The sequence below is a fragment of the Solanum stenotomum genome, chromosome 10 (assembly GCF_019186545.1).
Source record: "Solanum stenotomum isolate F172 chromosome 10, ASM1918654v1, whole genome shotgun sequence".
NCBI classification, from domain to species: domain Eukaryota; kingdom Viridiplantae; phylum Streptophyta; class Magnoliopsida; order Solanales; family Solanaceae; genus Solanum; species Solanum stenotomum.
The window spans coordinates 56,481,646-56,607,551 of NC_064291.1; the positions used below are offsets into that span (position 1 = coordinate 56,481,646).

General features: G+C 31.9%; 18 protein-coding genes, 1 long non-coding RNA gene, 1 other non-coding gene and 1 pseudogene across 20 annotated transcripts; 13 read left to right on the forward strand and 8 right to left on the reverse strand.

Moving 5' to 3' along the window:
* The first annotated feature begins 5,196 nt into the window (after positions 1–5,196).
* Positions 5,197–6,428, forward strand: LOC125842069 (plant UBX domain-containing protein 7-like). Its single transcript, XM_049521268.1, has one exon. The coding sequence runs from the start codon at positions 5,210–5,212 to the stop codon at positions 6,413–6,415; it is 1,206 nt and encodes a 401-aa protein (XP_049377225.1). The 5' UTR covers positions 5,197–5,209; the 3' UTR covers positions 6,416–6,428.
* A 2,454-nt stretch (positions 6,429–8,882) lies between these two features.
* LOC125841651 (protein trichome birefringence-like 23) lies at positions 8,883–13,741 on the forward strand. Its single transcript, XM_049520816.1, has 3 exons — positions 8,883–9,437; positions 10,333–10,619; positions 12,562–13,741. The coding sequence occupies exons 1-3, from the start codon at positions 9,197–9,199 to the stop codon at positions 13,336–13,338; spliced, it is 1,305 nt and encodes a 434-aa protein (XP_049376773.1). The 5' UTR covers positions 8,883–9,196; the 3' UTR covers positions 13,339–13,741.
* A 528-nt stretch (positions 13,742–14,269) lies between these two features.
* LOC125842689 (high mobility group B protein 13-like) lies at positions 14,270–17,454 on the forward strand. The gene is made up of 8 exons (XM_049522019.1): positions 14,270–14,781; positions 15,398–15,520; positions 15,608–15,882; positions 15,970–16,078; positions 16,161–16,226; positions 16,324–16,494; positions 16,592–16,771; positions 17,181–17,454. Exons 1-8 carry the CDS (start codon positions 14,326–14,328, stop codon positions 17,301–17,303), a joined length of 1,503 nt encoding a protein of 500 aa, XP_049377976.1. The 5' UTR covers positions 14,270–14,325; the 3' UTR covers positions 17,304–17,454.
* A 3,924-nt stretch (positions 17,455–21,378) lies between these two features.
* On the forward strand, positions 21,379–27,172 carry LOC125842343 (probable GABA transporter 2). The gene is made up of 7 exons (XM_049521620.1): positions 21,379–21,584; positions 21,761–21,991; positions 23,624–23,721; positions 25,129–25,315; positions 25,946–26,076; positions 26,246–26,482; positions 26,569–27,172. Exons 1-7 carry the CDS (start codon positions 21,494–21,496, stop codon positions 26,956–26,958), a joined length of 1,365 nt encoding a protein of 454 aa, XP_049377577.1. The 5' UTR covers positions 21,379–21,493; the 3' UTR covers positions 26,959–27,172.
* Positions 27,173–31,932: 4,760 nt separating this feature from the next.
* LOC125842638 (uncharacterized) lies at positions 31,933–32,598 on the forward strand. The gene has a single exon (XM_049521959.1). The coding sequence runs from the start codon at positions 31,973–31,975 to the stop codon at positions 32,462–32,464; it is 492 nt and encodes a 163-aa protein (XP_049377916.1). The 5' UTR covers positions 31,933–31,972; the 3' UTR covers positions 32,465–32,598.
* Positions 32,599–37,919: 5,321 nt separating this feature from the next.
* LOC125842118 (protein SEH1) lies at positions 37,920–43,132 on the forward strand. The gene is made up of 8 exons (XM_049521325.1): positions 37,920–38,171; positions 39,266–39,377; positions 39,957–40,057; positions 41,429–41,506; positions 41,705–41,860; positions 42,175–42,287; positions 42,401–42,527; positions 42,783–43,132. Exons 1-8 carry the CDS (start codon positions 38,013–38,015, stop codon positions 42,912–42,914), a joined length of 978 nt encoding a protein of 325 aa, XP_049377282.1. The 5' UTR covers positions 37,920–38,012; the 3' UTR covers positions 42,915–43,132.
* On the forward strand, positions 40,805–40,922 carry LOC125843391 (small nucleolar RNA snoR104). Its single transcript, XR_007443989.1, has one exon. It is a non-coding gene; the product is annotated as a small nucleolar RNA snoR104 (small nucleolar RNA).
* Positions 43,133–43,264: 132 nt separating the features above from the next.
* On the reverse strand, positions 43,265–45,460 carry LOC125842117 (probable WRKY transcription factor 53). Its single transcript, XM_049521324.1, has 3 exons — positions 44,998–45,460; positions 44,686–44,814; positions 43,265–44,135 (listed from the first exon to the last, which is right to left on the reverse strand). The coding sequence occupies exons 1-3, from the start codon at positions 45,276–45,278 to the stop codon at positions 43,526–43,528; spliced, it is 1,020 nt and encodes a 339-aa protein (XP_049377281.1). The 5' UTR covers positions 45,279–45,460; the 3' UTR covers positions 43,265–43,525.
* Positions 45,461–51,149: 5,689 nt separating this feature from the next.
* Positions 51,150–52,737, forward strand: LOC125841425 (uncharacterized). Its single transcript, XM_049520557.1, has 2 exons — positions 51,150–52,012; positions 52,502–52,737. Exons 1-2 carry the CDS (start codon positions 51,239–51,241, stop codon positions 52,514–52,516), a joined length of 789 nt encoding a protein of 262 aa, XP_049376514.1. The 5' UTR covers positions 51,150–51,238; the 3' UTR covers positions 52,517–52,737.
* Positions 52,738–55,146: 2,409 nt separating this feature from the next.
* On the forward strand, positions 55,147–56,120 carry LOC125841847 (uncharacterized). The gene is made up of 2 exons (XM_049521029.1): positions 55,147–55,709; positions 55,947–56,120. Exons 1-2 carry the CDS (start codon positions 55,194–55,196, stop codon positions 55,950–55,952), a joined length of 522 nt encoding a protein of 173 aa, XP_049376986.1. The 5' UTR covers positions 55,147–55,193; the 3' UTR covers positions 55,953–56,120.
* A 557-nt stretch (positions 56,121–56,677) lies between these two features.
* LOC125842085 (uncharacterized) lies at positions 56,678–60,899 on the reverse strand. Its single transcript, XM_049521290.1, has 6 exons — positions 60,602–60,899; positions 59,772–59,833; positions 59,561–59,696; positions 58,839–58,908; positions 57,410–57,475; positions 56,678–56,968 (listed from the first exon to the last, which is right to left on the reverse strand). Exons 1-6 carry the CDS (start codon positions 60,784–60,786, stop codon positions 56,753–56,755), a joined length of 735 nt encoding a protein of 244 aa, XP_049377247.1. The 5' UTR covers positions 60,787–60,899; the 3' UTR covers positions 56,678–56,752.
* A 3,089-nt stretch (positions 60,900–63,988) lies between these two features.
* LOC125842083 (uncharacterized) lies at positions 63,989–64,640 on the reverse strand. Its single transcript, XR_007443866.1, has 3 exons — positions 64,522–64,640; positions 64,227–64,374; positions 63,989–64,111 (listed from the first exon to the last, which is right to left on the reverse strand). It is a non-coding gene; the product is annotated as an uncharacterized LOC125842083 (long non-coding RNA).
* Positions 64,641–67,195: 2,555 nt separating this feature from the next.
* Positions 67,196–69,323, reverse strand: LOC125843222 (probable inactive receptor kinase At5g58300). The gene is made up of 3 exons (XM_049522432.1): positions 69,227–69,323; positions 68,300–68,617; positions 67,196–67,746 (listed from the first exon to the last, which is right to left on the reverse strand). The coding sequence occupies exons 1-3, from the start codon at positions 69,321–69,323 to the stop codon at positions 67,196–67,198; spliced, it is 966 nt and encodes a 321-aa protein (XP_049378389.1).
* Positions 69,324–71,598: 2,275 nt separating this feature from the next.
* On the forward strand, positions 71,599–72,935 carry LOC125878514 (uncharacterized). Its single transcript, XM_049559793.1, has 2 exons — positions 71,599–71,812; positions 71,989–72,935. Exons 1-2 carry the CDS (start codon positions 71,599–71,601, stop codon positions 72,588–72,590), a joined length of 816 nt encoding a protein of 271 aa, XP_049415750.1. The 3' UTR covers positions 72,591–72,935.
* Positions 72,852–77,436, reverse strand: LOC125878513 (probable polygalacturonase). The gene is made up of 6 exons (XM_049559792.1): positions 77,271–77,436; positions 76,063–76,419; positions 74,721–74,841; positions 74,398–74,572; positions 74,215–74,285; positions 72,852–73,629 (listed from the first exon to the last, which is right to left on the reverse strand). Exons 2-6 carry the CDS (start codon positions 76,396–76,398, stop codon positions 72,989–72,991), a joined length of 1,344 nt encoding a protein of 447 aa, XP_049415749.1. The 5' UTR covers positions 76,399–76,419; positions 77,271–77,436; the 3' UTR covers positions 72,852–72,988.
* A 1,594-nt stretch (positions 77,437–79,030) lies between these two features.
* Positions 79,031–83,288, reverse strand: LOC125842389 (abscisic acid receptor PYL3-like). Its single transcript, XM_049521675.1, has 3 exons — positions 82,947–83,288; positions 80,827–81,042; positions 79,031–79,676 (listed from the first exon to the last, which is right to left on the reverse strand). Exons 1-3 carry the CDS (start codon positions 83,079–83,081, stop codon positions 79,458–79,460), a joined length of 570 nt encoding a protein of 189 aa, XP_049377632.1. The 5' UTR covers positions 83,082–83,288; the 3' UTR covers positions 79,031–79,457.
* A 3,101-nt stretch (positions 83,289–86,389) lies between these two features.
* Positions 86,390–87,650, forward strand: LOC125841811 (uncharacterized). The gene is made up of 2 exons (XM_049520983.1): positions 86,390–87,060; positions 87,393–87,650. The coding sequence occupies exons 1-2, from the start codon at positions 86,682–86,684 to the stop codon at positions 87,404–87,406; spliced, it is 393 nt and encodes a 130-aa protein (XP_049376940.1). The 5' UTR covers positions 86,390–86,681; the 3' UTR covers positions 87,407–87,650.
* Positions 87,651–90,186: 2,536 nt separating this feature from the next.
* LOC125843223 (uncharacterized) lies at positions 90,187–90,683 on the reverse strand (annotated as a pseudogene).
* A 1,534-nt stretch (positions 90,684–92,217) lies between these two features.
* LOC125841504 (uncharacterized) lies at positions 92,218–98,222 on the forward strand. Its single transcript, XM_049520655.1, has 17 exons — positions 92,218–92,320; positions 92,466–92,639; positions 93,261–93,311; positions 93,390–93,565; positions 94,215–94,292; positions 94,387–94,498; positions 94,604–94,688; positions 94,788–94,839; positions 94,925–94,986; positions 95,064–95,179; positions 95,261–95,373; positions 95,654–95,722; positions 95,912–95,969; positions 96,103–96,176; positions 96,824–96,872; positions 97,469–97,548; positions 97,936–98,222. Exons 2-17 carry the CDS (start codon positions 92,513–92,515, stop codon positions 97,996–97,998), a joined length of 1,365 nt encoding a protein of 454 aa, XP_049376612.1. The 5' UTR covers positions 92,218–92,320; positions 92,466–92,512; the 3' UTR covers positions 97,999–98,222.
* Positions 98,223–99,944: 1,722 nt separating this feature from the next.
* Positions 99,945–101,379, reverse strand: LOC125842481 (ethylene-responsive transcription factor ERF061). Its single transcript, XM_049521780.1, has one exon. The coding sequence runs from the start codon at positions 101,143–101,145 to the stop codon at positions 100,249–100,251; it is 897 nt and encodes a 298-aa protein (XP_049377737.1). The 5' UTR covers positions 101,146–101,379; the 3' UTR covers positions 99,945–100,248.
* An 11,666-nt stretch (positions 101,380–113,045) lies between these two features.
* LOC125841907 (uncharacterized) lies at positions 113,046–117,828 on the forward strand. Its single transcript, XM_049521096.1, has 5 exons — positions 113,046–113,196; positions 113,295–113,404; positions 113,502–114,048; positions 115,275–115,402; positions 117,078–117,828. The coding sequence occupies exons 2-5, from the start codon at positions 113,324–113,326 to the stop codon at positions 117,504–117,506; spliced, it is 1,185 nt and encodes a 394-aa protein (XP_049377053.1). The 5' UTR covers positions 113,046–113,196; positions 113,295–113,323; the 3' UTR covers positions 117,507–117,828.
* The last annotated feature ends 8,078 nt before the right edge of the window (positions 117,829–125,906 follow it).

Genomic DNA, 125,906 nt, shown 5'->3' on the forward strand with positions numbered 1-125,906 from the left:
ATTTCCATTTGGAGCTCGCTTCGACGAAAAGTGGGTCCCACACCCAGTATCATTTGAGCCAGATTCCACAATTGCTATCTAAAGTCTCGGGAAGTGAACAAAGGGTCGTTCTAGACCAAAATCGATCTTCCGAAGCTAACCTAGCTGTCAGAATTTTCATCTGAGCACGTCTTCCAAGAAGGTTGACCAAAGTCAACTTTTCAAGTCATTACATTAAAAGTAGGATACAAGTAGCTTATCGAGGTTATAATTGCTAATGAAACTTTATCAGCATCATTGCTAATGGAACTCTTCAAGGATGTAGTGTAATGCCGGACCAAACAACCTATCTTTAAAGCTTTTATGTATTTTAGAGAAAATACTCTAGCAATATTGGCATAGCTTCTAGCATTGTTATTGCACAACAACAAAATCCATAAAAAGTTACTTAGAGAATAGGGTCCATGCTCAAAAATTGAAGAAAAATTTATGAAAAAAGTGATTGTCAATGATTTGTAGTTCATCAAAGCTCTTCTATAGCTATCAACAAATATGAGAAGGTAGGATGGTTGAGCAAGAAGTTGCCTCTTATAATTTTACCATTTAAAGAAGGGAAAAAGGATAAATATACCCCCGAACTATCGAAAATAGTATACAAATACCCTTCGTTATACTATTGAGACACTAGAGCCCCTACCGTCCAAAAAGTGGTGCATCTATGCCCTTCTCTCTAACAGAAAGACACGTGTCATCATCCTATGCATCTACCCTTATTATTCACCAATTTTTAAACCCACAACCCGAATTAAAAAGACCTACCCAAATAACCCCCTAACCCACCCATTAAAAAGATCATCTCCTAAAAAAAGAACGGGAAAAAAACCCTTTTAACACTGGAGTCCCAACCAATTACCACCACACTCCTCCGTCAACTCCGTCGACAACCACCCTCTCTTCCTTTTTAGATCAAGTTCACACTTGTTGTTGCATGTAAACTTTCAATGTCGCCGACTTAATAATTTCCTTCAAGATTCAATAGAAACAAGTCAATGGAAGGATCCATTTCTAAGTAAACATACGTTTGGACATGGATCCATATAATGAGTATTTTAAAAAATGAATTAGTTTGATAAATAAATATTTTAGTGTTCAAAATTTTGAAAAAAAAGAAACTCTGCACAATATTCTGAAAAGGGTTAAAATGTCTTTTTTTGGTGTGAATTTGTACCGTTCTACGACATCGGAGTATGATAGTCACCGTTAACGGCGGAGCAAGAAGCAGAGGGAAGAACTTGATGTTAAGGTGATTCCGGTGGATACATTTAAAAGTCGTTCTTCTCCACCTGAACCTTTATTGTCGAAAAAACCTCCGATGAGCTCATGGAAGGCACCTCAGGCGAATTAGAAAAAGAGAAGATCCTTTCAGACAAGGTTGAAATGCAGAGTAATGAAGTTGAACACAACGAAAAACAAGAGCCTCAACCACCGTCACCTCATATGCCGTCGTCGCTACTAACGGAGCTATCACCTCCGGTGGAACAACCTCAGGAGCTTCAACGGAGAAAGAGTGGCACGAAGGAATTAGCCACCTCCGCCTCCTATGACGCCGTTCAAAATGGGGGAGATGAATTTTGTTCCCTCCGATGATTTCATTAGGATAAGGATCGCGCAGCTCGCCGGACCTTGAAGATGTTGACGTTGACAATGTGGTTTAGGGGTTATTTGGGTGGGTCTTTTTAATTCGGGTTGTGGGTTTAGAATTTGGTGAATAATAAGGGTAGATGCATAGGATGACGACACGTGTCCTTTCGTTAAAGAGAAGGGCATAAATGCTCCACTTTTTTAACGGCAGGGGCTCTAGTGTCTCAATAGTATAATGAAGGGTATTTGTATACTATTTTCGATAGTTCGGGGTATATATGTCCTTTTTCCCTTTAAAGAATATCCTTCTTTTTGGATTGCCTGAATACTCAGTTTGTTGCACTCATGCTCAAGCCCAGATTGGAATAATCAAGAAGTTAAGACACTCACTCAAAGCTTACTCTAACTTTTATTCCAACACAAATGGTTAACATATCTTCTAAAAGCATTGGATGTTTATCTCTATTCTTCCATCAACAAAGACACACCATATTTTCATAAATTTAGAAATATTTAAAATTTCGAAAGACTTGTCTTTGATTTTTCTCTATCTTCACATCTACGTATTGCAAATTCAGGTTATGTTTTTCTCAAATTTTCCCTAATGTTCTTTCGGTACTCTTAATTTTTTAGTTCAATGGGTTAAATTCACGCCTACTGTCATTATTCTTCTTCCAAAATCTCTCTTCAATGTTAAATTAGGCAAAGATCAGAGTTGCAGCAGCTATGTTGAAGATCTTGCACTTTTTGAAATCTTCATTATAGTAATACTTTTTGTTGAATAAGTGATATTTATAATTCATGTTACAATACAATGAAGAATGAAAAATAAACATTAGTTACTACAGTACCTCTCTTTTTACGGAGTAATATAAATGTGGGGCTTATAGAATTGGTATAATAACTTGGGAGAGAGGAGCCATAGGTTCATCTAATAAAAAATTTCTTGTAATTGAGATCAAACTTTTTAATTATGTGTTCGAAGAGAGGGGTCAAGTCAACAATGAATATTTATGAAGAATGTGGTACGAGCTTTTATAAGTTTGCTCATTTGAAGTAATATATACAAAGTCATTGAGTCGAAGTGTCTTGCGTGTGCTTGTTGTTGTTGTATATCTCTTGCCTATCTCTATTACTTGTGTTGTTAACATGCCAGTTACTTAGCTAAACGTAAACCTTCATATTTTCTGATTTATTGTTTTTGTGTGCATATAACACTCATGAATTTACATAGGTGTAACACATTGAACGATGAAGGGGGAGCTCCTATCAAAAGTGAGCCTCAATCACACCTTTTAATCTTGGTGGTTTGAGACTCTCCGTGGTTCCCTTCCTCCTCAAATACAAATATAACTTTTCCTTTTGTTTATTAACATACAAGCACTTTGGTCTAGGTCCTCCATGGATTAGAACATTTTAAAAATATTTTACTCTTGATATTTTGCATAAACATAGGCCATTTGTATGTCATGTAGATAACTGCCAGTCAAACTACCTTAAATAAGATCACTTGACAAGACGTCTCTTGTAGCACCAAGAGAAGTTGTTTGAGTGTTCACATAGAGAGTTTCCACCAACATATATATTGTGTGAAATATATGGATCCAAGCAATATAAGAAAAATATTAAGTGGGATAAAAACGAGTATACTTTTTTTGAGTCAATTATACAGAAATGAAGGGATTAATTATACCACCCCCGATACAAATATCATGTTCAATCAAGCACCATAATATATCTTGTGGTTAATCTTAGTGAAATTACCTTATCAACTGTGAGTCCATCTGTTTTCTGGATTCTATGCTAAATTTTCATCACTCATTTTCTTCCTTTGGATTTTCATTAATGTTTATTCTTTATGTTGTACATTATTTTATAATCAACTCAACTTGTCAATAATATAGACCACATATGGTGTGGAAGAATATAATCAACTCAACTTGTCAAACAAAACTTTCCTTTTTTCCAGAAGTATTCTACTGCGTGCAATGACTGAGCTTGAGGAAGTTTTACATTCATGATTGACTAATTTTAGCTTTAATCATTCCTGGACTACACTAACGTAGCCACTAATCTTACTTGTTATTTGTGACTCCTAGAGTTACTGTAATTCCCATTTTGCTACATATGAGTGATTTTTGATATAATGGTATTTCATATTTACACTTTGGATTAAGTACTTTATAAAATTGTACTATTTTTACCTATATTGTTCATTTGTTAATTGCAACATTGTAAATCTACAGGACGTTAATATTATCATGAGATTTTCTCTCCGAGTTAATACATTAAGATTGAGGACAGTAAAACAAGGTTGATTTATCATGATTACCGTGAAGTGTATTTGATAATATTGATTTATCATGATTATCGTGAAGTGTATTCAGTAACTGTGATGTGGTATAATTTTCTAAAAGTATGTTTTTTTGTTGATTTTAATATAAATTATTCATAAAAAATTTCAAAAGCTATAAAGGAACATGCTATATTGTCGCAATAGTGATTTGAAGAGTAATACCAACTCTCTGAGTATATCTACGTTTTAGATATAAGGAACGTGCTATGTCAATTGTCACAATAGTGTTTGAAGATTTTGTACTTGAAAGAAAACAACAATGTGGTTCTAGGATTATGGAACTACAGTTCGCTGTTTTTTGTAGTACTTTCATATGACTCTCAATCGGACTCTGTGATTTCCTTTGTTCATGAAAATGGTGTAAACATTTATAGTAAAATGATACATTTGGTTGGTTGATCATGTGGCATAGAATAATGGGTTGGAAATGAGCAACTAAGTAATATGCTTGGATTAAAGTTTGTAATTGCATTAAAGAAAAGCACAGCGAAATAATATAGACAACTCAATTCTATATAAATCTGGGTATATGTTTATCACGGTTTATCATGGAATTGTGCTTTGTATTTATGATATTATGGTTATTACTATAATAACAAGAAGAAAGAAGAAGCAGAAGAAAAAAAAAAGAAATTCAGTGTAATTTACATGGAGGAGTTTCAAAAAGTGCAATGATATGTAAGGATTTTCAGCAAGGAATTTAAAATATGGAGGAGTAACATACAAAATGTCAGATATAATTTTGATTATGTATACAATATACATAATATAATTTACCTAGATCTCTAAGAAAACTTTACTTCTTTCTGAAAAAAGGTATAAAAGGGTTGTTTTTGCTATACCCTTGACTCGGGAAATAATGAATGCATGTGATATTTAGTGTTTATTCTAATTTCTAAATTATTTATTGTTCTTTGAGAGTCTTAATCACATGCAAATGCATGAGACACATTCGACATTACTTATATTAAAACTAATTTTTGTTGGGCCCATGCATAGCACGGGCAACACTAATCTAGTATAATAAATAATTAGTAATCCTAAATTGTCTAGGAGACGAATTTTATATTTGTTACGTTTCTTTAGTTTACCATAAATAAAAATAAATATTTCCTAATCAAAATCAAACTATGTTTTTCCTATTTATAATTAAACTGGGTTCGAAACTTCTATAAATACATGGGCTACTCTCACCCTAACACAACAATAACATATCCAGTACGAAATCAAAGCATGGCTTCCGTACCATCGTCCCAAGATATGTTAATTTCTTCTTTCCTTGATATCGCCGTCGATCAAACCGTCGATACTGCCCGGGAATTTCTTCAAGCAACAAATTGGAATCTGGAGGAAGCAATTCAACGTTTTTTCTCCGGAAACAACAATGGAGGAGGAGGAGCAGAAGCAGAAGCAGAAGCAGCAGCAGAATCGTTCAATTATTCGCCATTAATCGAAGAAAATCCAACACTCTGGGAATCGGACGATGTACGTCTGCCATTACCGGTAAGACGGGAAGTTCTTTACGATGAAAATTCAGGACTATACGAAGATGAGAGAAAACAAATCTCGTCTTCTACTTTTGACTCATATGACAATAATACCCTTTCTGTTCTGTTTCGTCCTCCTTATGAATTGTTATACAATGGACCATTTGATCACGCGAAAGAAGCTGGCGCAAAGCGGAACAGATGGCTTTTAGTGAATGTGCAATCCAGGAGTGAATTCGCCTCAGACACGCTTAATCGAGATACCTGGGCTAATGATATCGTTGCTCAGATGATCGAAAACAACTTCGTGTTTTGGCAAGAGGGAGACCATACAGAGGAAGGGCGAAAAGTTTGTACTTGCTATAAATTAGATTCCAGGCCTGTGATATTAGTGATTGATCCTATAACAGGTCAAAAAATGCGCTCCTGGAACGGAATGGTTCAGCCTGAGACGTTGCTTGAAGATGCTATGACTTTTATTGATCGTACTCCGTCAGAGTATCATTCAGATCTACTCGGAAAACAATTGGAAAGATTAACTCATCTCGATAGAATTGAAGAAGGTACTGAGGAAAAGGAAAAGGAGATTACTAGTAAAGAAGAAAATGATCAAAATGAGTTGTTGATGAATACGAATACGATTTATCTTCCACTGCCTGAAGAACCTAATCGGAGTTTGATCTGTGACAAAAATTTGGTCTGTAGAATCGCGATTCGTCTTCCTGATGGACGTAGAATTCAGAGGAATTTCATGAAAACTGATCCGATTAAGTTGTTATGGTCTTTTTGTTCAACTCAATTTGAAGAAGCAAAAACAAAGGCATTTCGATTCAGACAAGCAATGCCAGGGCCAACTAAGTTTTGGGCAAGTAATTTTTGGACTTGTGATAGTAACTTAACTTTTGAGGAGTCGGGTTTAGACAATTCTGTTATTGCACTAGTAATGATATAGATTTTTATTTTTACACATAGGAAGTCGAAGTAGCGCATGTTACAACTATTTCTTTGTTGTTTTTTTGAATTGATTGAATTATTAGCTTTTTTTTTTCTTCGAATATAATATATATATATATATATATTTTTTTTTATTATTATTAATTTTTTTTTCTTTGTTTATATTATTGTTTTTACGACGATGAACAAACTTACTACTAGTAATAAAAGACGATAGGGGATTATATTTGATTTGTTTTGATCCTACTTGTAAATAGAAAACAAATCTATATGTATTATACTATAGAACCAAAAGAACCAAATTCTACGTTTGAAAGGTGTTAGGTTACTATAGAATCAAATTATACATTTTAAAAGTGCTAGATTATTAGAGAATACTATATTATTCCTCTTATGGTGTATCGTAGATTAGACTTTGCTTTTTCGCTTCCGAAGCTATAACATATCAGCAACAATGCTAGCTCGAAAAGGGCAGAAAGAACTTACGTTAGGTTGTAACTTGAGGGTGAGAGTTAGACTTTGCTTTTTCGCTTCCGAAGCTATAACATATCAGCAGCAATGCTAGCTCGGAAAGGGCAGAAAGAACTTACGTTAGGTTGTAACTTGAGGGTGAGAGGAAGGAGCTCTCTTTCAAGTGCCTCTTTTGTTGGGCTCGGCAGCTCCAATTGCAGGCTAGATTCAGATCCCCATGTTCAACATGAGGAATGGCTGGCGGAGCATCATAATTTTCTTTATGTTAAAGTACCACGTGATTATAAAAAACTATTGCTACATACAAAATATCAACATTTATTACTCTTACAATCCTTTTTTTCACTCTTTCAGGATTAAAAATATAATAAAATTTAATTAGATCGAAAATCATTTAAATTAACATTAAATGCTCATTGCTAACTCGAAACTTGTACGTGAGACATGGTTTTTATGTTACAATCTGGGGTTTTTTTTCTTCATTAATTAGCTATTTTCACTGGCTTGATATGGTAAAATTTAATAATAGTTTGTTATGTACAAAATTTGCAAACATGCCAAAAATGAGCACTCGTGTATACTCAATTATCATTTTCTTTAGTTGGTAAATTAATGTATCAACTAAACAATTATACTACCACATTAGGTCAGGGGCATAAAACTATATTATATAAAAGACAAAAAAGTATATCTGTCAATGATAATAATGTAACCCCATATTTTTGAGCCTTCATATCGAAGAAAACAGAACCAATCACCCAAAATGGCACATCATTAAATGCAAATATTTTTTTGATTTTTCTAGCCGATGTATGAAGGATCGTGCACGGTAGGATTCATTTATGGGTAGCATTTTTAATAGGATGCAAATATATATTTATTTCCTCTTATTTTTTCATTTTCTAGTGACTTAAATTGATAATTTTAGGATCGAAGATGGAGGATATTTAGCATCTGAGCGGTTCCTTTTATCTAGATGTAAATACGTCGTTGTAAGCTTGTTTTTATTGGTTATCCCATGATTGAAAACATCAACTTTCAACCTGATGAGTTTTCATAATTTGATTTTTTTTTATTTATGTAGGTAATTTTAATTAATCGAGAATAAATTTTAGATTTGATAGAGAACTTCTTAAAATGACATAAAATAAGTGGAATCTCATACAAACAGTGAGGGGGTGGTTAATCAGTGCTTAGAGAACTACCTGAAATGCTAAAAGAATTGACTTACCTTCCAGCTTTCATTAGGACTTTCCTTCTCTAAAGAGATTTCCCCTTCTAGTAGCAATTCCTACATTATTATCAATAACAATTATATATATGTATGATGATATTAATTAAACTTAAATAAAAAAGTAAATTTTATATAATTGATCCAACTTATTTGAAACTAAGACATTATTGTTCTTGTATTTTATTATTAACGAGTAACGACAATAAGATTGGAATTGATACCCTACCTAATTCAAATTTAATTAAATTCTTTTATATAAAGTTTTTCTTGTTGTTATTCAGAAGATCCAATAATGTATATATTATTAGGCATCTCGAGGCAATTATACATCCTACAAGGCAATTTTAATTGGTCATAAAAATCATTATTTTATGTATTTGTTTTCTTATGAATTTAGATGTAAAGAGTCCTAATGGTCATATAAAGAAATATTCCTATATCATCTGAATTAGCTTTTTGAGGTTAAATTAAGTTTAATTCTTAAAATTCATAATATGATATCAAAACAAGATTTTCTTTTAAAGAAAATAAAAAAAAATGATGAAACTCAAAGATAACGTAACTCAAAAAGAAAAACGCAAAAGATGATCAATGAAAAATTAAATGATGAAATAGTCGAGAATGATGAAATAGCCAACCGACTGAACTATTATTCTCAACATTACTAAATATGGCTTGGACACTTTTTGGGAATACTTTTTATAATTTTTAAATCTGTTTTAGATCTAGAATATATGTATACAAAAAATAAAAATAAAACTTGGTGATAAGGAACACAAATTAAAATATTCTCTTGTTTCTTCTCTGTCTGTGAATGTCCAACTTCAAACCAAAATTCAATTGTTTAACATTTCTTCATCATGTGCTTTTGTAATCTGCTACTTGTCACTCCATACACTCAAGATTTGTCGGTTACTTCAACTTGTATTTAATACTGTATAATCATCAATACCTGTTTTTTCACTTAACAGGTTGATACCCTTTTGAAATATTTAGCTAAAGATTACATTTTTATGAATTTTCATTGAAGATCTTTGGCTATACTGATAGAGAAGAGCTAAAGAAGAAGTGGGTATGCTGAAAAAAATGATATTTCATTGGAAATCTTGGTGGAAATCTGTTTACAAGCAAAATCACTTTGTTTTGAAGTTGGGTTTTTCGATTCTCCTTGTGGGTCTTGCTTTTAGGCTTTTATTTTCAAGATCTGATGTGATTTCTGGAGTTCAAGAAACCCCTTTTGTTCAAAAGACTCTATTTTCACCGCCTCCTGTTTCTTTCAGTTTGCCTGAGATTGCAGATCAGAATGGTCCTGAAGGTATTTGAGCTTTTTCCCAATTCTTGGATTTGTAGTTTAGAGTATGTAATGTATTTGAATGTGATTAGGGAAGGTAAATGCTTAATGATCATTTATTGTTCTTAAGGAAGAAGAGTTGCATGATTGAGAAATGTGAAAATTTATGTACTTTTGGATCTGTTATAGTTATAATGTTTATGTTTATATTTCTTATATATCCATTATACAAATGAGTAGTGTGTGTTCTGTATTCATTGAGCTATGATCATGGAGCCTCTATTTTTTCCCCATCCTTTTAGTGGTTTCTGGATTATCTTGTCCTTGATTTTAGTGTCTCCTTGGCTTTGGTTATTGTATTATTTGTTATTGCTACTCTTATCTTCTCCATTTGTTTTCAGTATGGATTCTTCACTACTATGTTTGCTTTACATGCTGTACTTTTTAATATGCTTTACTTGAGCCGAGGGTCTATCTGAAATGGTCTCTAAGGTTACGTAGACACCACACTCCCTAGCGCCACTTGTGGGATTATAGTGGGTATGTTGTTGGTGCATTTAGTGATTCTGGTTCTTAGGAGTGCAGTTTATTAGCTTTAATTTTTGTGACTTGAGTAAGTTAAAATGTGCAACTAATGGATGCCTTATTATTGGTTTTGTATTTCATTTGGTAGGGAACCTGGGTGGTTTCCTTGTGGGGGACTTGAAATGATTGAAATTGTTACAAGTGTTGAAGTTGACAGGGTACATAGTACTACACTTTGTTTGATTCGCGTAGCTTGCACCACGTCATAGTAGGTTATAGATTTGTTGGCTGGTTCTTTAGTTGTTTCCCCTTTATAGTATGTCTTATTTTGGAATATCAAGTTTGTTATCTCTGTCGTCACATGGTGCCGTTTGTTTCCTTGGCTGTGCTATAGAGCAAGCAGGGATGTGTAATCTTTTCATTGGAGATTGGATTCCTGATCCAGCTGGTCCTGTTTACACAAATGAGACATGCAAATTTATTGAAGACCATCAGAATTGTATGAAGAACGGCCGACCAGATAACGGTTATCTTTACTGGAGGTGGAATCCACGAAATTGCAAGCTGCCTCGGTTTAATCCACTCAAGTTTCTTCAATTTATGAGAAATAAAACATGGGCATTAATTGGTGATTCAATATCAAGGAACCATGTCCAATCATTTCTTTGCGTACTCTCAAAGGTAACAAGTTACAATCATTGTCAATAGCTCTAAATTGTTTGTGTAAGTTTTGGTTGTTCTTTTGCCATGTTTCCACCATGCTTTTGCATTGGCATTGATCAAGTAACAAAATGATTGTTTTGATCGTCATTGCTTGGATTATCCTTTTCCTTCAAGGCATGATACATTCTGCTCGCTTGTCTTGAATAAGTTAGCGCTTAAATTTTTGCCTAGGACATTTGTGGTTATCCAATTGGTACAAATTAATGAAATGAGGATTATGATGTTCCATTCCCATGTTTGGTATCCTTGATTATGTTCGCTCCGTGCCACCGAAAATGAACCGTCCAACTTGTGTTGTTGAAGAATGTGATGGAGAAAAGTTTGTCCAGAAGTAAAAATGAACTGATACAGCTTTCTATAGTAGTAAAAAAAATGAATCGGAGCTTTCTATTTTGGTTGTTCTTTTGCCATGTTTCCACCATGATTTTGCATTGGCATTGATCAAGTAACAAAATGATTGTTTTGATCGTCATTGCTTGGATTATCTTTTTCCTTCAAGGCATGATACATTCTGCTCGCTTATCTTGAATAAGTTAGCGCTTAAATTTTTGCCTAGGACATTTTTGGTTATCCAATTGGTACAAATTAATGAAACGAGGATTATGATGTTCCATTCCCATGTTTGGTATCCTCGATTATGTTCGCTTCGTGCCACCGAAAATGAACCGTCCAACTTGTGTTGTTTAAGAATGTGATGGAGAAAAGTTTGTCCAGAAGTAAAAATGAACTGATACAGCTTTCTATAGTAATAAAAAAAATGCATCGGAGCTTTCTATTTTTATTTTTTTTTAAAAGTGGGCAGCATTTGGGGCAGCCCAAGAAGAAAAGTCAGTCAATTTGGAATGGATGTAGTATTTGTTTTGAATCTCGTGAAATTAGGTGTTTCAAACATTAAAGTGCAAGTGTGTAACTTTATATTGCATTGAAGCTGTTACTGGGAGATAGTGTGAGTGTTATCTGTTGAATATTTTAAATCACCATTATAATATTGCCGGAGTATTTCCCTCAGTAAGAACAGTCATCGTACTTTCTGAAGAGATGTTTGCTGGTTTCTTTCAACTTAATTTTTAGTTGAAGCCTAAAAATCTTCTTCGGTGTTCATGTTTGTTCTTGCTTCCCACCATTTTTGTCTCTGCTAGGAAATATTTGTAACCGGTTAATTATTGAGCTATCAAGTTTGGTTAGCTTTACTTGGGGTACCGAAAGCCAACTAGTTTCATGGTAGCAGGTTTCAGCACACACTTATTGAAGACCTTATATTAGAGTAGTTGTAGTAAGGAGCCTCCTGTGTAAAGTGTAAGATGTTAGTATCATCTTGGATTTGTCAGAAAATTAGACTGCTTATATGAAGGTTTGATAAATAAAAGTCAGTTTAGCACAGAAACTATAGTGTTATATAACTAAGGTATCTATTAACTTTTCGATCTTGGATGTGACCTTCGGCCGTAATGGATGGTTCACTCATGCTGGTCAACCAGTGAGCCTAGAAATTGCTTGCAAATATTTCTAGTCAACAACAACAAACCCTGTGTAGTCTCACAAGTGGGGTATGGGGAAGGTAGGATGTACCCAGATCCTATCCCTTTCTTTGTGGAGCACAGAGGTTGTTTCCAATAGACCCTCGGCTCAAAAAAGAAGTTTTCGAAGCAAGGAAGTGATTTGTAGGGTATAATCACTCAATTGTTGCTAGACACTGAGTGATTATGAGATACTAGTCATCTGTCTTTTGTAATTTCTTGTATAACCCACAGCAAGATTTGATGCTACTATTTGAAAGTTCTGATTTTTTGAACTGATCGCTCTTCTAATTGTATGTTTGTGCTGTTGTTTTTCTTAAAAATCTGTAGCTATAGGTTTCTTCTTGAGTCAGCTTGTTGATTGTTAAATGATGCTATTTCAGGTAGAGGAAGCTGTTGAAGTATACCATGACAAGGAGTACCGATCCAGGAGATGGTTATTCCCCTCGTACAACTTCACCGTTTCAGTAATTTGGTCCCCCTTTCTGGCAAAGGCAGATATATTTGAAGACTACAATGGAGTTTCCACAGCTGAGATTGAACTTCATATCGACAAACTTGATACGAGTTGGACAGATCAGTTTAAGGATTTTGACTATATGATATTTGCTAGTGGTGAGTGGTATGTCAAAACTGCAATCTACTATGAAAACAATACAGTATTGGGCTGTCACTACTGTCCCAAAAAGAACTTTACGGAGCTTGGTTTCAACTTTGCGTACCGTAAAGTTCTTGGTAATGTTTTCAACTACATCCTCTCATCAAATCACAAAGGCATGATCTTTTTCAGGACCGCGACACCAGACCATTTCGAAAATGGTGAGTGGTTTAGCGGAGGAAATTGTAAAAGAACAAAACCAGTGAAGGAAGGTAATTTCAGTTTGAGTGAGGTCAACAAAATTCTACATGAAATTGAGTTGGAGGAAATCGGAAAGGCTACAGCTAAAGCTTCTGAGAAGGGTTTGAATCTAAAACTTTTCGATGTAACTAGCCTTTCATTAATGAGGCCCGATGGGCATCCAGGTCCATACAGGCATTTCCAACCATTTGCAAAAGATAAGAATGCAAAAGTCATCAATGACTGCTTGCATTGGTGTTTGCCTGGACCTATAGACACCTGGAACGATATGCTAATGGAGATGGTGTTGAATGGTCAATGAGATGAACTTGTGAAATGTAAGTTGTTTTCTTGAGAAAAAATCAAGGCTAGCTCACTGGGATGAACATTGCTTGTTTATCTCTACTCTGTGATGTGAATAATAAAGATTTAAGGCACACAACAGGTGCTCCTCGCGACTATGTTCCACGGATGATGCATCAATTTGCCAATATATAGATTTTTTCAATTTGGGAAGTTCATCTTGATTGCAATGTTATTACCTGGTTCTCATATACATGATTTTCCAGGAATCTGTAGTGGGAATTCTTTTTTCTTTCTTTTGGGATTTGGAAATATTTATTTATAGAGTTCTGAATCAAATGAGAATTTGATGTTGGTCAGTCACAAGATTGTGTTGTATGTACACTTTGTACTTATAATAAAAATTTGCAAGTCACAAGTAAGGTAATTTGGTGCAGTTTTTCTCTTATTCTTTGATATTCCACAGTTTGGAATGATTAAACAGAATTATAAGATGATTTCTTTCTATTGGTTCAAATCTTGGTAAACAGAGTTACTCGTGCTTGTGTTGGTTGGGATAGCATGTACTATGTTAAATCGTTTTATGTGGGTAGAAAAAGAATAAGGGAGTTTATAGGCTAGCGTTTGGTCATAAATTTTGAAAATTTATCTTTAATTTTTTTGTTTGACCATGAAGTTGACCAGATTTCGAAAATCTGATCTTCAAATATTTTCAATTGAATGAAGCTAGATTTAAGTTTTCTATTGAATGATGCTTTTAAGATTTTTCCTATTTAAGAGTGTTTAGAAGGATATTAGCAAATCAAATCTAATTCAGCTAACGGTAAAGTTTATTAAATTCTTTACTTTATGAAACTTGGAACCTAAAGTGCACTTTTGAATTTGAAAAAACTAGCCGTTGGGTCTCCATTTTCCTATATAAAGCCCCATTCTTTCACTAAACAATACCATTAAAAAGATTTTGATTTTTTAGGTTAAACCTTTTTTACTTCAAGCCCCCTAAGCCATGGCTACTGTTGCTGAAATGACTCTTCCCTCCGACGCTGTCCCCGCGAAGAAGGGGAAGTCTAGGAAGGTGCTGAAGCAGAAAAAACAGTCGTCGAACGAAGCCAATATACTGGCTGGAACTGTAGTTCAGTCGCCTTCCGTGGTGATGCCTGTGGATGATTCTGCTAAAGAGAATATTGATCCACAATCCCAGAAGAAATCGAACAAGAGGGGGGCGTCAAAGGCGGTGAAGCAGCAGATGGAGCAGAGTTCTTTTGAGAAAGAGTTGCAAGAAATGCAAGAAAAGCTTAAGAAGATGGCACTTGAGAAGGAGCAGACTGAGGAAATGTTGAAGGCTAGAGAGGAAATGCTGAAGCAGAAGGAGGAAGAGCTCGAAGCGCGAGGTAAAGAGCATGAGAAGCTTCAGACTGAACTCAAAAAGCTGCAGAAAATGAAAGAGTTCAAACCAACCTTGGTATGTTTGTTGAATCTCGTCTTTTGATATCATATGCAAATCTAGAATTTGAAGTTTATAGATTTTTGAATTCTAAAAAAAGACAACTTACTTGATTCTCGATAAATTACAACAACTACATACCGTGTAATTCCACTAGTGGGGTCTGGGGAGTGTAGTTAGCTTGGGGAGTTAGAAAGTTTGTTTTTGATAGACCCTTCGCACAAGAAAAGTCATATCAAAGTAGATCGAAAAAGAAATCAAAGCTATTGAGTTTTTGATAAATTGTTCATATATCTATTAAGTTGAGTGTTCATATATCTATTAAGTTGAGTTTCCGCTAAAGCTACTGGATTCTGCAGAACTTGTTACCGGTTCTCTAGATCTGCCCTGTTTGATTTGATCCTTTTGAAGCATTATTTGTATCAAAGATTACATTTTTATCATTTGGGGATTGAGATGCCGTAGATTTGTATATTTCATTCGTTCTTGTTTGTATGTTCTTTCTACAATTTGCGTACATTTTACCCTCCTTAGACCACCCCTGCAGTGGGGGATTACACTGGTCAATGGTTATGTTGTCGTTTGTAACTAGTTTGTTTCAAAGCTGACATTTTTAATTTCCAATTTTCATTAGAACTTCCCTATTGTGCAATCGCTGAGAGACAAAGAGGAAAAGAAAGAGAAGAAAAAGGTGGATCCTTCAAAGAAAAGGCCGGTTCCGCCATATCTATTGTGGTGCAAAGACCAATGGAATGAGGTAAAATATGAAGAAGGGTTCATCAATCTCAACTGAAATGTTCTTTTTAGTATTATTGGTTTCTAAATGGGGATTGGGTTATTTCAGGTGAAAAAAGCTAATCCAAATGCTGAGTTCAAGGAGATGGCCAATTTATTGGGTGCTAAGTGGAAAACAATAAGTGCAGAAGAGAAAAAGCTTTATGAGGAAAAATACCAAGCTGAGAAAGAAGTATACTTGAAAATCGTTGGAATGGAGAAGCGCGAACATGAAGCGATGAGACTCTTGGATGACGAGCAGAAACAAAAGACAGCTATGGAGTTACTTGAACAATACATTCAGTTTCAGCAAGAAGCAATAGTGAATGAAAACAAGAAGAAAAAGTAAAATTCACTTTCTCTTGGTCATATTTATTTGGTGCTTGTGAACTTAAAAATCTTATATTCGCCTCGTTAATTCATGTTATATAGGAAAGAAAAGGACCCCTTGAAACCAAAACAACCTTTATCAGCATTTTTCCTGTTTACAAACGAGCGTCAAGCTGCTCTACTTACTGAGAACAACAACAATGTGAAGGAGGTAAAGATTCATGACGAGTTTTGTTGTTTGCAATCTTTCTTAGAATTTCATTAAATTTCTAAATTAGTACTTCCATTTCTAGGTGGCGAAGATTACTGGTGAAGAGTGGAAGAACATGACAGAGCAACAAAAAGCACCCTATGAGGAGGTAATTTTTACTCATATCTTGGAGAATTGAAACCCCTTTGTCTGGATGTTTCTTATTTTAGAAGCTTTATAGACATGTTTTCTTTCGATATATGTAGATGGCAATGAAGAAAAAGGAGAAATATTTGCAAGAAATGGAAGTTTATAAGAAGAAAAAAGACGAAGAAGCTGCTGAACACATGAAGGAAGAGGAGGAATCGATGAAACTCAAGAAGCAAGAAGCACTTCAATTGCTCAAAAAGAAAGAAAAGACAGAAAATTTAATCAAGGTTTGTCTAGCCATTCTTGATACAATTTCTGATTAGGCTTTTACAAAAGTTGAGTTAAGCTGATTGATTGGTTTGTTATGAATGTGACTTCTGGCAGAAAACGAAAGAAAATCGCCAAAAGAAGAAACAAAAGGATGACAATGTGGATCCTAACAAACCAAAGAAGCCTGCTTCGTCATTCTTTCGTTTCAGTAGAGAAGAAAGAAAGAAACTAGTCGAAGAGCGTCCTGGAATTAACAATTCTACCATTAATGCTCTCATTTCACTGAAATGGAAGGTAGAATTCCTTTTTGACACGACTTTCACCATTTCAGTATTTTCTGTATACTACTTTGATATGTTTTCATTGAGTTTGAGGGTCTATCAGTAACAACCTCTGTACTCCCAAGGTAGGTAAGGTTTGAGTACATTTTTACCCTCTCCAGACCCCACTTACGTGGGATTACACTGCATATGTTGTTGTGTGTTCCATGTGACTGTAGGATGCTTCGTGCATCGGATCACACCCTTAACTATAGGCCGAGCTGTGTAATCAGTCATTCATGCTTGGATAAGGGATAGATTGTTTACACTTACACCCCTCACTCCATTGGGGTGCGACCCTTTCCCTTGCCCTGCATGATCGCAGGATGTTTTGTGCACCAGACGGTCTTTTGACGTACATTTACTATTGTTTTGATGTGTAGGAATTGAGTGAAGAAGAAAAACAAGTCTGGAATAACAAAGCAGCTGAAGCGATGGAAGGGTACAAAAAGGAAATGGAAGAATACAACAAAACTGCAGCTGAAAAGCAGAACAAAAACAATTAGAAAATAGGTGCTGCTTAGAACAAGTTCAACTGGTTATGTTGAACATAGAAAATGCCTGCTAGTTAGAGTTGAAAACTTGAAATAGTCATTTGGACACATTTCAATTTTTCTTCATTTCATTTGACTTCTTATGGATGACTTTGGATTTAGTGTGATTGAAATAGCATAAAATCAATTCGTTCAATTCTTACTAAGTTTTATTTTTTTATAAGTTCAAACATTTTAACTAATAAACGTAGTCATGAAGTTATAACTGATATTTTTTATTCGTTCAAATGTTTTTAACTAATGAACGTAGTCATGAAGTATAAATGACATTATATAAATGAAGCAATTATAGAGTATTATTATTATACATTACATATGTATAAATTATATTTTATGGACTAATTTTATCACGCAATTCAAAAATATCTTGTTGTCATTATTGGGGAAGTGCTCCTCTTTTAATGCTCATTCATGTGAAACCGTTGGAAGTTTTTCAACAATTCAATAATGGATGAACCAACAAATAATTTTCGGCAAGGGCGCAAGTTAGGTGGTGGTTGAGTGCCTTAATTATTTTAGTAGAGTAGTAAGAAAAAAAAATAAAAAAAAATTTGCTACTGATANAAAAAATGATTTAGTACGAGGGCAAAATGGTAAATCAACTTTGAAGAAAAGAGCTTCCCACTTTTAATAATATATTATAAACGTAGTCATGAAGTTATAACTGATATTTTTTAATTCGTTCAAATGTTTTTAACTAATGAACGTAGTCATGAAGTATAACTGACATTATATAAATGAAGCAATTATAGAGTATTATTATTATACATACATGTGCATAAATTATATTTTGTGGACTAATTTTATCACGCAATTCAAAAATATCTTGTTGTCATTATTGGGGAAGTGCTCCTCTTTTAATGCTCATTCATGTGAAACCGTTGGAAGTTTTTCAACAATTCAATAATGGATGAACCAACAAATAATTTTCGGCAAGGGCGCAAGTTAGGTGGTGGTTGAGTGCCTTAATTATTTTAGTAGAGTAGTAAGAAAAAAAAATAAAAAAAAATTTGCTACTGATATTGTTTGCTGGTATGTGCACGATTTTAAAACGTATCTTGTTCATGAAATTTTTCTAGACTCAACACATCACTAAATAAACTTAGTTAAAATTCTTACCTACTATCAACATGGCTAAAACATGAGGGGATTTGATACAATTTGTGATGGTCCAATTCGTTAGGGGTATTATCCGCTCCGAATCTAAATTCGTACTGTACTTCAAAACGAATCACTAATGTATAAGATTTACTTATATAATATCATAAAAATGATCACTTCTTTTTAATAAGTTGGACCAGTAAAAATGAACGGAGGAAATAATAGAAAGAATAGGAGAAACGAAGCGTGCAAGATTTTGGTAGAATTGACATCACTTTGGGAACATTACCTTTTAGTTGTGGGATAAAAAGAGTGACGCAATTCTTCTAATATATGGACAAAATATTACTTCATGTAATCATACTGTTTGCCATTTTCATGAGTTTCATCTCACTTGATTAATAATTCTTTATTAATAAAAAGTAAATATGTGGTATCATTCGAATGTAGAGAGTTGACTTCTTGAGAAAATTATGAATTTAGATATAAAAAATTTAAAAAATTTGAAATAAAATTTATATGTATAAAATTAAATAGAAGTATTATAATGAATCATCTAAAAAAATATATTGAAAGACATACAAAAAATTTACCATAAAAAACTTCGTTGGTTCTCAAAATTTGGATGGTGTGCCAAACAATTGAGACGTAGGAAGTATGCAATAAATAATTTATTATATTTTAAAGCATCAAATATATATATAAAACAATGTCTTAAACTAGTACTTTCTTTCTATTAATTTATAATGACATATTTTTTTTAGTTTATTTAAAAAATAATGTCACCTTTCTATAATTAGAAATAACTTCATTTTAATATTTTTCTTTTACAGTGACTTGGTTTATAACACACAAATATTTTTATTTTATTTTATATTACATATTTAAAAGACTTTTTTTCTTTCTCAAACTTTATATGAAGTCGAACAATGCATTGATATAGAGGAAGCACTTCTTTTTTAAATCTTTGCACGGATAATCAAATCGATTTACTATTTATTTATTCTAATAATACAAACATTATCCATGATCATATGCACATTGGTTAGGAGTCACATCGAAATTGTACATAGCACTTACAAGTTACTACAATTGTTGTACTCACGAATCGATATTATTCTATTTCAAATCTTTTTTGATATCTGATACCTCTCAAGGAAAATATCTATTTGATGGGTCAATGTTATATTAAATTTTTTTTATTTAATATATAAAGATAATTTATTCATAGTTCAGTATGTAGTTTTCAAATCTCAAAACTATGTATTTAAAATTCTAACTTCGTATTTTCTGTGTGATAAAATCATAAAGGCCAAACTTGTTTAACTTTAGCAAATTGTTTTAATGAATTGAAAGTTTTTTTATGGAATGAAAATGACATTTTCCTAACTTCGAATCTCTTTACACTTTCAGCCACAATTCTTTCTTTATTTTATTTGCATAATTGTGTTTTTTGGTTGTTCGATAATCGGTTAAAATTACATAACTATTACAATGTAAAAATTAGTTATGAAAAAATTTATATATTATTTTATAAAATTCAGTTATTTAAATATTAATTATTTAATTTTTATACCGCATGAACTAATATAGAAACACCCTCATAATTTATATGAGTTTCTAAATTGTAAAAAAAGAATATCGAATTAGGGTTATAAAGTTTTATACGTAAGAAAATGCTACTAAATATGTTACTAGTATTTAGCTTCTATCTACAAATAAATGACTTAATTCTTATACGCAAGATCACCAATAATGGATTCAGATAAATCCGCTTTAGCCACTTCTAATAAGAACTTTGCAAAAAATATACTTATAAATTAATTTATCGAGCTTATAAGTTTTCTCAAAACTCTCTTATTTTCGTTTATATGTGAAAAGTTGATTTAAAAACTACTATATATGCATTTGCTTTTGAAAATTCAAACTAATGGGGCCCTTAAATAACAAACACAAAATGGAAAGCAAATAAATACATAAATAGATAAATATTTCAACCAATCTTAAAATTGAATTCTCCATCATCAAATATGCCAAAATCCTATAAAACCACGGCGGAGAAATCTCATTTAAATTATTTGACCTGAAATAAATTGAATTAAAATGGGTTAAAATAAAAATCAAAATTCAATCGGTTTGATTTTATTAAATTTTAATCAATTATTTATTTATTTATTTTATAGATTTTGAATATCTAATAAAATTACTTTATTGTTCTAATTTAAGTATCTTACTTTCTCTTTCGGTTATTCCAAAAAATAATGTCTCTTTCTATATTTACTATTTTTTTTCTATTTCAACATCTTACACCATAAATTAAGATCACAATTTAAAGAGTTACACACATCTTTAATCTAACACTATAACATTCAAAAGTCTTAAATCGATCAAAATTAAGATACTTAAAGTAAGGCAAATGCGATATTTTTTTCTTATACAAAACATATTAAATTATTTCAAAAACATAATATTAGGTATATTATGTTACCTTCTTTAGATTCCATTTTTAGGACTATACAAGATTGTTGTATAACATATTAAACAAAATAAATACATCTAAAATATTTTAACATGAAAAATCAATTTAAACTATACTCCATCTGTCCATTTTTAATTGTTATCGTGCGTTTTTCAAAAATTAATTTAACTAATTTTTAAAGTTAAATTAGATTACATTAATTCGATATTTTAAACAAAAAAATAAATATTCAAAAAATACTATAAATTCAAACTTTTTGCATATCATTATGATGAAAAATACATTATAAAATGTTAGTGAAAGTTATTATCGTCTGACTCTAAAAAAAAAAATTATGACAATTAAATATAGACGGAGGTAGTATATCAACCCGATTTTTAATAGACGAAAATAGAGTTATATATAAATCTAAATCTGGGCATTGTACCTTCGTCAACTCCTATAAATGAGGGATTGTTTTGTTCTCTTCTGTAATTTCAATTTCTTCTCGTATATCATTCTTGTATACAACAAGAACGTAAATCACATATGAGTTCATCATAGTTATACAAAAAAATCGTTAATGGGTGTTCCAGAGCCTGTTCGCAATGACCCTTTTCCTGAAAATCGCCGTGAAGACGATGCTGGTGCTGCTTTTGTTCTGGAATCAAAAGGTTAAAAAAAAAATTCAATAAATTTCCGTTTTTTGTAAGCTTAAAATGTCATTTTTTTTTACAGTTTTATAGCTAAAGATTTCATCTTTTTATATAGTATTATAGCTGATTTTGTTGAAGAATTTCGTTTATAGTTGTGGTGTTAAAATGGGCGTTTTTTTTATTTTTGGGAACAGGGGAATGGTGGCATGCTGGATTTCATTTGACGACGGCGATAGTAGGACCAACGGTGCTGACATTGCCGTATGTTTTCAGAGGTTTAGGATGGGCATTGGGGTTTATTTGTTTAACGGTGATGGGGTTGGTTACTTTTTACTCATATTATCTCATGTCTTTGGTTCTTGATCACTGTGAGAAGTCCGGTCGCCGGCATATCAGATTCAGAGAACTTGCTGCTGATGTTTTAGGTAGAAAAACCCCCCACCCCCACCCCCACCCCCAATCCATGAAGAATTGTTCTTCTTTCTCCTACCTGCATAATTTGACCTTTTTATGTGTGTGATGTCATGGTGATCTGCTTATTGTTGTTGTCTAGTTTTACTAGTAGACTTTTTTCTTTTGATAATTATGGTGTTGGGTTAGTACCTTGACTGATTATACGAGATATGTGCTAACTCCCCCAGTACAAGTTTCGGAAGAAATCACTTAGTGTTTTTGACTTTGCTGAGATTTGAACTTGAGAGGTTTTTTCCTTTTTGATAATCATGGTGTTGAGGTTAGTACCTCGACTAATTATATGAGATACGTGCTAATTCCCACCGGCATAAGTTTCGGAGGAAATCATGTATTGTTTTTGACTTTGCTTGAGATTTGAATTTGAGAGCCTTTTTCCTTTTTGATGATCTTGGTGTTGGGGTTAGTACCTTGACTGATTATACGAGATAGGTGCTAACTCCCACCAGCACAAGTGGTGGAAGAAATCACTTGGTGTTTTTTTGACTTTGTTGAGATTTGAACTTGAGACCTTTTGATGCTGATCTAAAGGAAAGGGATTGCTGCCATTTAGATAATTGTATTTACTACTTTTTGGACTGAGATCCAAAAATGGTTTGGTTAGTCTTTCATTTGAAATTACAACTTTTTGCATTTTAAAAATACTTAAAAGCTCTTTTAGAGGAAAAAGTTATTCTGGCATGTGTTAAGAAGAATTGATTCCACCAAAAAAACATAGATTTGCTTTATTGTTGTAGGTGGCCTTTGATGCCTCTAGTGGACCTTCAATGTGAGTGCAATGTTGATGTGACTTTGAAAAGGATATTTGGCATGATTATTTTGACTGTAGCCACCAGGCTTCAATGATTTTGTTAGATTTCTCCTAGGATTAAAAGAAAAAATATATAGTTAGTGTTTTTTGTACCTTTTGAACATAGTGAATTTAGATAATTGGTGTTTGTTGGAGGAGGCTATAAAAATAATGGATGGAATGAATGGCTTAAAGTTCTTTAACTCGTAGCTGTGTTGTCTAAGACAAAAAGCGTTAAAAAAATTTAAAAATATATAATGCAAGAAAAAAGTAACAACTTCGTTGATTTCCTTTACAATAAATATATTTCTTTTGCCAATCATTTTTGTTGTTTAATGCAACTCTATTCAAAATAGAACTTATGAACAATGAGGTGCACCACTTAGTGCCTTGCCTACACTTAAATAACCCTAATTGACGCGAAGCACATATCCTGAGCTTTCAGGGCTTAAGCGTGTCTTAAATGAGCCTTTGACAACACTGCCTCGTAAGAAGAAGTTAAACATTCTGAACCTCATATGAAGAAGTCAATCTACAATGCTAGATGAACATTACATTAATAGTTTTAATATTATTCAACATCTTCTCATCCAATTTAAGCCGGTTTTAGAAGTTTCGCTTACTACTAATATTTTGATTTACTTCCCACATATATTGGTTACATCGTATAATCTATTAGTCATTGAACGGTAAGATATATGAATGATGCCTTATATGTAACAACTCTAACTCAAACTTGAGCATTTTACAACAAGCTTCTTTTAAAACTAAAGGATTTTGTGTTGCACTGATGTAGGTTCTGGCTGGATGTTTTATTTTGTGATATTCATTCAGACAGCAGTTAACACTGGCATTAGCATAGGAGCAATTCTGCTTGCCGGAGAATGCCTTCAGGTACTTGCTTCTGGAACAGCCAGTCGTCATTTTCCAGTTCTTCATTCATGTTAATTGTTAAATAAACTTCTCACCTCAACAAGTTTTCATTTCCAAGATTCACATATATTTGTATTCAGCACTTTTCCTTTCAGTTATCCACTTATCTTTTTCCTCTTTGAGAATCTGACTCGACTAATATGTATGCTTTACAACAAAAACACTAAAGACTTTGGAAGTTCCATGAAAATCCACTAGCAGATTACAATAATATAACATGTATTAGCTGATTACTTGGACTTAGCACATGTCATCATCCATATAGATCATTAGTTTCTAAATGTTAATTGTTACGTATGACATAATACCGTTGAAAGAATAACGTTTTGTCTCTTTAAACTTCTGAAAGAAAAGAAGTTGGGTATCCCTAATAGGCTAATACAATTAACTAATTGTGAATGTGGCATCAGTTTTATCATTGGGATCAAAATATTAAGGTTATGCACAACCTTTCTTGTTTCTGTGCAGAATAAGCCATTAAGATGTATCTTAAGATCGCCTGTCCTTTCCTGTTGCATATACCGAACCAAACTGCCAAATGGTCATGTAGTTTCTCTTATAAATGATTTTACTTCTACAATATGATACTCCCTCCATTTCAATTTGTTTGTCTTACTTTTCTTTTTAGTCAAGATTAAAGGATATTTTGATACATTCTATAGATTTTTAGTTTAAGACCACAAGATTCAAAAGTCTTCTTTACTTTATTAAATTTTGTGCCAAGTCAATACTTGACAAACAAATTGAAACGGAGAGAGTAATTTTTTGGGTAATGGACCTTCATAACATTTCATGTAACAATGTTAAGTTGCGAAGAAATTTCAATAAGCTTAATTGACTTTTTGCATTATAATGGTAGAAGTTGAATAAAATACTAAAGGAATAATAGTTGAAAAGTTAGAGAAAATTTGAATCATCATATCATGATTTAACTCTAATTTGTTAAGAGGATTTTGTTTGCAATAAAGAAGTTAGAGTTGTGTAGAATAACTTGTTTGTAAATTAAGTATGAGAAACATTCAAGGACATCCCAAAATGAAAAAATGAGTTGTACTAGGATTGTGAAAGTACAAATTGGATAGAACTGGAGGCACTTGTCTTTTTGTTTGTAATTTTGCCTGCTTTGAGTTTGACCTGTTAGATCTTTTAGTGATTTTGGTACTCACCGATAAATTGATGGATATTTTGTTAACAAAAGACATGAGTCAATACGAAGGTTATTCAGTTTGTGATATGCTTCAAGGTCTTAAATACTAAAAAATATATAGGATGACAGCACAATTGAAATAGTTACTACGAACTATTGCTATGTTTACATTTTTTTTCAAGTTATTGAACAATTTGTTATTTCTTGTTTGCTTGTACAAGATCATGTACTCCGAACTTTCACCACATGGGCCACTGAAATTGTATCACTTCATTGCAATGGTTACAGTAATAATGATATGTCTCTCTCAATTTCCGTCCTTCCACTCCCTGAGGCACATCAACTTAGCATCGTTGTTTCTGAGCTTGGGCTACACTTTCCTAGTTGTTGGTGCTTGTATTCGTGCTGGTAAGTTCTTATGTTCTTTGTGGTTCAGGTTCTTTTTCATGTCCTTGGAATATTTCTGAATAATTTGGAGAATCGAACACACAAAGTTTCCAATTATCTTCAACCTGCATAAACTTGGTTACTAGAAGAGAAAATCATGCAGTTTTATTATGGACAACAGTGTAAGCCTTATTTCTTTTCTCATTAGCTGTGAACCTTTATAGGTGAGTACAACTGGTTTCCTTTTTTTCAGCTGAGTTAATGGTCAAAAACACACCTAATGTATCTCCTTTTTTTCAAGTTTCATACCTGAACTAGGTGTGTGAGTTTCCAGCCTAAGCTTTCACCAACTATTTATCAAGACACGACTCAACTATCAGTTGTTCCCTAAATATGACCATTGTTCAGGTAGGAAAATGGAACAATTGATAGTTGAGGTGTGTTTTGATAAATAGTTGGTGATAGTTCATGAGGTAGGAAACTCACACACCTGATAGTTCAAGTATGAAAATAAAAAAACCGGGATACTTGAGGTGTGCTTTTCACTCTTTTCAGCCGTGACAATCTTTTTGTAATATGTCATTCTAAGAACACTCTGAAATGAAAGTTCAGAAATCAATATACTTACATTAGCATATATGCATTATGCAGGTACTTCAAAAAATGCACCTCCGAGGGATTACTCCTTAGAAACCTCACACCTATCACGGTTATTTAGCGCTTTCACGTCTATCTCCATTATTGCAGCTATTTTTGGGAATGGAATACTACCAGAAATACAGGTAAATAAATAGTTCCATTCATATTGATTTTCCCAAATTCATGATGTCCAATGGTCTTCACTAGTCCATGATAGATGTCGCAAAATATGTCAAATTGATGTATGTGTGGACAGTCAATAGGTTGTGACGTCATAGAGATGTAAAGTTAATTTGTAGTCAACTAATGCAGGCAACTCTCGCGCCACCAGCAACAGGAAAGATGTTGAAAGGCCTTATGTTGTGCTACTCTGTAATCTTGGTTACTTTCTACTCTGCATCTGTTTCCGGATATTGGGTTTTTGGAAACAAATCCAATTCAAACATTCTAAAGAGCTTAATGCCAGATGAAGGACCTTCCTTGGCACCGACATGGGTATTAGGTCTTGCGATTATCTTTATTCTTCTGCAGCTCTTCGCCATTGGTTTGGTAAGTCACGCATAAGCTACACAAGTAAATGTTTCGCCAGCATGTTGTCATGTACATGGTGGTAACTATTTCAAAATATGGCTCAGGTATATTCTCAAGTTGCTTACGAAATCATGGAAAAGAACTCGGCTGATGCAAACAAGGCTGTGTTCTCTCTTAGAAACCTAATCCCCCGAATAATCCTCAGAACGTTGTACATGACCCTTTGCGGGTTCTTTGCAGCTATGTTGCCATTCTTTGGTGACATTAACGGTGTTGTTGGAGCCATTGGCTTTATACCTCTCGATTTCGTTCTCCCAATGCTACTTTACAACATAACTTTCAAACCAAAGAAATCATCTATTACCTTTTGGGTAAATACTTCTATAATGGTTATATTCTCTTGTGCTGGTCTTCTTGGATCCTTTTCTTGTATAAGAAAATTGGTTCTAGATGCCAATAAATTTAAGCTTTTTAGTAGCGACGTTGTTGATTAACCTCTTTGTTTAGATGACAAATGTATACTATTGTGCTTAGCTATATGTATGAAAGTTGTTGATAGTGAGGTTTCCGACCCCAACTAGCTTGGGATTGAAGCGTAGTTGTTGTTTATATGTATGGAAGTTGTATATCTATCGAATTGCGGGAATATGTATTTCAACAAGTAGTTTTCTGGTCTCTACATCAACATGATATATACCTGTTTGCTTATACATTTCATCAGCTGGAATTCTCTGTCAAAATTGAGAAGAGGATATTAACAAAATGTGATAATTAATCCTTCTTTTATTACTAAGTATATATGGTGCATTATTTATGTGACATTATTAGATCATACAATAATAATGCACTTATGAATTATGATGAATACAAAGTAGCAGATCTGGTGACAGGTACCCTTGGAATAAGTAAAGGTGCGCGAGAAAAAGTTATTTTTTTTGAGTACTTTGAGTAAAGTTAAACGATGTCACATACATTGAGACGAGGAAGGAGTTGTTCATACTTTTTATCTAAGATTATGGAAGTGTCATTAATTGTGATTTGTGACTGTAATATTAACCTGAGGTAATCGTTAACCTAGGCAAAATGAAGACTAGACTTGTTCAAGTTGATTTTTAGAGTTTAATCTCTTATTAATTGTTGTTAACTATAGTAATGAGTCACTGTAAATTAATCATTCAAATCTTGTTTTTGATTGTTCTTATATAAGATGGAAAAGAACATCAAATATATTTTATATCATTTTACTCTAATAAGATATCTAAGTCAAATTTCATTAACTTCATACTCAAATTGGTTAGTTATCAAATTAAAAGAACAACAAAGTTAAAATACTCTATTAATATTAATTCTTGAAGGATTTGAAGCATCAATATTCTTGCCAATTGTAGAAATTTTCCCCCAATTTATCATTTTACTTCAAAGAAAAATAAATTGTTTTCAATAGATTCTCGACTCAAAAATAACAATTATAACCCTTAAAAAATTTAAAAATATGAAAAAGACATTTAAAAATAATAATCTATATCTATATTAATGAAAAATAACATATTTAATGAAATCGTTAAAATGCATATAAACTGATTCAATTACTATTCACTACTATTACGTATAAAAAGAAAATAAATTGCACATAGTCAATGAAGGTGGGGATGTGACTTTTTGGCATGGTATCAAATGGATTTAATTATTAATTAAAGCAAGACAAATATGCATTATTAAAGAGGGCCACGTTTTATTTAATAAAAAAAAATTGTCACAATGCTTTTGGATTATATTAATCAGTCAAAGAACTGTATTTTTAACTTCCAAAGCAAGCAAAGAAAATGGGTCTGTTCCCCAAATTTTGCAAATAGTTTATTTGGTAGGAGTAATAAAATCCAATTTTATGCTCACGTCGTGCATTATTTTATTTTATGAATTGTCACATCCACTTGTCTAATGTGAGTTAATTATTTATCTGTGATTTGTTTTATTTGACAAATCATATACTTAATTTATTAAATTAAATCAACGAGTCATATAATATTTTAATAAAATTAGTGAATGAGTGAAGAAAAAAAGGACTTCTTAATATGAAACCGTAAGGGGTCGTTCGGTAGTGGCATAAAATCCAAGTTATTCATGTATTATTTCTCGTATAGCTTATGAGGCGTTTGGTACGTAAATAGAGAGAAAATAAGTTATTCACATATAAAAATAATATAACGTTTAGAATTTTGCATAATTAATACACATGTATAAGTTATGAGGGAATTTATCTATTATTTTATGCAGACTAAAAGGTGAAATAACTAATACATGAATAATTAAACCTTGCATAACTAATATGCATAAAATAATACATAAATCCACTCTACATTACTAATATCCGCATAACTCTAATTTGCTATCAAACGACCTCTCAGTGGCATCTGACATTATATCTGCCCTAGGATTAGGATGAATGATTGGTATCTTTTTATTTTTAATCAAGATATCTCGAGTTCAAATTTTTGTTAAAACATGAAAGCGTCATCTTCAAAAATGGGTCCGATGCTTTCAATTAGATGCTCTTCATAACAGAAATGATCCACTATGTCATCTAGCTTCTAAAAAAAGTATTGGATTTACTTTTGTTTTTATATGCATAATTGGGGCCTTACTAGATATTAGACAAATTCCAGGTCATCATCATTTTATTCTTTATCTAAGATATTTTATTTCATTTAAGAGAAAAAGAACAATAAAAATTTGGAATTAATCAATTCATTGAATTTAGGTATATAAATGAAAGGATAAAGAATATAAAGTTGCATGGACTATATATTGTTTTTATTGAATTTGTAATTAGGATTGGACCACTTTAAATTAATATTAAAGAGATAAAAGTGTGACATACCAATTTTTAACCCAATAATTAATATCAAAATTAATGATTAATTTAGCAAGACAAATATAAATATTATCGAGTACTATCGTGAGTCTTATTGTATTGCCATTTGTCTTTATCAGTTTACGAGTAATATATGGATCGATTTCCTATATTCACCTGTAGTTTTAAAGATGCACAAACAAAAAAAAATATTAAATACTCATATAATGTAAACGACAAATAATTAATCTCTAATTTAGTTAATGTAAGGTAATATAGATTATGCGCAGAACTAATTTAAGGGAGATATTATCGATTGCATGTGAATAAAGTTTTATATGAAAAGTAGAATAGAAAAATAAATTACTTATAAGTATATGCGATACGTTTTAAAGTAAGAAAATCTCTATGTATTTGATCAAAACAAATAACATTATGTTACGTTCTATTAAGATAATAATAATATACCCAGTACAATTTTATAAACAATTCTAAAACATAAAATATACGTAAATATTACCTCATGGAACATAAAGGTATTAGTAAACATAAATGACAAAACTATTGTTGTATTAATCACTAATGACCCACGTTAATTGACTGTAGTCTCAATCATCATATTAATTATTAATTATTATAATATAAGGTTATCTTCTCATTAAATTATTATTTTTCTCGATATCAATGTTCAACCATATTATTTTATACTTTTGTTTCCTTCGACGTGTGAGAATAAGCTTACAGATCTACCAAAACGTAGAAAAAATGGTAGAGGAAAAAGAAAAATAAATGACATTATTAATATTTGTGTACACACTAGTCAAATATATATAAAAATAAATTACAATTTCCAAAGTTATTTATAATGAGAAACGATCTCTGACAAAGTAATAGGTTCCAGTCAAAATTATATCCATACATTCTGTAAATGTGCTATATATCTTTCTTGTACTAATTAAATAATCATAAAATATGCTACATAAAGTTTTTATATATATATATAAAGCTTCAACATATAGTAAAGAAAAGGCAAATGCATGTTTTTAGACCAGTTTCTTTCTAAAAGTAAAGTTGTCTCGATATTCGATATTTTGTCCGTTTTATATTAATTGTTCTATTTTTAAAAAATTACTTTAATTAATTTTTAAAATTAAATTAAATTATTTAATATTTTAAACTTATAATTTATTAGCTGTTAAAATTATAAACAAAATACTACTATAAATTACACTTTTCTCATATTAATATGAAAAAAGCATTTTAAAATATTAATTAAAATTCATGTAATTTGAGTCTCAAAATAAAAATACCTAACAAATAATTTGAAATAAAGAGAATAGTAGTATATACTGATAATAGCTGTGGTGTAGTAAAAGGTAATCTTTCATTTTTTAACTTTTAACAAAGATCTTGAGTTTAAATGTTAAAAATATATTTTTCCTTTTTAGTGATAAGTGATAATCATATTAATCAAATTAATAAATTTTAAATTTATAAAGTATATATATCCGACCCCGTGAAAAATTGACTTTTTTTTCTTATATTGCCAAATCACTCATCAATCCTCATAAATGTTCCTTCAACCGTATGAAACTATTAAATCTTATCGATACGAATGGTTAGTAAGTTGGTTGAAATTCCTTTATCCTCGATAAATTTTTTGAATTTGAGCTTGGATATGAAAAAAAAGTTGTTGGGACCGGTCAAAAGTTTGTCTTACAATGTTTGAATTTGAATTAGTCGAACTTTAATATGAATAATGAATATTTAGAAAAATTTGTGATCTTCTTTAATCCTCAAATTTATTGGTTCGATTTATTGGTTATCGATTTGAAGATATAGTAAATCATTATAGAATCATTTAGATATCAATTTGTTGTCTATCGATCGTTATCGATTTGATTATTCATATAACCAATTAGATTTCTCTCACACACACAAGAAAATCACTTAAAAACAAGGTGACAAACCAAATAAATCATGCATAGACAAATTGCATCTTGTATAATAACCAAAGAGTTTGAAACAACCAGAAATGAAAATATGAAACTAAACTCTGACTTTATACACAAAATGGTATAAATATAATTTATTAATTTACTATCGATTAATCTGTTAAGAAAAAAATATCAATAACTTAAAAATTAATAACCAATAAAAAACTAAAATTCAAAATCGCTAAATCAATAACTCATACTCTATCCTAATTTATGTGACACATTTCAGATTTCGAGTTTCAAACAATTTTATCTTTGATTGTAATTTTTTTATATATCTTTTAAATATTTTGAATTGTCAATTATTGTGACTCATTACATAGTTTACAAATATATAATTTTTATTTTAAAAGTTTGAATTTCATGAACAAATTCTCGATCAAACTTAAATTATTTGACTTTCGAAAATGAAATGTGTTACATAGACGGAAGGAGTTACATTTTTTAGTTTGGATACTAATTTTGATTCTATTTTGAACCCCACCCCCACCCAAGTTTCACCCTACCCAATAGTCACAGCGAACACGTTAAAATCTCACTCGCCACAAGATAAAACGAACTTTCCTCTCAACTCCACAAACACACCTTTCATATGACTCACCACTATATAAACCCCAAAATCCCCGTCAATTAAGTCTCCACTATCCTTCCATAACAGCAATGGCGAAAACTCCAGAGAAAATCTCACCGCAAAAAATGGCTGCCGGCGCAGTAAACAAACCTCCCATATGGGATTGTGGAAGTTCACTCTACGACTCATTCGAGTTGAAATCATTCGAACGTCAACTCGATTCAGCCATATCTTCTCGAAGCCTCTCAATGCCTCATTTACCCGATCGCCGTGTTCTTATTCCTCCTTCAACAACAGATCCACAACAAACTACTCAACCGATTTCCAAAAAAACTTCTAGAATCTCTAGATCTTTCCAGAAACTTCTCAAATCCGTTTTCAGAGCAAAACAGAGTAACAGTCCGCTTTTTCAGGGGCAAAATCGAGATGGATTTTACGTCGTTTATGATAAATCTGGTGCACTTACGACGATTCCGGAAGGACCGGAGTACGACGGACTTTCGCCGGAGATTAAGTCGTTGGTTAGAAGAACAGGTTCCGAACGGTTCACGGCAACTTCCATTGGTATTTCATGTGCTTGATATATAATATAGATCTTAATCTAAGTAATTAGAATATAATGACTAATATGTATAGCAATAATTTCTTTCATCTTTTGGAATATTGTTGTTGCTAGTTTTTGAACTAAAAAATTTGAAGTTTTCATGGCCTACAACGTAGAATATGTGACACTATTCCAAAACTTTTGGTCCGAGTTATTGTTCTCGAAGACTATAAATATCTTAATCACGATTCATATTGAAAAATCCCTCCGTAAATAATTTGAGACGAAAGGAATATAATGCATGTTTTGCATAGTTATCGAGTAATATTTGTTAACTCGAACTTATAATTGTTGAAATTGAGATATGTTTATCGTCCGAACAACTCTTAAGTTATTTTTGGTTAATGATTCGGTAGCCTTAATGACAGCAAGCTGGATTAGTTAACTCCCGCCTTAATTCACGTAAAAAGTAGCGCGCGAATAGTGCAAAGTATTCTATATTTATTGGTATTTAATTATGAAATCTACCTCTTTATGACTTAAAAATCATTAATATCTCAATCAATATGATTAGTTGAGGAAATTGCTCGAACATGTAGTATTCATGTAATGAGTCCGATAAGTTTATCGATTTATAAAGGATGGTCGAGTTTGTTGAGCTGTAGGTAGTTTTCACGTTGTGAGCTTGATAAGTTTATCGATTTATTTTCAAGGATGGTTGAGTTAGTTGAGCAGGAGTGAGGTTTACTTTTTTTAGGACTCTTTGTGTTTGAGTGTGATAAGTGTACCGATTCCTTTGGCCTATTATTCGAGCATGTAGTCTTCCGATTATGAGCTTGATTAGTCTACCAATTTGAAAATGTAATCTTTAGATTATGAGCTTGATATATAAATAATATGAAATCAATCAAAGAGGATTACATTAGAGAGCAAATTTAAGACTAAAATACATTTGTGTTGATTTTAACTTATCTTCGACGTGATTGATTTCTTTCTTCCTCTTCGATTAATTTGAATATACGTGAAAACATGTTCTATCAAGATTTTCTTTTTATGTACAGAATTAGAGACGAGATCTCTAATTAAGAAAATAGCAATCTCAATCGTTGCACCATAGTGATTTGATTTCTTTGCATCACGGGTGAAGGTACCTAAAAGTTGACTTCCAACTATTAAAACTTAACTCTACGTTAGAGGTGGAGAAATGGAGCATTTAAGTAAAAATTGACAGCAAATATATGACCCATCTATAAGTGACCTAAATTTGACAACTAACCAAGCACTTCCTTTGCATTTCTTGGGAAATATATGGGTAGCTTCCTTACCATTTATATGCTTGATCGGTTAGTGAAAAATATTTTCAAAAAAATGTATATTAAAAGTTAATAATATATTGATGGAATCAAGTAATATGAAGTAAAAAATCGAGAAAATTAAAAAAAAAAAAAACTTTCGCTTATAAGTAAGAAGTCATTATATCCCCTTTAATAGAATATTTACCTGATAACTAAACATGGGAAAATAACTTTCTCCTAAAAATAAAAATGATGATTTTCGTATAACCAAACATACCATTTATGTTAAGATTATATTGGATGAGATTATAATTTATTTAGAACTCTATATATATAGCATATATAAAACAAATGCATGCTAGAAGATTGCTAATTTATCTAGCTACCATAAAAAAGATTTATTGGCATCTTGTGGTCGTTGAATTAAAGACACATTATAATCAGGGTTTTGTCTATATTTGTGGAGACCGCTAAAAGACTACGAAAGAGAATATTAATGAATTGTACCATTATCTTCAATTCTTATCCATGTTTTTTTTTTTTTTGGAACTTAGTAATACTATGTACTACTATATATTGACTTGTTCTTGAAAAGATTATAATAAAAAATACTTGATCAAGTTTCAAAACCAAGTTATAACTTTACTAGAGCTACATGTAATTAAATTTCCTTCATCAAAAAAATCATACTATAAGATAAAAATTCATGACTTTCGTTGCTAGGTATGTATCAAATTGAATAAATTAATTCTTAATCTGTCTTTCCTACTCTTTTTTCCGGTTCATAAGCAAATCGAATCATATCGAACCAATTAATCCTTAATCTGGGATCAAATTTACAATTAGGTGATACAAATTAAAGTTGCTATGATAAAAATTAAAAGATGTTCACGGATGAAGCATGAATATAATTAATGAATATTGGTTTAATTAATTAGGAAAGATGATTAATTACTATAGTTATATATATACTCGTGAGGTTGGTGGCAAAGCATTTATATACTTTACAGCATTACATACATTTAATTATTTTGCAGAAGGAAGCATTTAATTGGGCAATTTTCACTAGAGTTTCTATCAAACTTCATGTCAATCTAGTAGTACAACTAGTAAAGATTAAAAACAATGAATTTAATGCACACTGTGTCATACATGTGTGGCCCATATTCAATTTTTGAAATGTCTCGACGTGTTGTTGTTCTAATTTAGGTCACTATTTCGAGCGCGTATTATCCAGTGTTTTAACAAGCGAGGCATTTTATACGGTATGGGCGAGACGTAAGTCTCGAGACACGGGACGTAAGTTTCATAGATTCACGGGGCATAGTCTCATGTATATTCAATTTTATAATTTTATTACTAATAAAATAAGCAAAAGTAAACATTTCAATGATTTTACAAATAATTTTTTATAAATAACCTATAATATATAGAAATTATATTATGATTTTTATTTGAGATAAGTGTTAATAATCAATAATGAAGGAAAAAAATCATTATAATTACTATTTGAGAAATATCATTACACCAATAATAAAAAAAAATATGGTTTAAAGCAAAAAAAGGTTAAGAAAATAAATTTAAAACGTCTAGGCCTACGTTTTTACGCCCAGAACTTACATTTTTATGCTCGAGGCTTACACCTCAAATTTTAGAACTTACGTCTTATATATCTACGTCTTAAATTTACGCCCCGAAACGTTTTTGGTAGGCCCCACCCGAGACTCGCCCCAAAAACGTTTTTGAAAACACTACTATTATCTATCTTTTTAGATTTTGTGTACATCTTCAGAAAGTCATTTAATATAGTCGATCGACCACAAAAAACTGATGTTTTGACGTTTTCTTGAATTAGACAAGTCATGACCATATGATCAACTTAATAAGTAGAGGGAAACGAAAGAGAGATGTGTGACCCAAATTCATTTACATGTTATTATTTTTAAGTTAGGTTATTATATTGTTTACCGTATATATTATGTATTTATGAAGATTTTGTATGCCACTTTCAAAAATTCATGTAATAATTGAAGGGTATTATGATCAATTATATAAAACTAGTGTTTTGTTATTACATTGAACTTAACAATTAATATAAAATGTCTATGATGATTTTCGACTTAATAATAAAGGAAAGACAGAAGAGAAGCTTAACAATTTTTATTAGGTAATCACTACTTAACCTATTGTCAGGAAAAAAATCGAAGAACTTCCCTTCATTCATTACTTACTAAACTAGAAAGTCTTGAGAGTATCTTTCAAATTTCATGTGAATGTAGTGTATATAGTACATAGAAGTAAATATAAAAAGAATGGATCAATTAATTTAATATAGGGAACCATACATGTGTGGCCCATATTTATTTTTTGAAAAATGTTAGGACGTGTTGTTTAAAATTAGGGTTTTCTCGTTTAGAGATATAATATTTGTCTTCTAAAAATTTATTTGCACTTGGAAAGAAATATTTAATAGGAGTATTTGGGAGGCATTATGGGTTGACTTAAAAAAAAAGATGTTTTGACGTTTTATAGAATTGGGCAAATCTATTATAAAATTTTTATATTTAATTATTTGAGGAAGATGAAGGAAAGCAATGCTTAGCGAGTCTTTAATAGGGCAATTATATTATTGTTAGCAAAAAAGTTCAAACAATTTTCCTTCATTCATAATTAGGCCGAAGACATGACATCTCATGTCTTTGAGTCCATCCATATACACTTTCTTCTTAAACGCCTCATTTAATTAATATATTAGCAATAACTGAATAATAAGAAATATTTGTAAAAGGTAATAAATAACTTCTAATTAATCTAAAAAATCAAATATTTAAACACAAATTTAGTTAGCTAACATGACAACATGTATTCTTTTGTATACAATTGTTCTTAATATATATATATATATATATATATATTGAACATCGAATAAAAAAGTCACAGTAAAAGAGATGTCCACCCTCTCATTTACGATCTAGAAGTACACATTAATAAGCTTTAAGTCAAACTTACCGCCCATTCCTTTATTTATTTCTACAAATTAACTTGTGATTGTGGACATGAAGATGTGGACTATTCACTAATCTTTGAAAAGACTCCCCTTTTACAAGGGAAACCATACATGGAGGTAGGTTTTCCAATTTAACTTTCTTCAAGTCTTTTACAACATAAATGATAATAATGAAAAATGATATTCACATTATTATTTATGAGGAAGTGATCTTTTATAGTTGTTATGAAGTCAAGGTTTTTGTTAGAATTAGAAGTCGAAATATATAGAAGTAATGAAGAATTTAGGAGAATTCAAGATAGAATATATAGTTAAATTTTCTATTCGATGATATCGTTTTTCTGCATACTTTTTAATTGTTATTATAAAATATCATTACAAAGTATATTTGTTTGTGTATATAAAAATCACTTGTCGATATGTAGCGTAATTTTTTAACGAAAGAATATCAATTGATACCTCTTGAATAAGGGTACTATGTCACTGTCTATGACCACTCACAATATGAAAAATTGAATGTAAAAAGATTAGAAAAACTTGCCAATATGTATGGTCCGACAAACTTATTTAACAATATGATCGAAATATATAAAATATATACAGTAATTATGTATTATTATATGTATATCATGGTATAGTATATGAATATTATACTTCAATATACAAAATATATACACTAAGACGTTTCGTTTTCATTTTTTAGTTGAAAGCATCGCATAGTATAGTGATAGTTCCCGGCCCGCAGCTGCGGAGTCCTCCTTCCCTTGAAAACATTTGTTGATTATCATGTTTCTCTCTGGGGCGATTTGGTCTGATCAGAGTCAATTGACTCACATGGAATACATGATTCATTTTCACTAAGCCGGTTGCTTGAGTTTATAGACTATCTTTCCTGTATGCTTTTCTATGAGGTCTACTTTCAAACCGGGTCAATCTTTTAGATTGTTTAAGTAGGTTTGCGCTCCTACCACCTCTTGGTAAAGTAGGCTCTCTTGTGTTGTTTTCTTAAATAACACTTGCTTTTTAATGACTCGAATCCAGAATCTCAATATTAAAGATGAAGGTGCTTACCATACGAATCCAAAAAATATAAGTGTATAAATGTTTAATAAAAGAAGAAGAAGGTGGTTTATGTAATACTTGAAACTACAGGGTAGGTTTATGTAATTAAAAAAAAAGTTAAAGAAGCAACAACGTCGAGAGCCAAAAACCCTAGAAGAGAAAAGGGGTTTTAGAACCAGCAAAATCTGCAGAAGATTTGTACATTGGGTGAAGAAGGAAGAATGGATAAAGCCATTATTAAGCTTGACGAAGGTACAACCTGCACTGCGTGGAATTATTCGGGTCACAGATTAGCTGCTGGTTCAACCGATGGTACTTTGTCCGTTTTTGATTCTACTGACCCGGCTTCATCTGTTTTCAATTGTTCTTCTAAATTCAAGGTTAGAAAAAACTCAATTTTCATATGAATTTGCTTTAACTCTCATTTTGAAGTCATATGGATTTGAAGTTTTTTTTTTTTTTTTTTTTTGTGTGTGTTGGAAAGTACAATTTTTGGATATAGATTGATGTAGTAGCAATGTACATCCAAAGAGTCGAATAGATTATTTATACATATAGGAATTAAGTATGCATCAATCCGAGGTTGGGTATATGGGATAGTGAGGATCATTGTCCTTGTGGTCGATAAAGTCGGGTAGATCATGAGGTCTCAGGTTCAAATCCCGGCATTTGGTGAGCAAAGTTACCAGGTACATGTGTTGGTGGGAGATAGAGGTATTTGGTGGAAATAGTAAGAATTGTGCTCAAACTAGCTCAGGCACCACCTCATAAAAAAAGATGGGATAGTGAGGATTACATTCCCAAACAAAAAAAGGGAACATTTGACTCTTGATATCAGACTTTGGAGTCCATACAAAAATCTCCTATTTGAATAGAAACCAATAAAATGTAAAACGGGGCAGAAGTTAACATTTTTTTTCCATGTGAAGTCATATGTAATAAGAGAGATTCACGTCCTCCTCGTGCTTCTTGTATAGGCAACAGGTACCATAAGTATATGTTACTAAGGTTTCAGTGGCAGAAAAAACTGGACAAGTAGTATTGTCGAACTACAGTCCAGAAAGCTTGCAAGTATTAATGGTCTGTATGGCAAGAGGTTGAACTTTCGAATAACTATTTAGAAGCAGAATACATAACTAATCCAAATCAGTTAAACTTGATTCCTTGTTTTTTCTTTCAGTTAGCCATTTTTATTGGGACCCTCTTTTGCTCTAATGTAATCTAAGGATTGAGTATGAAATTGAAAACTGATGAACTGTATAAACTAACTTCAAAAGGAAGAAAAACTGTAACTGGCTTAGTCCTTTTTGTATACTTTCAACTCCAGTACTAACGTAGTGCTGAGCAAATAAGCTTTTAATTTATTTTTTTCTTTCGCTTAACTATGAAAAAAATAATTGTGATCATAAAATAGCCTTAGATTCTTGAACTGAAATCTATGCGATTGCATTTCCACTTTTGACATTTTGATTAGGTGCATGAATCCAGCATTGTAAAAGTTGTTTGGGCTCCACCAGAATATGGAGATGTAGTTGCGTGCATTTGTGCTGATGGAAGTTTGTTGTTGTGGGAGGAGGTAGTTGAAGGTGAGGACACATTTCTTCTGCATTTGTTGATGAAATTATTGTCACGAAGCTAAGCTGAACATTATGTTATGTGTGCCTTTTCCCCTTCTTTTTTGCATGGGGATGTTTTGCTGATGAAAGTAGATAGTCAGAGTGAAATCTTTCGTTTCTTTCTTTTGAATCTCTAAAGACAGGAAAAAGAAGCAAAAGTAAACTTATTCTCTGTTTTTTCACAAATGTTTATGAAATATCGGAAAAAAAGAAAAAATCTAAACAGGAAACTTGATATGAAATTGAAGATTATTTTGGTTCTTTATGGCATTTATTCTTCCTTTTCTATTGTGTTTGGCAAGAGTAATTGTGAAGATAAATCTTTTCCCTTAAATTATTTAGTAATAATCTCTGTTTCATATTATCAGTGAAACTATAATCTTAATCTTATCCTCAATTCAGTTACGTGCTTTCATAGTCCTTCTTTAATCTATGAATTTTTTTAATTTTATCTGTAAATACTTTCTCAAATTTTACTTCTGACAATAATTTCACATTTGTTTTTCTTAACATTTGACTAGAGACTTACAATGAGTTACTATTCTTTAGATTCAGAGCTGCTTCAGTGGAAGCTGTGCAAATGCTTTGACAGAATCTCATCCCAAGTTCTGGATGTTCAGTTTGGAGTCTCCCAGACAAGTCTGAAATTGGTGAGTTTGAATTAGATTGGTCGTAAATGTCTATGATTTGACATTGAAATGTGATAGCAGTTGTTTGAATAGCTTGGGGGTGGCAGGGTGCTAGGGATTAGAACAAAGAGATGTATCTATGTTGTTTTTGAGTTTATGATTACTGATTTTGTTGTATTTCTCTTTCATGTCTATAGTGCTTTAGATGCATTATGATGGAATCACTCAATAGTCATAAGCAATCTATTGTTGCATGCATCTCTGCAGGAATAGTAAAAAACTTTATGGCTTGCCCTTGACTGAGATGTTGAATGTATCTCTGCCAGAAAAATAAAGTTGTTTTTGCTTGCCCTTAACGGAGATGTTACTTCCCCCTTCCTTTGATCTTTGCAGCAGCATTGGGATTGATTTCTTGTTACTTGTAGAGTGATGTGCTAAAATAATGTACCTTTATTGATTAAAAACCTTATATCTCATCTAAATTTATTTCAGCATATCCGGTACTATTTTTTTTATTTTTTTTTATTTTTTTTTTGTGTTCTTAAATTGTTAAAATCACCTCTTATAATCTGTTAACTGAATAGCAGAGAACCTACAATGCCAAGTTGCTTATTGCTTATTAATACTTGCATTTATCGATATCACTGGTCTAAAAAATTGAAGCTCTTTTTGGGAGTGTGAAAGCGAAGTGTTCTTCTCATTGACTTCTGCCCTAACTCCTTGTAAAGTTGATTGGGTTAGTTAATGAATTCATCTGGAAGGAAAGAAGGGGAACATCTACGAGGTCAGATGTTACCCGATACAATCTTCCCACAGGAAAACTCTGTCATAAGATGCTTGAGGTACTTGAGAGAGTTCTTCAAGCTGTTGATCAGGAGGCACATAAAGCAACTATAGGTTCACACTAATTTGTACTGTTTTTTTTGTTGTTATTTGGCTCTAAAGTATGCCGTCTAGAATACCTAAAATGAATTGCTTTCTTGAACAAGATCACATTGGTAAGTTAAAAGTATTCCAAGTTTCTTTTTTCTCTTTTCCTTTTTGAAGTTTCGAGGAAAGATCCCTACTCTTTCTTTTGCATTTGGCAATATGAGATGCCAAAGTGTTATATATGCTACTTAAATGTGTTAGGTGGGTTCCCCATGGAGGATGTGACAGAGCAGAGTGGCAAATACCTGTACATTGTGGTCTTGCTTTATTTTACTCACAAATCATTTAATTTATGGGCCTTTAGATCTGATGATATGTTCCTTATTTTTTTCTTCAATTTCACGGGATAGACAAGGATGAGATAAAACTGCCTGATCCAGTGATTCTTGGTTTTCAGCTTTTAGTCTATATGACTACATAAAGTCATTGTGATCACATTTTCCATTATTTTCTTTCACATAGGTTGCTGCATATTCAGATGGCCAAGTGAAAGTGTTTGAGCTCCTAGATCCATTTGAATTGAAGAATTGGCAGCTGCAGGTGTGTATCTACATTCTGCTTCTTTGACTTTCTGCCTCATGAGCCATGTTCTTCCTTATTGGTCATTTATATCGCTTTATCTTTCTGGTGCAGTACTTGTTCTATACATACTCTGAAAATGATGATAGCATTTAAAGATGACACATTATGAATGTTACTAAGAAATGGAGAAGCTAACTTTTAGTCCTCTTTTTGTAGGCTGAATTTCAGAATGTCATTGAATCTGTATCTAAATTTGGAAATGTTTCATGCCGATCGGCTTCTATTGCTTGGAATCCCTTGAAAGGAGAAATCCAGCAATCAAGCTTCGTTTTGGGTTTTGATTCCGATACGCCACACCTGAACTCCTCCAAGGTATGGCAAGTTCCTTTCTTACTGTTAACTTTAAGGATTGCGTTCTATAATCCTTAATTGGTTCTATTTACATCTTCTTTCTTTATTAGCTAAAACTTGGCAGTGAATTTATTGCATTTTGATTCTTGTTGATAATGAATAAAAGTTCAGCTAGTTATGCAACTTATACGTGTCTTTTTGACATTTATAAAGTCGGAAGATGTAATTCTTGAAATCTTAAGCTGCTATCATGTGGTAGATGGTCTTAAAAGCTGTAAGTATACTTGGTCTCTGAGGGGACATATGTAATGTTATCATATCATAGATTTCCACAGGTTTGGGAATTCGATCAGGATCATCAGAGATGGCTTCCAGTTGCAGAATTAGCCTTACCTGCAGATAAAGCTGATCCAGTCTCTACTGTTGCATGGGCACCAAATATTGGAAGGTTTGCTCTTGACAACATCCTCCTTAAAACCATATAGCCAAATACTGCCGGTAGTGAAAAATTTCTGTTTAGCTTGTTGTATGCGCTTTCTAATTTAAAGCTTCCTTTTTCAGGCCGTATGAGTTAATAGCAGTTGCCACTTGCAAAGAAATTGCATTATGGCATGTTGGATCAAATCCAGACTCTGATGGAAGGCTCTCGGTGGAGAAGGTTGCAATGCTCTCTACTCATGACAGTGAGGTGCCTAGTGCAACACTATTTAGTTTAGCTGTTCTTGTAAATCAATTAACACGTTTAGATCCCAACACTATTTTTGAGTTTCTTGATAGCGTAAAGTGACTGATATTATTTGTTTTGGTTTTAACGCACGGATCAATTGTCTTGAGTGATCCTACATTCCCTTACCTTTAAATTTTCTCATCTGCCAATTCTCTGAGGCGATTGATGACAAAAACTTTACATTTAATTTTACCATATTTGATATTTATCGTGCAGGTATGGCAGATGGAATGGGACATGAGTGGGATGACACTTGCTACTACTGGAAGCGATGGTGTAGTTCGCTTGTGGCAGTGCAACTTGAACGGAGTTTGGCATGAACAAGCGACATTAGAGCCCACTAGCTAGCCTGCTTATGTGATTTTCACATTCAAGCCTGAACAAGATTGCAAGAACCCAATGAAACACAAGATTCTGTGGTTTATCCATGTTACCTATTTGTCATCAGGCACATCATTTTGTAAAGCTAAGTGAGCCTTGCATTGTAAGTGGGGGAATATGAAAAATTCCCAATATGATTATGTTCATCTGATATACTGGAACTTGTTTGAGCCCATTGTTTTAGTATGTATGGGGAATTGGGGATACAGAGTTTTGATTGACTATGAAAAAAACTCGTGTTCGTTGTAAGATTATTGAAAAGTATGTTGGTTATAATCTGGAGAGCATCGCGTTGGCTTTGAAGCAGTTGTTTGATACTAGCATTTTGTAGACGTGGTTCGGTTATTCCCATGGAGCATACAATTTCATCAAATTTATGAACATTCAGGCATTCTTTTGCAAGAATGTGGTTGAAAGTTAAAAAAAAATACTAGGCTATTGATACAAAATATTATAGCTTGTTACTACCCTTGGCTAGTTTTCTTGTTAATTTATATAAGCACTTCTATACTACAAAAATAGAATTGAGTGATCAAAATCCAAGATATTCTTTTTTATTGTCCTTTTTTTGACATTATTTATCTGAAAAAATCTGAGAAATTTGGATCAAGTTCCACATGTTCAAGTGGAAACTCCAAACCTATAATTGGAGAGCTTGTTGATGAAGTGTTGGCTGAGAACAAATCCGGGAGGTCTGATTCTGAATGGCGCACGTTATAAATTCTTTGTGAATCATTCATCTGGCAGGTTGGTAATGAGAAGTAACTTGATTCAGGAGTTGTAGGAGAGACAAAAGACGGTGAATAACTCCCAACCAAATTGTCATCAACTTGTGACATCTGGAAATGCAGATTTTCGTCTACGAAACCAGAGAATGTTGGTGAAAATGGGAAAGAACATGTTGCTTCTTTCTTGTCCAAATCGTTTGTATTCACTCTCAGATTTGCTTGTAAGTTCGCGAGCATTTGGTTCGATGGTGTTGTTCTTGGATTGTTGGCTTGTTTCTTGTGTTTATGTTTCTCTGGTGATTTTGGTTGTGTAGCAGCTGCAGCGCAGTTATAAGTTTGGTTACAAGTATGTGACCCTTTGTATGTGATTTCAAATAGTGCAGGATCATCATCAGACCTTTGCACTTGCTTTGTTGCCCAACAGTCCTGCATTAGTCTATATGTGCATCTGTAGTAACTCCTGCAAACATAATGAAATCTCGTCGTTAGGACAAAGGACGATGTTCGATTAAATTATGTACTATCAAAAGAGTAGAGCCGTCAAAATGAGCTTGATTCACGAGGCTAGAATAGCCCAGCCCAGCCCAGCCTGTTACTTGAGCAGGATAAGGTTTAGTTCCATTGAACTGATATAAGCCCCACCCAAATAAGCTTGCTGGGTCCACAGACTGGGCCGGGCTGGTATTTTCCAAGCCGTTTCAAATGAATGGCCCATCCTAGCCCGTTAAATTCCATAACACGGCCTAGATTGGGCTAATCAGCTTGCCGGCCCTTGAGACGGGCCGGGCTAACATTTTAAATGCCGGGCTTGTCTTAGTCCTTCAAATTTCATTGCCTTTGAGGACTTAGCTGGTCTAGACTGAACCAACCCATTTTGACAGCTCTATCAGATAAAATTACTAAAAGGGTACTAGAAATCTTGAAAATTTCACTTAAATTTTTCATTTTTTTCCCTAAAAATGTTTTAAAAGTTGGTACCCTTTTTTAGTAAAATTCTTGAATATATTCACCTTGGATATTTAGCACCAAGAATGTCTTTTTGCCCATATTTTCTCCAACTATATCCATCATCAGTAGGCCCTTCAAATCCATTCTCTGCACTTACTCTCACTTGCTCACTCCATGTAGGCATCTGTTTTCTGCAACAACCATTAAAAAAAATAATCAATTTAACTCAAAAAAATAAATCAAATTTCAAATATTCAGTCAACTAACAATTATTATCTCATAGTCGCCTTTTTTCTTGATTCCTTTTTTTTTTCAACAAAAACATGTGACTTTCTGAGATAGCAACTATTAGCTGACTCGAAAAATCCTCTAACCTTTTCTTTGAAACATATATGAAATCTTGATCATCACTTTTAGGATTTTCATCAACAGAAATTGATGATTCAGGTGGTGCTACAAGTAGTGGAGTTTGTGTTACTGAAGCACTAGTCCAATTAAGAATTGACAATGATTTTTCAAATGAAGAAAGAATCATTTGCAAATGAAAATCCAATTCTTGAATTTTATTTGAAGCTCTTAATTGCTTAACATGTTCCAATCCTTGTGTTAATTCATTGATCAATGAATTATATTCACAATTGAATCCACAATCCATTTTCTTGAAGAAAAAATAAATCTCAAGATTAAAAATGTAATCTTGAAAATAAGTGGCTAGTGAAAATAATTTAAGGTGTTTATGGTTATTTTACATAAATAAAATGTAGTGAAATTTAGAAGTTTCTGAAGAAGGAGAAGAGAAGTTTCTGTTTTTTTTTTTTTTGGGAATTTGTTAAGAGAATGATTTGAGGAAAAAATGAGTTAGAAACAGCTGAATTTAAAAGGAAATGACATGTGGAGAAATAAATTATAAATTAATTTTTTTATAAAAAAAAGTGAGTGTTGAAGTGGAATATAGTTTGAAAGTTGACCGTGGAAAACGAGTTTTTATTTTATTTTATTTTTTAGGACCAGTCTTTGGTCATAAAATCTTTTTTCAAGTGAAAATGTTTTAGTGAACAAGGTCCAAATGCTGACCAATTCAAACTTGAAAAAAAAAAACTAAATAAATTATAAATCTCTTTCTACATTATCTTCTATTTTTTTCTTTTATGTATTTGCTTTCATAATCTCATGTCCACATAAAATTGAATTTTATGAGTTGTTATGATCTCCAACTTTTTCTATAGGGAAAGTGATGGGATGATATTTCATGAGAAAGACACATTAAGTTTGAGTTTCTTTTTGTTTTACATTTGGTGTTTGGTAATTGCTGACAAATGATTGTTAATATTTATGATAGTGCTTTATTATATTGTCTTCAAGATCAGAACGAACTTGAGCAATAATGCAATATGATTCTTCGTAGGAAAAATCACATTCGTAGTTAAGGATCATTCTATGTCTTGATTATGATTTTGTGATGATATGATTCTTCGTAAGAAAAATCACATTCGTTTTCAAGTTAAGGATCATCCTTGTCTTGATTATGATTTCGTGATGAAAATCTTGATTCTTCGTAGAGAAAATCACATTCGTTTTCAAGTTAAGGATCATTCTATGTCTTGATTATGATTTCGTGCTAAGAAATTCAACTTTGGGATATAGGACATACTTTATTAGAAACAACTTTATATCCTTCAAATTTTGATATCATAGATGTGGCCACTTAATTATCACTTTATTGTATTAATTAATTATTGTTTGTAACAAAAAAAAAAAATCATTCAGTTTTGCTTAAATATCAAATAAAGTCATTATGATGCAATAAAATAGACATTTTACATAGACAACGTCGCAACAATTTTCTTATTATAATATAAATACTTAGTAACTTTCTATGATACCTGAACAGAATTGAATGAATTGATTCGTTTTTGTTTATCTCATGTATGAATATTTTTTATTCAAAAAAGAGTATATTGTCCTATAAAATCATCCCTATTTAGCATGAGAAATTAGTAAAAGCAACTTATTAATTAAGACATACCATAATTAGACAACAATATTAATTTAGCACTAATCTATGCCTTTCACCTCACTCTAATTCTAATTCCTTAATCATGTTTGACCAAATGAGTTGAATTGAATCTCTAATAATACTGCATGAAATACTAGTGTTTAGGAAATTAATTGAGTTTAATAATTAATTAATCAACTAATTAATTATGTATTTGGAATTTGACTGGAATTTATATTTCTCTCTCTCACATCACATCTACATGATGCATTGTTGGCTTAACGCTGTTAATCTAGAAATTAGTAAAGTCAAATGTATGACCAATTCAAACTTACAAAAGTGGGGTCCATTTGATGATTTGGCCATATTTTTTGACGTTAATAATTAAGTTGTTGATAAGAAAAAAATTGTCTTTATTATAAAGTCAGAGGTTGAGTTTAAAGGATCAAAAATCAGACTGATTACGGTAAAGTGATAAGTACTATTTTATTCTTTTAAAATGAAATTTCAAGTGCAAATGAATTAGTCAGGTCTAAATCGAATAACACATCATTCAATGATTTTTTTTATGTTTATACATATAATTTATTTTTTTGAAATTTATTTATGAAATTACTCTAAATATGTCGTGGCGTTATCATCGTTGTTGCTGTAGGTGTGAAACCAAGAACACAAAAATATTTAGAGGATTGTGTGGTTTTGGGGACAAAGAAAAAGACAAAGAATTAATATATTCAAACATTTCAATTGCGCGTTCTTTTTTTCTATTGGGTAGAATTTAAGTGATGAAGATGAGTGTCACATAATTACTCAATATATCCAAGTACTATTATCTCATTATTATTATTATTGGACCTTCTAGGTCTTCCAATGCACTTTTCTACTTTAATGCAATTTTTATTTTATTTTGGTTTGGCCTTTATCTGATGTTTGATATTTTATTTAGGATTCGATTAATTTAGATTGTATTCGTAATATAAGTTTTATTCGAAAAAGTAAAACTAATCAAGAATGGAAGAATACTTATTATTTTGACTTTCGTAGGGGATTAGTTTGAGCTATATATCAAACTAGATTTTAGGTAGATTGAATTGAACGAGTCAGTAATATAGGTCAAGCTAATAATAAAAGGGTAATGTTATGCACGTTTAAACTTGAATGGATTGGACGAGTCATGCTTTTATGAGTCAATTTTTTCTATTCAATTTTTTTTCTTTTCTATTTTTAATTAATATTGTCTAGATAAAGAAGGTTTGAAAATTCAAAAATTATGAACCAAGAACTTCTAGATGTTGCAATTAAGAAAATTCCTCGGATTTTAAGTGTTAGTATACTATTGTTTTCCTCTTTCAAGTTTCAATTATTAATTGTTATTTTAAAGTTCAAAAATACAATTAATTTTTTTTCGTTTTATTCTTAGTCGTAATTGCTCTTGAAAACTATAAAACCTTAATCATGATGATATAAGCATATAAACCAAACAAATCAATGAAGAAAATTATGTTTTTATTAAGACATAAAAGCTTGATAAAGGGGGGCTTTTGTTCACTAAAAGTATTATAAACCGTGTTGATAGTCAACCATCACATGACTCTCAAATTCAACTTGTGGTGGATCTCGGGAGACAAAGTGAAAATGTAATATCTTTGGCCCCATACTTTGAAATGCTCCTCCTTGTGAATTGATTGTTCCCCCAAACCTACAACAACTAGAGTGTATTAGGACACTTGAGAGAACTATGTTAGAGGAACTCAACAAAATGAATCGATAACTTTGGGAGAAAGATTGTTCTCTTATCTTTTGAATAGGAAACACATATCATGGTGGAGACTGTTTATTAAAAAACAACAATAGTAAAATAATATAAAAAAATCTTTTAATTTATAATTTTTAAGAAACATATTAAAGAAAAATACAACTGATAATTTGAAACGAAGAAAGTATAGCAATAGTTTTGCAGCCCATCTTGTCTAGTGAGTCAATCCTTTTTTTTTTTCAATTTATATAATGCAATGTCTCCAACAAATGGCCTCTAAGAGACTCAAGTTTGACTATATTGTTAGGAGTTTGGATTTCAGTGGCTTTTTGACTGACTGTTGTCAAGTTGATTATTCTTACTCTCCAATTTAGTTTGTAAAAAAAAAAAAAGTATTAAAAAATCATTCAATTATGAGATTTGTAAACATTGCATACTAATAAACCTCAATTGGAATTTGGGAAGACCATTCCAAGAGAAAAAAACAAGGAAGAAAAGTAAGAGCTAGGACTGAATATTTGTTAAAGATTGCTTTATATACCTCAGTATGTTATGACTTATAATTAGAGTTTTTAGTTTTCGAGCTTTTGAAGTGAAAAATTCTTTTGCCGATTTTCCCTTCAAATGGGTTGGTCTTTAAGTTTTGTTCTTAACAATTGAACTTACGTCTAACGGGGCATAAGTTCTTTAAGGACGCGGAACATAACTTATGAGATATTATAATGCGAAAATATAAATGTCTTTGAAGAGCAAAAATTAATACCAACACAAAATATGGCAAAATATGCAAATGACCCAACACATACAAGTTCTTGGGCCAGGACTTCTATACTGGACCATCCATTGCACTGGGCTTACGTGACAACTCATGATTTAGCCCAACAAAACATCTGCCAACTACGTGAAATTATGCGGAGCTTGAACTTTTGACCTTACATGATCTACGGGGAAACCTACACGGTCAAATAAAAGTCAAACTTGGAAGTATTATCTATCAAACAAACGTGATCAATAGTTCAAGACCAGTCATCTTTAAGATCATTTTTGTAATTCACTCTTGTTGTTCTTGATCTAGGATATATAATCTCCAAAATGTATATACAAGTAGCCCTTCGTTGCCCTCGATTTATTTATTATTATATGTGGAAAAGAGAAAAGAATATAGGAATTAGACAACAAATAATGGAAACGCATATAGAATAAAGTCAAAAATATTTCAAATTATGCAAGTAGCACATATTTCCTACTTATATAATATTCAAATATACTCTAGCTACTAGAGAAAGAAAGAAAAAAAAATACTACCAAGCTTTCTCGTTGGTTATTGACTGACTGTCTCCATTATGATGTTGCTAGTAAACAACACTATATTTACACCCAACAAGTTTGTGACTGAAGATGGTAAATCTAACATTTCAAAGTTTCACATAGTTAGCAACAAAAATAATTGACCAAGTCCGATTCCGAAAGAATTAACAAATGCCATAAATTATGATTCACACAACAAATTCCAACATGTTTGCGATTGAGACGTAGTTGAATTATCAAATCCTAGGCCACATGTTCACTTGTCTAGAGTTGTCTTCCAGCTACTATAGTTCCAAATATGTAGAATTGTCTAAGTTTAGAAAATAGAACAATAAACAGATAACTCAATTATCACAAGGACATGAAACATAACTTGTGAGATATTATGATGTGAATATATAAACTTAGCTCCACGAGAAAGTATTTGCCTCGAGTAGCAAAAATCAAATACCAAACACAAAATAGAAGCAAAAGTGCAAATGGCCCAAGGTATTTTTATCTTGGGCCAGGACTTTCATACTGGACCATCCATTGCAATGGGCTTATGTGACAACTCTTGCTTTAGCCCAACATGTCCAAATTACGCCCAACGACTTTGAAAATTGGCGGCATTGAACTTTTGACCTCACTTGCCTCATGTAAGAACCTTTGCAGTCAAATTAAAAGTCAAAACTTGAAGTATTATCTATGGGACTACCGTGATCAGAAGTTCAAGACCATCCATCTCCAAGATCATTCTTCTAATTCACTCTTGTTATCAATCTAGAGTATATAATCACCAAAATGTATATGCAAGTAGCCCTTCATTGCCCTCTGTTTATTTATTATATGTGGAAAAGAGAAAAGAATATAGGAATTAGACAACAAATAATGGAAACGCATATAGAATAAAGTTATTTCAAATTTTGCAAGTAGCACATATTTCCTACTTATATAATATTGAAATATACTCTAGCTACTAGAGAAAGAAAAAAATACTACCAAGCTTTCTCATTGATTATTGCGTGACTGTCTCCGTTATGTTGTTGCTAGTAAACAACACTATATACACCCAACAAGTTTGTGCATTTATGATTCATACGTACAATACATATATAATAAATCTAACATTTCTAAGTTTCATATAGTCCGGTTCCGAAAGAATTAACAAAAGTCATAAATTATGATTCACACAACATACTCCAACATGTTTGTGATTGAGACGTAGTTGAATTATCAAATCCTAGGTCACATGTTCACTTGTCTAGAGTTTTCTTCCAGCTACTATAGTTCCAAATATATAGAATTGTCCAAGTTCAGAAAATAGAACAATAAACAGATAACTCAATTATCTCAAGGAATAGAATAAAGGCTCACTCAAAAAGCTTTACCTGACAAAAAAAGGATTCAAAAATGATAAGAGCTAGTGATGTGAGGTGTTAAAAGAGAAGAATCTTCACTACCAAAACTAGTATAAATAGATGCCATATGACTGGCAATATCAAGTAAGAGAGCCATAAGAAACTAGAACTCAAATACCAAGAATCGTTTTCTGTTCAGTTTCTGACGAATATCAATGGCATCACTTCAGTGCCAAAAGCCAGTTGCACAACAAACTGTCTGCCAGAAAACCACCAACACTGCCACTTGCCACAAGGCGAATGAGCACCACTCTTTGGCTGACAAAATGAAAGAGATGACAACCAAGATGTTGCACCACGACAACCATGGTCAGCAATCTGCCTGCCATGGTGCAAAAACTCAACATTCAGCAGGCCATGGATCCACTGCTATCCATGGAAATCATGGTAGCCACGGCCAGCAGACTGCATGCCATGGTGCAAAAACTCAACATTCAGCAGGCCATGGTTCCACTGCTATGCATGGAAATCATGCTAAGGGACAGAACACTGCATGCCATGATGCTAAAACTCAACATTCAGCAGGCCATGGCTCCACTGTTGGGCATGGAAATCATGCTAAGGGCCAGAACACTGCATGCCATGACACCAAAACTCAACATTCAGCAAGCCATGGCTCCACTGCTACTCATGGAAATCATGCTAAGGGCCAGATCACTGCATGCCATGGCGCCAAAACTCAACATTCAACAAGCCATGGCTCCACTGCTATGCACGGAAGTCATGGTAGCCACAAGCAGCAGACTGTATGCAATGGCTCAAAGAAGGAAGGGGGCATCATGCATAAGATAGGTAGTCAGCTGAAGACCATCAGGAAAAAGAAGAACAAAGATGGACACTGCAGAGATGGCAGTGACAGCAGTGACAGCAGCGACAGCAGCAGCAGCAGTGATGATGAGAGCGACAATGAGAACTGTGGAAGGAAGAAGGTATCATCTAAATATAACCTATTGTCTATTATTGCTTCTGTATAATCTGATGGGCACTGACAATAGAGAAAAAAAATAGATTTCAATGTTAAATGCTCCCTCCGTTTTAATTTGTTTGTCTGGTTTTGACTTGACATAGAGTTTAAGAAAATAATGAAGACTTTTGAATCTTGAGGTCTTAAGCTAAAGATATGTTGAATGTAACAAAATGCCCTTTAATCTTGTGGTCTTAAATATGTTAAGTGGAAAGTTAGAATTATAGAGACATTCTTTTTGAAACGGACTAAAAAGTAAAATAAGACAAACAAATTGAAACAGAGGGAGTATTTCACAAAATTGATCTAAAACCTGGACATCCACAAACTGTGTAAGGGAACAGATCTTGAATTAATTAGTGTAACACTTCACAATGCTCAGTTTCATAAAGATAGCAACTTTACTAGTTACCCAATTTACCTTGAAGCCTAAATGGTAATTTTGCTTTTGCAGAAGGAGAGCTGCTGAAGAAGTAAGCTGCAACAATCAAGTGAGTAAGAGACAGAAGCTATACCACTAATAAACTTCTGTTGCTCAATAATTATGTACTTTAATTAAAGGGTGCTATGTGTGTGTCTCTCTGAAGGAGTCAGGTGTGTTGCATGAATAAATGCAAATACTTCTATTGTACCTATTACCTATGGCCTTTCAAGTAATGAAATAAACTTGTGAGATCAGTATTTTCTCTTCGTTTTTTTTTGGTGGGGGTGGGGATAAAGTAATCAATATTGCCTCAGGGTGGAAAATGAAATGAACAAACAATGAGCAAAGACATATTTGCACATAATATCATGGAACCAGTATGAATCGATAATGAGAGAGCAAGGATAGAGGAAAGAAAGAGCCAATTATAATGGAGTGATCATTTTCTCCAGCATTTGGAGACAATTTTCCAGTACTAGCACATCAGGATTTCAAAGCTGACGAATATAATTTTTGAAGGAGTTGTTAGTAACTAAGCAAGTTTGTCTTCTTTCTACCATTCAAATGAGATAATAAGCAAGAAGAATGCTCAAAATATCCTGAGAACTCCAGAAACTAATAAGAAATTAGTTAAAATGCAAAATGAAAATAAAAGAAAGGCATAACTGTTCAGGCTGTTTTGCCTTGAGCCGAGGATCTATCGGAAACAGCCCCTACCTCCAAAGTAGGGGTAAGGTCTGCGTACACTCTACTCTCCCCAAACCCCACTCTATGGGATTACACTGGGTATGTTGTTGTTTGCTTAAACTGTTCAGATTACTCATGACCGTACAAGTAAAAGAAATCGTATATTCTAACAGATATTTGAAGGCTTTGAACCTATTGCATATTTAGAGGAATAAAAGCAGCAACCAGATGATCATTAAGTCCAAAAGAAAAATGCAAATAGATACACAAAAGAGACAGATGCACCATCCAGACCCAGGGACAGACGTATAAGCTTTAAGAATGGGTTCAATTGAACACACCATTCTTGACTAAAACTATATAAATATGTGTATCTGTGAAAAAACTTGAAAAAGCAGCATAAATATTAAGTTCTAAACTCATATTTTTGAAAGAGTTTTGAACCCATTAAGTTCAATTCTTAATTTGCCTCTGTCGGGTCCAGCCTAACCAATGAAGAGAAAGTATGTTGAAACTAATCAAATTCTGGCCGATATATGAAGGCCTGGTGGACTATGCATATTTAGCAACAAAATAAGGAATGCCTATGTTCATAAAGCCCAAACCGAAAAGACATGGAGAGCAGAGATAGAGAGAACAAGAATCTAGTGCATTACACAAAAAACCTTTACTGAAGCCTAGGGGTATAACAACGACAACTGCCAATATGCCTCAATTCCAAGAAAGTTGGGGTCAGCTATATGAATCCTCACTTACCGCTTTACTTCATTTAAATCATCTCATGCCAATACTATGCAAATACAAGTAAAAAGCATACAAGTTGTGTGTGCTTTTTAAATTAAAGGTATAGATCTCTGAAAGGTTAAACCACTCCTAGAAAGCATAAGACCTAGAACAGAAGTGCAAACATGTAAAACATATTCTCAACTAAACTATAACACCTATATTGCCTATCTTTTACTAAGTCTACATGAATCCCAAATACTGAAGGTCCTTGAGACAACTTCGTTTTATGTGATTTTAAGGCTACCTCGTCCTTTTTTAAGACCTTCAGGCTTCATCCCATGGTTTCACACCTGCTCATAGCACTGGACATGATCAAACCATCTCAAGTGACCTTCTCTCATTTTATCCTCGATGTGTGCTACTTGAACCTTCTTGTGAAGGTGATCATTTCTAGCCATAGTTCAAACCTAAAAGATGTTGACTACCCTCCGCAACTCTCAGCTAGTGACCTTCAAATGAGAACACCAGAGAATATTCACTATTTACAAAAGAGATTAATGATTAATAATTTTTTCATGCTTTCTATAGAAATAATATCTTGATTCACCTTCATCTATTAGTCGAGATGAAAATAAGTTTCAGCACTGCTTCTCTCAAAATTTACACTTCGATCCTTCTAAAGGAAATCATTACATTATTAGGGCATCAAATTTTCAACATTTAAACAGCAAAAAAATTCCAGCATTTCCTTTTTCTTTTTGGGTCTGTTTTGTATTTGAAGTCTCTTAAGTCTGAACAGAACAATTTCTACTTGTATTTTTTCAAATGAAACAGGAGGAAGAAAAGATAGGGGAATCTCAAAAGGATGGCAGCCAGTCTTATTCTTTCTGGAATTTTCATAAAAGCCAAAAGGTCAGTTCATCGTCTACATTACCTCTTCTTCGTGAAGCACAATATATGTGTGGTGGATGCGGTCAAAAGCTCAGCTTAAGGATTTGGAATATTTTTGTTTTTTGATAACCAACACGTTTAATATTTCAAAGAAGGATTTGGAATATAAACATAAGAAAAATAAATTGGCTAGGAAATAGAATGAGATGCTCTTCAAAGTTTAGCCTTTGGCAGAAAAGGAGATTCAAAGATGACAGGACAACTGATGAAAAATAAGAAAAGAATCCCACCACTAATTCATGTTTCTATTGCGTACATGTATATATATAATAGATATATATCAATCATTCTGTGAATATCAAGCAAAAAGAAGGCAATAGTCCAGAAGACAATATCTTTAGTTTCAATTCAATCACTCATGGCATCAGTTCAATGTAACAAGCCCACTGAGCAAAACATTAATCATGTTCAATCCTCCACCGTGAGCAACAAGACTTGCGCTCCAACTAGCCAAAAGGCTGTTGGCAACAAGACCAACACTCCGATAAGTCAAAAGGCTGTTTGCAACAAGACCAACACTCCGACTAGCCAAAAAACTGTGTCCAACAAGAATAGCACCCCGACAGTCCAAAAGACAAACAATGAGAACCATTCTTTCTCTGAAAAAATGAGAGAAATGTCACACAAAATGTTTCACCGTGAACATCATACTCAACAGGGCCAGAAAGCACACATCCAAAAAGGAGGTCAGCCTGTCTGCCATGCGTCCTGTGCAACTCATGGCACTCATGCTAACCATACTACAACTAATGGAAAGAAAAAGATGGAAGGCCACTGCATGCCTATGAGGAAGAACAAACAAGAAAAATACAAGTTCAGTGACAGCAGCAGCAGCAGTGATGACAGCGATAATGAAAAGTGTGGAAGGAAGAAGGTATGATCTGCAATCTTTTACGAATCATTCAGAAGACAATTGTGTTAATATCCCTTTATCTTCATATAAGCCTAGTAGGATACTTCACTTGCAATTATGATCACGACTACAAAGTTTTTTCTGAAGTAACATGTCTTGAAATTTATAAATATATGTTTTCCTACTTTTGAGCCCATAACAAGAGCACATCAAAACTTTTCTTTACTACAACCTAAAATTCTTGTTTTTGGTGTGAAGAACTAAGAGAGGAGTCCTGCAAAAGATCAGCTACAAGAAGTGCAAGGATGAAAGCAACTTGAATAAGGCATATTTCATCATTATTTCTTATACGTAAATGGTGGAATGATGTGTCATGTTAGTAAGTGTTTATCATTTTGATTATGCAATGAAAAAATTCAATGTTGAATTTTAGCAATCAGAAGAAAGAAGATTTGTTCCATTAATAAGCCAATATGACCATATAATCGCATACTTATTAGCATTACTTAAACCAAAAAAGAAAATGGGTGGTGAGAAAATACCCTATGAACAGGGTTGCACATATAATGGCGAATGACCACCTATTTTCTTTCCAAAGCTTATAGAAAACATAGAAATCCTTATGAACGGGGTTGCACATATAATGGCCATACGTCTTGGCTATAACCAAAACCACAAACAAATTTTCAGAAACTACGTACAGGAACTTGCTATTTCTTTAAGTGAGTATATACCACATTTGTCATACAGAAGCTTGGACCACTGATGAAAATGAGCATTGAAGTAATGAAATCATAGAAATAGACAAACAGGATACTCTTGAGGTGGACAAAAGAACTAGAGGCCGAAGCTTCAGATACTAATTACTAGTAATACTTTACAGGGAGCAACATTTGTAGATATGCTACAACAATGCCATAAGAAACTCCCCCCCCCCCCCCCCCACCCCCTTCCAAAAACTAAAGGAAAAATCCTATACACTACAAGGAAGCATTCACGAATCATCTTTGCGCAAACTGGACAAAATATTTTAAACTATCAACCGTTTCTAACCATTAAGCACTTCACCCCTCTTTCACATGATTAGAAACAAAAGTTGCAATAGCATGAACAGCAAGCTTTTCAGCTTCCTCTTGGGTGGACTCAATCAACTGCAAGTGCTTTTTGCCAATTTTGAAGGAGTGATCACCACCGTCTATCACATATAATTCATTAACACACTTCATTTTCTTTCTTACAGCTTCCAGCTTCTTGAGTGGACAAAGCCCATCTTTGCTACCCTACATGAAAATATGCCATAACATTTATACAAAATCTCGAGCATGAATAAGTTTACACTTAGCACCATCACCCCCTCCCAACTCCCAAGCAACATAATTTATGATATTATAGTAATGGCTGAGAAAACACGACTGATTGAGCTGTGAATAACATAACAAAGTTAGCTTTACCTAGCAAATTAGCAATGAGTGCACAAAAGCAGTCAAAAAAAATCATAATGAAACGTATTTATGTATGCATATATGTCGATTCAAATGTATATCTCAGCCCCACAGATACAAGTACGCATATAGCCCATCTGTAAGCAATTCAGATTTAGCTAATGTGTGTCCATTCTTGTGCGTATTATTAAAAAATAATGTCAGTCTAACAAATAAGCCTGGAAAGATGGACCGTTTTGTCCATGTGATACGGATCCATCTACAACAAAGTGCTTTTACCTGAACGAACATAACAGGTACATCAATTTGTAACAGCAACTCATCTCGTGCTGCACCATTTGCACCCTGAAAGATTTGCGACTAGACTTATAAAAGAGATTTTATTTAAAAATGACTCTGTATATATTCAGTAAAAGATAACTACTAAAATGGTAAAAACAACTATAATAACGGTAAACTTCGCATGCCTATATATGCTGTAAATATATTCACTGCAGTACATACCTACATGCCTAAACAGATCCACCTTTATAACCATCTAAGTAATGAACATCATGATCATGAACATCAAACTCAAAAACTAATGTTATTGCCTTGGTTCTTGATTTAGTTGTTCAGGTGTACCTGCACTTAGTTTATATGACGAGCAGTCTAATCTTAATAATCAATTTAGACCACTCAAGATGGACAGAAACAAAGCACTTGATTTTGGAATAAGACTGAATGTAGCACATCATGCAAGGAACATGTATATAAACATCAAAAGCAAATTGATTCTTGAGTGCAACCAATTGTGCATATATAAGTGCAGCGATGTAAAGTGTGTAGAAAGTACATTCTCAAAACAATTTGTAGCCTCCAACGACCAAAACAAATGCAAGTATTCAAGAACTTTACATCGCAAATTCGCAATAGATATCAAGAAAGATTAGAAAATAATTTCAAGTGCTTAAAAAAAAAAATAGCAACGAGGAAATTAAGAGATTTTCTTCTTATAATAACTTGAGATTTATTTAAAGGTGTCCGTTATTTTTCTCCAAATTCAAAATAGTAATGGACTTTTTGACTTATGGAAAAGATATTAATGAAAAATTGTAGAGCAGCTCCTTTGTTTCAAATAGAGGGCATAACAATCCAGCTTTTAAAACTAGAAGAGAAAAAAGATATTTGGGTTGGTGTTTATGACACAAACCAACTGGTGTCCAACTGTCATCCCTGTGAGGATGCAAAAACAAGCTAGATTTAAACCCAGCTTACTAGCTTGTGAAAAAAAGAGATGCAAATTTTTATAAGCTTTAAAAAACCTTTTGGTTGTAAGCTAAGACTAAAAATTCAATCCAGCATGGGAAACATACAAAAATCCATGAATTTATGGTGGGATAAGGTTTTCAGTATGTTAGAAGCATCATCTTTCCACCAGCATTGGTTTACTCGAATTATTTGGACGCGATCTTCCAAAAGGCACCATCATATGAACGTCAGCAAAATACATGTTGGAGGTAGAATCTCGGCTAAGCTTTAAAAAGATTAGACATAAATCTTCCAAATCAATCATCATTAACTCATCCAGCTTTGGGGGGAAAGGGAAAATGAAAAGTAAATAAATCAAAGGTATACATTTTACATGCATCAAAACTGAGCAATAGGAATTAGAGTTGTAATACAGATGGGTAAGAAGGGCAGGAGTATTATCAGGATAATAGATAACCTTTAATGGGTAACCCAAGCAAACGATAGCTGAAGCACCAATGCCATTAACAGCTACCATGCAGCTAACCCTACAACAAAAGAGGACATTTGTTGCAGGTATTAATATGGAATTAAATGTCATTACCTTACACTTCATCAATTCTCTAGTGCACCAAGGAAATAAAATACATTAGATCAGGCAATGTACCCAAATAAGCATGGCTATGTGGAATATTATATATATATATATAGAGAGAGAGAGAGAGCCTTTCTGCATAATATCTAAAAGAAACAATTCAAGCACTGAAATCGGAAAGTAGTAGAACATCCAGCAAACCAAATTTGAGCAGTAACTCATACTAAAAGATAAGAAATCTACACATAAGTTTCTTGTAAAATGCTACAGAGATCAGAATGAACGCATACTGAAATACATATGTCAAAAGAGGTCTAGAAAAAGGACATGGACATCATTTCAGACTACAACCCTGATACATAATTTTGAGCTAGAAACTCAACTCAACATGAATTACCCCTTCTTACTATTGACAAAGGATAGAATTAAGTTGTCTGGATGACATCAACTGATTTCGAATAAAATAGAAGAAAGTTCCAAATTGGAAAAACTATCATTATAAGAATAAAATAACACTTGTAGTTGCTACTTTACTGAGAGAAATGTTCAAACTTCAAACATTGATGGTGATACATGGTGTTCCAAACATATGCAATGACGATCACCTTGAACCCATTGACTTCCCTGCCAAGATCAGTGGATGCCCAGGGTATTTAGCAGCCACCTCTTTGACAACATTAGAGTGAAAATCAACCAATTTTTCTGCCTTGGGAGGAGCCCTCCTCTTTCCACCAGACATGTCTGCCATAATCCATAGAATTTCAGCAAGAAAATATTTGCTATATAAGTGTGGTTAAAGTGACCCATAAATCTTACATGGGTAGTCGAAGGTCAGAACTTCAGCAGCGTTCAGTTCCTTGGTCAACATATCCTTCCATCTTCACAAAGCAGTCATAATTTAGTATAGAAGATTTATGCTACGTATAAAGCATGTAGTAAAACTGTAATTTTGAAAAGGCCATTTACAAGTAACTAACATGCTTTCTTGAAATGTCTGGCATACATGGAAAAGAATACTATACAAAATCGTAAAGTCTGCTAATATAGTATAGTTTGGTGATATTTTTGTGTATTAAATAACAACAATGTCAATTTGTTGATTGAACCAAAATGATATGGAGAAAAAGCCAGAAAAATTGTAAGGCAAAAGTTGTCATCCCTCCATAAGCGACAAAAGTCATTTTACTCTGCTATAATCTTTGTTTTCCTTTTGTAGTAATCCATTTCCGTTACACCTAACACACCTTAAATCCCAAATTGGCTGATTAGTTATAGGAATCCACTCTATGTCTATATCCATAGTTTGATACTTTTTTTCCAGCTCGATATCAGTCTACCACAACCCTCCTCCTTTACCTAAACTTAGAACCTGCTACGTTTAATCAGGTAGGCGGAACTTAGCTACAGGGGTGGATTCAGATGCCTGTTTACGAATTCATGTGAACCCAATATTTGACTATGAACTCAGTTATCATTATAATTTTAATTTGACATAGTTGTAGGAACCTACAAAATTCAAAATTTTAGATTTGTCTCTGTTTAGCTATGTACATAAAGTGTATCACATATTATGAAATCAAAATCCATATGACACTCAAATATTAATGCATGTAACTAAAAGCGAAGCTGCATAAAAGAGAGATGACCTGATCATCCAATCTGAGGTGGAAGGAGCACCAGCACCATGAGCAAATACCACTACTGGTGACTTTTCTTTTGAACTTCCATTCACCTCTGCTTCTATTTCTTCTTCCACTTGTTGCTTTTTTCTATCTTCTGCTTCTTCTTTCTGCACAGTACGTCTTCGCTTTGAAGCTCGTCTGGTCGACATTAGTACCGATTCCGGTAGATACAACGCCGGCGGAATTGGATTTGAGCTACCGGAAAAGTGATGCCGGAACTGGAATTTGACGCCTAATTTTGCTGCTATTGATTTCGCGCCAATATTTGGGGAAGTTAGCAAAATGGTAGAAATATGGGCTGGGCTGACGAGAAGATCAAAAGAAATAGGCCCATGGGCTTGGATTTATTTTCGAAATCTTTATAAAAATAGCCGGTTAAATTCATTATTTGATTTTTTTGTCGATATACATAAATTATAAGTTGATTATACACAACTACACATATATTGTGTATGATGCAATTTTACATAATTCGGTGGATGGCAGTTTAGGTTAATTCTTCTTTGTTTGCTAGGAGCTCGAAGACTTTCAAACTATTATTTAAGGTGAAAGCACTTGAATCACGATGACATAATACATAATATAATTCACAAATGACATTTGCTAAGTGTGTCTTTATAGATAGCATTTTTTATTTTTTTTGTGAATACATTTTGTCATTTGTTGAATACATTTTATAAAGCGCATTTAGAATGCAATTTACAAATTGATTTTCCTAAATGGAATTTGCACACAATTCACGTTTTTTTTCTTTTTGAACATTAATTTACTTTCTTACTATCTAAGTTTGAAACTAGTTAAGAATAGACGTTACTATTTCGATCCGAATTCAGTATTGATCATGTCCAATCCCCTTCATGACATGTTAACAACTTTTGTTAGACATACAAGTTGCAAGATATGAGTTATATGGATAACACAAATATGGTCGAGATAAATTAGGAATTAATTAACTAAACTACTTTATTTTTTTATTTATCAAAAAAATAAGACCAAAAACTTCCACCTTCTTAGGTAGATTAGCTGTATTTGGATTGGTTGACTTTTGAGTTTTGACCAACTATATAAATCAAGGGGATTTCCCTAGGTCAATTGTATATATTTTAGTTCCCAAATAAATAATTGGTCATTTTCAGTCCATTGTTTTTTGGCCTTTTGAGACTTGATTTAGACTAAGTAAATTTTTGTTGGCATTAAATATTTTTGATAATGCAAAGAATTAAAAAATCTTGTCAAACCTATTTAACATGTTGCAAGTTGCAACAATATTTATTTATTTATTTGTAAATAAAAAAAGAACAAAAGTCCCTCGTTGCTCTTTTTCCTCTCTTTATATTGAATTGTTTTCTATTGAAAGCTAAAACTGATCGTGCTATGAGCACATAATTCCAAATAAATGGTAAGATGTATATGGGTAAGAGATTTTGCAGATGGGGAGAAACTTACAGAAGTAAGAATTGGAAGAGGTGAAGGAAATCCTACGGGTTGGATTATTCGTATGTATGGGGAACAAATCCTCATTTGAAATGGATGGTATGAATTTGTCAAATGTTCGACTAGCCGCTACATTAGCGTCGCATAAACTAAGGGAAGACCCAACCTAGAGCCAGAAACATTGATCGCAAAGACCACTCGCTTCAGTTCAACATCAATATATTTTTTTTCTAATAAATACGATCAAATAGGTTTGATCTTGTTAAAGTAGAAAGTGCATACACACTCATCATGTACATGTCCAAAAAATTTCATGGCCAAGCGGGCATTATTGTGATCATTTTATCTAAAAAAAATATAACAATTAGATACAATACACTTTTATTTAGTTATTTAACAATATTTTTAAAACATTCAAAAGAAAGAAACTAATAGATCTCCCGCCATTTTGCTCCCCTTATCGACACAAACCACTATCTTCGATTGAAGGTGAAAAACGTTCACCATCTGAATAACGTCCTCTCTCGTAACAAGTAGCATATGAAAGGTAAAAAGGACGATGAGCTAGTAACCCCACAAATACAATAATGTCATGAGAGTTAGCAAGTTGCACTTTAACGTTTGTTAAAAAATGGAAATATTGCAGGTAAAAATGTTGTCCTTCAATATAACCATAACTAGATAAAAATTAAAATAAAGTGCTCACATGAATTCAATTTCTTCATTTTTGGCTCTTCAAAGAGGGCCCCTATTGCTACTGTTACACACACAACTTGTTACACTGTCTGACTTGCCAATATTTGTTTGTTCATCACATTTGTGTGTGGTGGACTACAGCTCAAAGTGTTGTGTATGTGACTGTTTATCTTTTCACTATAGGACCATAAAGTGTTTTTTTTTCAAAAAAAGAAATCATTGTAGTTGGTTCTCATGAAAAAAAATGGTTATATTGTTTTTAATTCTTCATATAAAGGTTCGAGCAGGATTGTGGTTAGTCTTGCTTTTCGTTTTTAGTGGGTGGCAAGAATAATTCGTGTAGCATCAACATGAATTGATGAGAGATAATTAGAATCCTAGTCATTTTTTTTCTCGATAGTAATCATCTAGCAAAAACGAAATATATAGACTATTAAAAAAAAACAAAAGAACCCCACCATGAGATGGATTAGGAAAGAGATCATGGAGATTTAAGCAATTGCGGATAATATAACTAGTAAATATGTTTCTCTTCGCGTCAATATATTTTATTGTTTAGGGGGAATCACGCTTACTTGTTTTTCTAGTAAAAGTAGCTACTGGGTTAGCTATGACTTTTTAATAACGTCCGACCATTACTGAGGCTCTTGCTTCTGTTCAATACATAATGACTGAAGCCAACTTTGATTGATTAGCGTATAAGGTGCGATTGGGTAGAAATATAGTCACGATCGTTATTATAATCAGCGTTTAAGGGTAAAACTTTGGAATGAGAGGACGATCCTCATGGTAAATTGATCATAGACCAAACCAACATAGTTAAACAAGTACGATATATATATATATATACACGTGCGTGCGCTTGAGAGAACTATATCAAAAAATCTCGCCAAAATGACCTTTTAACTTCGAGAGAAAGAGTATTTTTTATTAAAAAAAATGAAAATCGAGTATGCTTTTTCTTTTCTCCTTTTATCAATATATGATGTACATGTTCAAATTGTAGTATTAGAAAGCCATCAATTAATGAAATTTGATTACAATAAATTCATGAGTACAAATCCGCTTTTATCAACGAAAATTCATCACCACAATTAAATATATGTAACAATGATGAATTTACTTACGTTATTTAGCTCATAATATATGAAGCATTAATAAAACATACCCCCCCACCCCCCTTTCTCTTCTTCACTTTTTTTTTTGTTGGGGGATGGGAGAATTTTTAAATCTATATAGTAAATTTCTCAATAATAATAACAATAATAACCATCCAAGCCATTAAGCAAGTTCTTGATTTTTCTCCACAACCCTCACTTCTTTTGCAGATCTAAGCACATTGGCCTGTAATCATAAAATAATATATATGTCATTTATAATAATACATAATATATAGTACTATTAATTATAATTAAGAATATACAAATACAAAATTTGAGGAGGAAATTAATTAATTAACCTGATGTTGAGTGATTTCAACAGCAAATCCATCAACAATAACCAAAGACAATCTCTTGTTATAGGTTCCTGGCTCAAATGTATTTGCTAACAGCTCATCATGTTTATTGCTTATGTACACATCTAGCTCATAGCTTCCCTTCTTTGTCCTATATACGTATCGAACTCAGAGAAGGATTCAAGATTTTTAGGACTGATGAATTAGGCTCAAAATTCATTTCTTTACGAAGTTGACGTGTCGAAAATGTTATTTTATTTATAAAAGAAAGATAAAAATACAGAGAAGAAATACTTACCTTTTGGATCGAAGACGCTCGTATTCAGGATCATAGTTCATGAAAACAAAGTAAAGCTCACTCTCTTCATTTGCCATTTAATTTCTCCCTTTTATTTTTTTTTTCTTTCTTATTTTATCAAATGAAACGCAACATGAGGGGTGCTATTTATACCTATAGAGTCAAGTCAACATACTTTTTATATGAGAGAGTATAAAAACATCCTAAACTTGACGTAAATTATTAGTTTCATCTTCGAACTATTGACATTCTTAAAAACACCCTTTTACTTGACTAACTAAACTTAGATACACCCCCGATACATTTTCGATATGCAACATGACATAGCAAGTGGTTTCAAACTCTTGTATGAGCATGAAGTTCTTAATAAAAATCGAGAGAAGTGTTTTAAACACTCCTAAACTTGACAATAATTTAGGGGTGTATTTCACTAATGTTGCAAGATCGGGATAGATATACTTCTCTCTCTATATATATATAGAGTAGCTCATTGATTGACTATCTGAACTTTTACTTTGTTGGTGAAGGTTCGATTCCCACTTTACAAGCTTTTTGATGCAATTATTTCACCAATATTAACATTCCACTTCTTCTTCTTTTTCACTATATTATTTTCCTAAAAAATACAGACGTTACAATTATCAATCGCCGATATTTTAGTAATTTAGTACAAGTTTAAGTACGAATTATCTTCGTATGATTTTTAAAAATAATTTATAAACTTTTGTTTAATTCTCTTTGATAATCTATCGTGTAATTAAGTGCTAATATACAGATAATGTAATTAATTTGCTATAATCGTGCTTAATGATTCCAATACGAAGCTTCTTGATTCTTTGGTTTTGCTAAAAATAATAATAATTAAAGTACGCTATTAACCATGCACACGCTTTGGAAGAAAAAGTCAACAGTATATAATTAATTTTTATAAAAAAACAATACTACTGGATCAGTCAAAATGTACGTTACACTAATTAATTAAAAAATTAAATCATAGCTTGTTGTAAATTAATATACAATTCTAATAACCTTAGCTCTATAAGCCTAATAATCATCTATATTTTTTAGTTATTAAAAGGTAAAAAGGAGCTGTATAATGTGTAGCAATTGGTCCACGTGTCGTCAATACCATGACTAAATGAGATTGATTGAATCATATATTAATTGAGCTTGAAAATTAATTGTATACAACTTTGTAATAAGTAGACTAGTAGAGTACTTCCATGATCTAAATTCAATTAATAATTGATGAATAATTTACTACCAAAAAAAAGTTTAGAGATACAGCAAATACAATTACTCACATTTGATGTTTATGCCATTTTGATATATCAATTTAACGTTAGTCGATAGAAAAGTTGAAATGAGATATATACATTAAGTGCGAGTAAGATTAAAGATTCACGAGGTGTCAAGAGCTTAGTAAAACAGCCCATCTCATAATCTATTCTCTTGATATATATTAATGTAAACATCAAGTACAAGTAAGTTTTCGCGGAGATGGCCCCGGCGGAAGAATAGTCATGAAAGCACACGCGTAAGATCTGACATTGTATCAGTATATTCATCAAGTGGTCCTCTTGAAAAATGAGGAAGAAACCAACGTATCAAAGAGCCATTAGAAATTACATTTTTTTCTAGGTGTGTTCGATATTTATATTAAAGTCAGATTAAATTTGAATTCGTATTAAAAAGTCCTACGTTGAGATTAAAACGTTCCCTAATAAAGATGACTCCTATACTCAAACTTAAAATTTCTGGTTAAGAATAAATGAATATTTACCACTCTAATTCAATCTACGCGTAAAAAAGAAAAAAGAACTTTGACGGTCTATAAGATGCCCTCTCTGTTGTGTGTAAGAACCGCACGTGAGGCTACTCTATATGTCTGTCCCTTCTAAGATCCCTTTATTATGGGTAGAAAAAAACAGTTTTTCTAACTCGTAAAGATAAAAATAAAATGTGCGTTATTTTTATTGATCTTTACAAATTTTACTTGTAGGATTTTATTGAAATGTTATTGTTGTTATTGTATTTAAGTAGAATATACACCAAGAAAAAACATATGCAATGATCATTAGTTATGAACTAGTATTGATCAATCATGTGTTTATTTCAAGGAAAAATTAGATGTTTAAGTTAATTATTAGATTACATTTTAATCAATGTGGTTTTGTATCAACACTTGTTACACTTTTAGATTACACAATTTGATCAATGTAGTTAAATTTTGCCTCAATACTAGAGTAGAGAGAAAAAACTCACTACAAATTGATTTTATTTTTTTGTTTGTAAAATGTTCAAGTAAATATAATTAGAAAGAGAACGGTACAACATATATTTTTTAACAAATAAGAGTCAAAAGTTAATAGTAAAAATATTATTTAAATAACTCAAAAGTTTTCAAACATGTTTTAAAGCATACATTTTGAGAACAAACATATTATGTCGATTGACATGAATTTCTTGAGGTCAGTTGAACAAGCTGACAATCAGCATAAAATGTTGAGCAAATTCTACAAGCTACTTTTCATCATATATGTTTTAAAGCATATCTTATCCCAATTTGCTCGGGAATGAGACGTTGTTATAAATACTTCAAAGCATACACGATGAAAACGCTCTCCTAATATCAATATATAGATATATGTATATCTTTCACACTAAAATAACACTAATTTGAGTAATTTTTCACCCTCAATACATCTCCTAGGTATATTACTGTTTGTTTCATTGTAGGCCTAGCCTCTAGATCACTATTTATGCATTTCAAAGCTATGTTCAATACATTTAAAACTTGTTTTCTTTCTTTGCCTTGTACAAAAAACTCAAATTCCCCGTTTCCCATTTCTTCTTTCTTCATCCCTTGCCTTCTTCCTAATATATCCAACAAAATAATCCCAAAGTTATACACATCACTTTTTTGGCTTAACAATTCACAATATGCATATTGATCATCAAGAGGGGGCGGATTCTTTTGCCAAGTATTAGAAAACTCTGTCCTCTCAGCTAATTGCGCGAAGCCATAGTCAGAAAGACAGGCGGTGAAATCGATGTTGATCATGACATTTGATGCCTTGACATTGCCATGAACATTTAGTTGTATGTCCTTTTGATCTTTTGGAGGATTTTGAGAGTGGATGAATGCAATGCCATGAGCAATGCATACAATTATTTTTAAACGTTGTTTCCATTCTAGTGCCGTTTGACCTAGATCCCTTGCTCCTACAAGAAAAAAGTCGATGTATATAAGTTAAATTCATAATTAAAATAAAACGTGTCATGTATTAGCACGTAATGATCATAGAGATATGTGATTGATATAACTAACCAAAAAATCGATTTTGGTTTAGTTAATCTAAGTAAACTTAAAACGATTTCCCAATTAATCCTATAAGAATTTTACTAAAGAATCATAAACATTAATTGTAATGTGTTTCAATCCAAATTTTAAGTGATTATCCCTAATTCTTTTTTAAAAAATCGAGATTCTAAAAAAATAAACGGATTGTAACAGCAAATCTAAGTGAATTTAACTTCTATATATATTGATAATAAAAAAAAAAATACGCGAGTCGCATAAGATATAACTACAAGTAATTAATAATAAGTACAATTAGTAACTTGAAAAATAAGTCAACATCATTTTTAGTGTGTGTTTTCATTTAGTATCTGGTACTCGTACCCTCATTGAGGATTGATCTGAATTCACATCAAAATACATGATTTAAGACTCGAGATTTATGATTAAGGACGAAGGACGCGATTGAAAACTCACCAGCAAGTAAATCAACAAGACTACCCATGGGGTAGTAATCACAAACAACAAATTTGATCCTCTTTGAATATAAATAAGCTGTGATTGGAACAAGTTGTTTGCAATCTCTACTAACCCTAGCAAACTTCTCAATTCTTCTCCCAAATTCATTCTTTTTCAAAACAACTTTTCTAAATCTTTTTAAAGCACAAATTTTCCCTTTTAAAAGCACAATTTTTTCAGTCATCCCTAAATGACTTTCTCCCATAACTCCACCTGATGCCCTCAACACTTCTTTTAGTGTCAATCTTGGCTCACAAGGACCCGACACTCCTTTACCTGTCGAGACATAATATAATTAAATAAAATGGTTATGACTTATGTAATTCAATATGAGAAAAAATTTATACCATCAAGTCAACATTACATGTTATAGCAAGTAACCTTTATATTTAAGATTAAAAATCACACATTTTAAAGAGGTTTATATGTAAATATCCTTTAGGTGACTTAATAATGCAAAAAATAATAATTACACTAACCGTATAAAATAAAACTTCGAGTGTGTTTGGTGTGAAGAAAAATACTTTCCATGAAAAATGACTTTCTGAAAAATATAAGTGATTTCTTACTTATTTTATGATGTTTGGTAAGTTGTAACCAAAAAATATATATCATCAATCCCAAAAACATACATATGTAATCTAGACAGACACTATTAAGTGGCAGGTGGGATAGGGGATAGGGGATAGAGGTGTGGTGCAAGTGGGGTGGGGGGTATGTGTGGGATTGGATCTGTTGGAGGACGAAGAAGAGTGAAATGTCATTTATAAAACCTATTTTCCCTATTTTCACCATAAAAATCGCTTATTCTTCTCGAGAAAATATTTTTCTAAAATCGTAGCCAAGTAAACATGGAGAAAGAAAATGTTTTCCTCGATACCATACCATGGTTACGATTAGGATCATTATTTTCATCGAAAAATACAAGAGGAACATCTTGTTTGAATCCTATAATAAACTCCTCGTACTCATAGATTGACATTGATCTGCAACTATTTTCTTCATGATCATTGAAATTCCTTCTAATTTGATGTTTAGTGACAAAAGCTCTTGATAACATTTTAATTAAATAATATTAAGAAAAAAAAATTTAGTGTATAAGAAAACTTTCAGAAATAGTATCATTTTAGAGAATTTATAATGTTTTTGGGTGTTGTCTTATTGGTTATTATAGCATCATAGAATTTATCGAATACCAAGTTGTAACAGATGGTATTATATGGTATTTAATTAGGATTAATTAATTGGGTTTAAAGAAGATAATGAGTTGGGATCCTTGTTTTTCACCACAAATTTTATTGGTTAGTAATTAAATATCTTGTTTGTTTATGCATTGAGTCATGGAATCATATCGTTTAAAAATTGTCCGTTTTGCTCTTCAAATGAATTGATTTTTTAATTTTTATTCTTTAACAATTAAACTTATGTCTAGTAGGACCAAATATGGCAATAGGGTGGTGTGGGACGAGATAGGGCAAGTTGAGCTTAACCTGTAAATTTTTTAATCTGTCCCGCCTAATAACTTTTTTCATTTTCAACCCGTCCTACTTCATCCTGCATAATTTTTTTAATATTTTCTTTTTCTAGTTAAATTTAATACTAAAAATAAAATTCATAAAAATAAATTATTTATTAATTCATTAAATTGTATTAATTTAATAGATAATGAGTTTAAAATTTATCTTTTAGAAGTCAATTGAAACATATATGAAATTGTACTAATATTTTTTATTGAACCATTTTCATTTATATCTTGAATATTTTCATAGCTTTAAAGAAATTAACTTAATAAATAATGTTTTATTACTATAAAAAGTTAAAATTAAATTTGAACCCGCTTAAAATCACATATACCCACCACCGAGATAAGACGGGCAAGGAAAAGGCTATGATACGTCACCTACTATATAAAAACATTATAATAATATACTACTTCAATTTCAAGACAATATTGATCCCTGTTTTGTTCTTAATTTGTGCTAAACTGCGTCATTAGCACATTTATAAACTAATGTAACATATTTATACTAAGTTTTATTTTGTTTTTAGTTCAATTTACCTTGCCCAATGACAAATAGCAAGATTTAAGGATTGACGATCAAATATAAAATCATGGTAAAAACTTATCCACACTTACTATTTAAATATTTAAATCAGATACATCGATATGCAACAAAGTTCTTCATTGATAGCTGAAAAGAAAAAAGGCTATGTATAGTGTGTAGAGAAACTTTTAATAATGTTGAAACTTTTTGGAAAACCTTGTCAATTTGACTTAGATTATCGTCGTAGCCCAACAACTGATATCAAAGCATATGATTTGTCAAAACGAGCATGGAAATGGAGGAATGATAGTGTGAAGCTCGATTTAGTACCTTCGAGAGGCGCACACACAAGAAGAAACTAGCATGTTGGCTTCGTGATCATAAATACTCGGATGATGTGAATGACACTTAGTGAATCTCTAGATAAAACCATGGGGTGATGGGTCGTGAAATTTTAGTTTGAAGGGAAAATTATTAGGTTTACGAACAAAGCTCCATGAATTGGTAGTTGAAAAGGAAGCTACATATAAAGCGTCGAGATACTCTTAATAAAATAGGCCTTGAGAAAACCGCGCAAACTTAGTTCAAAGTGAACAATATCACACCATACTAAAAGTGTGTTTGCATTGGCTTACCCCCAAAAAATCTTTTTTTTTTTGTTTCCCACCCGGTGTCTGGAGCCTACATTGAAGCTTCGACTAAATCCGGATCGTGCTCTGCAGGGCTCATTCAGGGGTGGTGCTCCCAACAGAATTTTCTCCATACCCCCAAAAAATCTAATAAGATACATGACCTGTTTGAACATAGACTTCTCTTACTAGCACAAGTATCGAATAACTTTATCCATCAAAACTAATACACCAATAAAAACATATCACCTTGTCCTCTTACTTTTATCGAGATTTGAACCCTGATCTCACTTCATTGCCCGTTAGGCCACACTTCATTGACATAAGGTAAGATTGGAGACCAATTCAAAGCTTTGGACCTTTGGTAGTTCAATTAACATTACAACCCAATGGTTACTATTTCACTCTACACACATAAATATTGTTGGATTCAAAAATATCACTATGTTTTATACCTCTCTTTTCCCATATTCACTGTCCACCTTCCAAAGCAAAATAGTGTAAAAACAACATATATATATCCATAATATCATTCGTTTGTTTCAGAGAAATAGACTTTGTTCTATTAAACCAAATTTACACAATGGACAAACTCTCCATTGCCATTTTCTTCCTTTTTTTCGCCTTTTCATTTGCTCTAACACCCTTAACGCAAAAAGAAAACGATATCACTAACATCAAACTTCCAGAATCCGATGCCACCCCGACCACAAACCAGTTTGACAAAGAAACTCAACATGTTCAAGAGAATCAAGATCACCTTCCTGAATCTAGGGACAAGAAGAATAAGGCATTACCTTTGACGTTTGTTCGGCTTCGTTCAATCAACTGCCACTTTCCGGCCAGATCTAGGCGTCCTTCGCGATTATGCGACCACCACCATTTTCACTATGCACACAACCTGAAGCCAAGAACACAGTCAACACACCTTGATGATCAGATCCCTTATGGTAATNGAAAAATAAGGCATTACCTTTGACATTTGTTCGGCTTCGTTCAATCAACCGCCACTTTCCGGCCAGATCTAGGCGTCCTTCGCGATTATGCGACCACCACCATTTCCACTATGCACACAACCTGAAGCCAAGAACACAGTCAACACACCTTGATGATCAGATCCCTTATGATAATGATATGATACCTTCTGATGATGATGACGATGACTTTGAACATGTATTTCCTGGAGGCCTGCATCAGGTTCCGGAGGAGTGGATGAGTTTCCTCCACCAAAACAACGAAGTTGATGATGATGATGATGTTGATGAACAGAAGATGTCGAAGTTCATAATCAAGCGAAACAAACATGACAAGTTTGGTAAAATGAAACTAAAGGGTCATTTATATGATCCCTTTGAAGAGGAGCACGAACACGAGGATGAGGATGGTGAGATTTCAGCAATGCAGTATGAAGATCATCATAGCTTTGATAAGAAGAAAATGAAGAAGCATTTGCACCATCACCATGAAGAAGAGGAGCAAGAAGCTGTAGAAGGAAATGAGACACATAAAGAGGAAAAGAAGACAGGTGGTCTCGTTAAGCACATTCGCAAGTTCTTGGATAACTACTTCGATTGAAGCAGTTCTGCTAATGTGCTCCATGTTTTTGCTTTAGTATTTTGTATTAGTGTATGTATTTGTAGAATGGCTCTTTTGGGTTGAGGCCTGGAGACAACCTCTTCGGTAGAAATACAAGAAGAAGGTTGCGTACCATACACGCCCACCCTCTCTCCCTAATCCTGCAGTAGCAAGGGAGCACTTTGTGCATAGGATACACCTTTAGCTTGTTGTGATGTGTGTTTTAGTAGTTAGTAAACAAACTTGCATCTATGAGAGATGTAGTAGGAAAATACGTATACAATATGATTGTGTACAAAGTTGAAATTACAATTTTACTTAGAACATGAACAAAATTCTTCGTTTTGTTTTTGAGATATACTGAATTGAATTGGAAGCAAAGAATAACTACGACATACTTAGAAGTAGGTAGAGCATGCACCAGTTTGTTGGCTGCTGGTGAGTTCTGCACAAGGAAAAGGGCTGACTTGAATTGCAGCTCCGCTAACATCTGAGCATTTCCAAATGGAATTTTGTGATCCGGGGTTGCCATGAAGGTTGATATTGGAGAGACAAATCCCAGAGAAAGGGGAATTCTTCAAACCATGAATCAAACCAGCCTGCAAAACCTTTTCGCCCCAAACATCCTTAATCTTGATACCCTTAACAACTGGAAGAGCATTAGGATTGAAATTTTCATTTGGATGATCACCAACATCCCCTGCAATCTTAATCCCCGTTCGTGCATTTTCCATGTAGACATTTGACACCGTAATGTTTCTGATCATCCCCCCTCGGCCAATGTTTGTCTTAATGTGAATACCAACTCCCATATTGAAAAGGCTTATGTGCTCAGCTAAAACGTCCACTACGCCACCAGAGGTTTCACTTCCAACTGCTATTCCAGCAAATGGAGATGACCCAGTTATCCTTCGGATGGTTATGCCATGACTAGGGCGACCATAAGCAATTCCATATTGATCCCAGCCACTCTTTACGGCTACTAGATCATCCCCTACTGAAATATAGGAATCTTCAATGCAGACATTGGAGCTTGAGTCTGCAATAATAAACAAACATGTCAATGAATTGACAGTAAATAAAGAAAAACTGCCATTGATTGCCGGAGTTTTCAGTTTTCTAATTGAGTCTACAGTAAAAATGGGAAGTGAAAACCAAACTTCTAACAGAAAGTATTTAGCTTCTTTATGAAAGGTCAATGGATAAATTCTTTTTAGCAGTCCTTTGTTATCAAACAAAAGGGATGCTAAATGAAAGATTATCTCATACACTACAATGACGCATCAAATTAGAAGGTTGAAGATCACTGGTTATTGTACAGAGTAATGATAACCGCTACATGATGTCTCTTCAGCATAATGTCACATCCAAAAAAGAAAAAAAGACGAAGACTATCTCAACTCTGAACAGTTCAAGGATTTCTGCCAAAAAGTTTTCACTAAATTATACCATGAGTTACTATAACGAAATGCGCCAATGAAAGGGGACTCAGAAGACTTGAGGAAGAGAAACTTAATGACAAAAAAGTACTAACTTTGATACACAAGAAAGAAACTCTAACTTCCTAAGACAAATAAAAAGGTCCCTTTTAGGAAGTTGATTTCAGAAAACTGCTTTGCTTTACCTGGATCAATTCCATCAGTATTTGGTGAATCAGCTGGAGCCAATATGGTGACATATCGAATAACAACATTGCTGCCAGAGGAACAAATAAACAAATTAAACTAGACTGCAATAGGCTAGCTATATGGTTGCAGAATTTCTTTTCAGATTTTTAGACATGACACAAAATTATGAAAACTTATACCTGCAATAAACAGGGTGGATATTCCAAAAGGGAGAGTTCTTGAAAATGACATTAGAAATGAGAATGCCTCTGGAGTTCATCAGTTCAACGAGATGAGGTCGTGTAAACTGAAGAGTTCTTTGCCTCCACATATTCCACCAAACATCACCCTGGCCATCAATAGTACCATTCTCACCTGAAAAATCAGTTTAATAATTCAGCCGAACCACATCATACCAGACCTTGAATGTCGTTATGATAAAGTTAGGAGGTTCTTTCTTGCCATAAATTGTACCCAAAAAGATACTGCTGAAATATAAAAGATAATAATAATGAATATTTACCAGTGATTATCACATCATGGAGCCCATCTCCATGGAGTAAGCTCATATACCTTGCACCAGGTCGCTCTCTTCCTCTCCCATATGAAGGCAATGGATCAACTAATGGCCACTGACTGGGATCCTAAATTGTAATTCATTGCCAGGATTAGAGAGCCAATTGGACGACACAAAGGAGGAGCACAATAAGTGGTCTTAACTTTGAACTAAAATATGTGATCTCATACTACATTTGTAATACATCAATATCCAAAAGGATGCGTAAAACGGAAACATCATATCTTTGAGTTGGCACACGATTGCAACTTCTACAAAGATGCAAAGCATACTAAGGGTAAGCTACCCTCAGTATCAAACAACCTCTCCTATAAGGAAGGTAAGCTACGGATTGGTATAAAGCATATTGAGGTGGATGCATAAACTGTTGAAGTCTGCAACAATAGAAAGAATGAACCTAGCTAAAGATAGTAGATCTGACTTAACGATCTAATCATTTGAAACTGAAGGTTTAAACTAAGGCCCAAGAATACAAACGGAATCACCAGCGTAACAGACTATGTTTTCTTTTACTTCCATGACATGTTGGAACAATTTTCGATTTATCATAGAAGATTATGTGATGACCATGTGGAGTCAGACGAACAAGAAATGGTTATCTACCTATCTTGCTGAAATGTAGCTCAGTGTTTTACATTCTTGTTTTTATCTGTCAAATGTAAATTCTTGTTTGATTAACCGCAGTTCTGTTCAGTGTTCAGTGATCACTTCAAAGTTTACAACTTACAAGCATGTAACAGAAAAATAATATAAAGAGACAGATCAAATTGGCTTTCATTATTTTAATCTTTTATTTTTTCTTGTCAGATGAATATCATTAAATAGTACAATAAACCCCATGGTTGTCCACCATACCTAATATTTTAAATACCATCACATGGATCAGGTCCCATTATCCAAAGGCCCGCTGATTACTTAATGCATTTAACTCTATTGTCCATACTTAAATAATTGCTAATTTTAAATAGACTCACTTTAGCCTACTCCAATTACATGTCTTGCTTAATATATTGAAACATTGTGCTATACATCCCACTATTCAAAAACAAATGACGCAGTGTAAGCACGTGAACCTGAAATCTAGGTCAAGAAAATTATACACTCACCATTATCATACTTAGAAAAAGGTCTTAAAATCAACATTTATAAAATTTCAAGTAAGTTCTTGCATTCATGGCTGAAATGAGTCAAATGATAGTCAAACGAACAAAGTTCAAAGTAAATGATTCCTTCTAAATGCAATTATTTTAATGTTATAAAGTAAAGATATGAAGAATTAAGAATAAACCTGAGTGGCTTTGATAACAGCACCACTGGCCAAATAAAGAGTCATACGACTAGTAAGATCAAATGGACCAGTCAAATATACACCAGCAGGTATGTAAAGCAAAGTTCCACCCTTCCTCTTCAAGTGTTGAATTCTAAAGATTGCTTCTTTAAACGCTTTTGTATTCAATGTCCGCCCATCACCTACACCACCAAAGTCCAATATCGATATCTTATCATTTCGATATTGCATTGGTACTATTCCCGAGCATGTCTCCCCCTCTGCCACCACCGACCAGCTCATCAGAAGCAATGTGCTGATAATGCATAGGAATATTGACCCAACCCACCGATTCATTGTCTCTGGGGTTGAAGGAAACTGGAAAAAGAAAATGTATTCAAGCTTTAAGTGTGAATATTATGCAACAATAAACCCAGTGTATTACTTCTACCTTGTCAAAATAAGAGAGTTATGTTTCTGATAGACCCTCGACCCTCAACTGACTATAACTACAAGAACCTTCCATACCCATTAGTTTGATTAGGACCCCATTTTAATTTGAACACTCAATAATTTGTGTACATGAGCTAATTGTTAAAATTATACAAAATTAATCAAAAGGGTAAGCAAGAAATCCTTCTTTTTCCTCTTTTTAATGTTAAGAGTGAAGATTATGTAAGATTAATCAAAAGGGTAAGCAAAAAATCCTCTCTTTTTCCTTTTTTTTTTTGTTGCTAAGAGTGAAGAATATGCAAGATTAAGCAAAAGGGTAAGCAAAAAATCATTTCTTTCTTCCTTTTTTTAATGCTAAGAGTGAAGATTATGCAAGATTAATCAAAAGGGTAAGCAAAAAATCCTTTCTTTTTTTCCTTTTTATAGTTCCTAAGAGTGAAGAAGAAAAAGCTCAAGAAAACCCCAACTAAAATAAGCTAAAATGCAGTAAAAATAACAAAGAGAAAACTCCAAATACACAGATCTTGTTCAATCTCCATGAAAACCCAGTTGAAAGTTCAGATATTTTATAATGTTAAAGCAGAAAGAAAGCTAATCCCTGCTTAAAAAACAGAAAAGAAACAAGTAGAAACTAACCAAAAAAATGCAGTAGAAATTCCAAAAAGATAACTCCAAATACACACAAATCTTGCTATATACATGAAATTCCCAATTTAAAGTAAACAATTTAGCAGAAAATAACAAAATGAGTATTAAAAAAAGTTGAAATTGTATACCTGGAGGTGTAGTTTGTCTACAAGTAAGTGTCTTTTGTTGTATTTTAAAGTTTTAGAAGAAGAAAAGAAGGAAGAGAGAAGAAGAATTTATGAGCAAATTTTATTTAATGCTACTTGAAATTTTGCAGATAAAGAGAAACACAGGGGACCTGAAGTTGAAAACAGAGCCACCGTCATTGGCTGAGTACTCTAAGGACCGTTTGGACATGATTTTATTCGAATTTCACTTTGAAAAATCTCATATTTAAAAAAATCAAACAACAATAACATGTTTAGTGAAATCTCGTAAGTAGAGAAATTATTATCAAAAAATAAAACATATTGAAAAGTCGAGCATTTTCTACTATAAAAGTGATTATGTACAATAAACTTCAATTTTAATTAAATTTTTTAAAAAAATACTTATCATTTCAGACCCGTGACCGTGAGGCGTGACCTGATTGATACAAGTTGATCACTTGTGGCCAAAGATGCATGCAGCCTTTGACAACATAGGTTGGTGGCACTCACAAAATTTGATTAAATTATATACATATAGCCTATAGGCTTATTTTATTTTTATAATATAGTTTTAAAAAAATATATAATTGTAATTTACACAAATTCTCACAATTAAAACAGTACACATGTGTAGATAGCTGCACTTATTGTTAGCAGCTGGAATACCCATGTGCCCTGCCTTTGTCTACATTTAGCACAATCCAGCTCACTTTATGTTAAAATGGACTCCACCAAAATCTCCTCATGTTTTTGGCTTTTTATATACTCATGAAAAAATCAACATCAGTAGCGAAATCAAAATTTTTAGTTTATGAATTTTGTACTAAATTATATACAACATTTAATTACATACTAACACTTGATATCACTATCCTGAAATTGAGAACCATGAAAAATTAGATCCTTTCACCACTTCCAAAAGTTCAAATATAGTAGTACTAATTATTAAAGCAAAGATCCACAACTTAACATAAAAATTAAAAGCTTAGCTAGTGACATGAAGAATAAAGCTCCACATATATCAACTAAAGTTAAGTTCCCCCACTATATCACTATGATTCTCCACTTCAAAAGTTCTTGGCTAATCACAACAAAACAAAGAGAATGGATTGTTTTTTGTATCTTTTTGCAAAGATGTATAGGAAGTTACTTGTTGCCATCTCTTTATCATTTTAGCCTTTTCTTTTGTTTCCCTTGGAACTTTTGAATAGCAATATGTATCTCTTGTCCAGATCAGCTTGCGCTCACATCAATTATTTCTTCAAATGCATATTACTTTGCATTAGCATGTGTACCAACATGTTCACCATAGACATAGTGTTTCACATCAACACATATATCACACGCTCACATCAACTATTTCACCAGATACATAATACGTCGCATTAGCACATGTAACAACATAATCACCATAGACATGTTGTATCACATCAACACATATATCAACTATACATATCACTTCAAACATATGTATCAACACATGTTCCAACTATTTTACCATAAAGTTGTTGTCTTGCATTGGCACATATAACATTTTTCTGTCTCTTCAGAGATTTGAGTGTTGATCTCTCTTGCTACTAGCGCCATCTTCATTGAATCACTATATCACACCTTGTGGCCGTAACAACAACAACATATCCAATGACATCTCACAAGTAGAGTCTGAATAGGATAGAATGTACACAAACCTTACCCTGTGTTGTCCTAAGGACCCTCGAGTCAGTACAACAAATCTCAAGGGAAAAGTGGAATACAGAACAAAAAGCAAGCACTCTATTTTTAATATACCAAATACTGTTTCTAGTACATATTAACACACCAAAATCAAAAGATACACAAGCTTATAGTGTGTCATAACCACACAACAATGATCCTATAACAAGAAACAGCACCTTAATGAGCATAGATATTTACAACCCAAGCTCAATTCACACACAGCCACAAACAGCATGGCTGGTTCTTCACATTATGAAATAGACTGATTGCATTTTACAAACCGCGATGACCTTACAGACGATGAAGAGGAAGCATGAACACACATATATATATATAGATATAGATATAGATATAGATATAGATATATATATACTTCTGAGATCGAGAAGGACCGGCATAAGTACCGGTCACTCTTACTCGCCTTCTAATCAAATCCTTGCACACTTGAGCAAAATGATGAAAGCTGTAAACCTACATTCTGTCGATAGGCTCCATATGGCCCTGCACGGCTAAGCGCTCTGATACATCAGCTAGTGATTTGAGGTTACACCGAATGAGGGCCTCGACAAAGTAACAAGTTTCATCCTTAGTATTCCCATCTGGTACATCCACCACGAATGACTCGACTACCATTGTTCCAGGCCTTCCGTCAATGACCTCCGGGTGAACAGTGATAATTGATGAGTAGTTCTGCAAGTTATGTGAAGAAACATTTAGACAGTCACCATTAGGGGTGTTTACGGGTCGGTTTGGATCGGTTATTGGTCAAAATTAAAACCAAACCAACTTAATCGGTTTTAAAATTATCAAAACCAAACTAAACCAAATATAATATACACTTATCGGTTTGGTGGTTATCGGTTTCGGTTTGGTTTGGTTCGATTATTCGGTTATTGACCATACACAAAAATAAAAGAAACAATTCATTCAAAATGTGAAAAAAGTGACAACAATCCATTCAAAACGAAAAATAGTTAGAATGACTTAAATTACTGAACTTTCGATCATTAAATTTACTATCAATAAAACTTTAAAATTCACTATATTGGCATAAAAGGAAGAGACAATAACATTTTCAATCCCACAAAGAATTGTCATAGAAACTCATATACATGAAATCAATAAGATAAATGTTTCATCTTGGACATTTTTGCTTTCAATAAGTAAATTATAAAGAAATTTTAATGAAAATATGTATAAGATCTTTAAAATTGTTTATAAAAATAATATATTAAGTATGTATATTAATAAAATATATGTATATAATTCATCGATTCGGTTCGGTTATTTCTTCGGTTTTTACGAATAAAACCATAACCAAACCAAATACTATCGGCTTTCAAAAATCTAAATCCAAACCAAACCAAACCCAAACAAAATCGGTTTTATTTTATCGGTTTGGTTCGATTTTTCGGTTTGGATAGGTTTTTATCCAAACCGTGAACACTCCTAGTCACCATTATCGCTTGTTTTTACTTAGCGATATGATAACAGAACATATGGTGACTAGCCTAAGAATCCAAAGTGAACAACCAACAGAACACCCCCAACCCCCCAAACCCCCAAACCCAAATACACACAAAAAAGAGGGAAAATAAAATGAAAAGATCACAAGAAAAACTTCATGAATAAAAATAGAGCAAAACTTCATGAAGATGCATCTGATTTTGTATTCCTTCTTTAATGAAAACGAAACTTTGATTAGAAGCTCTAACATGTCATCTCAACAGGGTTGCCAACACATATACTTTTGTTTATTGGAAATGGTTCCCACTCATATAAATAAGCATCAAACGCACCTATTCCATACATATCAAATGATGAGATAAAAGATTCATACCCTAAGCCTGTGATCTCCACCTACGATCTTTACACCAAAAATGTGCTTGTCATCATCTAGAAGCTCTAACCTCTCCTTGCTTGTGGTAGCTGGGAGTCCGGACTTAACATTCACCTCTCTAACACTTCCGATTTCAAGGTCCCCTTGCACGATGCACCTGCTAACAAATGGTTTGTACCTTTGTGGTTGATCAAACCTCCTCACTAATGACCAAACCTATCAAATATACCAAAAACCAGTAAGTACACAGTGAAAAAACTATACATAGTACATCTATTTTCCGTCTTTAAATAGAATACATGTAAACCATAGAAATACATAACAGTCTACTATTCTTCAATCTTTTCCAATGATCAATTGACAAGCCAGAACAGTTCTAAGAACATCAATGAAATTAAGTAATAAAATAATCCAACGTCTTAAATTCTTTCAAACTCGCTGCTTTTTTTCTACCTCATAAACAGCTTAAAATACATTGTCCAAAGAAAAGTTCAAAGGCATCTACTTTGTTTCTGAAACTAGCTTCTTCAACAGATAAAGATGGAGCTCTCTTTTCAGTAACCAACCCCTCTTTTCTCTCAAATCCACAACTATTGTGAAAACTAAAATCCATAATCTATGTTATCGAAAAACACTATAAATATTGTTTTTTTCACTCCTCCCTAGGAACTCCCACCCTTTTTGTTCCCTTGGTGACTCAAACCCACGACATCAAAGTCGGAGGTGGAGGGTGCTTACCATCCGGGCAACCCCTCTTGTTTCAATATATTAATCCCATCAATGTAAAGCTAAATCCTAACTGAAAATCCAATTGTAAACAACACCAAATTGACAAGAAAAGCTTCAAGTTTCAAATACTACAACTATGAATCAACTTAAAACTAGATGGGGTCATTACTGTAAATCATTCAGATTCCTTCTGCTCCTTCATTCTAACACTTAATTATACAAACCAAAAAATAAAAAATAAATATCAGAGATATTCTCAATAAAAGGTCAATCACATACAGATCTGATCAAGAAAAGCTAAACCAAACATAAAAATCCAATCTTTCTTTCAACAAACTGAATTGGGGTTACTTACAACATCAACAAGATCTATGATATGCTTTACAAATGAGAAATTGCATTACTTATCCTAAAATAAACATAGAAATCCAATCTTTCTTTCAACAAACTGACTTGGGGCTACTTAAAACATCACCAAGAGCTCCAATATGCTTAATAAGTGAGAAATTGTACTAATTATCCTAATATAAACATAAAAATCCAATCTTTTTTTCAAGAATCAAACTTGGGGCTACTTACAACTTCACCAAGAGCTCTAATATGCTTAACAAATGAGAAATTGCATCAATTGTCCTAAAATAAACATAAAAATCCAATCTTTTTTTTCAATACACTGAATAGGAGCTACCTACAACCTCAACAAGGGCACTGATATGCTTAACAAATGAAAATAAACATAAAAATTCAGTCTTTTTTTTTCAAGAATCTAACTACAACATCACCAAGAGCTCCAATATGCTTAACAAGTGAGAAATTGCATCAATCATCCTAAAATAAACATAAAAATCCAATGTTTTTTTTCAACACACTGAATAGGGGCTACCTACAACCTCAACAAGGGCTCTGATATGTTTAACAAATGAAAATAAACATAAAAAATCAGTCCTTTTTTTTTCAAGAATCTAACTTGGGCCAACTTACAACATCACCAAGAGCTCCAATATGCTTAACAAGTGAGAAATTGCATCAATTATCCTAAAATAAACATAAAAATCCAATCTTCTTTTTCAATACACTGAATAGGGGCTACCTACAACCTCGACAAGGGCACTGATATGCTTAACAAATGAAAATAAACATAAAAATTCAATCTTTTTTTTTCAAGAATCTAAATTGGGGCAACTTACAACATCACCAGGAGCTCCAATATGCTTAACAAGTGAGAAATTGCATCAATTATCCTAAAATAAACATAAAAATCCAATGTATTTTTTCAACACACTGAATAGGGGCTACCTACAACCTCAACAAGGGCTCTGATATGCTTAACAAATGAAAATAAACATAAAAATTCAATCTTTTTTTCAAGAATCTAAATTGGGGTTGCTTACAATATGAACAGGAGCTTTAATATGCTTTACAAGTGATGAACTACACTGATTATCTCTAACATCATGTCTATGATGTCTCCTAATATACTCATCTTCACTACTAATTTTTCTATCAACGTTCATGATGCTGACCATATTGCCGGAGAAAAAACAAAAGCACCGACAACCTCGTCCACGGCGAATAAATCTGGAAAAGAAAAAAGTGGAAAAAAAGTGGAAAATGGGAAAAAAAATAAATTAGAAAAGGCCAAAAGACACCGCCATTAGAACCTCAAAATAATTTTTGAGTGGTTTAAATTTGATGGATTTTTTTATTTTTTATTTTATTTTCTCATCCACATCTATAACATCCATTATTGTTATTATTATTTTTTCTTTGATTAAAGAATTAAGATAATTTGTGCAAGTGGGCCTTTTGGTGGTGGGGATAGGTATTAGTTTTCTAAATTTAATTAATATTTTGATCTAAAATGGAGAAAAACTACTTTTTACAAAAGTAGAAATTGATAATGTTATTAGAATAATATATTTGACGTTGTAAGATAAGTAATTGGTTAAAATCTTTTTTAATAATATTGTGCACTTGTCGTATTGTAGGCTTGAAAGTATCTTGATTACTATTCATTCCAGTTTGTTTGATTTGAATAGACGTGAAGTTTGAAAATGTAAAAATATTTTTTTAATTTTATGATCATTAATTAAAGATATATAAAATGTATCAATATGTCATTTAATTTTATGATTTTAAATATATCATATGAAAAAATAGAATTAAAAAAATCATCAAAAGAAATATTATTTTCTAAAACGAACTTTAAAAAAAAGGCAAAAATATTGTATAGTTTGGTTCAAAATCAAATTATTGTGATTACTGAGATTATCGTAAGGATTATCTACCATATAATTTCAGTGTAAACAAAAGTTCTTGCAATTTATAATTTCAAACATTTATGATATTTGTATGATTCCATTATAAAATTATGTCAAAATAAAATAAAATAAGGAGTTCAAAATTAAATTATTTTTAGTTATAAAAATATGTCTCATAAAATAAAATAGATGCATTATCAAACACTTCATCCTATTAAAATTTGGATTCTAGTCAATCATTTTCTTTGTTCCAATCGAATAAATCGATAGCCTACACTTATTGGTACAATGATTTGTTTTGTTCCTCGATGTTTGATGAATTTAAATAATTTGAATTTACATTGAAAAAAATTATTTTTAGGGATAAAGTAGTCCCTATGAAAGATGATCGTTTCCATATTCAGCTCAAACTCAAAACATTTACGATTAAGGATAAATGAATATTTACCACTTTAATACTATAATTTTTTACAATAACAATTTGCACTTATAGAAAGCATACTACACTCCTTTTTTGGGTGAAAACACACACAAAAGAATCACTACTTGTTTAACAATTAGCCATCATCCATAATTATTAATCCACTGCTAATCCATCATTAAAATCACCAAACAACCACTAAATGATCATCCATAGGGGAAATTAAATTGACATTATTGAAAAAAGCTAGGTAGGAGGTGAGCGGTTTTTCTTTCAATGAAAAATAACATTATTTATATTTTTCTATATATATATATATATACAATAGATGTTAAATTCTCTTTAGCCTTTTTATACGTTTATTTTTTCATATTCAATTCTCTTAATGAAAATTTCTGACAGTCTTATCAAAAAAAATTGTCTCTATCATTATTCACACAGGAAAAACTAAAAAGAGAGATAGATAAGGAGGGTGAAGCATGACATCTTGTTTTATTAAGTGAAAGTAACATATGTGGAAGAAAATAATTGAAAAAAAAAAAGGAAGAAAAAGAAATATAGATAAGAAAAAGGTAAAGAATACAAAAAAGTATAAAAAATAATTAAATATGCACATAACATAGCATGTATATCACTATAATACTTTAACACATACTTGAATATGATTTTTATATATTTTAATTCAAAATAATTTTAGGGGTGTTCTCGAACAAGCGTGTAATTGAAAATTTCAAATAAATTTAAGGGTATTTTTATATTTTTTTCCATTAAATTCTATATTAAGTGAAATTTAGTCAAATATCTAAAACACCCCTTCTTCTTCACTTTCTTGTTACAAGTCTACAACAATATATATGTAGAGTTCTAAACAAATGTAATATCTTCATTTACTAGACTATTTTAGGGGACTATTGTTGGTAGGTCAGTCGGATCATGAGTGTGGTGGTAGAGTTCTAAACAAATGTAATTTCTTCAATTACTAGACTATTTTAGGGGACTATCGTTGGTAGGACAGCCGGATCGTGAGTGTGGTGAAAATAAACGACTTTCCAAGAAGTCAATTAAAATTTTTTTTATCGAAATTAAAAGAAAAGTTAAATATTGTGAATACATCAAGTAAATATTACTAATAAACTACACAGTACAAACTTATTAAACTTCAAATTTTATTTAAATTATGTCGAGTATTGTAGTTTGGCATCTTTGTAAAAATAGCTGGTAGATTTTTTCTTAGCCGATATATATTAATTATATACACAGTTATAACTTATACATATCTTATATATATCATGTTTCGCCACCTATTTTTATATAAAGTTGTTACAGTGAACGACTATTAATTATACTAATTTTTTTAGTAAAATTTCCGAATTCTAGTTTTTTCTCAAAAATTTAATAATTGTTTAACATGAAATGTACGTAGCTAGTGATTGGGTGAATAATTTATATTCTGTTCTGGAAAATTACAAATATTGAAAGTGGTATTTTCCTCAATAACAAAAAATCGAACAAACTTTATGTCACTCAATATCATAAGTGCGTTGTGAATCTTTGAAAATGTTTATTCCAAAGACACCAAATGTATTACGTATTATATTTGCCATGCATGCATGGGATAATTAAACTAGTTGGATTCTTTTGGTTGAATACATATATGTAATCCTTTAAATTTGTTTGATTTTTTCACACATTTAATTAAGACTTGTACCGGTCAAGAACTATCGTGAATGTTTCAACATGTCACATAATTGAAATACAAACACTTTATTTTTGTGACAAATCATCCATTGAAATATATAAAGCTTAATATGGTTGTGTTTTAGTAAAGTTGTCGAACAAGTTAAAGGGAACGAACATGCATAGATATCAGTCAATCTCACTTTTTTTCTCTCTTCAAAAATAAGTATGTTATTAAGCTAATTAAATCTTGCACAATGTTATAAGAAGCAATTAATATCGTATGGTCATATGGTGCACCAATTATTTCATGCCATTCAAATAAATATTGAACAAGATATATAAGAATATTTATCTATCATATTTAATCATATTATCCTTTTAGAATAAATTCTTTTTGGCCCTTACATCAAATAATGGAGGAAATAAAGAATCCCACTAACCAATATAACTTGTATAAATACCTATCTTCCTCAATTCATTTTCCTCAAGCCATCAAAAAACAAAACAATCATTTCAAACAAACAAAAAAATCCATCAAGCTATGGCTTCAATGCAATGCTACAAAGAAGAAGGCAAAGAGTTCGATTACTATAGTTATGGAAACCAAAAACCAACTTCTTACTCGAACTCTGGATACGAACAATCTTACTACGAGAAAGAAAAGTGTTATGAAACCAAACCTGAAATGATGGGCTACGGCTCTAGCCATGGTCATCAACATGGTAGCAACCCATGTGGGCCAATGATGGGCCATAGCACGGGCCATGGAATGGGCTACGGTACGGGCCACAACAGTACTTCTCATGGGATGGGCTATGGTACGGGCCACAACGGTACTTCTCATGGAATGGGCTATGGCACGGGCCACAACAATACTCATGGGATGGGCTATGGTACGGCCCACAACATACACAAACCTAAGCCCAATGGGCTTGGAATGGGCTTGGGCTTCGGAGCGGGCACGCCTTTGGGCCATGTTATGGGCTTTGGAAAGAAACATGAGGGACATAGTAGCTATGGAATGGGCTCTTCGGGTTGCACCACTTACAAGAAACAACACCGTAGGAGAAATGGTTACGGCAGTGGCAGCGATTGCAGCGACAGCAGTGATGACGAGCGTCATTGCTAAATTAATTACTACAGGTAACTATGCAGTATACAAAAGTTAAACTCCTCGTGACAAATTAAATTAATATCGGAATCTCTTACTCACAATACTAAAGTCTAATACATACAAATAATAATCTCACATATAATCACTGAACTTCACTCACTATATATAATAAGTAACTGAACGCAAGTTGCATTAAAGAAATTGAACTTTACTCACTTTTAATAGTATAGTCACAAAAGTTAAAACATTTACGCTACTTATAAATAAATTAAACGAAAAAATATATATGTTTTGTAACTTTATCGATTGTAATAATATGTGAAATTAACTATATGTTTAATGTTTAATTATTTTGTTGTAGGGTTTCATGTGTAGCAGCCTGGCTTATGAGAAGGAAAAGATTGAATTATATGTCCCAGTACTATAAGGGAGTATTGTATGATAATAAAAAATAAGAAGCAAATCAGCTATGGCTAGCTATATCGACTACTGAAGTAGATTATGAAATCTTAAGTTGTGTGTATGTGTACGTGTTGGTACTTTAAGTATCAATATTAATGTAACTGCTTATTACCTTTGGCAATAAAACTACGTTATTTGTGTCGATTATATACAACAACAAGTGGAGTTTGGAGAGAATATAATAAATACAAACATTATTCTTATAGAGACTATAAAATCTATTCATACGACAATAAAAATAACTAGATACAAAGCAAATTCAGTAACAAATAGCAATACAGTTGCAAAATGAGAGACTATAATGCTACTAATTTAAGTAAGTGTCGTATAATTTATGTCAGTTACGTGAAATTACACAAAAGTAAATTTCTCAAGCTTTCGATGTTGATAGCACATGCATCATAGTTTTTTTCTTACATACTTCGATGGTTAAGATGTTCAATTCGATTTTTATTATTACAATTTTGATTTTTCAGTCATTTTTACAGGACTATTATTCAAAATGATAATACAAGAGAAATTGTGGATTCTTTACCAATAAGTAATTGTGTACTAAAGTGTGTTTCAATTTGTAAACAATTAGTCGGTACGCAACATGTATAATTAATTCATATATTATATGTATATACATTAATTATACATTGGTATAGCTGCCAAAATAAAAGTTTATTTGTTTGCTCTCTTTGCCAATTTGGAACATTGAATGGGTGTGTTTCTGAGTGAACATTGGCATTAAAAATATAATTACTTTCTTATTTTGATTTTCTATTATACCTACATTAGAGTACGACTGAATTATGGTATGATTGACACCATATGGTGTAATAATCACTACAATATCATTGATTTAGATATGTTTTTTGTAATTAAAAGTAACACGAATGTTATTATACAAATAAAAGATCATACTCTATTGACAGACTAAAATCTTAATTCTATTTTTTAATAATTTTGATAAGTTTGTGAAACAGTATACTCAATTGAAAAGGTTTTTAAAACAATAATCAATAAAAACTTATCTAGAATTTTAATATTTGTGGTGTTATGTAACATACAACAATTTATATATGTATATTCATGTCTAATAGAATTTACAAGAAATATTATATTGTTAATTTAAAAAAAAAATTAAAAATTATCAAATTATAACTTAACAAGTTTCAAGTGTAAAATATATATTAAAAATTATTACATAAATATAAAATTAAGATGAAGATGTAGTTATGGGTGTTTACGAGTGAACATGTATAATGTTTTTCCAATGTTCTTTGATTGACAAAATTCTTTTTGATATATAAGACAAAACATATTGATCGGAAAAAAAAGCGACGATAATAAAATTATTTCTTAAACAAAAAATTTGATAAATTATCATAGCTTACTACAAAGAGAAATAGGTTAGTAATAACAGTAAATAGACTGTGAGACGAAAACAAAACTCTTATCAATATTATCACCAAATACATTCCAATGGAATATAAATAGTAGAACAAATACTAATTGAATTACAGGGACGCGCCACCCTGAATGACCCTGCAGTGCGCGATCCGGATTTAGTTGGAGCTCTAATGTGGATCCCGGACACCAAATGGAAAACAAAAAAGAAAAAAGTTATAGGGACGACTATCCTACCCATCCTGGGTCGTCCAGCCACATCACTCACGACACTTGAAAAAACTTGAAGTCATTTTCATTGTAGAAAAAATGAAACGAGAAAGGAAATTCCAAAAATGAAGAAAATTTGTTACACAGAGGAAGATATTTATTGCAGCTATACATTGCGGAAGAAAAAGAATAAAACAAAGTTTCCAATTTTAAAGAATGGAATTTTTATGAATTTGAAAAAAATGTAGTTTTTAATTTATTAAATGAAATTAAAAAGGGAAAAAATTGCATTCTTATGATATTACACGGATAAAAAACAGATAAAAAGAGCAAATTTGATTTTAAACAATTTGTAAAAATATAAATATTTAAATTGATTTTTTTTTAATTCTACTTACAAAAAATCTGCATTTAAGTATAAAAGAGTTTTTATCCCTTTTTCATATTTTTCACATATATATTTATAGTATACTTAAAGCAAATAATAAGTAGAAGATATTAGGTAAAGTAATAAGCTATTAAAAAGACATTAATGTGAGGATGGTGATTAATGAACAATATTTTTTTCAAATAGATCAACACCAAGCCAAATAGCGTTTTTGAAAAACTTTTGTTTATTGACTTAGTATAATTTGAGGTGTTAATCATTCAATTCGATCACGATTTACGATGGTCACTGCTATTTGATATAAAAACATAAATCATTAAGCAAATTAAAAGAAAAATTCACCGATTACTCGAAAATGGTCTCTATAACTTTAGATGGTTTCACAAATATTAAGGTGCTCTTGCTTCTTTGTGTGGTCATTCCCAGGTTAAGCACATGAACTGTCGAAAAACAAATACAATCAATCAATTGTTAAGAGGTTCACAAGTTAATACATATATACCTGTTTAATTTTTTAATACAAATACATAGTCTACAGAAAAGCTAGTGAATTTGTTTCGAGACATACAAAACTTTGATTAGCTTACTAACACCATATCCTCATATGGAACATTCATATATATTTCTAGATTTATATAAGCCTCAATCATATGAGATAATTTCCCCTTATAGTAAATCAAACCGGTTTCTCCACTACTTCTTATTGTATAAATTTTAGTCCAATTGCCAAACAAACCTCACCTACATAATAATTAATCATAAGTACATAATTTGACGTAACAGAAGGATTAGCAGATAAAATAGCTTTATCCATGTAAGGCGATAACTTACGTCCTATTTTATTAGGAACATTTATAGTCCATAAATTTGTTTCATTAGGAAGTTGAATTTGGACACGAGAGAAAGGATTCAATAAGTTAATATCTCCGATGGAAAGCACTCTCGCCCTCTAACTTCTGGAAGAAATAACCGCAAAACTTTTTTCTTGGAAAGAGAGTAAAATTCTCGAAAGTCATTGTCTTTATCTGCTAGCATAAGCAATGGAACTTGAGGCAAAAACACATCGAAATTGTCCTTGTTAGTGGCAATTCGCCAAGAGGTACAAACAACACGAAAAACAACGAAATCTTCGATCACTTTAACACGATTTGCAATTTGAACAATGAGATCGTTGGACATAAATGCCCAATTCGCCATAGTAGAAAAGAGTAAAGGACAATAATTTTAATTATGTGCTTTGAAAAATGATACTATAGTTGAGTTTTTATAGGCGTGGAATTTGTAGTCCTATATTGATAAGGATTTGTAATATGTATTTTGTTTTATAGGCATGCAATTTGTAGTCCTATATCGACAAGACGACAAGGACTTGGAATTTAACGTAATTCTTATATCTCGATTAAAATAATTCATTTTCGGCAAAAAAAAATCTTAAGTAATATACGAATGTAACAATTATGTTTGTAAGGATGAATTACGCGGTTAAGTAAATATATACTAGTTAATTAGTCATCATAGTTATAATTTTCATTAATTACCACTCGCTACCAAATATCAACATTCAATGATAATTACGTCACCCACTTTTTTCAGTCTGTGTAAGCGTATACGTTTGTATAAATATAATTTGTATAATTTATTCTGTATAATGTAATTTGTATAACTGTTTAAAGTTCAGATGTTTGTGTTTGTATAAAATCGTTGTTTTGAGTTTATACAAAAATAAATTCAAATCAATTGATACTAACTAGTTTATACAAATACAAATGAAAATAAATCAACTATACAAATGTACCTGCGAATTATACAAACGTACCTATGAATTATACAAACGAGGTCACCCATAGCAGTTTAAACTATAGCTACAATCTGTAAATATCCAAATTATAGCTAAAGAGCCTAATTGAGTTTATTACAATGACTATTTGCAAAATTTCCTCTTTTTTTAAAAAAAAAATTCTATATTTAAACTCAAGAACACAAAAGCATTACATTCATACTCAAATTACACAAAGAGTTACATTCCATTCTCAAAATTCGAAAGATACCACATAGAAATTGAAACGAATGAAATAAGTAGTCTTAAAATAGTGACCAATATTTGATAGAGCAACTTTCATATATAGCAAACATAAAAATCATATTTGTATGTTATAGCTAAGTTTGCATAATTGCTCCATAACAAATTTTATGTTTGGTATGGAGCTTTTGATTTGTATAATTGGCTACAAACATTCAATTTTATACAAATTGTTCAGTTTTGTATAAATTCATTTATACATTATAATTTGTATAATAAGATCTGTATTTGTATAATTATAAGTGTATAACACGAAAATATATGTATTTGTATTTATATATACACTTTTCTCTCGCTTTATACAAACACAAACGCATTTTATACATTTTATACCGAAATGTATAAAATGGCTAATTGTATACCGAAAATGGCTAATCGTATACCGAATCAGATGACAAAAAAAAGGAAATGTTTGCTGCGAATTACAACTAAAATAAACTATGGCTATAACATTTAATTTGAATTAATAGTTTGCTATTTCATACAATTTTCCCTATTTGATATGAGAGGTTAAAACTTAAAACTATCTATTTACCAACTTATCGCAACATATAAATGAGGCCCAAAACTAAATCACACGGCCCAACAAGCGGTTCAATAAATTCATCTTTTCTCCCGCCAAGTTAAATGCTTCATTATCCACAATCCGATTTCCCGCCATTTCCAGCTTCCGTTCTAGATCTTCATCGCCGCCGCCGTCCGCCGTCCGCCCTACCCGACGCCGCTGTATTCAGCCGGTGATTCAAGTACACCGGTGAGTTCTATATTATCCTTAAAGTTATATCCTGATTCATGTTCTCTTTGAGCTTACTTGAACATATATTATAGCTTCATGGTGTTTACAATTGCTAGGGTTAACTCCGGTGAAGATAATCTAAAACATTTGTTTATGTTTCCAGTGCTGCTTGTATTATTTCTGTAAATTTGGATAAAGTAATTTTGGAAAATGCCTAGAGAAGAAGTTGAGAATGGAAGAGATGACATGTTAATAGACGGGAATGAAGTTGAGCAAAGGAGGCTAGAGAATGCCGTTCCAGAAGGATTCAACGCCGATTATTTAAAAGCTTATTATGGTAATTCTTTGTTTGTTACATTTTTATTTTGTTCATTTGTATACATTGAGGATCAGGGTTTTAGCTTTATGAGTTGTATACATTTGATTTCTTGAGTTTGAAATCGATTATTTGTACTTATCTAGTGAACTTTTCAATTAGGATGAAACCGCAACACATACTCTACATCGGTCCCTGTTTGTACACTCAAATTAGACCCATATGTTTGTCATGATTTTTTTTAGCTAGGATTAGACATCTGTATATCCATATAGGAACAAGGCTGATATTTGTAAAACCTACTCTCTCTGTTCCAATTAAAGTCTCTTAGTTTGATTCGGCATGGAGTTTAAGAAACAAAGGGAGGCTTTTGAATCTTGCGGTGTTAAATTAAAAATTGTTTGAAAAAGTGTTCTTTAGGTGTCAGTATAATCTGAAGGATGCTGTAGCACTTTCTCTGCCTTGAAAGCAATAGGATTAGGAATTCGAGATAGATGTGATAGAGCTATGCTGGGGCAAATTTTTACCTTCCTCGATCCCTCATCCTCTAAGAAAAAATTTCGTCACACATCAGTAATTTTCATTTGGTTTCCAAAACCATCTATGGATTGATATCTTAAGCCAAGTCTTCTTTGTTTGCAGGAAAGATTTTCCCTTATGCTGATATGTTCAAGTGGCTGTCTTATGGCAATGGTAAAAGCAGTTCCTTGATATGCAAAATTTCTCATTTCATATTTCTTTTGTAACACTGTACTAGTGTGGGTTCTCCAGATGGAAAGCATCCAGGTTGTGATCACTCATACTTTGGTCGAAGGGAGTTTTCTTTCACATTGGATAATGATATTTACTTGCGATTTCAATCATTCAATACTGCATCTGAGCTGGAAAATGCTATCAAAGAGAAGTGTCCTTTCAAAATAGACATTGGACCTGTCTACAGCGTAGATGTAAGATCTCTGCAACTGTCGTTCTCCCTGCATTAGAACTTAAGTTAAGTTTGTATGTGTTAGCATGATGGACAAATCGTAGAATGTCTTGTAGGATATACATTAAGAAATTCTCGCTATGATAATTATGTGAGAGATATTCTTGATACTACATTTACTGTAAAATATTGTGTAGCATTTGCTAAAGAATATTTCTCGTGTATAAATACCGATGTATTCTTATCTATTTGAAAAGTGAATTGAGAAAATCATTCTTCCGTTCCCCTCATGTTTCCTCTGTTTTTGACGCTATGAACAAGAGGATTCGGGGTAAAAGCTATTTATACTTAATTTGCTGCATTTGTTGCTTTAATGTGTATTGAGAGGTTCTTATATGTGTTTTTATACTGTCTGCTTGTTAATTCACTTCAAAAGGAAAAAAGGAGTTTCTTTTTAGCTGAAACACACATAATGGCTATACCTTGAGTTAATCATATGGTTATTCTCATTTGATGCTTCCCCTTAGATTAAGGTACCCCAATTTCTTTGTGTTCTTTCTTTGCGGGGTAGACAGGTTTGTGTTTGTGAGTCAGTAAGTTGTTTCAGTAGGATATATATATATATTTACCTTTTATTTAATACTTCTAATTGCTATGTTTCTGTGCTGCAGCCTTCAAAAAGGCACGCATATTCACAAGGTGGTGACAATGTTTTCACGCCTGTTGAAAAGGAGCTAGTTTTTGATATTGTAAGTCATTGAGATTGAAAATATTAATGTTTGTGTGGAAAATCTGCCAATTCATGTTGCGGCTGAAAGATGTCACATACATATCATACTGCAGGATATATCAGACTATGATGATGCCAGATACTGCTGTTCAGGAGCTGATGTTTGTTTAGAGTGCTGGCCGCTGATGACAATTGCTATCAAGGTCATTGATACTTCTCTCAGAGGTATAGTCTTTATGACATGAAAAACAAACTGCTGTTTTTCCCTAGGAACATTTTTGACCTTCTGCAAATGTATGTTGCATACACTCTCATTTTGTTGTTTCACAGATGACTTTGGGTTCAGCCACATCCTGTGGGTATACAGTGGCAGGCGTGGTGTCCATTGTTGGGTTTGTGATGGAAAAGCGAGAAGGTACTGCTCCACATGTGTATTATTCTATTTACTGATATGGTCATTGTATTTACTTTTCTACTATGTTCATACTGTTCTTATATTCATCATCATAATCAGGTTGAACAATGAACAGAGGGCTGCAATTGTTGATTATTTTCGTGTTTACAAGGTACTTAGCGATGCTTTACATGTTTTCTAATGGAAATTATGATAGCTTGAGGTTCTAACAGAAATATATTATGTTTACTATTCAGGGCAATGAGAATAGCAGTAAAAAAGTTTCTCTAGTGGGTCCTGCACTTCATCCTTACCTCGTGTAAGGTTCTATCCATCCAATTTTTTTCTCTTTGTTTAGGTTTAGGTTGTATTCTTAGTCAAATTCTATCTCTGCAGGAGATCTTATACTGAGGTCTTGAAAGATTACTTTGAAAAAAGACTGCTATCAAGTCAAAATTTGTTCTTGAATGAGGAAAGGTTTGAGAAGATTCTGGAAATGATACCTGATGAGTGTATGCAAGTTTACCTTTCATTACTTCTTCTAAATCATTTTCATCTCATTGAGTTTTTAGTGATGTTGAGGAATTTTGCAGCTGTTACATCTGAGCTTCGGGGAAGATGGTTGTCTAACAAACGCTCAAGAGAAGAAATTAATGTTGCCCGGTGGGATCAACTAAAAAATCTATTGCACTCCAATAAACAGAAGGTAGCAATCTTATATTAACTTGCACTATGGAAATTAAAGTTTTAAACTGTCCTTTTAATCGCATGAATCAAGTCAGGCTTAATTATTAGTCTTGAACCCATTGAGATTCTTGTATTGTGTGTCATTGCTCCAGAACTCAAGATCTATCATGTTCTTTTGCAAATTGAGTGAACCATGATATTTTTAATAAATTAGCTAAAAGGTGTGATTGCTTATATGTCAAATTTGAAACAAGTGCCTTCAGTTTCCATTACTGATGGTTCCATTTTCCATTTTTCAGGGCCAAGGTCTTCGTAGATGCATTGAAGAAATTGTGTTTACTTTTACCTATCCAAGGCTTGATATGGAGGTTCGTGCTATTTCCCGTTTTCCACCTTTTTGGAGACTCAGTTCTGCTTATATGGAGCGTAAACATTTAATTCCTTTTAAAACCCAGGGGATAACAAGAATGGAGAGCAACAAATACAATAGGACTTGATTATATTCCTTACATGTATGCATAGATTTCAACTGAAGATTTGCATTTTTGACGTCTCAGGTCTCAAAGCACATGAATCACTTATTAAAGGCTCCTTTCTGTGTGCACCCCAAAACAGGTTTGCCCCTTATATGCTTGACCCCAATGCACCTGAAAGACAAAGTTACTTGAATTATTGCAACTCCTTATCACTGGATATGCTTTCATCTATGGTCTGCATATTTTAACAGAAATTACTGTTCTTTTGTCAGGCCGGGTTTGTGTTCCTATTAATCCCAAGAACTGTGAGGAATTTGATCCTTCTGCTGTTCCAACCCTTTCCCAGGTGAACAATCCTCGAAGAGTTTGCCTTTAGCGCTTTCAATATATCATTGATTTGATTTCAATTGGTTGAAGATTCTTGCTTTATCTGTTAATTGTGAGAGGTAAAATTAAGTTTTGTAATGTCTAGGAGACTATAGAAATATGTATTTTATCATCATGTTTTATCAAATTGAATTTTTCAAAACAAATTAGTAAAACTTGTCTATTCCCATGTTTTCAATTACCAAATATTCGATTCAGAAGCAAATGGTTTCCTCGTAATCCAACTGCTGCTTTGCTGGCGTTTTCTCCAATGTTCAATTAGTCAAGGCTGGTTGCAATTCTTAGGGCAAAATGGTGCTGGACCTGATTAAAGGAATTCCTATTCCGTGTACTCAAGACCACACTATTATTCTCTTCCACTTTCAATAGATACTTCTTGATATGACATACTTCTGTTAACGATCCTATCCATCATTCAGTTACAACTTACAACTTGATTTGTCCACCTGTGGGATAAGTTAACCATCATCATCTCCATGCTTTTTTGACCCCAGTAGTTGTAAGATTTGACAATATTATATCAAACAATCATAATTATGTGGAGACTTCTTATTCTAGCTAGTTACTCTTTTCCCTATTGTTGACACTGATTTGACTGTATTGCAGGTTCTTGGGGAACTGAATACTGGAGGCTTTAAAGGAGAAGGGGATAGTGGTATGCTGAATTTTTTTCTACATCTTTTTACTTGTATTTTTCGGTAATTATTTTCTTGATGTTTTTCTTTCTATCAAGTGTCAAAAATGGCAATGAATAATTTACTTGAGGTTCTTAAATGATATTTCATTAAGCTAAAGCTAGCAATCATTCAGCTATCATAACTTATGAACTTCACTCTAGCTAGACAATTAACTCTCTGCATTTTGTGGTCGTAATTGTGTCCCTTTACTTAGGTTCCGTTTGGACAATACATTTTTGCTTCTTTAAAGTTTTTATTTTTCAAAAACCTGTTTGGTTATACATTGGGTCAACCAGTTTTTCAAGTAAAAAATGTTTTCTTTCAGAAAACTTCAACATTTTTTCAAGTGCAATACATGTCTTGATACAACTTCTACTACCAATTATATTTTTTCAATTTAACTCCATCAAATATTACTGTTTTTCAAATATCACTCAATTCATGTCCAAATGCCTACTTAGTGTCTCTCACTATTGCAATGTATTTCTTTATTGTTTTCCTAGTCTAGCTGATCTTAAATTTTTACTTGTCCAAATTTATGATTTTTACTTTTTGATGAATAAATTTATGACAGAATGGGATGGAACCTCTCTTGGAGATTGTGTTAGATACTTTAGGGAATCCTTCTTGCAACATCTGTTAAAGTCTTGCAAGGTACATCTCACCTACTTCAAACAAATCATACTTGTATTTCTTTTGCCATGCTATAACTTTTGACTTCTGTATGAGACTAGCTGTTTCCAGGAGGCATCCTTGCCATGCCTGTCCTTTTAATAGCGGTTTATCCTACTCATCAGAAATTTGGTCATCTAAAATATGTTTTAACCATGTGTTTATTTTGTAACCGGCATCAATGCTTTAAACTTAAACTCATAGTTTAGGAAACTGATGCCAGGAGAATGTGTAAAAGATCACTAAATTTGCAACATATAGTAGATATGAATTCATAACTAGTGCAATGCTGTACGACTTTTACGGATTGAATTCATAGAACTTAAATCGTGGATCCACCTCTGACTGACGCAACTCATAACCATGCAGGAGGAGATAGAGACTTCTTACAATGCGAAAGTTCAGCAGTCAAGGAACTCAATTAGCTGGTAGTGTTCTTATAAAATCTTCTATATACATGTGATGTTATTTACGACCCTGCATGTGATTGTAATTATGTGTCAAGACTCTGTTGTCCTTGGTTTGTTAATTTATTGCCTAGTTGAGTGATAAAACTTGTAACATGCTCCCTATATTGTTAGTTTATAATATTTCCATTTGAAAAAAAAAGGCTTGTACTACTTAATGTTATGGGGGAGTAATTTGTACTTGCCTTCTTGAGATGTGTAGCCTTGGCAATCAAATTTTCCTTGCAGTTGACAAATCTTGATAAAAACCCACGATTAGCGTTTTGATTACAACGTTGTGTGCCAAGAATCTACAATGATAAGTTTTTGTTAATTTAATGAAGTAATGAAAGGAGCTTATAACTGGTTCAAAACTTCAAACTAACATTATTAAAAACTCATAAGATTTTGTTGACTATTGTGTATTTGTGGTTTGTGAGACAATAAGTGGACCTTAGTTGTATGTATTGCTACGGTTCTAAAGTTGTCAGGCAAGCATTACTGAGACATCACCATCGCCTGCTTTGATCTTTACTGTACTATTTTCATTCACATCAGTTTCTGGGACCATTTCATTTTATTTATTCGAATTTGTTGACAAACTAAACCATAGTCAGAGAAATAGGCATAGCATTATCTTTTAACAAATTTATGTGAAATAAAATATTGTAGAGTTATTGTTCCTTTTTCATGAGGCACTCTGATTAGGCTTTGGGCTGAACTCACACTCAAAAAGTTAGCTCAAAGAGATGAGGATTGCCAGATATTTTTTATCTAGGGTTCTATTGTCTGGTTGGAGCGTGGTCATTCATCAACTGAGGTATTTCCACCCCCTTCAATTAATTTGGGTTCTCATCCGAGGGCCCACATCAGATTGACTTGGAGTTTGATACTATGATAGATTAGTTCATGTGCTTGATTCACATCCTAAAAGCTAGCTCAAAGAGGGGATTGTCCAAACCATATAAGGAATCCAGAGATCTCATTCCTTATGGATGTGAGATTCTTTTTGTATATTATATGAAAATTATTTTATTTTTAAACACATCATTATACCCTCAGTGTGTGAGATGCTCTTAGTCCTTTTCTCTTTTTAAAATTTCATCTTTGCTCAAACTATGGAGGCAGTATTTTTAAGAGAGAAACAAAGACTTTAGGGGAGGGGTTGAGTATAAAAAATAAATCCAGGGGTGTAGCTTAGGTGGAGGAATCCAAGATCTCAATTTCAAATTCCAGTGGAACAAAAAGGCAGTCGATGATTTCTTCCTATTTGCTCTCTATAGGTATCTGATGAAATTAATTGAGATGTGCGTAAATTGATCCAAACACCACCATCACTTTAAAAAAAAAGAAAAGATAATGTAGGTGAGAGTTGAAGAATCAGGTGGACCACAGTGACTTGGCAGTGAGCTCTGAGGTTCACATGTGGCCTTCTAAACCTTCAAATAGTCAACTAACTTTGTGCATCCCACATTACACGGTATGGGCAATCTTGGATATGTGGCACTATTCCTTTTCACACCTTATTTCCCTCAAGATTTTCTTTCTGCTGTTTCTCACTTAACAATCCAAGATGAAAACCAAATCAACAACAACAAAAAATTCTGTGTAATCCCACAGGTGAAGTCTAGAACAAACAAACTTTACTCCCAAGTCCCAACCTTGAGATGGTTGATAGGTTGCTTCCAATAGACACTCAATTGCTTAAGCAGATTAGTAGAAATAACCTAACCGTTTTTTTCATTTCTAAGATTTGACCATATCATCATCTATTTAGATGTATTACTCAAGCTTTCTGTGAAATATCCTACTTTTTAAACTTAGTATGAGTTGTAACTTAGTTTATTTGCAGGAAGTTCTTTTCCACCACCCTATTCACATCACCATTACAAAATAAAATTTGAAACAAATAGATGCTTAACTACAAACTGGTTTAAACATAACTAATATCATTAAAAATAACAAAACCCCAACATATTTGATACATATACTTGGGAGTAAATAGAGCTCAAATATGTCCATTCATCCCATAAGAAAAACACACAAGACAAACTCAAGACATTCATCACTGCTTAACTTTGACAAAGGTAGTAATAGTCATAAGATAGATATAGCTAAATCTTCAAAATTAACCATTTACATTTTCCCACAGCATAAAATGGTACCAACTAAATCCCAATAACAACAACTCCTAATTAACCGTGACGGTTTTGCTCGTCTTGGACTTAGTCGCGCCCTAATTAGCAAGAACTTCCCATATCAATTCAGGATCAAAAGAAGGCATTCTTGCAAGTGAACAACTATCAAACTCAGACTCCATTAATGGATCCTTCAAACAATCACCAAATACAGAACAAGTTGAATCCTCACTTTTCCATAATCCATCTTCAGAAACACTTGGTGAAATCATAGAAGTCGTAGTTGTTGTTGTAGTAGTAGTAGTAGTAGAAGAAGATGATGAATCCATAGTTTCTTTACCTTTACTCTCATTTTCACTCTTTTTCTTAGCAGCCTTTTTAGCTTTCTCCCTTTTCACCTTCTGACAAATAGCTTGAATCTTAGCATCCACTGCATTCTTCACAGCATTCATTTTCTCTCCATCTCCAAATCCCAACTTACTCGGATCGCGAAGATTAGGAAAATTCAATCTTGCATATTCGCCACGAAGCTTATAAGCTGCTCTATCATAAGCATAAGCAGCAGCTTCAGCAGTTTCATAAGTACCTAACCAAACTCTCATTCTATTCTGTGGAAGTCTTATCTCAGCAACCCATTTTCCCCAATGCCTCTGTCTTACTCCCCTGTATAGTTTTTTCTTCTCAGGAAACTTGTAACTCTGTGTATACAAAGAGTTTTGAAAAGGGGTTGTTTTGGAAGTTGTTGGTATTGAGATATTTGCTATGTTTTCTTGACAGAATTTGTGTAGCAAATCTCTCTGTCTGAGGTAGACTGAAGTACCTAAAGGCTCAAAAACTGGACTATTAGTCATTTGGTTATTTTCTTGACAATGAGAAAAAATCGTATCGAATGTGTTTGTACCACTTGTTAGAATTAGTTGAGATAACGAAGATCGAATTCTAGCAGCCTCATCAAATATGGTAGTCATAGAGTTGTTTTCTTGATTGCTGTCCATATTTATAACTTCATAAAAACAGAGGAAAACAGGGGTGCTAAAAAAACTGCCCCTTTTTTGACTGATCCAGAGAAAAATATGAGGATCAATGAAGAAACCCGAGGCCTTTAGTGAGTTACAGACAGAGTTCGAAAAGGTCAATTTTGTTTCTATGATTAAGTTGCAAAAACTTGAAAGAGCTATAAAAGAAAGAGAGATAATTGGAGGAAATATAGTTTTTTGAGTTTTGATGTCACTTGTGTTTTGGTTTTCCTCTTTGCTTGTATTTATAGCTGTTGAGAAAAGGATCTATTCTGCTTAACATTAAGGTCCCATAACTCTTTTTTTTCTTCTATTTTTGAAAGTTGGCATTTATGATTCAACTTTATACTCTTATCTACCAAGTCCTCTAGGTAATCTATCTCTATATTACCCTTGCAGTAATTGTGTCAGTAAAGTGGTTCCATATTTTGTTTAAAGTGAACTGATCAATTTACTTGAAATTGTTTCCATTTTTGTGTGTGTTTGGGGGGTGGGGTGGGGATGGAGTGTTGGAGTCGGAATTTTTGTTAAGACGTTCACAATATAAAGAAGTAAACACACGATGAATCCCTTTGCACCCATGTGGCTCCGCCCCCGGTGAGAGTGTTGGGAAGACTTTGAGATGGTAATAAAGTGGAAGATAACATAAGGTTTTAGTGCAATGTTAATCAACAATAACATATCTATTATACTCTCACAAGTGTAGTCTGGAGAGAATGAGGTGTACGATAATCTTACCCCTATTTTTGTTGGGTAGAACTTAAAAGGTTGTTTCCAGTAGACCAACATTCAAGAAAAATGTTTTTTCAATTTTGATTTGTGTAGTGTAGTCTTGATCACACATTCAATTTAGTGTTCGAACTATGTGCCTTCTATGATCACAAGTGTTGGATCTTGCTCTGTATGATCAACCAACACTGGGTTAAGGTGAATCATTTCTTTTGTTTTAGTTGAATAGCTTGCTTCCAATAACTGCGACAAGATTTTTACCAAGAAAGTCGACATCTACTAAATATATGTAAACAAAATTTAACCTTATAAACCTCTTCAACCTTTAGCTCCATTCTTTATAACACTTGATCAATGGATATACAATCTAGGATCTTCCTCGTTATTGCATTCTTTTAAGATATTAAAAGAAGGAACAAATGCAATTAAATAAAATCAAAGGTGAATTACACGTTTCACTATGTTATGAATTTCAACTTTTTAGACCTCAAAAAGTGTTTCAACAATATTATGGGGTATCATTTTACTTGGTGGGGTGGGGTGGGTGGTTTTGGGGATGGGTTCACATTGTGAAAAGGGTAATTTTGACTTAGCCAAAGGCAATTACCGTGTGGACCTAAAACACAAAAAAGAGTGGTCACTCTCTATCGACTTAACTTAATTGCTGAGAAATCAAAAAGCAACTTTATGAATTTATTATTTAGCATTCAATACAGTTGAGAGATAAGACTTTACCAATTAGGATTATCGTGAGATGGATAGAGTCATAAAGATTCTTTTATTTTTAATTAGAGATTTTGAGTACGAGTTCTGAATATATAAAAAATCTCGTTAACAAGCACTTTCCTCTTGTATGAGTCTTTCACGACTAAAATTTAAATTAATTGCTCTAATATGAATACTAAATACCGATGACAACTTAAAACAAGAAGAGAGAGAGAGGGATAACCTTTTGTTTCTAGTTTCAACTTTCAACTTACAGCTTTCTTCCATTTAATTTTTGTGCCACGCCTTCACTTATTCATTTATTTCTATCTTCCTATTTTTCTGGCAGGAGAAGTTTGCTTCCTTTCTTTTCTTTTCCTATTTTTTTTTTCCATTTAAAAACTTTAATCTTTTGTTGTAAGATTTATTTATTTTAAAAAATATATATATTTTAGGTTGGGATAAGCTAGTGAATAGTGCAAGGCATGCAAGGTAGGTAGGTAAGGGGATAAGATTTAGTATGATTAGAAGTTTGCACCATATTTCAATCCTAATTTTAGGCGATGGGGTTTGAGAATAGTTTAGATTCCGAGCGAATATGATAAGAAAAAGAAAAGTTAGACTAGTAAAATTTGAATATATCGGTTGATACACCCCTAATTGTTGTCTCTCCTAAAGATTAAAATTTCGAAGCATAAATAAAAAAAAATCTAAAGATTGGAATTTAAAACTAATTATAAATAATTGATTTTGATGGCTGAAGTTATAAGTATCTCTTTTTGTTCTAATATTATAATTTTTCAAACTCTAATTTGCCATGCATGTTCAACTAAATTTGGAAAAATCACTATAAATTAAAAGGACAACTTTGAAATTAGTTGCCTCTTACTAATAAAGGAAAAGACAAGTCATATGCTAAACACTTTTTAAATCTCAAAACTCCACCAAACTTGGAACTTGTTATATGAAATGCATCATTTATATTATGCAACAAAAGTCAAATTCATCCAATTTTATCAATATTATTAATAATTGTCAAGTTTGCTCTTCGAAATGAGCATAAAAAAGATAGTTCGATACACAAACCATTATGCTTGATTCGGGCAAGGGTCACACTAATTATATAAATAAGGATTAATTTGAAACCATTCATATTAATCACATGTACAATATTAGCCAAACAAGTATCAATAATACCTAATGCTAAAGATTTGTTCTATAATGGAGCTAAAGATAGACTAGCTAGTTGTTCTTTAATCTACTTTTCTAATTTGAGATTTGAGTGTAATATATTTGTATTTTTTTTTTAAATCCATAATGGCTTTTAAAGCTCAATAGATTATTCCCATAGAAAGAGGGAGTAAACAAATCTATTTGGTACTCAAAACTCACTACTCCAACTAGTTCAAATTTTGCACATCCATATAAGAAACAAATGTGTTTCATTAAAAAATATCTTGAACTTGAATTTAAAACCTCTAGTTAAAGTCAGGGGCGTAGGTAGAAGTTCGGTATAGATTCGGCCAAACTCAATAACTTTTGCTCAAATAGTATATTTGTATTAAGAAGTTTATTATATATATACAAATGTTAGGTTTATAACTTAGTTATTAACACTTGAAATTATCGTTATAGAATTCGGAACCTATAAAGTTAAAATTCTGATTTCACCTCTTATTAAAACAGAAAAATCTCGCTCATATCTAAACGCTTTTTTTTAATCAAAAGTTTCTTTATTACAAACACTCATATCCGAAACTTCTAATTATAGATACAAAAATCTCATTCATCTCAGCAAAACTCTCGATGATTACGTAAACCAATTTTTCTAGACGTGAATGGTGTTAATCATGGGAAAAGTTTGAAATTAAAATTTGTGGGACCTAAATAGCATTAAATATATAAAGGTGAAAATTGATGATGGGGCCTTTAGAAGACAAGACTCGTGTAGTAAATGGGCCCATTCCATCTATCAACGGCCCAAAATAGCTTTTGCATGTGATACACACCTAACTCATCAACCTAAAAAGTCAATACATAACCGTACTCTTTAGGCCCACTATTTCACATTCTTTGATTTTCTTTTTTTCACTTTTGGGATAGTTTGGTTAAAATATCTTTACTTATTATGAGGATATTATAGTGAAAGATATTATTTATGTAATGAATAATTAGGTAGATGAAAAGATTTGTTCCCCCTAGTGTTTTGGTATTCATTAGGGCTTTGATTCATTCAGATTCACGTCGTGTAAGGTTCGTTATAAGGGAAATATTCTCAGTTAGGATCTATTTTTCATTTTTTAAGATTTGAATTCAAAATATCTTATTGAGAATGATAAGATATTTTATCCTATAAGGGGTGGTCTTGAACTTCCGACCTCACTTGAACAAAATATTTTAAAAAAGATTACCTTTGTCGCTGATTAAGCAAGTTCTAGTTATAGTGTGTGCGTATATAAGTTAGTTTTGTCAATGAGACAGGTTACTCTGTCATTTCAAAAAGTTACAAATAGTAAAGATATTGTAAATTTGTATTGTGTTGCTTATTCGAATTTTGATTGTATTGACTTGTAAACAATGATCAAAGATGACTTTACTTATAATTAACTAATAGTAACTTATTGACGATTGAAAAGGTTTATGGTTGTTGACTAATTGAAATTTCTTGAACTATTACCTCATAAATAGGTTTTTTATTTTGACATGACACTAGTGTGTATATATATAATAAACTTTTATATATAGTATTTTGATTGATTAAGTCTCACAATCTTTTTATTTGTGAGTATATTATTTTTAGAAGTTTATAAAATACACGACTCTACTATTTCTAGCAAGTTGTCTAAGTAGTCTAACCTTTTTCATCATAGAATTTGACTTGGTATTTAATTTGCCTTTCATTTTCTCTAATTTCATTATTTGAAAGCAGTAAATGTTATCCAATTAGAGGTTATGGTTATAATAATGACTGAAATTGACTCCTAATTAGGTTGCTTGGTCCAAAAAAAAAGAGAGAAAAAAATAAATTGAATTTATATGACTAAATTAGAAAAAAGGTCAATCATGCAAGCATAATACTCTTTTTGTTTTCAATTTATTTATCTTATTTTTTCTTTTATAGTTTATTTTAGACGACAAGATTAAATGACATTTCAACATAATCTACATTTCTTTAATTTAAGATCAAAAGATTCATTTATACTTTTCTAAAACTTTGAGTCATGTCAAAAAAACATACAAATAAATTTAAACAGAAGAAGTATTATTTAGTGATATTAACAAAAGCTTTTCACAAAATAAGTATGAGTTAAATTCTCATTGTTTCCTTCCTCCTTTCTTTATTATTAGCTCTACGGTGTTATTTATAAAAATAAATTCATGAATTAAATTTAATGAATTTTAGTTATATTGTCAACGGGAGTATCTTTTTCACTTTATCTTCCATCTTAAAGTTGTGTACTAACCTTTGCCAGCCATAAAAATCATATTGTCAACTAAAAAACAATTTATCATATCCACACGTCTCAAATATTAGTAATTTCAAATATATATTTTTTAAAGACAATAAATGATTATGATGTGAGGGGTCTAATTAATTAAAACAGCATGACATTTTCAAAAAGTTATTTTTTGGCAGTATTTGATAGACTTAGTCGTATTTTAATAACTCAGCATATGGAGATAATGAGTCCTACAGTTAGGGTGGGGCCAACTGACACCTGTTCTGATTTAGATTATTGACACGTCATTATATTGTATGCTTATCTTGAAAAATATCAACACGTGTCGACTAGTGTATGGTTTGAAATACAAAGAAAAAAATATTTTTTTAATTATATTTTTGAAAAGAAAAATATTGGATGACGTTAATTATGACGAAATGGTTATTTCATAAGAAGATTTTTGTATTGTGTAATGAAAAGAAAAATGAATTATTCGGTATTAGGAGATGTAGAGGCAGGTCGAAGAAGTATTGAAGTGGTGATTAGATAAGAGACATATATGCAACTTAATGAGGACATGTTCCTGAAAAGAAAGATCGAAGATTAGAATAAAGATAAGTAGGTAGTCGAGTATTGTCTAGTTTCTCTGTCGATATTAATTTCATTACTCTTCAATTGTCTTATTCTTCGATTTTACCAGTGTTACCTATTGTTGTACATTTCGACGTTGCTACTTTATTCTCTTAATTGTTTTTAATATATAGCTTATTCGCTATTGTGTTTATTTTACTTAAGTATTTGTGTTTTGGATATGTTTTACTTGAGCCAAGAGTCCATATTATAAACAATCTCTTCACCTTAATAAGATATGGTCATAGAGCTGTCAAAAAGGGTCGGCCCAGCCCATCCGGCCAAATCCTCACGGGCCAAGGAATTTGAAGGGCAAGGGCGGGCTGGCCCTTCATTTGATAGGGCCTAAAAATGCTCAACCCAACCCAACCCTAGAAGGGCCGAGGGCTGGGGCGGGCTAGCCCTTTTTTTTTTCAAACTTGTAATTTTATAACATTAAGAAAATGAGAAGATTTTCACATCAAATATGGCAAACAATGGTGTTGTTTCAATAATACTAGCAAAAATTTAGTGTAATTAGCATGTATCTCGCATACCAGATATGCGAGTGAGATAAGAGAGTGACAAGCAAGATGGGAGGGAGGCGAGGGCGCGAGATTTGTATATGTATCCTATATACATGCAAATTTACTTTGATAGAGTGTATCTAAAATAAATTAACCTAATTTTGAGTCCATATATAACGAGATACATGTATCTGAGTACGAAGATTCATAATATTACAACATAGCATGTATTCAAATTATTAGATTATATACTAGTGATATTATTGTAAATTACTCTTGAATAAAAAGTTTTGGCCCATGGGTCGACCCCGTCCCATCCCCGATTAAGCATCAAGGGCCAAGGGCTTATACGAGTCAGGCTTATAAGCCCTAGTTTTAAATGGGCTTGAAAAATTCTATTACAACCCTACCCTAATAACGGGTAGGGTTGGGCCGGCCCCATGGGCTAAGCCCAATTTGACGGCTCTAGATATAGATAAAGCAGCGTACATAGCATCTTCCTCAAAAGCTTGTGAGATTACATTAACTATGTTATTTTAACTAAGTTATGATACTTTTCATATAATTTTAATTTCTTCAGAAAAATTTCATAGGTAGAAGAAAAATTTTCAACCTTTTTTTGACTCCTTATGTAGAGCAATATTAGAAGGTGTTTTGATTGACTTAAAAGTTGGTCAAAATTTTTTCAAGTCAGTTTAGACTTTTGAGAGTGTTTGACAAATATAAAAACATAATTCAAAATAAGTTAGGAAGTGTTTGACAAGTTCAAAAATGACTTAAAATAAGTTTAAAATGATTTAAAATAAGTCAGAAACCAAAAGTAGGTCTTCCCATATTATTATTATTTTTGATTCAAAAGTCATTTCAATTTGACTTTTTATTTTTGACTTAAAAACTACATTTTTTTTAGCCAATCCAAACGAGCTCTTAATCTAAACGTACTAAAGATTATTTTAATGCTCTTGGTCTTTTTTTTTTTGTTGCTTTCACAATGAGAATATACTCATGATTGTTGAGAAAAGAAATAAATTGATTAAAAATTTGCATGCATAGAATAATTTATATTTTCTATGAATACACAATTTAAAGCGTCTTGGTTCTAGCCAACATCTTTTAATAACTCAACATACCTGTTTTCAGACTCTGCTGTATTAAAGTTTAAAATTGTTATTTTTAAAGGGATGAGGGACACCTGTAAAATCAAAATTATAGGGGGATTTTCAATATTTGAAACAATATTGATACGTTTATTTTACCCATTTCAAATAACGGGATCGGCGGAGCTAGAAATTAGATTACATGTTTGGTAGAATTAAGTAACTTTAACTTGAATAGAGTATTTGTATCAAAAAGTTTATTAAAAATATATAAATGTTAAATTTAGAACTCAGTTATATATAATCATATAGAGTCGTTATTCTTAAATTCAGAACCTATAAAGTTGAAATTTTTGTCTGTCTCTGTTTGGAATTATATCGAATTTGTTGTTGTTGTAACTTAAGTTAAGAGGTATATGTATATTGGTACTTAGTAACACTTAACTTAAATATGCAAAAGTTTTTTTTATATATACACTCATGATTCTTGATAAAATAAATAAATTGAATGAAATATTGCATGCATACTTATATAATTTATATTTCTATATGTACACACCAACTTTTTTTTAAAAAAAAAATATAATAGAACATACCTATTTTCAGACTTGATGTGTTGAATTAAAATTATTTTTATAAAGAATGAGGGACACCTGTTAAATCGAAACTATAGGAAAAAATTTCAATGATTGAAGCAATAATTCAATTTTATTAATTACTACTATTAATTATTTTTGGCAAACGTGTAATAGCTATAATTGTTACAATTGGAATATAGGCAGCTCATACCCTAGAAAATTAATTTTGGTTTGTATTGGTTTTGCATTATTTAATTCCTTTTTTGGTAAGGAATTGTTGAGAAAAGTCCACATAATATTAAATTAAAATATCATTTTGAGTAGAATCAAATATATATATATAAAGAATAAAACATAAGAAGTTCATTGAATTTTATCAAGATAAGGTCCCCTCTTATCGAAATCTCAAAGGTTGTTTTCTTTAGTATGAATGCAAAATGGACATGCAATGCGAAGAGCTCCGTTAATTCATTGTTCGTTTATCGATAGATAAAGCTATTTCTTTATCATCTTGAGTCAAATACAACGTTTTTTTTTCTTTTTCGCAAACTACGGAAAGTCAGAAACTAGCCTTGCCTCCCCCTATTTTTTTACCAACTTAATAGTTGTAAATTTTTTCTAAAAAAGAATAGTTGAAAATTCCATAAAAATCACCTTGCTTTGGTAACAGCATGTGTATGAGATAATCCTAACTAATTACTGTATAAAATAATTAAAGTATATATATATATATATATATATATATATATATATATATATATATATATATATATATATAAAACATATTATAATGGGTAAAAATGTTGATAGTATAAAAGAATTACAGTATCAGTATGCATAAGTTAACTAAAAACGTTTTAATAAATCATTTACGAAAAAATTGTGAATAGAATAAATTAGTTTAATTCTAATAAGAAATTAAAGGGGAGCGATGTAATACACTATATTGTTGTTAAATGTTTCTTCTATTACGAAGACTGCCTCATTATGAAAACTTATTCGAAAGATATTTTATTTGTATTCACGTCTTTGAAGAAGATTCTAGCTATATATAAAGTTCTAAATCAATAATTTAAGCTCAGGTAAAAAAAAAATTTGACTTATATTCTTACTAATGTAATACTTATAACATGAATGATATATAACTAAACATGAATAACTATTAGGGTAGGAACTTCTCACACAATTAGGGTTTGGCCTTGCTAGGTTATAGTACTAGTATATAACTTTTTTTAAAATAAATTGTCTCCCTATATAAGTATGTTGATGGTTCTAATTGAAAAGGCGAAAAGAAAAACCTAAACGTATCTTACTATGTAAAAAGACAGGTCAGAATGAATAGCTCGTCGATAGAATAATTCATAAGAATTTGGAATATAATGGCAATAATATGAATGCTTTTTTTTTTTTTTTTTTTTGTAGAAATGTCCAATCAAGAAGGTCACTATTTTTCATGTAGAAGATGAGCTGTCTATTTTAAAATAATTTTAAATTTTTAAAAAAGACATAATTTGGAGCAAGTCCATGATAGTCGGTTTGACAAAATATTTCATAATTTTTCTAGACTTTTTAGATAGGTACCGACTTTGTTTAGTTTGATTTCTTATCAATTTTTAGACTTTTTTCGGCCTACCAAATTAAAATTATTAGTGAACCTCATTCAATAATTGATAAATACTATTTAAAGTGAACTATATAGTGCTTACTCATTTCTCTTAGTATTAATTGCTTGAACTAATACTGATTTTTTAGTTATTATAAATGCATGGGACAGGTTAAGATATAAAATGAAGGGAGGTATCTATCAATGGAGATTCAGAATTTAAATTTTATAAATTTGTATAATTTAAATTAATGATAACAAGGTTCATAATCAGATATTTATTCATATTTTATGTACTTTTTTATATACATATAAAAAATTAAGATAAAGCTAGTGAGTTCACGTAAATCTGTCTATCTAGATCCGTCCTTGGAAATATTGGGGAAACTTTTTCAGAATTTTCATATTTTGGATGAAAAATTATTTAGTGAAGAACAAAAGGTATTTTAACAATTGTATTTCTTTCTTAAATTGTGTTTAAATGAACGATATTGCTCAATCCCGTTATAATTTGACAACTTCATTATAATCTTAATTAATCAAAGTCATTGTCTATTAATTAGCAGTATTAAAGCCTAACCATATTCTGTAAAATAAGAACCCTATGACTAGGGTAAGCTAAATTCAACTTTATACACTAAGCCATTAATTAAGTCCAAACTTGGTGAATTGATGTTAGAATTTGTTCTGAATTTTTTATTTTATTTAGATTAATCACAATTGTGTTATGATTCAACTTTACACACTAAGCCATTAATTAAGTCCAAACTTGGTGAATTGATGTTAGAATTTGTTCTGAATTTTTTATTTTATTTAGATTAATCATAATTGTGTTATACTCAAAAATAATTTCTACAATATACTCTCTCTCTGTCCACTTTTAATTATCACATTCCGCTTTTCGAAAGTTAATATGACTAATTTTCAAAGTTAAATTAGATTATATTAATTTAATATTTTAAACAGAAAAAATAGATATTTAAAAAGTATACGAAAAGTACTATAAGTTCCATTTTTTTTGCATATCAATATGATGAAAAAATGCATTAAAATGTTAGTTAAAATTATTATCGATTGACTCTAAAAAAGAAAATTATGACAATTAAAAGTAGACGGGAGTAGTATATCGTTTTTCTTGGAAGAAAAAGTTTTGAATTCTATAAATAGAAAAAAGTTTTGGAAGGGGAAATTATTTTTTGTAGTATAGAAATGGTCCAAAAGTCAACAGTAAAAAATTCCAATCTCGTTAGATTTTCATATTCTTGTTTTTTTTTTTTAATTGTGTGCGCGCGCTTGTAAGATAAAAATGAAAAATTAATTTCAAAATTAGCGTTTATATCTTTATTCTATTTTTTCCTGTAGCACATAATCTCCAGACATTTAAGTAGCAAATGTTTGGGATAAAATGAGAAAAAAATGTCTAGATAATTTGACATATCTTGCATCGACCTATAAAAGCACTAATTTATGGTGAAGACATTAAAAAGGGACAAAATAGACCTAAAATTGTATGTAGAAATTGTCTTGGAATCAATGAAGACTTAGTTTTGTACCCTTAACATGAGACTTCCTGCATAAATCTCAATTAGTTAGGCTTTAAAATGAGTACGGAAGTTAAGTCTAAGTAAAGTCATTATGATGGACGTGAACTTCATTAAAGAAGATTGTAATAGCCAAATATTGTGTGAGTGAAAGCTAGTATTCCGATTTTACTTGTAATTTAATTTTTCCTAAGTTCAACATTTGCATATGCGAGTTATTTCATGTCATAAATAAACGCGAACATAGTCAATTGTCAAACTTGTATTAGCAAATATTTAGTCATTACCCAAATGGGCCTCAAAGTCTTTCAATAAGGAAAAAGCCCAAGTTTATCTCATCCCTTAATGAGTAATTGGGCTTTTCATGTAAAGGCTTTTTGCATAAAGCAAGGCCCAAAGGAATTTTGGTTGTGCAAATATATTGAGTTCAAAATCCAAGGCCCAATCCACAACCCCCACCCACCCCCTTCATATGTGCAATTTTGACAAAATCTATTTACTAGGGTGAATTTTTGCGAGAATTCAAAAATATATTATATGAAATGCGATTTACATATATTTAAATATAACAAAGATAACATACGAATTCAGAATTGCGATTATAAATGTGTTGAGAAACACCATTTATTTTGAGTTGTATTTCCTTTTTAGCAAGCTAAGCATATTCTAAAATTATTGTTCAAGTTAAAAATAAACTCCAAAATATTGATAACTTGTTTGTGTTGCACATGATCTAACTTTTTAAGTGTCATTTTGTTGATTGAATTAGTATAATTAATTTAAGCATAAAATTTCATATGGAATGGTATAATGTTTGATTAAATGCATATTAATGGATATATAACTAATATAGTGGGTCAAGAATTATAAACTCTCAAATTTAAAATTCTATAGAGACAAAATATATTAAATAATTTTTCTCATTTATCGTAGCTTTTGTGAAGTCAGTCGAGATGCGCGACCGAAACATCAAAATTTTGTTTAAATTATTAAAACGTCAAAATAGTCAAGTACAAGACTATTCAAAATTTCAAAGCAAATGAACCAGTTCTTTGCAAGTTGCATTATTTTCTGTCACTTTTCATAAAAAAAATAAAAATATCTGCTAATGGTGGAATCAAAACCCTAGATTTCTCTCTTTCTCATCATTATGGCTTCCCCAATTTCAAATGCACAAATTTAGTCACCAATCATATAAGTAAGCGCTTTCGATTCTGCTAATTTTTTCAATTTTTTAACGTACAAATCTGTTCATGTTTGCCCAGTATACTCAAAAAAAAATTTCGATTTTTGTAGTTTGAAGGAGCTTATTGTTCTATAAAAAGATGCATATAATTTATACTCGTCGAGTAATTATAGCTTTACTCATTGCTTACGTTGCTGCTGCTGCTGCTGCTGATTTAGAGGTAATTAATAGGTAGAAAGAGAATTGATTTTTGTGTTTTAAGCAAAACCCATTTGATCAATTTTAAGTATCATATTGATTGTTTATTTGTGTGTTAGATCAATGGAGCTGAAAAAACAGGTGTAGATGGAGTGATCTTGAGTAGTAATAGTAGTGTGAATGAGAAATTAGATCCAATAGTTACGAATAGGAAAAAGGATGTTCAATTAGAAAATGATAGTTCGAATAGCGGAATGAGGTCAAAGGAAGCTGGGGATCGGAGGAAAATGAATAATAGTAGTGAAAGTATTGGTGAGTTGGTGAATGTTGTGGGGAAGAACAAGTTAGATGATAGTAATGTGAAAAGGGGTGATGAGAGAGGAGGGTTGAAAGAAGGTGAAGGGGAGAAGAAAGGAGACGATAGGGGTTCCGAGAGAGATGACAGGAAAGAGGATGTAAAAGAAGCTGAACAGCAAGAGAAAGCAAACAATAGTAGTTCTGGGAAGCTGGAGGAGAAGGGAAAGGTTCTTCCTGATGGAATTCAGTCTAGAGAGGAGATATTGCCTGCAAGAAAGGAGAGCTTTCATGGAGAAGAATGTGATTCATCTTATAGTTGCACAATAGAGGAAAAGGCATTGGTTGCATGTCTAAGAGTTCCGGGAAATGGTACGTGTGTGGTCCTTCAGATTTTCCATTTATAGATATATTTGCTTCCTTTCATATTTTTATCAACAAAGAAGTTGTGGTTTGTCTGTACATTATGGCAAATTGGCAATAAATACTTTTGCCATATTTTCCTATAGCTGATTAAGTGATCCAAATTTATCCTTTTATATGTCATTAAATATGTATTTGAAGTTACTTGTAAACTTTGAATGTTCTTAAAAATATGTTCATGACTCAAAATCAGAAAGTGCTCTGTGCTGGAGGACCGGAGGCAGCCTTTAAGTTCATTTATTGAATTGGCATTGAATATTTTATTTACACCTTCAAGTGTATTTTGAAATTTCTTTCTTATTTTTAGGCTGCCTGCATATCTTTGTCTTTAATACTCAATTCTTGTGCAATAATCTTCAAATAGGAATTAGTATCACTCTCTCCTGATAACTATAGTTATATTATTTTTCCCCTACTTCCTATCCCAAAAATTGATTTTGTTCTGCTCCTGTTAGTCAGTATGATCAGTTATTGTAGAAGTCTAGTTTCAGTACTAAATTTAGAGATTGTAATGATAGACAACTTCCATGGCTGGTTACTTCACATAAACTGTGTCAGTGAAATATTCCTATTAGTAGTTTTGGAGAGGGAAATGGAACATTATCCTTCTTTGAATTTACAGTTTCATATCTAGCTTGAGAACATTCTTTGATGTGCGGGAGTTATCACGGAAAACGGAAACTAATTGGAGTTTTATCAATTTGTCAACTTTGTCTCAAAGGGCAAGGTCACCGCAGGCACTGCTTTCGTCCCCTATCTGTAAAAGAATAGTGACTAGTTATTCTATTCACATCTATTACTCCTTCTCCTTGCATCAAGTCCAAAAGAAGTTGGGGTAGGCCATGGAAATCCACTGTCAAAATAGGTAGAGTTAAGTGGACTTTCATGCATCAGCATTTATCATGCGCTGGAAACTATTGCATCAGCTCTTGTACGATATTAAACATGTAACTTGGCGCCTCCAAAATAAAATAGGTGCTGCTTCATCTGTATGATGTGTGCTCGTGATACATGTCTTTAGCGAATGGCTCAAAGTGTTCCTGTCAGTATAGTGTACCATAAGTAGGATATTCTCCAGGTGGAAGTGTCTATCTTGTAATCAGATGGATTATTCATTTTTCTCGTTAAGTCATGCCAATTCAGTTGGAGTAATAACCTGTTGCTTTGCCTTGCAGAATCGCCAGACCTCTCACTTTTGGTTCAGAACAAGGGACAAGACACTGCCAGCATTTCTATTATGGCTCCTAAGTTTGTAAAACTGGAGCATAACGAGATTGAACTCCAAGGGAAGGAAAACAAGAAGGTAATAATACTTTTCTAGCAGTATCTTAGAGCATTCTGAATTAAATCTGATGAATAGGTGGCCACCTTGAATGTCGAGCTTCCCTACTTGAAACCCCATTGAGCTTAAATGCCCTGAAAGCCGAGAGATTTTGACTTTTTGAGGATATAGCTCTTTCCCCAGCATTGATGTTCTCAAAATGGATTTGCTAATAGTATAATTATGATTTGCCTTATCTCATTTTAGAACTTTAATCAAGTTCTTACTTTATCTAGCACCCACTATTGGAAAGAATGTAGAACTAAGTGAGGAAATGGAGGTTCTGGTTATCTTAATAGATGGAAAAGACTTACCAGTCTCTTTAAATGGTTATCTTTGATGAATAGGTGGCCACCTTGAATGTAAACCTTCCCTACTTTAAACCCTAAGCTTAACTGCACCAAAAACAGAGATTTCAGGCAATATTTCTTTCCACGGTATCGATGTCCTCCAGATGGTTACCCATAGTATAATCATGATTTGTCTTGGGGAAAAGATTATGATTGCTCATTTGCTCCTTTTCCTCTCAAATAATAGTGACATCAATTGTAGCTATGGTTTACCCCTTCCTTTAAGTGCTGTCTTTCGTTTTAAGTAGAAAAAGATGGCAGAGTTTAACTACAGCCGCAATCGAGAAACAACCCCCCCTCCTTCCCGGACCAATCTGGAAAATTGAGCGCCTCTGTCAATTCAACCATGTTATGATATTAATTATGTATAACCAATATGAACTTTATGGACCTCTGAGAAAGTATTTCTGATGATGAATCAGTATGATGATATCTTGGTAGTCTGCTAGCAATTTTAAGTTGAGGTATGTCTGGGATATGTTAGAAACCTTTTGATGGTTTATCTAAGTTTTAGCCTTTAGGTAGCTACAGCTTATGAGTTTGGTGCACTGCCCTTTATCAATACTTCTTGTGTTGTCATTCTTTGTGTTGTTTGCATGAATGGGATTTTGCTGAAGTAGATATATCATTTTCAGTTGTAAGCTGTAACAAATACATTTTCTTCAGTGAGTGTTTCTCAGGTATATCACATTTTGAAATGATAATAAAAGTCCAGGAGTGATTATGGCTTCTTGTTTCACTCGAGGAGTAATTAAAGGTTAATGAGCTGTTTTATCATCAAGCTTGTTGATATCTGCGCAACACTGCTGCTGCTCAGACATATGGTTTGATGCCATTTTATTCTGAGGTTCTTAAAGGGCATAAAATATGCAGACTGGTCCGCTGATCTGAACAATGGAGAAGAGTGACTAAATCTGTGTATTATTCATCTGCCCGAGGGATCTCCTTAATTACTATCAGATGAAACATTCCTTGACCAATTTTTCTGTTTTGCATTCCTTTCAAAGTTGACTAAATAAGGTAGCATTATAGACAGTTCATGAGTATTGGTCACATACCAATGTCACATGGATATATCCCGTTTATTTGAGAGTCGACCACCTTTTGTTGATGCCTGATAAGAACTTGGGAATTTAAAACTATGTAATTTTCTCATCAAGAGGATTCATCACTTAAAAAGAACTGTTTGAAAAGCTAGTAAATGGTGATTTCTGAAGTGTTCTGGCAAAGATTAATATTTCAAGTCTTAATTTTGCAAGTGTTTTACTATTTTTAACACAAAGTTGTGATGCTTGCTCCTGATGCAGATGAAGGTTTCTATAGGGAATGGAGGAAATGACAACATCATCATTCTGAAGGCAGGAGACGGTCAATGTTCACTTGATTTCAGGGGTCTGATTGACAACGCTGATAAAACATCTCAGTTCAATTATGTTCTCCCATCCTTTGGAATAATGTGTTTGGTTGCAATTGCATTAGTAGCTACAATCTTGTCGTACATCAAGCGGAGGCTTCTAGTAAGCAATGGCCACACGTATCAAAAACTGGACAATGCTTTACCAGTTTCCAGTGGCGGAAAGGTAGAAACGCTCTCAACTGATGGATGGGACAATAACTGGGATGACAATTGGGACGACGAGGAGGCACCCAAAGCACCATCCTTGCCAGTCACTCCTTCACTCTCTTCTAAAATTATCTCCTCACGACGGTCTAGTAAGGAAGGCTGGAAAGATTAATCTTGATGAGTGTCCGTGAAATGCTTTCTTTGCATCAACCATTTTTCCCTTCCACTTGGTAAGTATAGAGAATAGAAATGACTTAATTGCACAGTAGTCGTGACTCGTGGCATTACGATTCAAATTGTGACCTCTTGCCATCTCGGGTTGCCCCCTCGGACTCTTCGGCTTCAGTATCTTTGAAAGAGGGAAGTCCCATTTTATGGGCTTGATGAGAAATACCCTTTAGCTTGAGTTTCTTTTTACTTTTTTTCCTTCCAACTTACTCAGTATTCTTGCTTTTATGGGCCTATAAAGTCCAAAGCATCAGTATAATATCCAAGTGTATGATTATGTAATGTCAAAGAGGCAGAATCTTGTACTTTTTTTTCTTCATAAAACGTTTTCTTGAGTTGAGGGTTTATCGGAAGCTGCCCCTCTGAGGTAAAGGCAAGGTCTGCGTACCTTATTTTCCGTAGACCCCACTTATGAGAATACACTGGGTACGTTGTTATAAAGAGGTGGATTCAAGATTTCAAGTTAAAGACGTTAACATAAATACAATCACTAGAGAAACAGGTGGATTGTCACATGTTATTTATGATAGTTATATGGTTTCAATAAGCATTATTGAAGTTTTTTGTAAGAGTGTCATAATTTATATGAGAAAAATTAAATAATATCATGGGACTAAAACAATCATAAAAGTGATTTTTCTATCAACTGTTTGTCACATGATATGTATACATCAATGACAGATTAAACACTTAGCAAGATGTTTCTAGACCCTCTTTGCGCAGTTCAATATTCACTTTGGAGTCTCGATTAATTCAAACATTTTCTATTAAGATTTTTTTATTTATTTAAAGGACTCGAGCCTAAAATGGTGATTAATCCTCTTAAATATAAAGGGATTTTATTCATTTCAGTATAACCTTCGATAATTTACTCTATATTTAAATATCTCGTTTTTTTGGGTCTTATTTCCCAAATTAATTAGCTTAATTTCATTAGGAGGGAGCTTTCATGTTTTGACACGTGTCGACTCCTGATTAGATCAGGCTGGACAAAAACACGTGCTATTGATGTGGGCCTGCCACATGGTGGGGTCCAGGATAAGAACATGCACGAGAGATCACATGTTGCCACACGTGTCCCGTGATCTCGCAATGTTAATCACCGTTGTTTATGATAGGTACATAGATGAAGTTGTCCACTGGGACCCACTCACATAACTATATGATGGTAAATTTTTGGTTTGTGTTAGTTCCAACAATCGATGGAGCACCTTAGTATACGATCGTACATTATAATTGAGAGTTCGGTTACACCTAAGGCTACATTGATGTTGTTGTTATTGTTCAAACGTGTTTTTTATGTTTATATTTACCTACGTTTTTATATAATGTCCTTTTCGTATAATTATACAGTGTAGATTCAATATCATTTCAGCGAGTACGTTGAATCCTTTAAGTATATTGAGGGTAGCAACCCACTATCCCTTGGTACTTTGTAGGGTTTGAACTAGAAAGTTCTTTTTTTTGTGTGTGACTATATATACTAGGGAAAAAGGATAAATATATCATCAAATTACCGTAAATGATATGCAGATATCCTCTGTCATACTTTTGGGACATTGGTGTCTCGGCCATCCAAAAACTAGAGCATATATACCGTTCACTCTAACGGAAGACTAAATAGAGACATGTGGCACAATCTTATCTGTCGATCCAATATTTAATAAATGTCGATCGGTGAATAAGATTATGACACGTGTATTTTCATTAGTATAAAGGATATATATGCTCTAGATTTTGGACGGCAGGGGCATCAATGTCCCAAAAGTATAACGACGGATATCTGCATACCAGTTACGATAGTTCGAAGATATATATCCCTTTTTCCTATATACTAAGGCATATCTCACAAAAATATAATATATAAAAGCGAATAAAATCTTGAGATTCAAAAGTCTTAGGTAGATAAGGATCATGGCAGAATTCTTGTCTGACTGTCAATCTTGACATTTTTATTTTCGGACTACCCTATTATCAAGCTCAAAAATATGTGTAACAAAGTAAATTTATTACACAATTATCCATAATTTTCTTGATGCAAATTTATAATTTTTCTATTTTAATTTATTTATCTTAATTTAACTCGACATGAAATTAAAACGAAAGTAGTTAAGTGTAGTCTCTGTAAAAGGACGAAAAACGCCAAACCGTTAAAATAATAATAATATATATTTGGGGGATGAGCAAGTAGTTACAAAAAGATGAAGGGCCCAAATGTCAATTTTTAGTTTAGCAGGGAGTAGGGACGTTAAATGTAACTATCTATACAATATCCCCTTAGATTCTCTTGTCTCCTTAACTTTTTGCAATTTTCATTTTCCTCCCCATAATAAAAAATAAAATACATATTCTATCCCCAACTTTTCTCATATATTCCGTCTATTTATTTTTATTTGTTCATTTTAAATTTTACACGTTTCTTACAAAATAATAATTACTATAAATACTTTATTACAATACTTATACTAGTTGATGTATATATACATTTTTAAAAATTTGATATCTTATATTCATATAATTTGATTAATTTAAATTCACGCTACGTAGGACCTCACTTTTTTTTCCCTTTTCTTTTCTTTTGGCTTTTCAACGGTCGCACTTAGAAATCTCTGCATGGGAAAAGTGAACAAAGAAGAAGTTTGGGAGATTGTGTTATTTTTTTTACACTTTTTTTTGTGGGGCTCTATGCTTTGATTTTCATTTCCCTCTTCAAACATCGAGTCAATTCCCTAAATGGTCACCCAAGTTTAGGGAATTGCCTTGAAATATCATTTATGTTTCATTTAGGACTAAAATATCACTCAACTATCACTATTTTCCTCCAAATATACTTAACACTCCAAAAGCCTCACTCTCTCCTAGTTGGCATGACATGTCATTAAAGTTTTTTTTTAATAATAGACTAATTTAACTCATTAAACTCATTTAACTAAAATAATGATCATATTATTTAAAAAAAAAGATATATTAGTTTATTAAGAATAATTTTTCATACTTAAGAATCTTTTATCATAATTATTTTTTTATTTTTTATGCAATGAATAATAGTTTTTTAAAACTTACCATAATATCATCAATTTTGAATAATTATAAACACATATATTCAAAAAGATATTGATATATAAATCACTTATGAATGTCAACTTACATCAATTAATCATATATTATATAATGGATCAATAATATTAAAGGTCAATTTACTATTAAAAAATAATTAATTTGGTCCTTTGAAATCCATTATACTTACAATATCTTTTTTTCTGAAAAGAAAATAGAAAGTGAATAATATTTATATTAGAAAATAAAATTTTGATCTTTATTTATCACTATATTAATCTCATATAATATGTATATTATTGAATTAAAATATTCAATTCAATTAATTATTACTTGTATTTCATAAATTTGGGAGGAGATAAGAATATATATTGGTGTTTAATTGTATGAGAAGTTAAAATATAATATAATATAGACTAAAATATAAAAATAAAAATTAATTTTTTTAAAAAAAGTTAAATAATAATTTTCTCTTTCATACCAACTTTTTTGTCAACCTTACAAATTTATTTGAATACTTTAATGAAAAAAATTGCTTAAAAATTTCAAATAATTTACTTAGAAATTTTAAAAATTACCAGGTAATAATTGCACACAGAAGTTTTTTCATTGAATTTTGTTTGGTAAAAATATATAAAGGAATTAGTTTTTTTTTATAATCTTCATAAATTCTCATGTAATTTATATATTTGTTTTGTAGAGACATAAGTTTGGTGAATTAAATAGGTCTATTATTTTTTTAAATGATGATTTAATGACATGACTAGAATTGAAGGAGACTTTTGAGGTATTTAATATTGATTTTTAGATAAAAAATATAATATTATTCACTTTCTATTTTTTCAAAAAAATAAAAATTGTAAGCATGAATTTCAAAATACACAATTAATATTATTGTAATAGTTAATTTACCTTTAATATTATTGATTCATTATACAATTTATGATTAATTGATGTAATTTAGTATTTATGAGTGATTTGTATATCAATATTTTTTTGAATGTATGTGTTTATAAGTATTCAAAATTGATGATTTTATAGTACGTTTTAAAAACCTATTCTTCATAACATAAAAAAAATTAAAAGTTTAATTATGATAAAAGATTCTTAAGTATGAAAATTTATTTTTAATAAACTAATATATCTTTTAAAAAAATAATATGATCATTATTTTAGTTAAATGAGTTTAATGAATTAAATTAGTCTATTATTAAAAAAAAAGACTTTAATGACATTTCATGCCAACTAGGAGAGAGTGGGGCTTTTGGAGTGTCAAATATATTTGGAGGAAAATAGTGATAATTGAGTGATATTTTGATCCTAAATGAAACATAAATGATATTTTAAGGCAATTCCCTAAACTTGAGTGACCATTTAGGGAATTGACTCTTCAAACATCTCACTCAATGTTATTCCCCTTTTTTTGTTATTTGTATTTTGGTCGACGGAATCAAGATTTTTAAATCGTGGCTTATAAATTATATCAATAAATAGTAAATTTGAACTCGAGATATCTTCTTGTTTTGATATGAACTAGAGTTATAGTCTATCTTTTGTGCTAACCAGAGTTTTTCTAGTAGTTTTTGATCAAGAATTTAAAATTTATGAATTTCTATAATGAATATGTATATATAATAATATCTTAACGTACAATTAAATATTTGATAAATTTTTACTAATTCAGATAAAAATTACTGAATTCTCGAGAATTCATACGTATGGTATTCTCCTCGACAACATCACGTAATTGGAATTCCATTACATCACCATATTATTACAATTCCAACATCTTTATATCACCATTTCACTATCTTATTAACTATGATAATAACATTTAACAAAAAAAGAAAAAAGACAAGAGCATCGAAAATGGTAGTTAGCCTAATTTTTGTTGCTTATATTAGTGGGCCAAATCTTAATCACATTTTCATATGTTATTATTGTTATAAAATAATAATAACATGTGCAATTTTATAAAAATAATTTGAAAAGAGTTATAATATATAGATTTTATCGTTATTTTTGTATGGTAAAATAACTTTTAGTTTTGATATATCAATAATTCAAAAGAGGAGTATTCGAAGAAAATGATTTGTTATATATATATATATATATATATATATATATATATATATTTCATTAAAAATATTGTCAACTCAATGAAATTAAATTCCGTCCTTCATTTTTTCTTAATTAAAGGTATCATTATTTTGGACCACTAAATAAGAGATATTAGTATCTTTTTTCTACTTTTTTTTTCCCGCGTAATCCTTATGTCCCCTTTGCATCTTTTTCTTTTATTATATTATCACTTTTAAAGCACAAAGTGGATGCTTTTTTGTTCTAGTTTCTCCATGCGTAATTAGTTAGGAAAAAATGTTTGTTTATTTATTAATTAAAATTATTATCCACCCAACTATTCAAATTAAAAAAATCATAATATAGCTAAAGGCATATCTCGTTGAATCGATCTTTTCTGTCATATTGCACATAACGAGAATTGAACCTCCTCATGTTGCTGACTTACTGCTTCAATTTAGCGATTTGTTAGGAATAAGTCTTGACTTTTCTTAAGGTCAAATGACTTTCAACTCGTTTCTTTTTATTAGTTGGATAGGTTTGAAATCCATGTTTTTTTTTTATATACACGGACTAAAAAAATGAATTCAACTAGCTATTTGTGTAAAGATCCCTAATTTAATTTAAAGTTTTCTTTGTCTCTAATACAAATAGGTAAAATCAAGATTTTTAGCTTATGAATCTTAGATACAATAATTCTTTTTTACTTATTGAGTTCGTTGTTAAATTATTTTCTGTATATTAAATTCTTTTAAATAAATACAAAAATTTAAATCAAAATTATTGAGTTTTATCGAACTCGTACTTATAATAGTCACCTCTTTCATGAAGTGTTCTTTTAATTTTCTATTAATAGCTTTTTAGAGGAGATCTAATGGTAGGGTACTTGAGCCTAGAGGTACAAAATCTAAAAGATTTAAAGACAAACAAGATGATTTATATTCATTATTATTATAATTTTCTTTTTTTAATAATTATTTTATGTCTCTTTCATAATAACCACACAAAACGGCTACTATACAATTATTATTATTTTTTAATTAATGCAACGTAACCTTCATACTGTTTATGTGGTTAAGCTATGATTATATTGACGAAAAATGAATCATTCAAAAACATTTAATATTATGAAAAGACATTTTGATGGAACTTTTCCTTGATTAATTATTTATTTCACTAATTCTTGTGTTTGTTTTTGTTAAAAAAGAGAATATAATGACAGTGTCTTTTTTATTCTTATTTTATGGATATTAGAATTAGAGATTAAGTTGTATGCACGGTATAAAAATGATTTGCACAATTAAGTCGCTTACAAAATAATAACAACTCTGTTTGATTATGTTAATCATAATTTAAACTATAAATGATAAATAATTTATTATAACATAATATATTACATCGATAATCTATAAACTTTATTATACTGAGTATATTACATATACATATATATATCAAAATCAAGGTTGTCATTTACATAACAATTATGTTGTATCAATTATAATTAACCCATTTTAAGTTCTCCACTTAATTCTTCTAACTTTAATAGTTGGGCCATTATATATTTGATTATTTGTTAACATGCTTGTTAATTTTACTCCAATTATTTACCACTTTTTGCAACTTAATTATCATAATTCATAAGTCTCTTTACATCATTCTTTATATGGTAGGAATTCATTTCAATTTTACCATCACTATCACATCCTTTATAAAGATGATTTATAATTGGTAGAAACCTATCAATTTAAACAATTAATTATGAACATGACTTTATCTGATTAAACACTATTTAATCTAATAAGCATTTCTTATCATGTTTTCATTTTTCAAGTAATTATATGTCAAATGCTTGTAATAGCATGATAGCTAATTAGAATTACCTGCATGAATATATATACAGTTGCAGAGCCAGATATTTATACTTACAATTTAAATAGTCAAGTAAAGTTATTCAATAAATATTTGTATCGATAGACATAACATGTAGTCAATAAGATAATTGAAATGAATGTAAGCTAACCAGAATAACAACGATGTTAAAAAAAATAATTAAAATTCTCAAGGTATATATATATATTGACTGTCCATTTAAACCTCATATGACGTACTTTCTTTAATTTACAATTTGTAAAAAGAAAATGAAACAAATTTGTAGATTGACTGGCAAATTGTTCCAAAAAACAAATCTATCAAATGTCAGAATGATGGGGATTGAAAAATCAAATATTTGGAAACAAACAAATAAGTGGGAGGAATTGCACATGTAAGAGAAATGGACACTTAGATGTAACAAAAATATAACAAAAATAAGATCAAACAAAAATAGTTTAATCTCAAATTAAAATGTAGTAGAATCCAAACATTCTTACCAGAAAAACACAAACAAAAATTTAGGCTGATGTAGCACCTGTCTCCTTGATTGGCTCATCGCAAGTGATCGAGTTAGAATTTTTACTAACGAGATTTAAAATATACAAAATTAGCTCCACGATTGCTTGATTTGCGCCTCAACTAGTACACCTAGCTAGTCCAATGTCCATATTTTCTTCTTCGAAAAGGAAATAGTACACTTTTATCAATTTAACATTTCGTAGATAAAATAGTTAATGTTATCTATCGAAGATGACTCAATTTTCCATGCTCAATTTTGATACTTTTGGGTAATTTATAAGGAGGCATAAATCTTCATTACTGCATCACATCCTTTAATATCGCACATTAGCAATATAATTTGACTTGTCATGACAAGTATACTTATATTTCATTATAATATCCACATTGATAATTTATAAATATCGCACATTAGCGATATAATTTGACTTGTTGTGATAAGCACTTATATTTCATTATGTTATAAATGATATGATTATGTAAATACTTTGTATGCTTTCTATCGATGTCTAGAATTTAAACTCAGATTTATTTATTGTATTCCACCCTCTTCCCACTACCTCTATTTGAAATATAAAAAATTACATAGTAAAAAAAATTTAAAATATTTGAACAAGTCGTGGTCAATAAGAAATTATTGTTTTCTTGTTGTGATAGGTAGAATTTTTTCTCCTTAATTGATTTAATAATTGCCATATCTACACCATCACGGGAATTAGTTTGACTTAATTGTTTTGACTTTTGTATAATGTAATGTATAAATATAGCTGTTAATTACATGAAGTCCACACTAAATTAATTTAATTTCTTTGTTGTT

Coding starts and splice junctions, on each gene's coding strand:
- LOC125841504 (XM_049520655.1), top strand. CDS start 92,513: ATGCCTAGAGAAGAAGTTGAGAATGGAAGAGATGACATGTTAATAGAC. Junction 94,840..94,924: donor ATTATTTTCGTGTTTACAAG/GTACTTAGCGAT, acceptor TTTACTATTCAG/GGCAATGAGAATAGCAGTAA. Junction 94,987..95,063: donor GCACTTCATCCTTACCTCGT/GTAAGGTTCTAT, acceptor CTATCTCTGCAG/GAGATCTTATACTGAGGTCT.
- LOC125841651 (XM_049520816.1), top strand. CDS start 9,197: ATGCTGAAAAAAATGATATTTCATTGGAAATCTTGGTGGAAATCTGTT. Junction 9,438..10,332: donor AGATCAGAATGGTCCTGAAG/GTATTTGAGCTT, acceptor GCTGTGCTATAG/AGCAAGCAGGGATGTGTAAT. Junction 10,620..12,561: donor TTCTTTGCGTACTCTCAAAG/GTAACAAGTTAC, acceptor ATGCTATTTCAG/GTAGAGGAAGCTGTTGAAGT.
- LOC125842481 (XM_049521780.1), bottom strand. CDS start 101,145: ATGGACAGCAATCAAGAAAACAACTCTATGACTACCATATTTGATGAG.
- LOC125842389 (XM_049521675.1), bottom strand. CDS start 83,081: ATGGTCAGCATCATGAACGTTGATAGAAAAATTAGTAGTGAAGATGAG. Junction 81,043..82,946: donor TTAAAGCTCCTGTTCATATT/GTAAGCAACCCC, acceptor TATATTTGATAG/GTTTGGTCATTAGTGAGGAG. Junction 79,677..80,826: donor GTGGAGATCACAGGCTTAGG/GTATGAATCTTT, acceptor CATAACTTGCAG/AACTACTCATCAATTATCAC.
- LOC125841847 (XM_049521029.1), top strand. CDS start 55,194: ATGGCATCAGTTCAATGTAACAAGCCCACTGAGCAAAACATTAATCAT.
- LOC125841907 (XM_049521096.1), top strand. CDS start 113,324: ATGCATATAATTTATACTCGTCGAGTAATTATAGCTTTACTCATTGCT. Junction 114,049..115,274: donor TCTAAGAGTTCCGGGAAATG/GTACGTGTGTGG, acceptor TTTGCCTTGCAG/AATCGCCAGACCTCTCACTT. Junction 115,403..117,077: donor AAGGGAAGGAAAACAAGAAG/GTAATAATACTT, acceptor CTCCTGATGCAG/ATGAAGGTTTCTATAGGGAA.
- LOC125841811 (XM_049520983.1), top strand. CDS start 86,682: ATGGAATGGGCTACGGTACGGGCCACAACAGTACTTCTCATGGGATGG.
- LOC125842343 (XM_049521620.1), top strand. CDS start 21,494: ATGGGTGTTCCAGAGCCTGTTCGCAATGACCCTTTTCCTGAAAATCGC. Junction 21,585..21,760: donor TTTTGTTCTGGAATCAAAAG/GTTAAAAAAAAA, acceptor TTTTGGGAACAG/GGGAATGGTGGCATGCTGGA. Junction 25,316..25,945: donor TGGTGCTTGTATTCGTGCTG/GTAAGTTCTTAT, acceptor TGCATTATGCAG/GTACTTCAAAAAATGCACCT.
- LOC125843222 (XM_049522432.1), bottom strand. CDS start 69,323: ATGTCAATCTATGAGTACGAGGAGTTTATTATAGGATTCAAACAAGAT. Junction 68,618..69,226: donor TGATCCTAATCGTAACCATG/GTATGGTATCGA, acceptor ATGTCTCGACAG/GTAAAGGAGTGTCGGGTCCT. Junction 67,747..68,299: donor TCTTGTTGATTTACTTGCTG/GTGAGTTTTCAA, acceptor TTTTTCTTGTAG/GAGCAAGGGATCTAGGTCAA.
- LOC125842085 (XM_049521290.1), bottom strand. CDS start 60,786: ATGTCGACCAGACGAGCTTCAAAGCGAAGACGTACTGTGCAGAAAGAA. Junction 58,909..59,560: donor GGGAAGTCAATGGGTTCAAG/GTGATCGTCATT, acceptor CTTTTGTTGTAG/GGTTAGCTGCATGGTAGCTG. Junction 57,476..58,838: donor GCTTGGGTTACCCATTAAAG/GTTATCTATTAT, acceptor CAAATCTTTCAG/GGTGCAAATGGTGCAGCACG.
- LOC125842118 (XM_049521325.1), top strand. CDS start 38,013: ATGGATAAAGCCATTATTAAGCTTGACGAAGGTACAACCTGCACTGCG. Junction 40,058..41,428: donor CCCAGACAAGTCTGAAATTG/GTGAGTTTGAAT, acceptor TCTTTCACATAG/GTTGCTGCATATTCAGATGG. Junction 41,507..41,704: donor TGAAGAATTGGCAGCTGCAG/GTGTGTATCTAC, acceptor CTCTTTTTGTAG/GCTGAATTTCAGAATGTCAT.
- LOC125842069 (XM_049521268.1), top strand. CDS start 5,210: ATGGCTTCCGTACCATCGTCCCAAGATATGTTAATTTCTTCTTTCCTT.
- LOC125878513 (XM_049559792.1), bottom strand. CDS start 76,398: ATGAATCGGTGGGTTGGGTCAATATTCCTATGCATTATCAGCACATTG. Junction 74,842..76,062: donor CTGTTATCAAAGCCACTCAG/GTTTATTCTTAA, acceptor ATTACAATTTAG/GATCCCAGTCAGTGGCCATT. Junction 73,630..74,214: donor TACTGATGGAATTGATCCAG/GTAAAGCAAAGC, acceptor TTATTATTGCAG/ACTCAAGCTCCAATGTCTGC.
- LOC125842638 (XM_049521959.1), top strand. CDS start 31,973: ATGGCGAAAACTCCAGAGAAAATCTCACCGCAAAAAATGGCTGCCGGC.
- LOC125842689 (XM_049522019.1), top strand. CDS start 14,326: ATGGCTACTGTTGCTGAAATGACTCTTCCCTCCGACGCTGTCCCCGCG. Junction 15,521..15,607: donor GCAAAGACCAATGGAATGAG/GTAAAATATGAA, acceptor GGGTTATTTCAG/GTGAAAAAAGCTAATCCAAA. Junction 15,883..15,969: donor AATGAAAACAAGAAGAAAAA/GTAAAATTCACT, acceptor CATGTTATATAG/GAAAGAAAAGGACCCCTTGA.
- LOC125842117 (XM_049521324.1), bottom strand. CDS start 45,278: ATGGATTGTGGATTCAATTGTGAATATAATTCATTGATCAATGAATTA. Junction 44,815..44,997: donor ATATATGTTTCAAAGAAAAG/GTTAGAGGATTT, acceptor TGGTTGTTGCAG/AAAACAGATGCCTACATGGA. Junction 44,136..44,685: donor CTTGGTGCTAAATATCCAAG/GTGAATATATTC, acceptor TTATGTTTGCAG/GAGTTACTACAGATGCACAT.
- LOC125878514 (XM_049559793.1), top strand. CDS start 71,599: ATGGACAAACTCTCCATTGCCATTTTCTTCCTTTTTTTCGCCTTTTCA. Junction 71,813..71,988: donor CAAGAAGAATAAGGCATTAC/CTTTGACGTTTG, acceptor ATAAGGCATTAC/CTTTGACATTTGTTCGGCTT.
- LOC125841425 (XM_049520557.1), top strand. CDS start 51,239: ATGGCATCACTTCAGTGCCAAAAGCCAGTTGCACAACAAACTGTCTGC.